At 40.0% G+C, this 144,179-nt stretch overlaps 1 protein-coding gene across 1 annotated transcript; it reads right to left on the reverse strand.

Annotated features, from left to right (window-relative positions):
- Nucleotides 1-21,729: 21,729 nt before the first annotated feature.
- On the reverse strand, nucleotides 21,730-101,148 carry CWH43 (cell wall biogenesis 43 C-terminal homolog). The gene is made up of 16 exons (XM_049886261.1): nucleotides 100,837-101,148; nucleotides 98,476-98,667; nucleotides 91,051-91,171; nucleotides 90,169-90,323; nucleotides 85,443-85,644; nucleotides 79,056-79,144; nucleotides 68,648-68,905; nucleotides 65,610-65,735; nucleotides 63,562-63,641; nucleotides 59,453-59,558; nucleotides 57,871-58,006; nucleotides 42,863-43,012; nucleotides 37,763-37,907; nucleotides 32,682-32,743; nucleotides 28,251-28,406; nucleotides 21,730-21,924 (listed from the first exon to the last, which is right to left on the reverse strand). Exons 1-16 carry the CDS (start codon nucleotides 100,877-100,879, stop codon nucleotides 21,846-21,848), a joined length of 2,100 nt encoding a protein of 699 aa, XP_049742218.1. The 5' UTR covers nucleotides 100,880-101,148; the 3' UTR covers nucleotides 21,730-21,845.
- Between the last annotated feature and the right edge of the window lie 43,031 nt (nucleotides 101,149-144,179).

Consider the following 144,179-nt stretch of genomic DNA (forward strand, 5'->3'; position numbering starts at 1 on the left):
GCTTCTCAGATTATTTGCTCAGCATACAGATTGAATAAGTATGGTGAAAGGATACAACTCTGACGCACACCTGTCCTGGCTTTAAACCATGCAGTATCCCCTTGTTCTTTTCCAGTGACTGCCTCTTGGTCTATGCTCAAGTTCCTCATGAGCACAATTAAGTGTTTCAGAATTCCCATTCTTTGAAATGTTATCCATAATTTGTTATGATCCACACAGTCGAATGCCTTAGCATAGTCAATAAAACACAGTAAACCTCCTTCTGGTATTCTTTGCTTTCAGCCAAGATCCATCTGACATCAGTAATGATATCCCTTGTTACAAGTCCTCTTCTGAATCTGGCTTGAACTTCTGGCAGTTTTCTGTTGATGTACTGCTGCAATGGCTGTTGAGTAATCTTCAGCAAAATTTTACTTGTGTGTAATATTGATATTGTTCGATAATTTCCATATGCTCTTGGATCACCTCTACTTATAATGGGCATAAATATGGATCATCTTCAGTCAGTTGGCCAGGAAGCTGTCTTCCAAATTCCTCGACATAGACAAGTGTGCACCTCCAGTGCTGCATCTGTTGAAACATCTCAATTGGTATTCTGTTAATTCCTGGAGTCTTGTTTTTTTACCATTCCCTTCTGTGCAGCTTGGACTTTTTCCTTCAGTACTATCAGTTCTTGAATATGTTACCTCCTAAAATGGTTGAACATTGACCAGTTCTTTTTGGTACAGTGACTCTGTGTATTCCTTCCACCTTCTTTTGATACTTCCTGCGTCATTCAGTACTTCCCTCATAGAATCCTTCAATATTGCAACTTGAGGCTTAATTTTTTTCTTCAATTCTCTTACCTTAAGAAATGCTGAGCATGTTCTTCTCTGTAAGTTTTCTAACTCCAGGTCTTTGCACATTTCATTGTAATACTTTACTTTGTCTTCTTGAGCCATCCTTTGTAATTTTCTGTTCAGCTCTTTTTCTTCATCATTTCTTCCCTTTGCTTTAGCTACTCGACATTCAAGAGCAAGTTTCACTGTCTCTCCTGACATTCATTTTGGTTTTTTCTCTTTCTTCTCTTTTTAGTGATCTTTTGTTTTCTTCATGTATGATGTCCTTGATGTCACTCCACAATTCGTCTATCTCAATAATAGATTTGACGCATTCTTTTTATGTCGTTTTTGTTGTTAGATGCTGTCAAGTCGGTTCCAACTCATAGCGATCCTATGTATGACAGAACAAAACATTGCCCGGTCCTGTGCTATCCTCACAATTGTTGTTATGCTTGAGCTCATTGTTGCAGCCTCTGTTCACCCATCTCATTGAGAGTCTTCCTCTTTTTCACTGACCCTCTACTTTACCAAACATGATGTCCTTCTCCAAGGACTGATCCCTCCTGATAACGTGTTCAAATACGTGAGACATAGTCTCACTATCCTTGCTTCTAAGGAGCATTCTGGTTGTACTTCTTCCAAGACAGATTTGTTTCTTCTTTTGGCAGTCCATAGCACCTCTTTATTTATACTCTTATTTTGTTCAAGTCGCTATGAGTTGGAATCGACTCGATGGCACTGGGTTTGGTTTTTTTTGTTTGTTTGTTCAAGTATCATTTTCCTAATTTCCTTTAGATTTTTGTCTGTGTTTTCCTTTAGTTCTTTAAATATATTTAATATTACTGTATCATATTCTTTCAATCTGTTCTTTATTTGGGCTTCCAAAAGTGCAATTTCTCTCCCATTGTCCTATTCACTTGAACGAGCTATCTTTTCTAGTTTCTTTATTGCCTTGATATTTTTTATTGAAGCCAGGACATTAAAATTTTACCAGGTGTTAGTTTTCTCAAGTCTCACAAACATGCAGTGCTTTCAACAGTGCTAATTTATCGAAGAAATTCATAGGAGGGCACAGTCTTCAGGCTTTGGTTATTGCTCCCTCTTACTCTTTGGGATAACTCTGGACAAATTTCAGTTTTTCAGTGGCTCCCAGAGAGATCAGAAAACACACTAATCAACCTGCTTTTTTTTGGCGGGGGTGCAACCGTCAGTCTTTGATTACCACTCCCTACCCTGTTCAGTGAGGGCTCCAAATTCTGGCCAGACCAAGACTGCATGCTTTAGCAGCTACTAAACCTATCAGAAAGCACTCACTGATTAAACTATCCTCAGAAGTATAGCCCTCAGTCCTTGGTCAGTGCTCCCTTTCTTGTTCTTTGAGGGCTCTGATTCTGACCAGACTGTAATTTCAGCCTTACAGGCCACCTCCAGACCAGTCAAGATAAATTCTCACAATTGTCCTCCAACAAGATCTGTCCTATTTATTTTGGAGCCAAAGATTAGGACCCTTCCCAGCACACAGGAGAGCTGTGCATCGGTTGCAGGTGCAAGTGTGATTGAGACTATGCAGTAGCTTTCTGTCATGGTGAAACCCCCAGTCAACACCCCTTCCCGTCCTTTCTTTGTCTTGCTAACCACAAGCTTGTTTTGAGCAACATTTTTCAGGAAGTCCCAGCAGGTAGCAGTTCTGTCCACTAAACTGGCACTAGCTAGACCTTGGTGCATGCACAGATTGAGAAAATTGCATCCTTCACATGACCCCAGATGGGATTGTCACCAGAAAGAAAGATATTTCCCAGCCCATGGTTTTATCCGAGCCCATTTGAGAAGCGAGAGGTCCCACAACATGGACATCAGATGGAAGATGACTCAACATTCAGACCTCCAAATGTGGACATGGGAGGACTAAGGGTGAAGAGTTCCAGGTACCAAACCCAACCCCTGGACACCATTAGAACTAAAAACTCCCCAACCCCCTCAGGTGGGGAACACGTGGTCTTTTGGTCACTAGACCCCGCATTGCTCCTTGTTTGCACAGACAATAAACTTGCCACTCTCTGTTTCCCTCGCAATTAGTGTCCATGTTATCTGTATTGGCTAATAGGACAGGATAAGAAATCGAGCGGTGTTCGGTTACAGTGGCAGGAGGCGGAGGGGTAGGGGCACCCTCAACAGTTTACCTGGAAGATGTGCCAGAAATATTTGTTCTGCTTACCTCAGAGTCAGAGATAGGGGCCTGTTATGGATTGAATTGTGTCACCCCAAAATGTGTGTCAACTTGGCTAGGCCATGATTCCCAGTATGGTGTAAGCCCACCATTTTGTCATCTGATGTGATTTTCCTGTGTGTTGTAACTCCTGGAAACCCTGGTGGCGTAGTGGTTAAGTGCTACGGCTGCTAACCAAAGGGTTGGCACTTCAAATCCACCAGGTGCTCCTTGGAAACTCTACGGGGCAGTTCTCCTCTGTCCTGTAGGGTCGCTATGAGTTGGAATCGACTGGACAGCACTGGGTTTGATTTTTTTTTGGTGTAATTCCTGCCTCTATGATGTTAATGAAGCACAGTTACAGGCAGTTATGTTAATGAGGCAGGGCTCAATCTGCAAGCTTAGGTTGTATTCTGAGTCAATCTCTTTTGAAACATAAAAGTGAGAAATGAGTAAAGAGACTAGGGGATCTCACACTACCAAGAAACAAGAGCCAAGAGACTATCATGTCCTTTAGACCTGGGGTACCTGTTCATGTCCTTTAGACCTGGGGTACCTGTGCTGAGAAGCTCCTCGACCAGAGAAGATTGAAGATAAGGACCTTCCCCCAGAACTGACAGAGGGAGAAACTCTACCCCTGGAGCTGGCACCCGGAATTTGGACTTCTAGCCTCCTAGACTGTGAGAGAATAAATTTCTGTTTGTTAAAGCCATCCACTTGTGGTATTTCCGTTATAGCAGCACTAGATAACTAAGACATGGCCACTCTTAGTGAACAGGAGAGCCATGAGTCCACTGGGAGTGTGACTATGGCTCCGCTGCAGTTGTCCATCTGCCACGCTTGGGGGTTGGGGGGAACAGTGTGAAAGATCTTGTCCTACTTGTTCTGTCCTTATCTTGTTTTAGTTTATGGTTCCTTGCTGTTGTCCTTTGTTCACCTTTCAGAAATCTCACAGGGACGAGCACAGACTTCTAGATGTTTTCTTGATGTTCGTGTGGGAAGGGTTAGGATTGTAGACCTGCTTATGCCGCCATCTTTCCAGCATTCCTCCTTTGCATTCTGGTTTTCTTTCTTGAGAGGTAGGGTTAAAATCAGCAGTAGGGAATTGAGCAAAATACATCAACAATCTTAGCTATGCCTCAGTCAGCAATAAATTATTGTTGTTAATAGTTGTGGCATTTTTAGTAATTAGAGAATATTCTTTTCTCCTAAGATTTGTAGTTTTGTGAGATTTGAATATATTAATGAGAGAGCGTCGTATTTCTCTTAATGGCAATCATCATGGCTCTTATGAAGGGGAAAAAGTTAGGAAGTCTTACACCAAATGAGCTCTAAAGTGCTTACAAGCTTGAAGACATCTTCAGATTCAGGTCATGTAAATTCTTTCCTACACAAATCATTTGCAACAGAATCGCATGGGGTACTTGTTAATGCCGATTCCAAGGTCCACTTCATCAAAACCTCTGCAGGTGAGGTCCAGAAGAAATATGCAAATTTAACAAGCTTCCCAGGCGATTTTTATGAAACACTAAAGGTTAAAATCACTTTCCCAGGCCCCTTAGTGAAAAACTTTGGCCAACTTTTTTTATTATCTCCACAAACTAACTCAGCTGTGTTCAGCTGCTACATTGAAGCATGCAGGGCCTGAGGCAGAACTCCAAATACTTGCTCTATCAGAATAATCAGCAAAGTGATTTTACTAGCTGTTCCACAAAACAATGTGATATTGAACTACTACAATCTACATCACTGACACTGCTCTTTTTTTTTTCAGCTTGAAATTAAAGTGGAAAATAACAGGGTAAATATATATGTCACCCTCATTCACTGCCCTCTCTAACTTCATGACCAAAGCTTCACAAAGTATAAAATTTCAACTCGTAGCCTGTAGACCCTAAGACAATATTTTTGGCTTCCATACATATACTGAGGGTTGTGGGGACTAAGATATCTACCCTATCAGCTAGAAGAACTTATCCCAAACTGCTGATGCTATGGGGCTCACAGCAAGAGAAGAAGAGAGGAACTAAGCATCTATTTTGTGTTCATGGCTCGCTAAGTGCTTTCATATATAGGAGCTCACTTAACTCTCATCATAGTCCTTATGAGAGAGTGGTATATGTATCTGTCTTAGTTATCTAGTGCTGCCTTAACAAAAATACCAAAAGTGGATGGCTTTAACAAGCAGAAATTTATTCTCTCACAGTCAAGTAGGCTAAAAGTCCAAATTCAGGGTACCAGCTCCAGGGGAAGGCTTTCTCTCTCCGTCGGCTCTGGAGGAACATCCTTGTCATCAATCTTCCCCTGGTCTAGGAGCTTCTCAGGTGCAGGGACCCCAGGTCCAAAGGGCCAGCTGTTCTCCAGGCTCTTGTTTCTTAGTGGTATGAGGTCTCCATGTCTCTGCTCACTTCTCCCTTTTATGTCTCAAAAGAGATTGACTTAAAACACAACCAAATCTTGTAGATTGAGTCCTGCATCATTAACATAACTGCCACTAATTCCACCACATTAACATCATAAAAGTAGGATTTATAACACATAAGAAAGTCACATCAAATGACAAAATGGTGGACAATCACACAACACTGGGAATCATGGACTAGCCAAGTTGACACATTTTTTTGAGGGGACACAGTTCAATCCATGACAGAGACCCAAGGTCATAATGTGTTTGTATCAGGTGTACTATAAACAAACCAAACAACCAAACCGATTGCCATGGAGTCTATTTCAACTCATATCGACTCTATAGGACAGAGTAGAACTGCCCCACAGAGTTCCCAAGGAGCGCCTTGTGGATTCGAACTGCCGACTTTTTGGTTAGCTGCCATAGCTCTTAACCAGTCCACTACAAATGGGAGAAATTGGGAGAAATGAAGGGATAACAGGCACCAGGAAGGCCCCAAACCCAGCTAAATAAAATACATTGGCTCTCAAGTCTTGAAAATAATCTTCTCTTCTCTGAGACCATACGGGCAATGGCCCCACCCTCCAGACTCTGAGTGTTGGCCACACCCTCTGGATTCTGGGTGGAAGCCCCTTAGCCCTGGGCTTCAGTCTGCCTTCCAGGCCCTCTGGGATGGCAACTCTGCTCCCTCAGTTTTAGGTGGACCTATTCTCCTAGTCCACCTCAGAGGCAACTCCACCTCCTTGACCCCAGCAGGCCCTGTTTTTCTGCCCTTTGGGCATGGTAGCCCCACCCCCTCAGCTTTAGGCAGTAGCTCCATGCCCCTGGCACACCTTAATGGCAGCACTACATGCCAAGACCAAGTTGGCAAAGATCTAACTCTTTGAAACCTAGGAGGCTGGGCCCCACCCTTTGAAACAGGCACAGAGGATAGGGTTTACAATGCATATTTTGGGGGGACATAATTCAATCCATAATGGTGTCTTTATTCTAATTTTTCAGAGTGATTAAGTAAATTGCTTAAGCTCACTGTGGAAGTAAAAGGGGCTAAATGGCCTTCCCCAGGATTAATTAGTACATGAGAAACAAAACGAGAAGAAGAGAATTTGTCGTTCCTGATTCAGCAAGTCTCTACTATAGTATCATCTTCAAACTTGTTTGTTCAAGCATCCCAACAGTAAAAAAATCTTGAACGCAGCTCCCATATGTGTATACTTGCTTACAAATATATTGTATACAATAGAAACTCGTTTGCTTCTCAAACTTAAGTGTGCGTTAAAATCACCCGTAGAGCTTGTTAAAGCACAGATGGCTGGGTCACACCCCCAGAGTTTCTGATTCAGTAGGTCTGGGGAGGGGATTGAGAGTTTGCATTTCTGACAGATTTCCAGGTGATGTTGCTCCTGCCTGTCCATAGACCTCACTTTGAATACCTTTGCTATAAAACATAATCCAAAAATAAAAATTTAAAATAATAAAATACTATGGAATAAAATAGTGGTTCTAACTGATATTGATATTAATATCAATTGCCTTAAATGCATGCAAAACCTGGACAATGAAAAAGGAAGACAGAAGAGTTGATGAATTCCAATTCTGGTGTTGGCAAAGAGCATTGATTTTACCATGGACTTCCAGAAGAACAAACAAATTGGTTTTAGAGGAAATACAATCAGAGTGCCCCCTAGAAGTATGCATGGTGAGACTTTGGCTCACTTACTTTGGACACATTATTAGGAAAGACCAATTGCTAGAAAAGGACATCATGTTTGGTAAAGTAGAGGGTCAGTGAAAACAAGGGAAACACTCAGTGAGATGCATTGACACGATAGCCACGACAATGGTTGAACTGGGCAATGTTTCATTTTGTTATATATAAGGTCACACGAATTGGAGCCAAGTTGATAGCAACTAACAACAACAATATTAATGTATTTTTTTTCTGTACCCCAGAGAATTGTCTTATGCATCTGCTGGGGTGGGAGATCCCACTTTGGAAACGACTGTATTAAACTGAACCACACTGGCTTTCCTTGCCAGAGAGACAAGCTAGGTGCACTTCGTAAATCATGGAAATTTCCCGGAACTCGGACACTGTCAATAAAGGAGGGACACATCAGATGCGTAGAGCTCACAGTCCCACTGATAGTCCTCCCGCAGTGCTTAGGCACTCTACCTTGCATTTTCAGTTAACTCTACACCTATAATTTTTCCTCAGACTTATTTGTTTTTCCTTTGTGATAACAGCTACTATCACTTCTAAGTAACGCGATCTAACACTCCTGTTGTTGGTTTTATGGAAGTTCTAGCCACTACAGGTACATGGGATATTTGATATCCACAAAGCAAAAATGTTCCGCGTGAATGACGCTTTGACTGAACTTTAATTTTGCTGCTACTTTGAAGTCCTGGATCGGCTTAAGTGATTTGCTTTCAGCATAGTTACATTCAGAAGCACCTGGAAGGGAATCCCTGCCACACACACACACACACACACACACACACACACACACGCATGTATACTCATTCATACACAAGATTCTTCAGGGCTTCTGCCATTTGGTGAAAAATGAGGCAGGTTTATGTACAGTAAACAAAGCAAATTCCAGTTCTGGAAGAGGAGAGACTAAGTGTTTACAAAGCCTTGGAACATAAATTTAAATCTAAAGGATACTATAGCAATAGGCTCCACTGAATAAGAAAAAAGAAAAGGGTTCTTTTAGCCATTGCTTCACTGAAAGAGAAAGGCAGCACCTTTTGAAATCTTGAGATAAAGGCAAGTAGGCAAACCCACTCATGTGGAGTTGATTCTGAATCATAGCAATCCTACAGGACAGAGTACAATTGTCCCATAGGGTTTCCAAGGCTGTAAATCTTTATGAAAGCAGACTGCCACGTTTGTCTCCTTTGCAGTAGCTGGCGGATTCAAACCACCAACCTTTTGGTTAGCAACCAAGTGCTTTAACCACTGCACCACCAGGACTCCTTAAAGGCAAGTAGAAGCACAGCTTATTATACCAGAAAACCAAACCCAGTGCCGTCGAGTCAATTGTGACTCATAGTGACCCTACAGGACAGAGTAGAACTGCCCCATAGAGTTTCCAAGGAGCGCCTGGAGGATTCGAACTTGCTGACCTTTTAGTTAGCAGCCATAGCACTTAACCACTATGCCACCAGGGTTTCCGCATAGCTTATTAGTAAAGACAAAGTGCCTTCTGCCAAAAATAACCACAGGATTTTCTGCAACCAAATCTGAGTAATAGAGCAAATGTCATGTACTGGGAGGTGTTGTTCAAAAAGCCATTTGTAGTGTACGGGGTAACTGCTGTGAAACGTGTGCTTGCTTTTGTTGGATAATGTCTCAATCTAAAACCAGATTCCTAAGGACTGATTTGTGTCATCAGTGAAATAGCTCGTACTTACTTCTTCACCCATAGCAATTTATTTCCTGAGAAGTTTTCCGCCTGTACTAATCTCAAATAAATGGTATTTATTCCATGAGTTCAGTCCCCTTGCTTGCTCAGAACTCAAGACAATATTAACCCAGCAGCATACACTAAAGACAGCATCTGGTGGTGCTAAAATTATCCCAATTCCTCTATAGAAAGAGGCTTTCACTTTTCCTCTCACCCCTCACCTCATTCCCACTTCAGGAAAAGGAAAGGTAGAGGTGAAATGGGAAAGGAAAATCACTGGGAACATGTACTATCAGTGAAACAGACACCTAAGGGTCCAGATGGGTTTTCAAATGCCCTGGACTCCCCAGTGATTTTTTTGTTTGCCGTCATGGATTGAATTGTGTCCCCCCAGAATATGTGTCGACTTGGTTATGCCATGATTCCCAGTATTGTGTGGTTGTCCTCCATTTTGTGATTGTAATTTTATGTTAAAGAGGATTCAGGTGGAATTGTAATACCACCCTTACCAGGTCACATCCCTGATCCAATGTAAAGGGAGTTTCCCTAGGGTGTGGCCTGCACCACCTTTCATCTCTCAAGAGATAAAAAGCAAAGGAAGTGAGTGGAGAGGGGGGGCCTTATACCCCCAAGAAAGAAGCCCCAGGAGCAGAGCGTGTCCTTTAGATCAGGGGTTCCTGTGGAGAGAAGCTACTAGTCCAGGAGAAGATTGACGAGTAAGACCTTCCCCCAGAGCCAACAGAGAGAGAAAGCCTTCCCCTGGAGCTGACGCCCTAAATTTAGACTTCTAGCCTACTGGACTGTGAGAAAATAAACTCTTTGTTAAAGCCATCTACTTGTGGTATTTGACTAGCACTAGATGACTAAGACATTTGCCTTAATGGTTAATTTTATTAAAAAAATATTTTTTTATTGTGATAAATATATGTGTGACAAAACATTTCCCATTTTGACAATCTTCACATGTATATTTCAGTGACATAAATTATGTTCATCATGTTACTCAACCATGATCCTTATCAGTTCCCAAATTTTCCCCAGAAGAAGCTCAGTGTCCCCTGAACAGAAGCTCAGTGTCCCCTGAACATTGAGTGCACCTTTCTCCCTTCTTCCTGCCCATCCCTGGTTATCACTCATAAACTTTGGTCAAAGAGGAAGAGTAAAAAAGAAGCAGTATTAACATATTCTGTTGGTCAGAAAGTGTTTATTTGTGTTCAAAAAAATATGTCCAGCAATATACCTGTGAGGTTAGAAAATACAGTAGCCTTGGAGTCAGGAGCCCTGGAGTAGTATACCACCTTCCCCACTTACTAAATGTGTTATCCTGAATCTTAGTTTTTCATCTAGAAAATGCAAGTAATATCTCCTGAAATCTAGGTGTGGCAAATAAAAGATGGCCGCGTGCTTTTTGACATCTCTCCCATTGAAAGGTTAAGTCCTAGTCCCCTCCACTTGAATTTAGCGACTACTGTGATGAGCCCTGGTGGTTCAGTGGTTAAGAACTCGGTTGCTAACCAAAAGGTCACCAATTTGAATCCACCAGCCACTCCTTAGAAACCCTATGGGGAATTCTACTCTGTCCTATTGGGTCTCCATCAGTCGGAATTGACTTGACTACAACGGGTTTTGTCACAGAAGTGACGTTACTCCAATTTCTGAGCCTAGGCCTTAAGATTCTGGCAGCTTCCATTTTATGTCTCCCAGAAAACATGCTGAGGGAACCCTGAGCCACCATGTATAAAGTCCAACTATCCTACGGGAATGGCTATGTGGAGATGTTCTGGGTCTGCATGGAGAGAGCAGCTGAGGGGCCCAGCTGAGTTCAGCCTTCCAATTGTCCTCTCCAAGGCACTAGGCATGTGACTAAAGCTATCTTGGACCTAGCAGCCCAGCCCAGCCCAGCCCAGTCCAGCCACTACCTAAATGCCAGCAAATGATCCCAGTCAATAGCACATGGTGCAGAAGAATCACCCCGCCAAGCAGTTTTCAAATGCCTAATCCACAAAATGATGAGACATAAAGTACTTTTTGGTTTTAAGTCACTAAATTTTGGGGTTGTTTACTATGCAACAATAGATTACCAGAACATGAACTAAAAAGATGATTGTAAGGATCAAAATGAAATTGCATGTAGGAAAGAACTTGCAGACTACAAAGGAACATGTATTGTTAATATTATATAAAAGAACAAATAAAGTCTCTGAACACGGGGGTTTACAATAATTCTTGTGACATATGCCATCATTCTCTGTTTAAAGATGCAAAGTTAATTGCCATTAGGTCACAGCAATGGAGATTAAGAGAAATATGTTCAACTTTTCGTTCTTTACTTTGATGAGGGCGTGGGCTTTGTGAATAGGGGCTACTAAGGCAAACTCCAGCTAAGGAAAGAATATACCATCAGGCTTTAAGTTATTTACTTGGTTAAGGAATTTGGGATGATGATTTTTCTTTTCCTGTGACTATGTTATGTTATGACTATGATTATGTTAACCTTAGAGTATTTTGAAGTAATAATCTTATTTAACAAGAATACTCAGAGAACATGCTACCCAAATTAATTATCTGAACATTACATCTGAATTTCTTGTTGACAACCTCCCCAAAATTCTTTAGTAACTTTTTTGCCTTAGTAAGGAGTTCAGGAAATACAAACTCTTGGAAAGATTATATTCCAAACATTAATTTATAAGTTGAGTATTTGAAACTCAAAATACATTTTTCTCATTGGAATACTGCTGTAAAAGATAGTAAGAATCCTGTTGGATTCCAATAGATGCCAATGTGCTATGGAGCAGTTCTGCTCTGACACACATGGGGTCGCCATGAGTCAGAGCCAACTCAACGGCAATTGGTTTTGGTAATACTGCATAATTACATGTTTTAAGATGCAACAAACAAAACTAAGTCCACGCACCTTTTCTTAAAGCCTCATAAAATGTATTCAATCAGATCAAACCCTTTTTAGTCAAATTCAGGGAGCCCTCACGATGTCAGAGCCTAGTAGAATGACAGCTTTATGAGGGCAGTGGCTACATCTGTCTGTTTCTTGTGTATGTCCAGGCCTTAACACAGTATCTAGCACAGAAAAGTGTTCAACAGCAAATGTCTATTGCTGACCACTTAGGCAGAGATGCAGAGGGACATAGATGTGCTTTCAGGTCAGAGAGACCTAGGTTTGATTCTGCCCTACATCTTGCTAGCTGCAACCAAGGGTAAAGGCCAGTCTCTCTGAGCCTGAGTTGCTTTAACAATGAAATGAGAATCAGTAGTGCCTACCACAATGGAACTCCAGTGAAAATTCAATGGAAGATTTTATATAAAGGCCCGGCACTGTGTCTGGCACACACTAAGTGCTCAAAAAATAGCAGAAGCTATTATTACTATTGGAGTTACTGGGTTAATGTGCTTGGCTGGTAACTGAAAGGTTGGAGCTTCAAATATACCCAGAGGCACCTTAGAAGAAAGGCCTGGCAATCTACTTCTGAAAAATTAGCCATATGGAGCATACTTCTACTCTGACGTATATGAGGTCGACATGAGCCAGAATCAACCCGAGAGCAATAGCAATAGATGGTATTATTATTACTGAACGCTGACCTAGCTTTGTGGCTCCCAGAGCATCCACTGTCTAACTCAGCAGTTTTGGGGAATGGCGAAGGAGGGAGAAGTGCAAAGAGAAAGTATTAGGACTTCTATTTGTACATGTATATAAGTTATAAAGTAAATATACACATCGAGAGTGCATTCTCCATTTTTGTTCACTGATAGGGCTGCATACATCAAAAATGTTTGGAGACCGTTGGCTGAATCCTTCAAATAAGTAGTGAAACTGAAGCAAGGCTAGGAGTAGACCCTGACCACAAAGAGGGAGCCCCACCATGGGTGGAGGATGCTTAATGTCCTTAGCCAAGAGAGGGATCTTAACTCTCTATCTCTAGCTTCCATCACAGGGAAGGCCCTGCCTCCTTCTGAAGGCAAAGAAGTTGGAGGAGTGGAGAAGGGAGGGAGGGAGGCTGAGAGTGAGAGCTAATCTCTAAGTCAACCAGCCAACAAAACAGTCAATGACAGTCAAAGTTAGGCAGTGAGCAGGCTTGAGCTCCCTCTGTTCAGGGAATTTCACAACAGAAGGTATGTGTGCGGAGAGTTTTCAGAGTTTGTATTGGTTTCCTAAGACTGCTGTAAAAAAGCACCACAAAGTGAATGGTTTATAAAATAGCTCCAGAGACTAGTAGTCTGAATTCAGGGTGTCAGCAGGGATATGTTCTCTTGAAAGTTCTAAGGGAAGATTCTTTCTTGTCTCTCCCAACTTCTGGTAGCCCTAGGCATTTTTTACTGCTCCTTGGCTTATAGATGTATCTTCATTTGGCCCATGTCGCTCTCTGTCTCTGCATCTTTTCTCCTCTTTCATAAGGGTGCCGTTCGGATTAGATTAGGACCCACCCTACTCTAGTATAACATGTTAACTAATAACATCTTCAAAGACCTTATTTTCAAAGATGGTCATGTTCACAGGTACCAGAGGTTAATTAAGACTTCAACATACCTTCTTTGGTGGACACAATTCAATCTATAACAGAGCCGTTGACACCAAGACTAACAAAGCAAAGGACAGAAATGAGGTCAAAGAGGTGGTTGGGAAAGGAATCTCACTGGAGACATGAACATAAAAGGAAGTTAAATTAGAGGTGTGGATGGAAAGTACACGTCTGTCTCAAGAGGGCAATGAGTCAGGGCGAGGGTGCCGTATGTTTATTTGAGATGTGTGTAAGACAGACATAATTCAGGCTCTTAAATCTTCAAAGATGGAAGACATTGCACAGCTGCAAGTTCGCAATTTGGAACATTAGTTTTTATGGTGTCAAAGTTCGGACTGTGCAGATTCTCAAGATATAACCTGCAAATATTTTCCCCACCATATTTTATGAGGGGTAATATCATGTGGAAGGTGAAATGTTGGACGAGGGAGAGAGGAAAACTGGATTCTTCTTCCAGTTTTTCTGTTATTTAGCTACGTCCTTGTATAAGTCACTCGGTGCCTCTAAATTCTGATTTTCTAGGCTGCAAAAAAGACAGCTGAGTTATGCGATCTCTAGGTTCCCTTCCAGCCTTGTGATTATAAATTCCGTAATTCTGATATAGGAATATTTTCTTTTATTTGCCTCCTGCACCTCAAAATTGAGTGCAGAGAAGAATAATATAGTTTAAGAATGTCTGATTATGTGTGTTCTTATCAAAGTTTGGCTGTTTTTCACTCTAGAGTCTTCTTTAACGTGTCTACTCTCAAACTACTTAACTCCATTGCTTCTCCCAGAGTCAGAACTGACTTGACAGCAACTGGTAATTGCTGCTCCCACTTGCTGCTCACAGAATGAAAGCAGCTGAAGATATTAACTCTTCTCCAGCTCCTTAATACAGATTAAGGTAGTCTACCTGAGAGAGAGAAGAGAGAGACAGACACTGCATTGTGATTAGCTCATATGAAAATATAGCTAAAATAATCTAATACTTCTCAAATACATGGGAATCAAAACAGCTACTGATCCAACTATATAAAAGAAGATAAATCCACCATTCCACAATACAACATCTAAGTGCTTTTCCTTTCTTCTTGTTTCTTTCATTATCTCCATAACCCCTCTGACCATCTAAAAGGCATCCTTGAATTCAAAAACAAATGAGAAATGAAAGGCTAGAGGACATCTTTTGAACTGCCAGATTCCACTGAGTAGGAAATTGGCACAGGACTGGGCAGTGTTTCTTTCTGTTGTTCACTGGGTTGCTATGAGTCGGAACTGGCTCAACGGCACCTGACAACAACCAGAAATTGGTAGAAGGCCAAGTAGGGAAGAACGGAGCGCCTGGACCCGAGAATATGCGAGACATCCACTGTCCGGAGTGACCACAATGTGAAGTTGGGGAGAGGTTTGGTTATTTCCATTGCTCTTCACAGGACTCTGACTTTCATAACCCTTAGCCCATGCTAGCAGACCCATCTCCTGGAGGGCACACTCAAGAAACAAGTGCATTCACATTTTAAATGTTAAAGGAACAGGGAAAAAGAAGGAAAATCAAATTCAACATTTTGCTGGCTAGCTAAATTTAAAAACAAAAAAAAACTAAACGGAAACTGCCAGAAATGTTGAGAAAATATTTACAGAGATATTGTTAGGAAGTTTCTGTTATGGCAAAAATATAAGATAGAAATGTTTATAAAGTGTTTCGTTCCCCTGGAAAGCAGTACAAACATGAGTAGAGCAATCTGCACACTTTCCTTCTCTAGATAGTAAATGGGAATTAGGAAGAATTAGATCCCCAGAGCTCCCGATAATCCTGGATCCAATTACAGAATACGGACTCTGGTGTTCTCACTAACCCAAACTAAAAACACCAAACCATTGCTGTTGAGTCGATTCCAACTCACGGCAACCCCAAGTGTTACAGAGTACACCTGCTCCATAGGGTTTTCTGGGCTGTGATCTTACAGAAGCAGATCACGGGATTATTCCGATGCGCCAATGGATGGGTTTGAACTGCCAGCATTTCGGTAAGCAGTCGAGCACAAACCGTTTGCGCTACTCAGGAACCAGTTATCTTTAACAAGAATTCCAAATTTCCACAGAATTGATTCAATTTCTAATCTATAGATTTCCTCTCAGAAAACTTTAAAAAGAAAGACTAAAACCGTATAGTATTTTGCTGGGTTCACAGATCAGATCAGCAACACTGTCAGTCTCCAAGGAGCCCCTGGGTGGTGCAAATGGTTAAAGCTCTTGACTGCTAAATGAAAGGTTTGAAGTTCTAATTCACCCAGAAGAGACTCAAAAGAAAGGTATGGTGATCTACTTCTGAAAAATCAGCCACTGAAAATCCTGTGAAGCACAGTTCTACTCTGACACATACACGCGGTCACCATGAATTGATTCTGACTTAATGGAAATTTTTTTTTTTTTTTAACAGTCTGCAAAGCCATCCCCATCAGTTCCCAGGATAACATTCCTCCCTCCCTCCACCCCAACGCCCCACCAACTTACCACAGGCCTTTGTCTCCTACTCCCAGGCAGGCCAATGGGCCTGCTCAGAACGGCCCAGCAATCAGAGAAACAGTGGACAGCCATACCCTCATCCAACTCAACACATCACGGCCTTTATCTTACCTCAGGATTTAGTAACAGCAAGCATCTATGAGGCTGGGATGATTACAGCTGTGCTCCATAGGGTTTTCAATGGCTGTTTCAATAGTTGGCAGTTCTGAATTACTATGCTTGCGCCGGAGTAATGGTCCTCAAGTTAAAGATTACATAATACTAACGCTCCATGTAAAACCAGAAAATTGTGTGTATTTTGACTTGCACACAGCACACTACTATATGGAGGTGTAAAGAGATAAATATGTGTTTTTTTATACGTCTGATATCATAATGTCTTTGCAAATACTAAACAGAAATTTGGAAGACAGCTACCTGGCCTACCACCTTGAAGAGATTCGTACTTGTGCCCATTCCAAGGAAGGGTGATTCAACAGCATGTGGAAATTACTGAACAATATCATTAATATCACACACAAGTAAAATTATGCTGAAGATAATTCAAAAACAGTTGCAGCAGTACATCAACAGGGAACTGCCTGAGGTTTGGGCTGGATTCAGCTGAGGACATGGAATGAGGGATGTCATTGCTGGTGTCAGAAGGATCTTGGCTGAAAGCAGAGAATACCAGAAGGATGTTTACCTGTGCTGTTGACTATGCAAGGGCATTTGACTGCGTGGATCATAACAAATTATGGATGACACTGAGAAGAATGGGAACTCCAGAACACTTAGTTGTGCGTATGTGGAACCTGGAGGGCAGTTGTTCGAACAGAACAACGGATACTGCGTGGCTTATAATTAGGAAGGGTGTGTGTCACCATTGTATCGTTTCACCATGCTTATTCAATTTGTATGCTGAGCAAATAATCTCAGAAGCTGGACTATATAAAGAAGAACACAGCATCAAAATTGGAGGAAGACTCATTAACAACCTGGGATATACAGATGACACAACCTTGCTTGCTGAAAATGAAGAGAACTTGAAGCGCTTACTGACGAAGATCAAAGACCACAGCCTTCAGTATGCATTACGCCTCAACATAAAAAAACAAAAATCCTCACAACTGGACCAACAAGTAACATCATGATAAACGGAGAAAAGATTGAAGCTGTCAAGGATTTCATTTTTCTTGGATCCACAATCAACAGCCATGGAAGCAGCAGTCAAGTAATCAAAAAATGTATTGTATTGGGCAAATCGTCTGCAAAAGGCCTCTTTAAAGTGTTAAAAAACAAAGCTGTCACCTTGAGGACTAAGGTGCACCTGACCCAAGCCATGGCATTTTCAATCATCTCACACGCATGCAAAACCTGGACAATGAATAAGGAAGACCGAAGAAGAATGGATTCCTTTGAATTACGGGGTTGGCAAAGAATATCTAATATACCATGGACTGCTAAAACGAACAAATCTGTCTGGAAGAAGTACAACCAGAATGCTTCTTAGAAGGGAGGATGGTGAGGAGGATGTAAGACTTTGTTTAGACATGTTATCAGGAAGGGCCAGTCCCTGGAGAAGGACATCATGTTTGGGAAAGGGTTAGCGAAAGAGAGGAAGACCCTCAGTGAGATGGGTTAACACAGTGGCTACAACGATGGGCTTCAGTATGGCAACGATTGTGAGGATGGCACAGGACCAGGCAGTGTTTCATTCTGTTGTACAAAGGGTCACCACGAGTCGGAAATGATGTGACCGCACCTAACAACAAGAACAACTGGCATGAAGCTGTTCATACTATTCTCTTATTTTCTTTATAATGTTTGAAAGATCTGTAATGGTGTCTACTTTTTCATTCCTGATGTTGGTGATTTTTGCCATCTCACTCTGGTTTTTTTGACCAGTCTTACCAAAGAGTTTTCAATTTTACTAGTATTTTCAAAGGAAAGGACTTTTGATTTTCGATCTTACAGGTCTGTTTTCCTTAATTTCTGTTTATTTCCTTTATTCTATTCTTTTTGCAGTTTAATTTTCTGTACTATTTCAAGGTTTTTCTGATGGATACTTACGTAACTCATTTTTAGCCTTTCTTCTTTTCCAAGCCATGCATTTAAGGCTACACTTTTTCCTCTAAGCAGAAAACTGTATCGCACAAATTTTGATATGCCATGTTTTCATAATTTAGATCAAAATATTTTCGAATTTCCATTGTAATCTCCTCTTTGACCCACGGTTTATTTATAAGTTTTTATTCAATTTCCACATATTCAGGGATTTTCCATTATCTTTTTGTTTCTGGCTTAGTTTTGGTATTGTCAGAATATTCTCTATATTAATTCAATGTTTTGACATTCATTAAGTTTTGATTTTCAGTCCAGCATATGGTTGGTTTTGATAAATGTTCCTTGTACACTTAAAAAGAATGAATAATTTGAAGTTACTTGAGGCACGGTTCTACATATGTCAATTAGATTCACTGTACCGTTCAAGTTTTCTGCTTGCTCTATCATTTACTGAGAGAGGTGTATTGAAATCTCCCAGTTGGATAAGCCTATTTGAGAAGAAAGGAAGATCCTGAGAGCATGATGAGTAAACAAGAAACAAAGAAAAAGCAATGATTAATGTGATCTGCATTAGAAAGGAACTGAAATTTGGGGAAAGATGTGGGAAACCAAAGACGGGGGTGACTGCTAAGCTACATAATGTGGAGCGAACAAAAGTTTTGTAAGATCAGGGGATATTGAATCATTCTATTTGAAGATGTTTTGAGTTTCTATCATATAAGCCCTTTGTCTCCAAATCGTCAAAAAAATTTGCTACCCATTAAACCACATGGTGAGCATGTTCTGTTTTGTTTGCTTGTGTAAGTCAAGGAAAGAACTGAGTTTTGTGTTCTGTTTGTTTGGTGTGGAGCAGAGGTAGCATTTGAAGATCTGCCTCCCCAGAACTTGGGAAATACTGAGCACCAGCTGAGTGCGAGACACTGGCTAGGGACTTTAAATGCATTCCTTCCTTGCTTTTACCTTGCATCGTAGCACAATCCAGGCATCAGAAATGAAACAGTCAGACCATCTCTGAACTGAAATATGATAGTGGAAGGAGATCAGTAAGAGACGTGGTCACAAAGATACAGCTCTTACCCCTCCCCCCACCCTTCCTCTCTCACAATTCACACAAATCTTGGGGAGGACACTGCCTTTCAAAGGGAATGGAATGGGAGTTCTGGCCATCTTATCTGGAGCTGAGGGTTAAAGAGACCCCAGTTGGCATGTGGGTAACCTAACCTTGCAGCATCATTGTCAGGAGATAATGTCGTTAAAGGACACGTAGAGAGTCAATAATCAGTAGTTAATATCCAAGCCATTTTTGTATTTTTCTGTCTCCCAAGCCTAGTGTTTGGAAACCCTTGTGGCATAGTGGTTAAGAGCTATGTTTGCTAACCAAAGGCTGGCAGTTCAAATCCACCAGGCGCTCCTTGGAAACTCCGTGGGTCAGTTCTTCTCTGTCCTGTAGGGTAGCTATGAGTCAGAATTGACTCAACAGGAATGGGTTTGGTTTGGTTTTTTAAGCTTAGTGTTTAGGATTCGAAGAAATGAGCAACATCTTTTTCAGTTAAGTGGAACCTCTCCTCACCACCAAGTGCCTAGCACAGTACTATGGATATTAAAAAAACAAACAACAAAACAATCAGTTGCCATCAAGTGGATTCTAACTCATGGTAACCCTATATGATAGAGTGGAACTGCCCCATAGGGTTTCCCAGGCTATAATCTTTAGGGGAGTAGATTCCCAGGCCTTTCTTCTGGGTTGCCTCTGGGTGGACTCAAACTACCAACCTTTCAGCTAGCAGCTGAGCACATTAGCCATTTGTCCCAACCAGGGACTCTATTATGGATATGTTGTTGCTATTTTGTACTGTTAAGTTGATTCTGTCTCATAGCGACCCTATAGAACAGAGTAGAACAGCCCCATAGGGTTTCCTAGGCTGTAATCTTGATGGGTGCAGATTGCCAGGTCTTTTCTTCCATGGAGCTACTGGTAGGTTCAAACCCCCAACCTTTTAGTTACCAGCTAAGCACTTAACCATTGTGCCACCAGGGCTCCTCCACTATGGATATAAAAAAAATATAGTAGACACTAAATAAATATTTGTTGTTATCAGGTTCTTAAAGTTCCCCAAACCTGAATAGGTTCAAGGGCTGTATTAGTTATTTATTAATGCATAACAAATTACCACAGTATATACCAAAACCCATTGCTGTCGAGTTGATTCCAACTCATAGTGACCCTATAGGACAGAGTAGAACTGCCCATAGGGTTTCCAAGGAGTGGCTGGTGGATTCGAACTACCGACCTTCTGGTTAGCAGCTGAGTTCTTAACCACTGCACCACGCGGGCTCCCCCTAATATATACCCATCGCCGTCGAGTCAGTTAGTGGCTTAAAAACAAACAACAACAACAAAAAAAAACCAGTTACTATCTCATAGGTTCTGTGGGTTAAGAATTTGGGAACAACTAAGCTAGATGATTGGGCTCAGAATCTCTCCCGAAGTTGCAGTTGTCAGCAGGGGCTGAAGTCATCTGAAGACTGACTGGAGTAGCAGGTTCCACATCTCTGATGGCTCATTTACACGGTTGTTGGCACGTGGTCTCAGTTCCTCACCAGAGAGGCCTCTGCATAGGGTTGCTCCCAACTTGGCAGCTGGCTTCTCCCAAAACCAAGAGAGTTAGACCAAGATGGATGCCACAATATCTTGTATAACCTAGGCTTGGAAGTTGTACACTATCTCTTACACTCTATTCTCTTCATTAGAAGTAAATCACTAAGTCCAGCCCACTCTCAAAAGAGGTGTATTATACACCTCCTTTTTTTGAAGGAAGCGTCAAATCATTTGTGGACATATCTTTAAAACCACCACAGGGACACAGTGTTTTACATATGCCAGTGTACTCAATACATTTTTATTAAGTAGACCCATGGAACCTCCTTTAGATTGTGACATGAAACCTTTGAAAACTGTCTTTCTTCTCTTATCCCTGGCCCCAAACAACATTCAGGGCCTTTCCCAGTCCTAAAATCTTATGTGCCTCCAGGAACAACATTCAAATCATTATTACCTGTGAATAAAGACAGTGTTATTGAGCTAAATTCTCCCCTTACCTTCCTGTTATTTTAGGGAAGAAAATTTACTCCATGAGATGCCGCTGCGTGTTGAGGTGTGCACATTGAGAGCCTGGTGGCCTGACTGATTGGAAGCATCAACACACTGTATCACGTACTGCCAAAGAGTGATGGGGAAAAGACAGATGATATTTCATAGCTCAGGGAAGGATGGTGATGGAGGTGCTGCTCCTGCTAATTAGTCACCAGTAGTCACGTACACGTTATTCTTCTAACATGTAGGCTTACTCTTGAAACATTTTTTTCCTGCTTTGTCCCAAGCAGGATTTAAGGCTGCTTGATTTTTGTAAGTAGTCTTTCCGGCTCATCAATAAATCAATTCCCTTTTTTTTTAATCATGGAAAAGTAAGACATTTTACTGAGTTTCTGTTAAGGGGGATGAAAAATTTGGAAAAGAACAGATTGTTGCATACCATGGTGGCTGTAATTAGTGTCACTAAATTGTCCATGTAAAAATGGTGAAAAAATAAATGTTTTGTTACATATATTTCACCACACATACACAGAAAAACTTTTTTTAAAGTAAGACATTTTTATTATTTTATCTTTAATAGTAAAACTTTCTTATAACACCTCCCATTCTACTTTTTAATATAAAATTTAAAAACAACTGGGAGAAATGCTTTTATTAAGCAATGTTTCATAAATTGCTGGTATTTTTCATTGCATAAGTACCATACTTTTTTTAAGTTGAGGTTCTTCGTGGGTATTTTCCCACTTTAATATCGTATATAATTTTTTTCCTTAGACTTGCCAAGTTAATGACTTCTTGTTTTAAATAGCTCACAGAAAGTATTTGGGAGTACTCATATGGAAATGATGGTTGTTCTCATAATTGTGGCCTTCTTTGTAGGATCCAAATCTAAAAAACAAAAAGCAAATGGCACACAAAAACCATTGAAAAACGTATGCTTTTAGGTGAAATTTAACCATAATCCATTGTGGTTTTACTTATCTGTCATAAAACCAAGAGAGATGCGATCAATTTATGAAACATAAAATGAAGACATAAAAAAGGATTCATGCATATGGAAAGGCAGACCAAAATGTTAACCTGTGAAGTCCTCTTTCCATGGTCATGGATCATTCCAAAAGAAAAGTTGTTTAGAAATTGTTGGCTGATGACATAGCTGAAAAATCAGTTTGGATTTTCTCTCTAGCTCTCAGTTTGAATAGCATCTATTTCACAGGAGAAGCAGTCATGAAACAGGAAATGCTATTCATGTTGCTTTTGGGTGTATACAAAATCTATTTTGGCATAACTTCTAAATCTTCTACAAGTGCTCACATGCTGCAGATTAGCTATTTACTTTGCTCATGAATAACTAATTAATTTTACAGCTCTGGTTGCTATGAGGAATTACAAAAGATACTGGAAAGCAAGCTAAGGCCTGAGCAAACAAGGCAATTGCTTCCCTTTCTTCATCAGTAATATCCAAATAACCTCTATAATGTAGGAGATGGAAGATCTGTCTACTTTGTCATCTGAAAATGATAATGATGAAGAATATTAAAATTCTGCATCACCTTTGACCCTGCTGTTTCACATCTAGAACTAGATCCTAAGGGAGTAGTCAAAGATACGCCCAAAGATGTAATAATGAGTCGTCCCTGGAAGAGTTTTAAATTAGTGAAAAGAAAAATGTGCAATAACACCTAAAACTAGTTACTAAATTTTGCTAAGTCCATACAATGGAATGTTAAGTAATCATTAAAAATGACTTTAAGAGGAGTACTATATTGTGGAAGAAAGTTCATAATACATTATTGGGTGGAAAAAAATAAGATTAACAAATAGAATGAGTATACACACATACATATATATGTCATACATTGAAAAGTTGGGATAATTATATGATAAATAGATATACGTGCATATAAAAGTTGTTGTTGTTAGGTGTCATCGAGTCAGTTCTGACTCATAGCGACCCTATGCACAATAGAACGAAACACTGCCCGGTCCTGCATCATTCTCACAATTGTTGTTATGCTTGAGCCCACTGTTGCAGCCACTGTCTCAGTCCATCTCATTGAGGGTCTTCCTCTTTACCGCTGACCCTCTACTTTACCAAGAATGATGTCCTTCTCCACGGACTGATCCCTCCTGATAACATGTCCAAAGTATGTGAGATGTAGTCTCGCCATCCTTGCTTCTAAGGAGCATTCTGGTTGTACTTGTCCGAGACAGAATTGTTTGTTCTTTTGGCAGTCCATGGTATATTCAATATTCTTCGCCAACACCACAATTCAAAGGTGTCAATTCTTCTTCAGTCTTCCTTATTCACTGTTCCAGCTTTCACATGCATATGAGGCGACTGAAAACACCATGGCTTGGCTCAGGCGAGCACCTTAGTCCTCAAGGTAGCATCTGTGCTTTTCAATACTTTTGCAGTTGACTTGCCTAAAAAAAAAAAGGCAATGTGTATTTTGATTTCTTGACTGTTGCTTCCATGGGTGTTGATTGTGGATCCAAGCAAAATGAAATCCTTGACAACCTCAATCTTTTCTCCGTTTATCATGATGTTGCTTATTGGTCCAGTTGTGAGGATTTTTGTTTTCTTTATGTTGAAAAAAAAAAATTTTTTTTTTTTTTTAATGTTGAGGTGTAATCCATACCGAAGGCTGTGCTCTTTGATCTTCATCAGTAAGTGCTTCAAGTCCTCTTCATTTTCAGAAGCAAGGTGTGTCATCTGCAAAATGCAGGTTGTTAATGAGTCTTTCTCCGATCCCAATGCCCCATTCTTCTTCATATAGTCCAGGTTTTTGGATTATTTCCTCAGCATACAGATTGAATAAGTACAGTGAAAGAATACAACCCTGACATACACCTTTCCTGACTTTAAACCATGCAGTATCCCCTTGTTCTGTTTGATCGATTGCCTCTTGATCCATATACAGGTACCTCATGAGCACAACTAAGTGTTTTGGAATTCCCACTCTCCACAATGTTATCCATAATTTGCTATGATCCACACAGTCAAGTACCTTAGCACAGTCAATAAAACACAGGTAACCCTCCTTCTGGTATTCTTTGCTTTCAGCCAGGATTCATCTGACATCAACAATGATACCCTTGGTTTCACGTCCTTTTCTAAATTTGGCTTGAATTTGTGGCAGTTCCCTGTTGATATACTGCTGCAGCCGCTTTTGAATGATCTTCAGTAAAATTTTGCTTTTGTGTGATATTTATGATATTGTTCAATAATTTCCGCATTCTGTTGGATCACATTTCTTGGGAATAGGCATAAATATGAATCTCTTCCAGTCGGTTGGTCAGGTAGCTGTCTTCCAAGCTTCTTGACATAGACGAGTGAGCACTTCCAGTGCTGCATCCTTTTGTTGAAACATCTCAGTTGGTATTCCATCCATTCCCAAATCCTTGTTTTTGCCAATGCCTTCAGTGCAGCTTGGACTTCTTCTTTCAGTACCAATGGTTCCTGATCATATGTTACCTCCTAAAATGGTTCAACGTCAACCAATTCTTTTTGGTATAGTGACTCTATTCCTTCCATCTTCTTTGGATGCTTCCTGCTTCATTTAATATTTTCCCCGTAGAATCCTTCAGTATTGCAACTCGAGGCTTGAATTTTTTCTTCAGTTCTTTCAGCTTGAGAAATGCTGAGAATGTTCTTCCCTTTTGGTTTTCTATCTCCACGTCTTTGCACATGTCATCATAATACTTTACTTTGTCTTCTCAAGCCACCCTTTGAAATCTTTTCAGCTCTTTTACTTCATCATTTTTTCCTTTCGCTTTAGCTACTCGATGTTCAAGAGCAAGTTTCAGAGTCTCTTCTGATAACCATTTTGGCCTTTTCTTTCTCTCCTGTCTTTTTAATGACCTTTTGCTTTCTTCATGTATGATGTCCTTGATGTCATTCCATCACTCATCTGGTCTTTGGTTATTAGTGTTCAATGCATCAAATCTATTCTTGAGATGGTCTCTGAATTCAGATGGGAGATACTCAAGGTCATACTTTGGCTCTTGTGGACTTGTTCTAATTTTCTTCTGTTTCAACTTGAACTTGCATATGAGTAACTGATGGTCTAATCCACAGTCAGCCCCTGGCCTTGTTCTGTCTGATGTCTCTTTCCACAAATGTAGTTGATTTGATTCCTGTGTATTCCATCTAGTGAGGTCCCACCACTTATGTATGTTGGTGAAAAAAGGTATTTGCAATGAAGAAGTCATTGGTCTTGCAAAATTCTATCATGTGATCTCTGGCATCATTTCTATCACCAAGGCCATATTTTCCAACTACCAATCCTTCTTCTTTGTTTCCAACTTTCACATTCCAATCAGCAGTAATTATCAGTGTATCCTGATTGCATGTTTGATCAATTTCAGACTGCTCAAGTTGGTGAAAATCTTCAATTTCTTCATCTTTGGCGTTAGTGGTTGGTGCATAAATTTGTATAATAGTCATATTAACTGGTCTTCCTTGTAGGCGTATGGATATTATCCTATTACTGACAGCATTGTACTTCAGGATAGATCTTGAAATGTCCTTTTTGATGATGAATGCAAAGCTATTCCTCTTCAAGTTGTCATTCCTGGCATGTAGACCATATGATTATCTGATTCGAAATGACCCATACCAGTCCATCTCAGCTCATTAATGTCAAGGATATCAACCTTTCATTTTTGACGATGATATTAAAGGAAAGATATATCCCAAAATCCTATCAGTGATAACCTTTGAGTTGCTTATCTCCCAAATAGAACATGATCTCCATAAGGAGAGAGACTTTGTCTTGTTCAGCACTCTGTTCTTGGTATCTATCCAACACAAGGCCCAGCATGGCGTTGTCATCGTAGTACTCAATGAATAGTTGCTGGATTAAGGAATTAAAAGAGATGGAATTTTTGGTAAATTTAGTTTCCTTTGCCTATTTCTACTTTATAAATTTTTACATGTGTGGGTGTACCTTTTGTAATAAGAACATTTTAAATTAAGGCAGGCCTTCTAGTTATGCTCCCGTTATTTTCATAATTAAACTGAGTGGGGAAGAAGGTATCTAGCTCTGCTCAGTTTTTGGAATTAATCTGCAGTTGTGGTTAGCCAAAAGTATTTTATTTGAATTTCTCCACACTCCTGATATACAAAGTATAAAGAAATAGGAAAGTCTTTTCCTTCCCAGATCTTATATAACTGTTAGAACAAATAAGACCCACTAGTTGTTACTGCTTCTAATTTAGAGGAGAGGCCTTTGATGTTCTTCTAGTTTCTATTTAAAAAGTCATCTTAATCAGCAAAGGGAGAGGAAATATTGTATTTTATTTCTACTGTTATTACAACAAACACTATTCTTGCTATTGCTATCGAGCACTTACTATGCCACTGTTTATTCTAAAAACTTTATGTGTCATTCAAACCTCAAATAACCATAGGAGGTAGGCACTACTGTTGTTGTGTGCCACTGAGTTGATTCAGACTCATAGTGACCCTACAGGACAGAGTAGAACTGTCTCATAGGCTTGCCTGTTTTTATGGAAGTAGATCACCAGATCTTTTCTCCCGTGGTGGTTTTGAACCTCCAACCTTTCAGTTAGCAGCCAAGCACTTAACTATTGTGCCAGTCGGGCTCCTTAGGCACTAATTTTTTTTTTTCATCGAAGGACTTTTGGCTTAGAGAGGCTAAGCAACTTGCCCAGGGTTACCCAGCTATTAGTTGGCAAGAGTGAGGATTCGAACCCAAGACACCTGACCCCAGAGCCCATGCTCTTTACAACCACATTACATGTACAAAGAACAAGAAAAAAGTACAATAATGGAAGCAAATCAAGATTTAGTCATAGCACTTCTCATATTAATTGCCTACACTTTCATGCAGATTTTTTCTTGTTATAAGTGGGACAAAGGAGAAAAAGAAGATGGGGAAATAGGTCTTTCTTTTTCCACAACAAAATGAAATCTGAGAAATTTCTGAAGTTATTCACTGGCAAACACAATAAAGATGTCAAATAATAATAATAATGTACATCACATGTTCCAAGTTTGTTTTTATGCAGCGGTTTCCTCTCATTATCCAGTCAAGGAGGAGAAAAGAGTACACATTCCAAATTATACGTTCTGCTGCAAATAGACTTTTCAGAAAACCTCTATTAAAAACAAAACCAAACCCAATATACTTCACATGGTAGAGTATCTGCAGTGTAAACAAATTATGCACTCTCCATAGTCTGAGTTACATTATACTTGTCATCCTTAATCCTAACTGTACATTAGAATTGGTCTGGAAATATTTTTTAAATCCCAAAGCCCAGGTACCACTCCAAGAGCTTCTGAATAATTGGTCAGGGGTCGGGGGTCCAAGCAGTGTAAATCTAATGTGCAGCTGAACTAAGAATCACAGCAACCCAAGGATGCTAAGAGGCTTTCTTTCCACTCATTAGCTCTGTTACCTTCATCAGCCTAAGCTTCCTTATCTATAAAATGGGCATAGTAAGAGTACCAAGCTGAACACACACAAAGCACCTACAACAAGATCTAAGACATGTTGTTGCTGCTGGTGCCATCGAGTCAATTTTCCACTCATAGTGACCCCATGTGACAGAGTAGAACTGCCCCACAGGGTTTTCTAAGCTGTAATTTAGGGGAGCAGATTGTTAAGTCTTTCTCCCACAGAGCCACTAGATGGGTTTGAATCACCAAACTTTCAGTTAGCCGCTGAGCGCTTAACCATTGAGCTACTAAGGGCTCTTCATCTGAGACATAGAAGCACTCAAATATTAGCTATTTTGATGATGCTAATGATGGTGACAATGATAATGATGACGTAACATTTTTTACCTGAGGTTGGGACCATAAAAGGTTTCTCTTAGAAAGCAGGGACCATAACTTCAACTGAAATAGGATTTTATCATGTTACCATGAGCTCCCTTATTTGGCATGAACCTCTAGAACCAAATTCAACTTGAAGCTAATTTTGAGGTGATATTTAGATTCCCCAGAGGCACGTGGCATCTCCTAACTGTCCAGTTGGCTCTGACTCATGATGACCTTATACATAACAGAATGAAACAATGCCCAGTCCTGCACCATCTTCACGGTCATTGGCATGTTTGAGTCCATTGTTGCAGTTATGGTGTCAGTCCATCTCACTGAGGATTTTTCCCTTGTTTTCGCTGATCCTCTACTTTCCGAAACTCTCATAAGCGTAGCCTACAACATAGAGGAACTCACTTACCTCGGATTGAAATGAATTTTCTCAGGAACTTTTCTGTGGTCGATGACCACTTTCTGGTTGTCTCTATAATTAACGGGGTCATCAGGGATCCTAAATTTGGCCACCTGAATTTCAGAGTCACTCAGTTCAGCATGGGAGATTCTTGCATATCCTAATCTGTGGCAGAAGAAGAAATGGTTTGTAAAGGTTTTATCATCATGTAGAAATTAGATGATCCCTAATAGTTAGTACTTTCATTATTACACCAATTTCCTATTTCTAACTCCTCAGACTCTGTATATCACAACTAGAGCTAAAGTAGAACTAAATATTTATTAAAACATCTCTTTATGATATAAATCAATAAGGAGCATTCACATGAATTTAATTAACTAAATACACTTGGCAAACTTAATCTACTTTCTTAAACTAATGAATATTCTGCCTATACGAACTACCTCCACATGATTTTGTATTGAGTCAATAACAGGAATTCTTCAGGATGACAGGAATTTATGCATAAATTATTTTTTACCTTTAAAAATTCAAATACCACATGCATATTTTCATTCACTCTTATAAGTTTAAAATAAAAGATTTTATATGTCTAAAAAAGCCCCACATCCTGCTTTGCTTAAAGCTTTCCGTTCTCCAGGAAATTCAAAGCATTTTACAGGCACTGTTCTTAGCGAGACGCTCAGACGGAAAAATGAGGGAACAGTGAGCAGCAAAGAATTCATTTTATTTAATTTTGCCTCTTCAAAAAAGAAAAATTAAGTCAGCTTCATTGATTTCTTTTTCAATGAATAAATATCTGTCAGTCCCTATTATGTGCCAGACACTGTTCTAGGCACTGGGGATAGGCAACGAACAAAATTCTTGCCCTTACGGAGCTCTCACTCTAATAAAATCAAAACCAAACCTGCTGAGTCTGTGTTGATTCTGACTCATGGCAACCCCATGTGCTGCAGGGTGATATGTGGCAGTGACCTTTCAAAAGCAGATCATCAGGCTTTTTTTCCAAGGTGACTCTGGGTGGGCTCAAACCACCAACTTTTTGGTTAACACCAAAATGCTTAACCATTTGGGCCACCAAGGGACCTTTTCATTCTAATGTTGTTGCTGTTTTGTGCCGTCACATTGATTCCAACTGGTAGCCACTCCATGTGAGACTAGAACTGTCCCATAGGGCTTAACCAAAAAAAAAAAAAAAAAAACCCACTGCTGTCACGTCCATTCTGACTCACAGCGACCCTATAGGACAGAATAGAACTGCCTATTGGGTTTCCAAGGAGCGGCTGGTGGATTTGAACTGCCAACCTTTTGGTTAGCAGCCGAGGTTTTAACCACTGTGCCACCAGGGCTCCATTTAACTTATATATATATTACATATATTCATGAAAGTATCAAAATTTTCATATGTGTGTGTGTGTATATACACATATAACCATGCCTTCCCACCCTCTTGAAGTAATAAAGGTCTCAGGCTACATATGTACAAAGAACTCGGCTAGCCAGCTACAATGGTTGCTATAAACACCTTGTTCCTTGATGACCAACAATTTTTACAACTTGGAATTATACCTATTTCAGTCTATATTGTAAACTATTTTCTAGAAACTCTATCCCCATTAAGACAACCCTTATAATAAACATTTAAATAGTATTTTCAAACTGAGATATAAAGTACTTTACAAAACTAACACTTTAACATGCCCTCTCCCTGCTTAACTCTTTGGGAACACCAAAATTATAGCTGAGCTATCTACCTGGCAGCGATTTGGGCATATACCAGGCCTTTTAGGGTTTCTGAACGAGCAGTATAACCAGAATGATCCTAGCACGACAAGGTCCTCCTTAGCTCACTTCAGTAAGCATATGAACTTATGGAATTGTCCAGAAACCAAGAAAGGTCACCATTTTACTCAGAGTACTATCTAAAGTCCTCAATAAGGGCCAGGAGATCCTTTCAAGATCTCCTCCCTTCCCTTCCTGCCCACATACTCCCCACTTACCTCATCCTTCTTGTGACCCCGCCCCATTCCAACCCCACCCCTACACACACACTCCAGCCTCACTAGCCTCAATTTTCCTCTAACACATTGCACACTCCTGCCCTCGGGGCTTTTGCACTGGCTAGGTTGTATGCTTTCACCATATCTGTTCAATCTGTATGCTGAGCAAATAATCTGAGAAGCTGGACCAATAAGTAACATCAGGATAAACAGAAAAGATTGAAGTTGTCAAGGATTTCATTTTACTTGGATCCACAATCAATGCATATGAAAGCAGCAGTCAAGAAATCAAAAGATGCATTGCATTAGACAAATCTGCTGTGAAAGACCTCTTTAATGTGTTGAAAAGCAAAGATGTCATCTTGAAGACTAAGGTGCACCTGACCCAAGCCATGGTGTTTTCAATCGCCTCATATGAATGTAAACCCTGGTGGCATAGTGGTTAAGAGCTATGGCTGCTAACTAAAAGGTTGGCAGTTGGAATCCAACAGCTGTTCCTTGGAAACTGTACGAGGCAATTCTACGCTGTCCTATGGTGTCACTATGAGTCAGAAATAACTCGATGGCAACAGGTTTGGTTTTTTTTGGTCATATGCATGTGAAAGCTGGACGATGAATAAGGAAGACCAAGCACCAGCGGAAAAAAGAGGAAGACCCTCAAAGAGATGGACTGACGCAGTGGCTGCAACAATAGACTCAAGCATAACAGCAATTGTAAGGATGGCACAGGACCAGGCAGTGTCTCCTCATGTTGTACATAGGGTTGCTATGAGTCGGAACCGACTCAACAGCACCTAACAACAACAGTTCCTCTACCTGGAAGGGTCTTCTCCTAGATAACCTCATGGCCCACTCCTTCAAATCTTGACCCAAATGATCGTGTTCTTGGTAAGATTTATCCAACTCCATATTTACAAATGCACCCCCACCTCCATATTCCTAATGCTTCTTACCCTGCTCTATTTTTTCTGACAGCACTCCTCACTTTCTAAAACACAATATCATAAAATTATGTTTATTGTCCATTCTCCTTCCTCCAGGGTAGAGATGCTTGACTGCTTTGTTTACAGCGATACTCCCGGTGCCTAGCATGTATACCACGCCTGATCAATAATTGTTGAATGACAAACAGGGATTGTACACCAAGAGAACATGAAGGTTTGATTTTACTGGACTGCTACTCTTTGGTCCCCACCGGACCCTGTGATCCTATATCATTCCTAGAAGGCAACTATTTCTTTCATAAATGCAGACCCACGCATCTTAGAAGATTACTTAGAGGATGATCAGGAGTACGTGAGTGGTGCAAACGGTTAAGTGCTCAGCTACTAACTGAAAGGTTGGTGATTAGAATCCAACCACAGGTGCTGTGGAGGAAAGGCCTGGTGATCTGTTTCCAGAAGATCACAGCCACCGAGACCCCTGTGGAGTGGACTGCAGTTCTATTCTGCAATCCATAGGATGGCCATGAGTTGGAATCGACTGACAGCAACTGCTTTTTTTTTTTTTTTAAGCAGTGATCAGATCAATCACCAGCCCCTGTCCTCAGGCTGGAAATACCAAGACACCTCTGATGAGCTGCTCTGTATGGATGAGGGACTAAAGCCCTGAGAATTTCATCCTAGAAGCCTACACCAGAGTTCCCAGCACTGCCCCAGGTGGGTAGTTAAAGGCCTCAGATCAAATATCTCCTAACAGATTCTGTACTACCAGGAGGAGCCTCTGGGAGTTTTAGGGTAGGTCTTCAGATTGCAGCATGGTCCCTCCGCTGAAGATGTGGAGGGACCTGCGTCTCAATCCACTGTCAACATGATCTGGACCCCCTTACATCTCTCCCCTCCCTTCCTACTTCACTCCACTCCAGCCACACTGGCCCCCTTGCTAATTCTCAAAAATATTAATCACACTCCTTTTGGAAGCTTTTGTACTTGCTGTCCCTCTGCCTGGCACGGTCTTCCCCAAGATACGAACGACTCTCTCATTTCATCCAGGCTGCTGCCCAGACATCACTCCATCAGAAGGGCCTAGTCTGCACACCCTGTGTAACATACCACAGCTTTATTCATGTCTTCGTCACACTTACCACCACCTGTCAAATTTTAGAATTTATTTGCTGATTTTCCATTTCCTTCTGTTGCAATGTAAGCTCTGTGATAACAAAGGATTTTGTTTTGTTCCTGTTATATCCCCACTAAGACAGTGTCTGGCCCATAATAAGTATTTAATAAGTACTCATCAAATGAATGAATGAACAGTTATTCCTTCTTAAATCACTAAGCCACGCCTTAAAAAAAACTGTTAAACTGCATAACCAGCCAAATCAGTGTTTATAAAAAACTAACAAAATAAATTGCTTTCGCAAAAATTTTCCTTCTAGGGTAGACCCAGAAGATCACAGTAAGAATAGATTAAAAAGAAATCAAACATCTGTGCTCACCTGATCAGCCCTCGATACATAATGTATTCACACCATCTGTCATGATCTGTGCTGTCGATATCCTAATAAAGGGCATGGGAGAGAATGCTTAAAGCATAAAAAGCAATCTTCGATTCTGAATTGCCAAGAAAACGCGTGAGCTACCATGATAAATGAGCATGCTGTTTTGTCTGCCTGGCTCCTACTCATCTTTTAAAGTTCATTAGACAGATATTTATTCAGCACCTGCTAAGTGTCAATCTAGCTACTGTACTACCCACCCACCCACTGCTGTCAAGTTAATTCTGACTCATAGTGACCCCACAGGGTTTATAAGGCTCTAAATCTCTACGGAAGCAGACTGCCACAACTTCCTCCTGCGGAGCCACTGGTGGTTTAGAACTGGTGGCCTTTCGATTACCAGTCGATTGCTTTAACCACTGCACCATCAGGGCTCCTTAGCTACTGTAGATGCTAGGAATACAAAGATGAAGGTGGTCTAAAGAGGGAGTTGGGCAGGAAATCACTGATTACAATACAGTTCCTGGCTCCCTGCAGCTTTCCGAGACCTTCACCGTAAGCAGAATTTACCGTCTCTTCATTTGTCACCCTATGTAGTACTTTTTGCACAGCAGCTATGCCATTCTGCGACAGTGATTTGTTCATATATGTCTCCACCTGCCCTTCCTGAGCAGAAGGACTCTTCATCACTTTTGTCTCTCTGATACTTAGCATGAAGCCTGCTGTTCAGCAGGCACTCAATATGTGTTCGTTAAATCGAATCATGGAAATAAACACATTTTGGGAGAAATCACGAGCGTTTTTGATGTTGAAAGCTTGAGCCCAGGGTTATTTTTCATCACAGAAGCAGAAGAGAAATACATTGTTTTTTCCCTATAATGTGTTAGGAAAAAATAGGAAGCTGTTATATTGAAGGAAGAAGTCTCCATTTTTCTCTTAAACAAAAAAAACTATAAATAAAAATATACCTGACTTTTTGCTATTCCTGAATTTTACTAAGAAATGTAATTAAGAATATATTTTTAAATCACTGAAAGAATACATAATTTACTTATCTCCTAATTTTTTTTTCCTTAAGCTTGGTGGTGAACACATGAATGACTGTTACATGAACTTTTATTGTCATTTATATTACACACATATTAATGTACATTTCCAAACATGTAAAAACTGTAATGAGTTTTAAAAATTTAGAAGATTGTGAAGAACATCAATAAATAAAAGAAGTATGGTTCTGGTCTGCTTTAGGAAGAGATAAGCAGTAAGTCACTCAGCTATCTATACTGGGAGTAATAAACTATGAAGCTGTTTTAAGACTACAGAATTTAAATACTCATTTTTTAAAGAGAAAAATCTGTTCATCCAAGCATTTTTGACTTAAATGCCTCTCCACATGCAAAAACTTAATAGAAAAAGCTGTATGGGAATCCGTTGCCAATCCTGTTACGGCTTCTGACAGTGATAGTGGAAAACAACAGAGGATTAAATAAAAATCAAATAAAATTTGTCCTGCCCAACACCATGTATTTCCCTCACAGACACAGATGCACACTCACAACCATGCTGTGCACACACACACATACACATACAATGTAAGAATGTTGTCCTTTATTAGGATGACTTTTTCCTCAGGCTTGCTAAATCTCATTTTGTCTAACATTCTTTCATAACTTATAAACCATGTACTTACACACACATTTGTCTTGTTGGATTTTATACAGGCAGCCAGACAGACATAAGACATACATGTAGCTACCACTTAGTGGGTGCATTCCATATATGAGGGTTTTGTATACATTATATTTCCTCTTCACAACAACACAGTGATGGAAGAGATATTACATTACCATGTTACATGTGTGGAGATTGAGCCCCAGAAAGGTTAAGCAGCTTGTCCCAAGGTCACACAGCTGAAAAACGCAGCCCTGGCTAGGTTAGTGAAAGATGAGAGACCAGTGGAGAGAAAGGCTCAGCCAACAGCGAGCACTAAGGCCCCAGACGTGTGAGTGGGGCCATCTTAGACCCTCCAACAAAAGCCAAGCCACCAGCTCATTGTATAAGTGAACCCAGGAAAGACCAGAGAATTGCCAAGTCAACCCACTAAATCATGAGAAATAATAAACTGATGTTGTTTTAAGCCACTGAATTTTGAGGTGATTTCTAACACAGTGAAAAATAACCGATGTCGTCTCTATGACTCCACACTCTCCAGGTTTTCCTCTTACTTTTCTAATTGTCCTTAATCTCTTTCTTGAGGTAATTTCCCTTTTCTTCCCTCACCCACCACCCCATGATCCCCAAACCAAATCACTATTGTTGGGTCGATTCAGACTCATAGCAATCCTATAGGGTTTCCAAGGCCGTAAACTTTACGGAAGCATACTGCCACATCTTTCTCCTGCAGAGTGGCTGATGGGTTCAAACCATTGACCTTCTGGTTAGCAGCTGAGCTCTTAACCACTGTGCCACTAGGGCTCTCTCATGATAGCTGCATTGAACATGGCTTTATTGGGTTTTCTTTGATCTTCTTTTATTTTTTTTAATTTTTATTGTGCTTTAAGTGAAAGTTAAACCTATAGCCATCAAGTCAATTCCAACTCATAGTAACCCTAAAGGACAGAATAGAACCGCCCCATAGGGTTTCCAAGGAGCACCTGGTAGATTCAAACTGCCAACCTTTTGGTTAGCAGCTGTAGCTCTTAACCACTACACTACCAGGGTTTCCATGGTTGGCAGTTTGAACCTACCAGCCACTCCTTGGAAACCCTATGGGGCAATTCTACTCCATCCTACAGGGTCGCTGTGAGTCAGAATCGACTTGACAGCAACAGGGTACAGGTAAGTGAAAATTATAAATCAAGTCTGTCTCTCATACAAAAATTTATACACACCTTGTTTTTTTTTTTGCTATATACTCCTAGTTGCTCTCCCCCTAATGAGACAGCACACTCCTTCTTTCCTCTCTCTATTTTTGTGTCCATTTGGCCAGCTTTTAACTCCCTCTGCCCACTCATCTCCCCTCCAGACAGGACCTGCCCACATAGTCTCATGTGTCTACTTGTTTGATCTTTTTGCTCTTCTATAACTTCACAAGCAATCTCATCCACTTCCATGGTTTCAATGATCGCCTATATGCTGGCAACTCCCTAATCTCTATCTCTAGTCCTGATGGTTCTTCTGAATTCCAGACCCATATATCCAGCTGACCATTGGACATCGCCATTAATGTCCCACAGATGTGTCAAACTCAGCCCAAACCTGAGCTCATGATCTCTCTGCAAAACTCTTCTTTCTTTTGTATTCTATAATAGTAAATGTTACCATCATAAACTCTCTGACTAAAGCCCCAAACCAGTAGTCCATGTTGACTCCACTTTCTGCCTACCTACTGTGGCAGAGACTAACTCATGCTCCCCAATATCTTCCCTGTTCTTCTTCCAAAGTTGTAGCATGTTTAGCTGGGTTTGTGGCCATCAAGATTAAAAATTCCATCTTCCTGCTTTCTGTATAGGAAGGTGTGGTCATATGACTACATTCCAGTCAATGAGCTTCCTGGAACTTGCCTTTGGAGATAACCTGCATATGCACATTGCCCCTTCTTTATCCCTTCCTCTATTTTTTTAACTGGAATGTGCCTGCCATTTCCGACCGTGAGGCAAACTTGGAAATGCAGGCCTTGTAAACTGGAGCCACAGACAGAAGGACAGATTCCTGACACTACAGAGTGACTGAATCACTCGCCCAGACTTTTATATATATATATTTAAAAAACTATCTTATTTAAGCCACTGTTACTTTGTATTTTCTGTCACATGCAGAAAACCCTCATCATGCAGTGCTCTCTCCCACCTCTGTCTCTCCAAGCACTTGGTAAATAATATTACGCTCTATGAGTTTAAGTCCTAAGATCAAGTAAGATGGATAAGCTTTTATCACTGCAGATATTAGCTCAAGACATGAAGTCAAAAGCAAAATGAAAAGGACCAAGAAATCTACAGAAGGCTTAACTAAATAGAAGAATTGTATTTCTCGATTTGAGAATGCACTTGGCATTCTAGTGTATGTACCAGTCTCTTGAGGATTTGATTTGCTCATGGTTATGTCCAAGCACACTGACAAATTCAAGAGTTTTAGACTTGAAAAGGTATGATCTAATTCAGTGTCATCTGGTAAGGTCCTGTCTAGCTGATCAGCCTGCCACTCTGTGTGATGTTTCATTTTATCTTTCACTATCATAATTAACTCTCACCATGTGGCAGATTGTATTTTCTAAACATGGCCGCAACAATGTCTCACATCCCATATGCTATTCTTATATTGTGACTTTGATACTCCTCCCATCAAGAGGTGGGTTTTATGTTTCTTCCCATTGAATTTGGACAGGCTTGTTACTATGGCAGAAGAAAACACTATGTTGCTTATAAAGCTAGGCCATACAGCTTCTGCCTGGTTCTCTTGGGGCACTCACTCTTAAAATCCAGCTGCCCTATAGGAGGAAGCCCAAATAGCACATGGAAAGGAATCAAGGTCCCAAGCCCAAAGCCTCATCTGAGCTCCTGGTCAGAAGCCAGGATGAACTTGCCAACTATATAAATCATCTTGAAATTGGATCTTCCAGTCTCCAGTTGAGCCACCTCATTGACATTACATAGATGTGCTATCCCTGCTGTTGTTGGGTGCCATCAGCCATTTTTGACTCATAGTGGCCTCATGTGACAGAGTAGAACTGCCCCACAGGGTTTTCTTGGCTGTAATCTTTATGGAAGCAGATCACTAGTTCTCTCTCCCATGGAACTGCTAGGTGGGTTCAAACTGACAAGCTTTGGGTTAGCAAAAAAGACAAAAAATTTAGCAGCCATGCGTTAATCATTTACTCCACCAGGCCTCTGATAAGCCTGTCCAAATTGTAAATCTGTGAGCAAATAAATGATTGCTATTGTTTTAAGCCAATATGTTCTGTGGTGGTTTGCTCTATAGCAGTAGATAATTAGAACACATATTAAATTGTTGGGTTGGTTTTTTTTTAAGTATGAAAAAGAAGTATTTTACATAAGTCAGAAATCCTACTAAGATTGTGTTACCTTCACGTTGCCATGTTCAATGAGCTGTAGATAATCTCTGGAACCAGGTGCTGAGGTGATATATCCCAGAAATATCACTTGATCAGAGCTATTTTTCAGTAGCTTTGAAACAGCAATAGCCTGAAGTTTCCTGTCCAGGTCATCTCTAAAAAATGCAAAAACGTACCTCTTTATTATATTTGCAAAGCCACTTTTAAAAGTTTTAGGTACCTAAGGGAGCCCTGGTGGTGCAGTGGTTAAGAGTTTGGCTGCTATCCAAAAGGTCGGCAGTTCGACTGCCCCTTATTGGAAACTCTATGGGGTAATTTTACTCTATTCAGTAGGGTCGGTATAAGTTGGAATAGTCTCAATGACAACAGGTTTTTTTTGTTTTGTTTTGTTTTAGGTACCTAAGATGTCAAAGAATACCTTCAAATAATGCACAGAGGCAGACTAATTCCTACTTGGGCAAATGCCTTAATGTTACGAAAATGAACAAGACATTGATACAGAGCTTCAACCCAGTAGGCTGATACACTTTTCACTAAGAACAACATGATCCTTCTCCACAAATCACTTGAAGTTGATTTAAATATCTTTTAAAAGCAGCATTTGTCCAACTTTTCAGCAGAAGAAATTATATCAATAATGCCAGACCTAGTCATTGGCACTGCAGCTAAAAATGCTGGAGTTAAAAAAAAAAAAGGATCTAGAAGCACTGGTAAGGAGAATCCTAACATCCACAGAACACTTCAGCATCATGTAGCCTGCTCAAATTCTTCAACTGAGCTTTCTAAAAGCCTCCCTAACTCTCCTGGCCAAATACTGGCTGATCACGGCACTTTTACTATGCCAACTGCTGTGGAGAGGCATTGGTGGTTCATTGGTAGAATTCTCCCCTTTCACGCAGGAGACATGGACTCGATCCCTGGCCAATGTACCTCAGGCACAGCCACCATCTGTCTGTCAGTGGAGGCTTGTGTGTTGCTATGATGCTGAACAGGTTTCAGCGGAGTTTCCACATAAGAAAGGCTAGGAAGAAAGCCTGGTGATTTACATCCAAAAATCAACCAGTAAAAGCCCTATGGATCACAATGGTCCAATACACGATCAATCACTGATAATACGGATGGCGCAGAAGTGGGCAGCATTTCATTCTGTTGTGCATGAGTTGTGCGTGAGTCGGTGGGCAAACAGACAGCACCTAACAATAATAAAACACAGTGGCAGGTACATTAAGCTTTTGGGGGTTCATAGTCAGTCAATTTGGAGAAAAAAAGGATATCCTATTTGACATGATCCAGCCAGGAAAACTAAAACCATTCTAGGTGTTTGAAGCAAAGTGAGTTTAAACACAGAATTGGTCACCTAGGTGATGACAGAAAGCCAAAAAGAGGCAACCAAAGGTTAGCAACAGCTGGAAACCTGTGCTACTTCTAGGGTTAGAGGGACAATAGGAGAAGGTGATATTATGAGAGGCCAGAAGCCAGCACTGACTGGTGGGAGATGGAGCTATGAAGAAGTTGGCCCAGAAGGAACTGGGACATGTAGGGAGGAGTTGGAGCCACGGAACTGACTCAGCCTCTGCCAGAGACACCAGAGGAAGCAGACAGAAAGAATGAGAAATACCCTGGCTTCTCTCCTCCTCTTGCCCTCTTGACCTTCCACTTGTGTCTCCCATTGGCTAAACCTTCTCAGAATCCAGAAGACAAGGAAGTCTGGGAAATATGGTTCCTTCAATGTATATGTAGCAGAGAAGGAGAACAAGGAATGGGTCCAAGGCAAATAGTTAATAGACCAACATAAAAAACCCATTGCTGTCGAGTCGATTCCAACTCATAGAGGCCCTGCAGGACAGAGCAGAACTGCCCCATAGGGCTTCCAAGGAGCAGCTGGTGGATTTGAACTGCCAACCTTTTGGTTAGCAGCCATAGCTCTTAACCGCTGCACCACCAGGGCTCCATAGACCAACATAGGTATTTTAAAAACACAGCTACCTAAGAAAAAACAGCTAATAAATGAGTGTTAAGGTAAAAAAGAAAAATTCAAAGCAAGATGGAAGGAGATCACAGAGGACTCAAAAGATTAGAGGAAACCTCATGGAGCTAGAATCTGCAGATAGGATTAAGTTTGGATAAGTATGTGTAGACAGCTGAATAATATTAAAAGATGTCTCAAGAACAAACAAGTGAAAGAATGACCAGTTGTTAAACACCTACCGTCTGCCAAGTACTATGCTATTTGATATCGAATTCTCACAATAACTGAGAGGCAAGCACTAGCTGTATTTGTTAAATGAGGTTAAGTCACTCGAGTATGGTTATCCTTCATCTCCCCTGCAGAGATCCACTCTCTGCCCTTCTCTATGCCCGGGGTGGGTGGCCCCTGTAGACTGCACCTTGCAGGCTCCCTTAAATGCTGGTTTCCTATTGGGTTTGGTCAACTGGAGGCACCAGCAGGAGATGAAAAGGTGAGGGGAGAGCAAAATTGGGGCATTTGTTTCCCAGTCCCTCCCTCCTTTAGGGCTGAATCTCTAGCAGTAGTTGCATTCCTCTTGCCAGGCGGCCCCTCTTCCTTGGCTCCAGACCTCACTGGGCCCTAGAAACATTATCTCCTCCGATCGTTCCTTCAGAACTAAGGGTGGTAATGGTTCCTGACTGTTGCCAGCGTTTGAGCGCCTCAACATCTCATTTGTTTGTTTGGCCCTTCCAAACATCTTGGCAAGTAGTCCCTTCATTAGGTCTGCAGTGGATTCTGTTCCTTCTGATACATGGAATCAGGATTCAAATCCAGGTCTTGAGAGTTTCAAAGCCACTGCAACACAGGTAGTGCTTTCATTCAAATATATTCTAGCAATATATTACTGGAAAATAATCTGTGAATTTGATTTTATATTTTTGCAGGAGATAAATGTTATCTAATGATAATAAACAGTATATGTATGTGTGTGAGGACGGGAGAGAGAAACAGAGAGCGATGGCTTTATGTTTTCTTATCTTTTAATATTTGCTCAGCCGAATAACCCTATAATGTGGGTTAGAAAAGATACATTTTATCCCATCTTCAGAAATGAGAGAATTGGAACTCACCCAGCTTACCTTGCGACAAACCCAAAACTAGAACACAGGCCTTCAGGCTACAGGTTCTGTGCTCTTTCCTCTTCATACATGGCACATGTTACAGATTTTTAAAAAATGGCGTCTTTAGAAATGGACAGTGGTAAAGGTCACACAACACTGTAAATGTAATCAATGTCACTGAATTGTACACTTAAAAATGGTTAAAACGGCACGTGTTTTGTTATATATATTTTACCAAAATAATTTATTAAATGATGGGCTCAGTTAATTACATAAAATATTATCCATTTTACATATGGTGTTTACCTACATGACTTCTAAGAAGTGCTGCTATTTCCTACTTTTAATTGCGAAAGAGATGTTTGTGTAGTCAGTAATTTAAAAAATTTGTTGAATCAGCTAGTCACATGTACAAGCAGCTTGTATTTCACTCCTAATATGATTTCACATTTGTATGCCTTAATCACGAGAAAATGAAATCTCTACATATTTATTCACAGTAAGAATTTTTATATCTAGTATTATAGAAAACCAAAGCAAACAAAAATATGCAACAATGGCTTCATAGACTATTCAAGGCACCAACTTTCTTATGTCATTTGTTGAGAAGGCACACAGCACAATGGTCATGGACAGTGTTTCCAAGGAGTAACACAGAGCAGTGGCTCCTTAAGGGCAAAGACTATGTCCACACTGTACCTGGGATGTAGAAGATGTCCAATTTATGTTTGATGAATGGATTGTTGTTTACAATTTCTAATATACCCTATATTAAAAAAAAAGTTGCCACCGAGTCTACTCTGACTCATGGTGACTCCAAGTGTGTCCGAGTAGAACTGTGCTGCACAGGGCTTTCAACAGCTGATTTTTCAGAAGTACCTGGCCTGAACTTTCTTCCGAGGAACCTCTGGGTAGACTCGAACCTCCAACCTTTTGGTTAGCAGTTGAAAATGTAACTGCTGCATTACTCAGGGACTCCACCATACATTTATAGTCTGATTCGGTTTAATAATAATGGCCAGCAGTAATTGAGCACTGTACTGTATTCATATTCTGTCTCATTTAATTCTCACGAGGAGCCTATCAGATAGATAAGATTATTGCTCTTGACTTACAGATGAGGAAACGGAGGATCCAGGAAGTTAAATAAGTTAGTAAAGGATACACTGCTACTGACAGAATTATTCAGACCAGACCGTCTGATTTCCAGGACTCATGCTCTTAACCACTAAACCATACTGCTTCCCTCTCTGGGGCTGCAGCTCCTCAGTAAGTGTTAGCTCTTACTGTTGCTGCTTGTGCCGTCATTTATTATTATTAAATCAAGAGCGTGAGTAAAGCAGCAAGTAAAGGAGATGGTGTAAATCAGAGAGCTTTAACAGAAAGTTAGAAAAGGACATCCTCCCCTCCTCAGAAAAGAGCACATTCCTAGGGCTGTCTTGTTTTCTATTTCAAGTCTATTCTTCACGTTGTAGGGGAGGCTGAGAGAGCTAGAGGGGACGGAAAAAAGGGAAGAAAAACAGACAGAGAGTAGATTCAAGTTTCTTAGGTGCAATTCCAAGTGAGGCCTCGCGAACTGGAGACAATAAAATTAAAAAAAAAAAAAAAGGCTCATAGTGACTTCAAGTGTGTCAGAGCAGAACTTCACTCCACAGGGTTTTCGATGGCTGATCTGTAGGAACCAGATCACCAGGACTTTCTTCTAAGAAGCCTCTGGGTGGACTCGAATTGCTAACCTTTCCGTCAGCAGCCAAATGGTTCCAAGCATTCAGGCTCTAGAGTTTTGGTTTGCCCATTCTCTAGCTGCACTATCTTGGCTGGACAAGTTACTTAACCTCTCTCAGCCTAGTTTCCTTAAAAATCAGGCGCAGACATATTCTGAGATACAGGCAGTTCTTAGGAATGGTGCAGGGAACACACAACACAAGAGAAAATACTTTGGGGGCGGGGAGAAAGAAAGATTGCTTCATGGAAATTAATGTAATGTGTTAATACTATTTCTTGGCATTTGTATAATAATAGATTAGCCAGGGAAACTCACTCGTAATTTCCAAAGTGTGTCACAACAAAATCCACCAGCTTGCCTGCGATGGTAACAGTCAGGGTTATGGCTGGTGCAATCTCGCCCTCTGGTGACGGGAGCAAGTGGTGCTCAGATTTCACAATTGGGTATCTTGACAAAACCATAATCCTGTAAAGAAACGAAAAGAAATATGTGCATCGCTGTTGGTCCCACCATGTCATGCAGACAGGACTAAGCAAATGCCTTAAAAAGGGATGCACCACACTACAAACATCCCACTGAGGGAAATTAAAAGCAATAATGTCACACAGTATAACGACAGGGAACTGCCCAGAATTCAAACCGGATGCAGAAGTGGATGTGGAACGAGGGATATCATTGCTGATGTCAGATGGATGCTGGCTAAAAGCAGAGAATACCAGAAAGATGTTTACCTCTGTTTTATTGACTATGCAAAGGCATTCGACTGTGTGGAACTTAACAAGTTACTGATAACCTTTTGAAGAATGGAAATTCCAGAACACTTAATTGTGCTCATGAAGAACCTTTACATAGCTCAAGGGGCAGTCGTTCAAACAGAACAAGGGGATACTGACCGGTTTAAAGTCAGGAATGCTGTGCGCCAGGGCTGTATCCTGTCACCATACTTATTCAATCTGTATATTGAGCAAATAATCCAAGAAGCTGGACTATATGAAGAAGAACAGGGCATCAAGACTGAAGGAAGGCTCATTAACAACCTGCATTATGCAGATGACACAACCTCGCTAGCTGAAAGTGAAGAGGCCCTGAAGCACTCACTGATGAAGATCAAAGAGTAAAGCCTTCACTATGGATTACACCTCAGCAGAAAGAAAACAAAAATCCTCACAACTGGACCAATAAACAACATCAAGATAAATGGAGAAAAGACTGAAGTTGTCAAGGATTTCATTTTACTTGGATCCAAAATCAACACCCCCAGACGTAGCAGTCAAGAACTCAAACAAAACATTGCACTGGGCAAATCTACTGCAAAAGACCTCTTTAAAGTGTTAAAAAACAAAGATGTCACCTTGAAGACTAAGGTGCACCTGACCCATGCCTTGGTGTTTTCAATCGTCTCATATGCATGCAAAAGCTGGACAATGAATAAGGAAAACCAAAGAAGAACTGACGCCTTTGAATTATGGTGTTGCCAAAGAATACTGAATACACAATAGGCTGCAAAAAGAATGAACAAATCTGTCTCGGAAGAAGTACTGCCAGAATGCTCCTTGGAAGCAAGATGGCAAGACTTCTTCTCACATAATTTGGACATGTTATCAGGAGAGTCCAGTCATCATGCAGGACATCATGCTTGGTAAAGTAGAGGATCAGCGAAAAAGAGGAAGACCCTCAACAGGATGGATTAATACAGTGGCTGCAACAACGGGCTCAAGCATAACACTGATGGTGAGGATGACGCAAGACTAGGCAGTGTTTCTCTCTGTTGTACATAGGGTCACTATGAGTCAGAACCAACTCAACGGCACCTAACAACAAAATGTGAAGCAGAATTGTATCGCATAGAGAGTGAAAGTCAGCTTGTCAGTTCACTGCATCACTGTGACATAGAAACTCTTTCTATGACAATAAGCACAATGGCTATCAATTCTGTTTTAATGAGTCCTAAGGAGCCCTGGTGACCCAGTGGTTAAAGCTCAGCTGCTAACCAAAAGGTCGGCAGTTCAAATCCACCAGGCATTCCCTGGAAACCCTATGGGGCAGGTCTCCTCTGTCCTATAGGGTTCCTATGAGTTGGAATCAACTGCATGGCAATGAATTTTGTTGTTGTTGTTTTAATCGTGCTTTAAGTGAAAGTTTACAGTTCAAGTTAGTTTCTCATGCAAAAATTTATACACAGATTGTTATGTGACCTTAGTTGCTCTCCGTATAAGGTGGCAGCATACTCCTCCTTTACACCCTGGATTTCCCGTGTCCATTCAACAAGCTCCTGTCCCTTTTTGCCTTCTCATCTTGCCTCCGGACAGGAGCTATGAATTTAGTCATGTATCTACTTGAGCTAAGAAGCACTCTCTTCATGAGTATCATTTTATGTCTTATAATCCAGTCTAATCTTTGTCTGAAGAGTTGGCTTTGGGAATGGTTTCAGTTCTGGGCTAACAGAGAGTTCGGGGGCCATGTCTTCTGGGGTCCCTCCAGACTTAGTCAGACCATCAAGTCTGGTCTTTTTACTAGAATTTGAGTTCTGCACCCCACTTTTCTCCTGTTCCATCAGGCACTCTCTGTTGTGTTCCCTGTCAGGGTGGTCATTGGTGGTAGCCAGGTACCATCTAGTTCTTCGGGACTCAGGTTGATGGAGTCTCTGGTTTATGTGGCCCTTTCTGCTTCTTGGGCTAATATTTTCCTTGTGTCTTTGGTGTTCTTCATTTTCCTTTGCTCCAGGTGGGTTGGGACCAATTGATGTATCTTATACGGCCACTTGCTAGCTTTTAAGACCCCAGACGCCACTTACCAAAATGGGATGAAGAACATTTTGTTTAATAAACTTTGTTAAGCCAGTTGACCTAGAGGTCCCCCAAAACCATGGTCCCCAGACCCCCACCCCTGCTACTCTCTCCCTCGAAGAGTTTAGTTGTACTCAGGACACTTCCTAGCTTTTGGTTTAGTCCAGTCATGCTGACTTCCCCTGTATTGTGTGTTGTCCTTCCCTTCACCTAATTCTTATCTACTATCCAGGAATTGATGGAATATCAATTGAAATGTTTCAACAAATGGATGTAGCACTGGAGGTGCTCACTCATCCATGCCAAGAAATATAGAAGACAGCTACTTAGCCAACTGGCTGGAAACGATCCATATTTATGCCTATTCCCAAGAAAGGTGATCCAACCGAATGCGGAAATTATAGAACATCATTAATAGTACACGCAAGCAAAATTTTGCCGAACATCATTCAAAAACGGCTGCAGCAGTGATATCGACAGGGAATTGCCAGAAATTCAGGACGGTTTCAGAAGAGGACGTGGAACCAGGGATATCATTGCTGATGTCAGATGGATCCTGGCTGAAAGCAGAGAATACCAGAAGGATATTTATCTGTGTTTTATTGACTATGCAAAGGCATTCAACACAAATTACAATAACACTGTGAAGAATGGGAATTCCAGAACACTTAATTGTGCTCATGAGGAACTTTTACATAGATCAAGGGGCGGTTGTTCGGACAGAACAAGGGGATACTGATTGGTTTAAGGTCAGGAAAGATGTGCGTCAGGGTTGTATTGTTTCACCCTACTTACTCAAGCTGTATGCTGAGCAAATAATCCAAGAAGCTGGACTATATGAAGAAGAACGGGGCTTCAGGATTGGAGGAAGGCTCATTAACAACCTGCGTTATGCAGATGACACAACCTTGCTGGCTGAAAGTGAAGAGGACTTGAACCACTTACTAATGAACATGAAAGACCACAGCCTTCAGTACAGACTGCACCTCAACACAAATAAAACAAAAATCCTTACAGCTGGCCCAGTAAGGAACATCATGATAAACAGAGAAAACATTGAAGTTGTCAAGGATTTCATTTTACTTGGATCCACAATCAACACCCGTGGAAGGAGCAGTTAAGAAATCAAACACCACATTGCATTGGATAAATCTGCTGCAAAGGACCTCTTTAAAGTGTTAAAAAGCAAAGATGTCACCTTGAAGACGAAGGTCGCCTGACCCAAGCCATGGTATTTTCAATCGCATCATATGCATGTGAAAACTGGACAATGAATAAGGGAGATGGAAGAAGAACTGACACCTTTGAATTGTGGTGTTAGCGAAGAATATTGAACATACCATAGACTGCCAAAAGAATGAACAAATCTGTCTTGGAAGAAGTGCAACCAGAATGCTCCTTAGAAGCAAGGATGGCGAGACTGTGTCTTCCATACTTTGGACACGTTGTCAGGAGGGATCAGTCCCTGGAGAAGGACATCATGCTTGGTCAAGTCCAGGGTCAGCAGAAAATAGGAAGATCCTCAGCGAGATGGAGTGACACAGTGGCTGCAACAATGGGCTCAAGCATAACAATAACTGTAAGGATGGCACAGGTCTGGGCAGTGTTTCATTCTGTCGTGCATAGGGTCACTATGAGTCAGAACCGACCCAATGGCACCTAAGAACAACAACAACGTCTAGTTAGTGAATACTCCTCTTCCTCCCTGCCCCCAACCCTCATAACCATGCAAGAATGTTTTCTTCTGTGTTTAAACCTTTTCTTGAGTTCTTGTAATAGTGGTCTCATATAATATCTGCCCTTTTGCAACTAATTTCTCTCAGCATAATGCCTTCCAGATTCATCCATGTTACGAGATTGTTCTTTATCATTGTGTAGTATTCCATTATGTGAATATACCATAATTTGTTATTCATCCATCCATTGATGGACACCTTGATTGTTTCCATCTTTTTTCTATTGTGAACAGTGTTGCAATGAATATGGGTGTACATATATCTATTCATGTGACTGTTCTTATTTCTCTAGGATATATTCCAAAGAGTGGAATTGCTAGATCGTATGGTACTTCTATTTCTAGCTTTTTAAGGAAGCCCCAAATCGAATTCCAAAGTGGCTGTACCATTTTACATTTCACCAGCAGTGTATAAGTGTTCCAGTCTCTCCACAACCTCTCCAACATTTATTATTTTGTGTTTTTTGGATTTTGGATTTTGTTGGGGTGAGATGGTATCTCCTTGTAGTTTCGATTTACATTTCTCTAATAGCTACTGATCATGAGCATTTCCTCATGTATCTGGTAATGCCTGAATGTCTTCTTTGGCGAAGTGCCTGTTACCCTTTGACCATTTTTTAATTGGGTTATTTGGCTTTTTGTTATTGAGGTTTTGCAGTATCTTGTAGAGTTTACAGATTAGATGCTGACCGGACTCGTCATAGCCAAAACTTTTTTCCCAGTCTATAAACTGGCTTTTTACTCTTTTGGTGAAGTCTTTTGATGAGCATAAGTATTTGATTTTTAGGAGTTCCCAGTTACCTAGTGTCTCTTCTCTTGTGCATTGTTAGTTATGGGCTGTATTTTGTTTATGCCATGTATTAGAGCTCCTAGCATTGTCCCTTATTTTCCTGTCATGATTTTTACTGTTTTAGATTTTATATGTAAGTCTTTGATCCATTTTGAGTTAGTTTTTGTTCATGGTGTGAGGTATGGTTCTTGTTTCATTTTTTTGCAGATGGATATCCAGTTATGCCAGCATAGTTTGTTAAAGAGACAGTCTTTTCTCCAAATAAAGGACTTTGGGTCTTTGTCAAATATCAGCTGCTCCTATGTGGATAAATTTATGTCTGGATTCTCAATTCTGTTCCACTGGTCTACGTATCTGTTGTTGTGCCAGTACCATGCTGTTTTGACTACCATGGCAGTGTAATAGGTTCTAAAATCAGGTAGTGTGAGGCCTCCCACTTTGTTCTTCTTCAGTATTGCTTTACTTATCCAGGGCCTCTTCCCTTTCCCTATGAAGTTGGTGATTTGTTTCTCCATCTCATTAAAAAATAGCATTGGAATTTGGATCGGGATTGCACTGTATCTGTAGATTGCTTTGGGTAGAACAGACATTTTCACAATGTCAAGTCTTCCAATCCATAAGCAAGGTATGTTTTTCCACTTAGGTAGGTCTCTTTTGGTTTCTTGCAGTAGCATCTTGTGGTTTTCTTTGTATAGGTCTTTCATATCTCTAGATTTATTCCTAAGTATTTTATCTTCTTGGGGGCTACTGTAAAGGGTATTGATTTGGTGATTTCCTCTTTGAAGTTCTCTTTGTTGATGTAGAGGAATCCAACTGATTTTCGTATGTTTATTTTGTATCCTGATACTCTGCTGAACTTTTCTATTAGTTCCAGTAGTTTTCTTGTGGATTCTTTGGGGATTTCATATTATCTGCAAATACAGATACTTTTACTTCTTCCTTACCAATTTGGATGTTATTTCTTTTTTTAGCCTACTTGCTCTGACTAGCACCTCCAGCACAACATTGAATAAGAGTGGTGATAAAGGGCATCCTTGTCTGGTTCCCGATCTCAAGGGGAATGCTTTCAGACTCTCTCCATTTATGACGACGTTGGCTGTTGGCTTTGTATAAATGCCCTTTATTATGTCAAGGAATTTTCCTTCTATTCCTATTTTGCTGGGTGTTTTTATCATGAATGGGCATTGGACTTTGTCAAATGCCTTTTCTGCATCAGTTGATAAGATCATGTGGCTCTTGACTTTTATTTACGTGATGGATTACATTGATTGTTTTTCTAATGTTGGACCATCCCCGTATACCTGGTGTGAATCCCACTTGGTCACCGTTAATTTTTTTTTTTTTGGATATGCTGTTGAATTCTATTGGCTAGAATTTTGTTGAGGATTTTTGCATCTAAGTTCATGAGGGATATTGGTCTCTAACTTTTTTTTTCGTGGTGTCTTTACCTCATTTTGGTATCAGGGTTATGCTGGCTTCATGGAATGAGTTTGGGAGTATGCCATCCTTTTCTATGCTCTGAAATACCTTTAGTAGTAATGGCGTTGACTTTTCTCTGAAAGTTTGGTAGAATTCTCCAGTGAAACCGTCAGAGCCAAGGGCTTTTTTTTTTTTTTGGTCAGGAGTTTTTTAATTACCATTTCAATCTCTTCTTTTGTTATAGGTTTATTTAGTTGTTCTACATCTGTTTGTGTTAGTTTAGGTGGGTAGTGTGTTTCTAGAAATTTGTCCATTTCCTCTAGGTTTTCAAATTTGTTACAGTACAATTTTTCATAGTATTCTGTTATGATTCTTTTAATTTCAGTTGAGTCTGTTGTGATATCACCCATCTCATTTCTTATTCAGGTTATTTGCTTCCTATCTTGTTTTTCTTTTGTCATTTGGCCAATGGTTTATCAATTTTGTTGACCTTTTCAAAGAACCAGCTTTTGGTCTTGTTAACTCTTTTAATTGTTTTTATATTTCCTATTTCATTTAATTCTACTCTAATTTTTATTATTTGCTTTCTTCTGGTGCCCAAGAGCTTCTTTGGTTGGCTGTGGCATTTAGATCTTCTGTGTATTTATTGAGCTTTTCTGGATATTCTGTCCTTCACTGAAAGTGGTGTGTTGAAGTCTCCTACTATTTTTGTGGAGCTGTCTATCTCTTCAATACTGTTAGAGTTTATGTATTTTGGAGCCCTGTCATTGGGTGCATAAATATTATGGTTATGTCCTCCTGGTGTATTGACCCTTTAATCATTATACAGTACCCTTCCTTATCCTTTGTGGTAGATTTTACTTTAAAATCTATTTTGTCAGAAATTAATATTGCCACTCCTGCTCTTTTTTTCTTGTTGTTTGCTTGTTATATTTTTTTCCATCCTTTGAGTTTTAGTTTGTTTGTGTCTTTAAGTCTAAGGCATGTCTCTTGTAGGCAACATATAGACGGATTGTGTTTTTTTTTTTTTATCCATTCTGCCACTCTTTGTCTCTTTATTGGTGTATTTAGTCCTTTTACATTCAGAGTAATTATGGATAGGTATAAGTTTGATGCTGTCATTTCGATGTCTTTTTTTTATGTTGTTGACACTTTCTTTGCTCCACTTAATTTTCTGTGCTGAGTTGTTTTTCTTTATGTATTTGCTTTTCATCTTTTTCATTATTGTTGATTTTTATTTGCTGAGTCTTTAATGTTTTTCTTGTTTTTTTATTGTGATGTATAGGATTGATAGTTTCCTTTGTGGTTACCTTAATATTTACCTGTATTTTTCTAAGTTTAAACCAATCTTTTATTTCTTTGTATCGCCTGACTTCCTCTCCATATGAAAGATCTATGACTACATTTTTTAGTCCCTCTTTTTTGTTTTAATGTTATCTTTAACATATTCTCTGTTTCCCTATTTTCAGTGTTTTAGCCTTTATTTTTGTGACTTCCCTATCTGGGTTTATATACGGTTGCTCTGTTGTCTGTTCTAGACTTGGGTTGTTATCTGATGTTATTGATTGCCTAGCTGGAGGACTCTCTTTAGGATTTCTTGTAATTTTGGTTTGGCTTTTGCAAATTCCTTAAACTTCTGTTTATCTGGAAATGCCCTAATTTTGCCATCATATTTAAGAGACAGTTTTGCTGGATATAAAATTCTTAGCTGGCAATTTTTTTCATTCAAGGCTTTATATATGTCATCCCATTGCCTTCTTGTCTGCATGGTTTCTGCTGTGTAGTCCAAGCTTAATCTTATTGACTCTCCTTTGTAAAGACTATTTGTTTATTTTTTTTTTTAGCCACTCTTAAAATTCTCTCTTTATCTTTGGTTTTGGCATGTTTGATTATAATATGTCTTGGTGACTTTCTTTTGGGATGTAGCTTATGTGGGGTTCAATAAGCATTTTGGATAGATACCTTCTCATCTTTCATGATATCAGGGAAGTTTTCTGCCAACAAATCTTCAACAATTCTCTCTGTATTTTCTGTTATCCCAATCACTCGTAGGTTATTCCTCTTGATAGAGTTCCACATAATTCTTAGGGTTTCTTCATTTTTTTAAATTCTTTTGTCTCATTTTTCCTCAAATAATTTGATGTGAAGTGCTTTATCTTCAACATCACTAATTCTGACTTCCACTGCCTCAATTCTGTTCCTACAACCTTCTATTGGGTTGTCTAATTCTGAAATTTTATTGTTACCTTTCTGGATTTCTGTTTGCTGTCTCTCTATGGATTCTTGCAGTTGTTAAATTTGTCATTGTGCTCTTCTATACTTTCTTAAGTTCCTCTATTGCTTTTACTATGTGTTCCTTGGCTTGTTCTGCATTTTGCCTGATCTCTTTCCTGATCTCTTTAAGAGTTCTGTATATTAATCTTTTGTATTCTACCTCCGGTAATTCCAAGAAGTTTTCTTCCTCCAGAAAGTTTCCTGATTCTTTGTTTTGGGAGCTTGCTGAAGCCATTGTGGCCTGCCTCTTTATGTGATTTGATACTGACTCTTGTCTCTGAGCCATCAATAAGTTATTATATTTATTTATTTTATGTTTGCTCACTGTGTCCTAGCTTCTTGTTTTGTCATTTTGATATGTCCAAATAGGCTGCTTTTGTGAGGTAGTTTGATTATTGGTGCCTTTGAAGCTCTAACGTCCTTCACCAGGTGGGTAGAGCTGTTACCAGGTATGTGAGTCCAGAAGTCCATTTACTTTCTTGTATGGATTCAGCTCAAGTGTCCAGATAGTCAGTCACCAAGTTTGTCACATGGGCAGGCGTGATTGGAGTAGGCACAGGTATCTGGCTGCAGTAGGGGGTCACGCGCTGAGCAAGACAGGGGCCTGACGGCTGCCCCTGGGTGTCCGGGAAGAAAGCGTGTCCCTGTTCCCTAGAGTGTGTAGGTGGGTAGGTTATGCAGCAGGACTACGGGCACCCAATGCTGTTAGCTGTAAGGACTGGGAGGCACCACTTATTCTTGAACCCAGTCACAGGTGGCTAGGTGGTGTGGGTTGAGCTACCAGTCCTCAGGTCCCTGTTGTGGGTAGGTGAGGACCCTTCTTAATGGGCAGAGCAATGCCAGATATCACAAACCTACCACTTTACCATATGGCTGATACAGGGAAATTAGGCTTCAGGTATATACCCTGTTGTACTGTGCTAGTGAGGGCCTACCTTGTTGAAAAGGGCCTACACAGGTCTATGCAGGGGTGAAAGACATTCGAAGTTCATGGACCCCTTATGCCTGTGCCTAGGCTGTGCCCGCCCTGAGTTCCCTGGCTCAGGGGAGCTGGCAGATTATTTTTTCCTGTTTGTTAATGTGTTTCCTCTCCAAGACTGGGAGAAAGGCTTAAGGCACATGACAGGTCCTACTTCCAGCCTAGGGGAAGTGGGAAGCGGAAACAGGAAATCACTGAAGCTGACCTGGGATCTGGTGCAGTGCGGGCAGGTAAATGGGAGAAAGGTTCTTCCCAAATGGGGTGTTTTTTGATCGGTGTGGTAGGTTACATGCATGTACTTATGTTTTGCTGACTGACTGCTGCTTTTCACTGGTTTTGGAGGCTTGAGTAGACTCTCTGCCGCTCTGTCTCTCCCAATGTGGAAAACATATCCCAAACGTCACTACTTGCCCGCACATGCTGGCAGATCTGGCCTGTAAGGTGCCGGTTCCTGCTGGGTCAAGTCTGTCAAGTTCTTGCTGCTTCTGAACCATCTATCCTTCCCCCTGCCACTCAGTCCAGTTCCTCAAATTTGCCTTTGATGTTCAGGGCTCCTACATTGTCACATATAATTGATTCACTTTTTGGAGGGGTCTTTGTTGTAAGAGGGACCACTGGAAGCATCTGACTACTCTGCCACCTTGGCCCTTCCCCTCTGTTTTATCTGGTTTTGGTTTTTTAAGGAGCTCTGATGCTGCAGTGGTTTAGCACTCGGCTGCTAACTGAAAGGTTGGTGGTTTAAACGCAACCAGCAGCAACGTGGGGGAGAAAAGGCCTGGCAATCTGCTCCTGTAAAGATTACAGCCTAGGAAACCCTATAGGGCAACAGTGCTAGTCTGTCATACAGGGTCACTATCAGTGGGAATTGACTCAACAGCAAACAACAAGGAGACACTAAATGAGCAACATCAAAAACACAGAAAATTCATTTTATCTACGCTGTTACTCTGACAACATATTTGCATAAAGAAACATTAATCAAAACATGTGAGAACGTACAATCTTGCCAGCAAATATACAAAGTAACAATTTACAAAATTTCAATTAGAAATCTAAAAACAAGAAATAAAAATTTGTTGGACAAAAAGATGGTAAAACAAACATGAAAAACTGTCCAAGCCCATCATAAATCAAAGAATTATCTATGAAGGATGAATAGAGCTCAGGCCTCAGCACTTCGCTTCTCTAGTTTCATGCATGAACCCCTGTGCCCTCATGGAGTCCTTCATACAGAACCACCTCTGCAGTCAGATACCTGAATTTATGTCTCCACCCTGTTCCAAGTGAACCCTCCAGGCTATGCACAATTGCCTACTTAACATCACTTAGCTGTCCAGGGCATCTCAAACTCAACAAAAACCTGCTGCTTTCTTGGTTGTTCCTGTCCCATTAAACCACATCATCTCCAGCAATTCCACTCCTACGTATATACTTAAGAGAACTGAAAACATATGTTCACACAAAAACTTGTATGTGAATGTTCATAGCAGCATTGCTCATAATAGCCCAAAAGTGGAACCAACCAAATATCCATCAACTGATACAATGGAATGAAGCTACAACATGGATGAATTTTCAAAACATTATGCTTAGTGAAAGAAGCCAGACACCAAAGACCTCATATTGTATGATCCCATGCATGAAGACATCAATCAATAAACAGAAAATTAGTGGTTGCCAGGCGATGAAGGGTAAGGGGAATGGGAGTGACAATAGGTACAGGGTTTCTTTTTGGGGGGACAGAAATGTTCTAAAATTAGAGAGTGGTGATGGTTTCACAACTGTTAATATACTAAAACTACTGAATTACACCCTTTAAGATGGTGAATTTTATGTTATATGAAATATATCACAATAAAAAAAACTTATTCATCTCTAATAAAATAATAAAGAGCTCAAATCAAAATGGAAGTTAGGATGTAGGCTACAAGCGCATACTACCAAACATTCTAGGCTTTAACATTTCATTACAGACACAAAATGCAGAGTTAAAAAAAAAACAACATAATTTCTTTCTCGCTGCCAACAATAATCCACTAGAGTCAACTTTCAGCTATGAGAGCAGCTTTCCTTTCACTCTTCAATTTTTCATAATTAACAATATTACTAATTCTGAGGACCGATACAAATTACCTAAGTTATGACATACTTCCCACAAAGAATCTTTGAGAACAATAGTAACCTTTTTTTCCTTTGACATTTCCCTAGATAGATTTGATTATTTCTTGAATTAGCACAATGTTATAAACAATTAGCACCCCAGTGTTCCTAGACATAACTCTTGCCCTTTGTATCACCAATCTCAAGCTTGAAAAGGTTCTAGAGGTGGTTATTGTCACTCTGAGAATAAAGAGAGTTTAGGGCCAGCTCCTATCATTTGCTCAATGTCATTGTGAAAGAAAAACTCACACAGGAATGCCCTGAATTTTGAGGGAAATGTTACAAACCCGTATTAGAAATTACTTGCAGTGAAGAAGCTCAAATATTATGAGTGGGGTCTTAATTTGAACACTTTGAATATATTTTAAGTTGAGAAGTAAACAAAGAAAAAAACTTTGTCCAGAACTCAATCATTCACATCTACAGATGAAAAAAAATCATGGTTTTTACCCCCAGAGTTCCATTCTCCATACTTTTTCCTTTCTACAGAGTTTCGCCAATGTTGCCTTCACACCCAAGGTCTCCAGTACCATCATCAGCAATCAGGTCCCCAGGCCCTCTCTCCTAAGCTCCAGATACGGACATCAGCTACTTACAGTGATGTCCCAAGACCACTTCAAAATCAACATCTTCAAAATCTCCAGCTTCTCCCCAAAATCTTCTACTCTCCCAATCTCATGGAAGGGCACCACCATTGCCCAACCTGTCAAAGTGAAGAATTGGACAATCACCCCTGACTCCTCCATCAGCTGCCTCCCACATGCCCCTCAAATCTCTCCCCTCCTCTCTATGCTCATGCCTTGCCTCAGGCCCTCTTCATTTCTTGCTTGGAATATTGAAAATCTCAGCATTTGATCTGCAATCTTAGCCCCTTCCACCCCTCCTCCACACTGCCTTGAGCATGACCTTCCTAAAGTACAAATCAAAATCCTTCAGGGGTTTTAATGTATAAAAGGGCTAAACTCCTTAGAGTAACATAAAAAGCCTAGGTGGTTCTAGAACCTACTATCTTCCAATCTGACATATTTACACTTTCCAACACCTATCTAGGAGTCCCTGGATGGTACAAATGGTTAAATTAAGCAAAGGTTGCTAACTGAATGACTGGAGGTTCGAGTCCACCCAGAGTCACCTCAGAAGAAAGTCTTGATGACCTACTTCTGAAAACCCTGTGGAGGATAGTTCTACTCTCACACACATGGGATGGCCATGAGTCAGAACTGATTCATCAGCAACTGTTTTTTGTTTTTTTGTTTTTTTGTTTTTTTAACCTATCTAGTTGCACAGTAGTTAAGTATTCGGCTGCTAACCAAAAGGTCAGCACTTCAAATCCATCAGCCGCTCCTTGGAAACTCCATAGGGCAGTTCTAGTGTGCCTTATAGAGTTGATATGAGGCGGAATCAACTCAACAGCAACGGGTTTGGTTTGGTTGGGTTAGAATCCATTCACACTAAACTACTTGTGGTTCTACGCATGCAATATGCTAGTCTCATCTCTGAAAAGCTCTTCCTCGTCTCGTCTGCCTGGAAAACTTATCTTTTAAGACTCAGCCTAAGCTTTTCCTCATCGTGAAGTTATCCTTGAGCCCCACTCAGCTTGAAGCAACCCCTTCTCTGTGCCCTCACACAGCCGTATACAGCCTCTATTATATCTCTCATAATTGGGTGCATGAGTAATTGTTTACACTGATAAACAATGAACCCCTTAAGGGTGGGAATGGTGTTGTACTCAGTCCTGTATGCTCAACAAATACAAAAGTGCCTAGAACACAACAGTGTTCACGTAAAAAAAATGCATTATTGCTACAACTTCCTCCTTTAACAAACCTATACTCAAAGATTAAAAAAAAAGAATTAATTGGAAAATTTTCTCATCTTCCTGGCAAGCCTCATACAGAAACACAGTCAAAAGAAAAGTTCCGAGAGAAAACAACAGCAAGGAGTGATTCACGTGTTAGACAATCATGGCTTGGACCCTACAGCTGCCTGCAGCCATGAGAAAGCATAGATATTTTGAGCCGGCACCAAACCTTTTCTGAAGACTTGTTCTTAAACTTTATTTGGCTTTGTTCTTAAACTTATTTCATTTAAAATTAAACCTTTAATTTGACAAGGTGATTTTCCTAAAGGCACATTTGAAAAGGAATTTCCGAGATTTTTTTGGACTATTATTATATACAGTGTTTTTAATAAGGAAAACCTACATCAAATCCACACAGTCCCATTCCATTCCCAAGGTATTGGCTGAACAGCAAAGTGCAATTCCAATTTCATTAAAAGGATTCCACTTTAAACTCCAAACCTTAAGAACCTCTTTGAGGATGCTCGCAAGAGACTCCTTCAATCGCACCATGACTACAATGATCTTTAGCAAAAGCTTATCACGTGTTACACAAAATTTTGCTGCAGATACATTTATACTCTCTCTTTTGAAAAATATTTTCCTTTAATATACAAGGCTTTGTCATTTGTAAAAATCTATCGTCCTTCATTCAGGGGTTCTTAACCACACATACCTATGGAGTCTTTAAAAATATCCTTGGGTAGAAGGTGGGAATGGTGTTGTACTCAGCCTTGTATGCCCAACAAATACAAAACTGCCTAGAATAGAACAGTGCCCAATTTAAAAAAAAAAAAAACATGTTCTTGCTATCAATTCCCTCCTTTAACAAACCTTTACTAAGAAGATGAAAAAAGAAAAGTGAATTAATTGGAAAATTTTCTCATCTTCCTGGCAAACTTCCTGCAGAAACATAGTCAAAAGAAAAGTTTTGACTTCTACCTCTTTCTGGAGTCTCTGACTTAGTAGATCTGGCAAGTGGTTCCAGCATCCGTAGTTTTTCAGAACTCCCCAGTGACTGTATAACTACTACTGCTGAGATCACTGCTTTGGCCCCTAAACTCACTGATTCTCTTGGGATACAGAGGAGATGCCAAATGAGCCACACCAGTTCTGCTAAGAATTCCGTTTAGGACCACCAATGGAGAGGGAGGCTGGGCTATAATCCCTATGTGAAGTCTTCATCAATATCTGTTCTTAAGCACCTCCCAATCTCCCAAAAAGCATCACTGGGGCATATTCATGGAACAAGGTCACGACAATCTCAACTTCCCACTCCAAGACTATGCTACCTAGTCTTTCAGGGCTATGTCCAGGATTAATTCTCAAGGTATACTCACCCCCAAGTGTGATCCCTTGTGCTTGGACCAAAGTCAGTATAGAAACCCAGCTTCTCCCCTAGCCACATGGCTAAATCATTGTTCCCTATATAGGGCTTAGATGCATCGCTCTCCAAAATTGTTATGAAATCTGCACCTGTTCAGGGAAAAAACGCATGTAGTGATTCAACATACAATGCAAAAAACAATTAGTAAAACTTTATTCCTGACACTTAACCCTTCTGCTTTTACTCATAAACTGAAAACAAAGTAATACCTAAGGAGTCACCAAAGTGGAGAGGTTCAAATATGATCTATAAAGGAATTTTACCATGTTTAGAGTTTTTTTTTTAGAGTACAATTAAAACATGGAATACCTAGAGGAAGGACAGGGAAGGATAAAAGCATAAATGTTCTGCAGTTTATATCTTTCTTAAATACCTAAAACTCCAAATGATTTTAATGCCTTTCCAAATACCCAATTTATGTTCAGAAACAATACAGTAGTGCATATGGCATCTTATTCTAGGGCAATCACCGCCATGGTGCTGGCATGTTGTCGTTGTTAGTTGCCATAGAGTCAGTTCCAACTCATGGCAACCTCATGTGTGCTCCTTAGAGTTTCCAAGGCTGTGACCTTTCAGAAGCAGATCGCCAGGCCTGTCTCCCGAGGTGCCTCTTGAACGGGTCCAACCACCAACCTTGCATCTAGTAGTTGAGGGCTTAAATGTTTGTGCCACCCAGCTGCCTGGGATTGGCATAGAAGTGTATTAGTTTTTCAGACCCTGGCCAGATATGCCTCTGAGGTGTATAATCAGGACTAAATAAGGAGTAAGGGCCAAAGAAATTTTGTATTGACATAATAATCGTACAGAAACCCTGGTGGCATAGTGGTTAAGTGCTACGGCTGCTAACAAAAAAGGTGGCAGTTTGAATCCACTAGGCACTCCTTGGAAACGCTATGGGGCAGTTCTACTCTGTCCTTTAGGGTCGCTATGCATCAGAATTGAGTGGAAAGCAACGGGTTTAATAATCATATAGAGTAAGACGTTTCTCAAGAAACATGCTTATCAGTAGGAAAAACCAAAACACTTTAGCACTGTATTTTGCTCCACACTCCATGTAGCTGACCTAAGAACCAAACTCCCACATATTTTAAGTGATGCTTCGTACAAAGATGAGTTACCCAGGGCACAGAATCAAACAAAACTGGCCCTTAAACTCTTGGAGAAAAACTGCTTCATAAATGAGCATCACTCTGACCCATTCTGCCCTTTAATCCAATAGTTTTCTGGGTCCTTAACAGAAGTTCCTCAAGTGACAGGAACCACCAGCAGGAGTATCACTAATAACAACGGCATGAGAAGAGCCCCCCACAGATACCCAGTATGAGGCTGTGTTCAGAATCAACTGAATTACCGTCAAACACAAACAGATGTGGTTACAGAAGCTTAACCCTCCTGAAGCTGCCGTGAAAGCAAAGCTTTTTGAAGAGGAGATTAGTTTATGACCCAACAAACCCTCCTCCTATAGCTTATGGACTTAAAATAAAAGTAACAATGGTAGTTTCTCAAAAACTGGAACTCATTCCAGTAACACTTACCAGTGTGATTGAGCAGTTGAGCTGATCTTTCTAGATTAGACCATCCTTCATTGTCGTATCCAAACCTGAAAGGCCAGATGGCTACAGAGACCTCTTTGGCTGGGGACTGAAGAATGTTTCAATGGTAATTTATGATGATTGTAAAAAATGGCAGTTTTGGTGGCCCAGTTTTCTCCACCTCTCTCTACCAAAATCCCTATGTCCCAAGTTTCAGCAAAGGAATATCCCCAAACATTTTTTTGTTGTTTAGAGCCATTCAGTCGGTTCCTACTCGAAGCGACCCTACGTACAACAGAACGAAATGCTGCCCGGTCCTGCACTGTCCTCACCATTGTTGCTATGTTGAGCCCATTGTTGCAGCCACTGTGTCAAACCATCTTGTCAAGGGTTTTCCTCTTTTTCATTGACCCTCTACTTCACCAAGCATGATGTCTTTCTCCAGGGACTGGCCCCTCCTGATAACATGTCCAAAGAACATGTAACAAAGTCTCGCCACCCTTTCTTCTAAGAAGCATCCGGGCTATACTTCTTCCAAGACAAATTTGTTCATTCTTCTTGCAGTCCACGATATATTCTTCGTCAACACCATAATTCAAAGGCATTAATTCTGTGGCCTCCCTTATTCATTGTCCAGTTTTCAGATACGTACTAGGCAATTGAAGACACCATGGCTTGGGTTAAGTGTACCCTAGTCCTCAAGGAGACGACTTTGTTTTTTAACACTTTAAAGACGTCTTTTGCAGTGTATCTGCCCAATGCAATATGTCGTTTGATTTCTTGACTGCTGCTTTCATGGGCATTAATTGTGAATCCAAGCAAAATAAAATCCTTGACAACTTCAATCGTTTCTCCATTTATCATGGTGTTGCTTACTGGTTCAGTTGTGAGGATTTTTGTTTTCTTTATATTGAGGCGTAATCCATACTGAAGGCTTCGCTCTTCATCAGTTAAGTACTTCAAGTCCTCTTCACTTTCAGCAAGCAAGATTGTGTCATCTGCATATCAAAGTTTGTTAATGAGTCTTCCTCCAATCCTGATGCCCCATTATTCTTCATATAGTCAAATTGATAGATGAGTGATGGCTCCAAATATAAGCACACATTTGATTCATTAAAAAAAGGAAATACTTGCTATATGGAATTCTCATATTAAATCTTCCTTCAACTTCTATGTTAAGCTTGGAAGTTAGGAGGAATATTTGGAAAGTGAATATTTATAATAAACATTGCTTATAATAACAGCAAAAAATCAGAAATGATCTGTCCATCAGTAAGAAAATAAATAAATAGTGTCACGTATATATGTATATATATCTTGTAATACTACTCAGCAACGGAAATAAATGAATTAGGGCTACATGTACCCACATGGATGAATCTCTATGCATAGGTGATTTTAAATAAAAATAAGTCAGTTGCAAAATATGTATGTACAATGTCATTTATTTAAAGTTTAAAGGAAAAACCAGTACTGTCTAAGGACGTATTACGTGTTACTAGCAATATAAAAGAAAGCATGAAAATGATAAATGCCATATTCAAACAGTGGTTACTTTTGCAAGGGAAAAGAATGCGGTCACAGAGGGATACACAGAGACCTGTAACGTATTTGCAAAGTGGTCTACTGATTCTCATGTAGTGTTATACCCTCTACTGTACTGGCAAGCTACTACCCATCTGTCCGTTTGTCATATTACGGTGGCTTGAGTGTTGCAGTGATGCTGAAAGCTACACCTTCTTATTTCAAATACCAGCAGGGTCACCCATGGTAGGCAGGTCTCAGCTAAGCTTTCAGACTAAGATAGACTAGGAAGAATGGCCTGGTGATCTACTTTCAAAAATTAGCCAATGAGAACATTATGGATCACAGCAGAGATCAATCGCCGGAGGAGGACATCATGTGTGGTGAAGTGCAGGCCAGCGACAGTGCGAGAGGCCCTTGGTGAAGTAGGCTGGCACATAGCTGCAACGATGGACTCAAACATGCTAGCGATGGTAAAGATGAAGCAGGATCAGGCAACATTTTGTTCTGTTGTAAATAAGGTCACCATGAGTTAGATTTGACTCAACGGCAGCTATCCATCTATCTATTTCTATCTGTACTGGCAAGGCAAGGTTGAAGAACACAGCCTCTTTTGAGATCTCTTCTTTGGAATCCATGAGTTCAGTCAGAATGCACTGCCCAACTCTAACCATCAATCTCAAACAAATACCTACTGATCTATAACAGACATTTTGCGAGTACATGGCTGAATAAGAAGAAATCCATCACTGCAGTTGAAGAAACAACTCAAACTGGACCATACAAGTTCAGGTTAGGGAAAGGATAAGTAGCAATATCTTTGCATCAGAGGTCCACTTTATATAACAGCTCAATGTGCTTGTTTTACCAGCAGTGGGCTGGACATTTCATTTTTATCGAGAAGAACTATTCTGTTTTGTAAATACATCATAAAAAGAGAATGAAACCATCAACAGATACTTGAAAAGGCATGATTATCTTCATCAAACTATCCTTTTTGTGACATAACCATACTTCTGTGATTCTTGATTTCATCACCCAAAACCTATTATTCCCTCATTTTTCCCATCTCAGTAAATGCCACATCCTCCATCCAGTTGCTCAAGCCAAAAACCTAGAAATCATCCCTGATTCTTTCCTTCTCCTCATCTGCCAACATCTAATCCATCGGTAAGTCCTATCAGCTCTGCTTTCAAAATATATTCTAAGTCTATCTACTTCTCTCCAACTCCACTGCCACCACCCCAGTCCACATCATCTTTCCCCTGGACAACTTAAAGCCCCATAACATATCTCTCTGCTTCCACTCTTGTGTGCCCCTATAATCCACTCTTCACAGAGCAATCTAAGTGATGTCTTCACTCTCCTGCTTAAGATACTCCAATGGCTTCCATTGCAAGTAAAATAAAATCAGAGCTCCTTACTGTGGTCTACAAGGACCTATGTGATGTGGCCCTCACCAGCCTCTTCAACTTCACCTTCTACCACTCTTCTCCTTGCTCACCAAGCTTCCGCAACTCTGGCTAGCCTGATGTTCCTCAGACATGCCATGATTGCTCTCCCTTCAGTTTTTTACACATATTCCCTCTACTTGATTCCTTTATCACCAGCTCTCTGCACAGATATGTTTTTCTCAACTTTTAGGTCTCAAATCAAATGTCACCTCCACAGAACAGCCTTCTTTAACCACCTAGACACAGTTACTCTCTACTGAATAATCCAATTTCCTTCATAGCAGCCCCATCAAAAGTGGTGGACTTTATTTATTTGTTCTTTTGAATCCTGTCATTATCCTCTACTAGAATGTAAACTCTATGAGGGCAGGTGTCTTGTCCAACTTGTTTACCTCTGTATCCCTGGCACCATGCACATAAGAGACATTCAATAAACATTTATCAAATAAATAAACAAATGAATGCATAAAGAATGAATGAAAGAGCATGTGTTAAATCTAATCCAATGGCTCCTTTGGAAAAGGAGTCCTGGCTGACATTAGGTATCCTCTCTGACTGACTTTATGTTATAATGATAACAGCTAACAATTAAGGGGCAAAAGAAAGAGACCATTTAATAAATTATTTAACTTTTAACAAAAAGTTACTGAGAACTGCATATATGCCAAACACTCTGTGAGGTGCTGGAATATAAAGACAAACAAGAGAAGTATGATCTCTGTCCTCATTATAACTTTTTACTTAATATGAAAAATTTGCCAGGTAGTAGAGATTTCTAAAATTCAAAGTTAACTTTCAAATTCTATTTTAGCCAAAATTGTAACTCCAACTCATCATAAAATACTTTGGAGTTTTTATCAGAGCAAATAGAAAGCACAACACTGCAACTACTTGCTCCAGCCCAGCTTTCTAGAAGAGAAAGGGACAATAAAATATTTAAAAACTGTATACAGTAATAGGGAAAAGGAGGAGACAAGAAAACTTTCAAGCCCATCAATATACAAGCAACCTGTACTCTGCAATATCAAGAAATGTCTGTAAGACTTTTCCTGGTCTAGAGCTCAATGTACAACTGTATATATATAAATACATATCATATAAAATTCTATTTCAAAGTTTTAAATTACTACTTACCTCTTTGCTCAATTTCTTCTCATAGGCTTTTTGTCGTAGTCCTAATCCCAATAATCCCACACCAACAAGCAGCCACAAGACTAAACAAAACCAAAAAAATAGCTGCCTTTTAAACAACTTTTAAACTATTTCTTTTAAAAATTAAGTTTACTGATTTAAAAAAATCATTTTTATGATTGTGTCAAATCTGTTAACTGAGGATTTTCTGCAAAGGGGAACTGTCTAGTTCTTGGGTTAATTTTCATGTGTGACATGCATACATGACCCATACTTTAAACCCAGAACTCAAAGGATATTCTCTAAAAGTGTTCCAAGGACCATGAACTTAAAGTAACAAATAAATAAATAAATCATAAAATACCTAAGAAAACATGTCTTAATTAGCAAGAATCAAAGGTGGGAAAACCCTGCAGAATTAAGCCCACAAAGATTTCAGATACTAGAACTTTCAGAATCAGAATACAAAATAAGTATTTAACATGTTTAAAAAAATAAAAGAAGATATTCGCGGTAAGACTAAGGTATATGAAACTATAATAAATGATCAGATATGTTTGTAAAGAAATCAAATAGACTTCTGGGAATAAAAATATAATAATTATGATAACTGAAATTAGAAACTCAATGGACAGCAGATGAGACAAAACATAATATAGAACTAGTAAACTGAAAGGTGTATCTGAGGAAATTACAAAGGGTACAAAACATGAGAGCAATCAAGAGACATGAAGAACAAAATAAGAAGAAGACCCAACATATATCTAATTGGAGTCAAAAAGGAGAGACAAGAAAGAATGGAGCACAGGGAATATTTGAAGAAATAATGGCTGAATATTTTCCAGAATTTATAGAAGACATTATTATTCAGGTTCAGGAAACCCAAGGACTCCTGATCAAGATGAAAAAAAACCCACATCCAAATATATTACAGTGAAACTGCAGAGCACCACAAAAAGAGAAAATATTAAGAGCTACTAGGACAAAAGACAGATTATCTTCAAAGAAGCAACAATTCCACTGACACCTGAATTTTCAATAGCAAAAATGGAAACCAGAAGGTTGTGCTGAAAGGAAAATAATATAACTACTTGAAGAATAGAAATTGAAGGTATAACTTCCAAACTAGAACAAGGAGTGGGGAGGAGGGGGATAAGGGAGAGGGGAAAAAAAAATAGCAAGAGGAAAAAGGGCACCCTGAAAAAGTGAGAAAAGAAAAGACATAGTAATATATGATAGAAATAAATTGTAATACCTCAAAAATCACAATAAAAATAGATAAACTCAAGTTAAAAGACAAAGATTGTCAGGATTAAAAACAAAATCTGCTAGATCCTGGTTTCAACGGCAATAGGGACACAAAAAAAGAACCTCATTTTCCACTAAATTTAAATATGATGTTTCCAAATTATGACGAAGCATACATGAAAATTTTTAAATATTGCTTTGTGATATTTCTTTTAGAAATACACTAAAAATTTATTTAGTTTAATTGTTCCCTATCTCATTACAATATAATAGTTTATCTCCTTTAGTAAAGTATCAAGTTCTTGAGGGTGGGGAACATTTTTTTACTCATCTTTGTATAACACTTAACAACTACCTAATACACTATCAGCACATTGTAGACATTCAATAAATATTTTTATTTAATCCAGTCTATCTGTAACGAATCAGATATTGAATAGTAAATTAATATCATGCTTAAGTTTCTTCATTGACATTCCAAACATAATCCATTCAATCTCCCAAAAAAGGAGAACTAGAAATGAATAAATCATCTCAACTATTAGAAGAAAGCATTTTAGAAATTTCACCTGTTAAATTATCATATCCATATTGTATGTGAAGCAAAATGAATACAGAAGTTTTTAAAGTACTTCAGCAAAAAAAAAAAAAAAGGAAGCTATCTGTTAATAACATTGGTAAAATGTTGATAATTGTTAAAACTTGGTGAAATGTACAAGAAGATTCATTATACTTATTACTTTTGTATATGTTTGAAAATTGATATAATAAAATGCTTTTAAAAAGCATAAAACTATACTTACAAAGTTTCACGTATTTTTCACTCTTTCTGAAAAGCATTTTAGGACTATTTTTTGTTTGAAGAAGAAAGTCAAGGCTTTTCTTAGGACCAAAGAGCATATTTAGCCCAATAATTAGCATCATTGTCCCTAATAAAAGAGAAATGAAGCATATATTATATTTTCATACCCCAAATCCTTCCGATGGTATATTCCAGGAGCCAGAATGTCATTTAAATGAACATACCTTGAAAATTCAGTTATTGAGTTAATTTAGCTCAGTACCGTACTCAGTAAATTACTCTAATAGTAATATTAATAATTAGGGCAATTATAAGAAATCAAGTAGAGTTCTAGGAATCATGCTCTAATCGAGGGGGCCCCAGACTTTTCCTGATATGGGATTTCTTTTAATTTCCTGAGTGCTTCCTAGTTGTTAGGTTGCTGACAGGATAAGTCATTGGCCATGAAGGAATGACTGCTGACTACGCGGAGAAGACAGAGCACAAGAGAAAAGGGGCCTTCTGAACCAATCTTCTCTAGGGAAGAGACCATGCATGCACCAAGCTGAGGAACAGGACAGAGGGTGTGTAGGTTCTATATATGATGGCATTTGTGGCAGTAATTCTGACCTAGGATACAGGAAATGCATGCCAGAGCTCACACTGTGCCAATAAGGCTGGCCAATAAAGTTGAGCTAAATTAAGATGCTTTACAATATGTAAAGTTTACGTACTTCTAAAATCATACATAATAAGAATGGAAACAGGGGTATGATTGAACAATATGTAAATTAGGAAATGCCAAGTAATGGTTTAAGCTAGCAAAAAAAAATTGCGATCAATTTCCAGAAAAGAAAAAGAGGAGCCTAAAAAATAAATGTATAACTAATTTCTGATATAAAAATGTATAATTTCAGTTCAATTGTATTAAAAGCTACTCTGAATGTTACCAGTGTTCCCTGGTTTTCTTGCAGCCTTATTAGCCTAATGTTCATGTTTACTAGAAAAAGTCTCAGTTGTATAAGGCTCTAAGAAGGCAGTTTCAGCACCCCCAGAAGCAGTGAACAGTGAGAAGGAACTCAAAAAGCTCATCATTCACAACAATCTGAAGAAACAAACTTAAACACGGAATGGAATACTCATGGGCTCTTACTTTCATTTGTTTTCTCCACATGGCTGACCTCTAAGCAAGCTGGAGTTAGAAAAAAAGCAGGGCATTGGACAGGAGGAGAGAGCAGGACAGAGTACACACACCTGAAAGAAACCAGAAGAAATACAAAGTTCCCAAAGTCAAGACCATCCCAGAAGAAATGCGGCAATGTACCTCTCTAATTAAATATGAGCTGGTAATTATCAGAGATACAAAATCCTCAAAAGGCGATTCTAAAATATTTCATGCAATTTAAAAATATACCTTCCAAATCAGCCTGTTCTGACAGCTGCCTACTGTCCTGACAGTTGTCTACTGTCCTGACAGTTGTTGTGAGGTATAAACGTTTAAGTGAAAATGTACAGAGTTGTTGGTTATATGCCAGGGACACAATAGACAAGGGCAAAGGAACACAAGCTGTAGTCTATACATCTCCTTTATAGCTCTCATCCTAATTGTAGTTTTATATGTATTTGCCTCCTTTATTGCTGAAATGAGACAAATATGTACAAATTGCAAACACAAAATAAATTAATAATCTCATTTTATTATTTATTAACCGGGAACCCACCAAAGTTCCGGCAGGCAGGGACAGTATGTGTCTTGAATCTCTAGCACCTGCCAATGTGCCTGGCACTTAGTAGGTGCTCAATAATTTTTTAAATAAATAAATGGCTAAGTAGAAAAATAAATGTGTGAACAACAAGAACTAGCTCCCGTATTAACATTTTTTCTCCTCATTTCTCAAAGAGTTTATTCTGGAAGCATTTAACATATTTTACTTAAAACTAAAATGATAAGCAACATTTGATTTATGGATGCCTGGTGAATGCCAATAATTTTATTATTGCCAGATGACAATTTTTAAATATTAGACTAAGCTATGTTTATGAAATTTTAATTCTGGTACATAAAATCATAACTACTGAACTAGAAAGTGAATTTTTTCCATGATTTCAGAATTTATCATTTACATGATTTCAGAATTTATCATTTACAATAAGATAAAACCCAGAAACCCATTGCCGTTGAGTCGATTCTGATTCGTAGCAACCTTATAGGACAGAATAGAACTTCCCCATAGAGTTTCCAGGGAGCGCCTGGTGGATTCAAACTGCAAACCTTTAGGTTAGCAGCCATAGTGCTTAACCACTATGCCACCAGGGTTTTTTGTTGTTGTTGTTGTTGTTGTTCTCTTGAATTTTATCTCTCATTTATATTTACCACATTTTTACCAATAAAATATATTTTGCATGTATTATCTTATTATCTCTAGAATAAAATCTAGAGATAAGATAATAGAGATTATCTTATTATAAGATATAGAAACTATCTTATTATAAGATATAGGGATTATCTTATTATCTCTACAATAAAATGTAAAGACAAGATAATAGAGATTATCTTATTATCTTATCTCTGCAATAAGAAAATATATGCAAAATATATTTTATTGGTAAAAATGTGGTAAATATAAATGAGAGATAAAATTCAAGAGAACCAAAAAAAAATCAGTCTTTCTCTCTACTTCCCAACCTACTGTTGAAGTACCAGCATGAGCATCATAATCAGACCTTTTCCCAAGATAGCAAATAATACAAGTGTTACACAGTACCTTTTTTACCCTTTAATATGGATTAATTTTTTTCCACAAATAATTCACTAAAGCCACCTTTGCAATAATAAATATTACTGAAACTCGATGAATTAAAAAATTTGTTAAGTAATAGTTTAGACATTCTTCAAATTTCTTGTTTCCATTTTTGTTTTAGTCAAGAAAGTCTATTTCCCTAAGACAAGCAAGGTCATCCTACTTATTTCCACCAGTCACATAAATGGCTAAATCTTGGTCAGGCCTGAGGTGTATTTTTGAGCAGCTGCTTTAATCCAGACTTTTCAAATGTACTCACCCAAAAGCAAATCAGATCTTTCTCTAGCATAGATGCCTCCTGGGACAAACTTAAAAGCTGTACACCATGCACAGAAAAATATTTCTAGAAGATAAAATATCATGGCAGTGGTCATGGTTTTTCCAGGGCTTGTCCCTGAGCTAATAAGGTGTCCGAGCACTTGAGGCCACAGGGACGCTGTGAAGATGGCAAGCACACAGCCAGAAATAGCAGCTGCCCACGTGGGCAGGTAAAGGAGGCCTGCAGCTGAAGCCGCTCCTATTTGTGAGAGTGAGAGAGAGAAAAAAAAGAATCAGACAGGAAAGTGCCAATAGTCTCTTTCATTTTCTTATTAAAAAAAACGAAGGGGTTGGTGGTGGAGAATAATAAGCTTACAGGATAACTGATTTATAGTTGTTCAGAACTTGAAGGCACCTTAGGGAACAACTGGTCCAATCTCCTGACATGAAAAAACGGAGGTCCCTGCGTGGCACAAACTATTAAAGGTTAGCAGTTTGGACCAACCTGGAGGCACAGCAGAAGAAAGACCTGGGGATCTGCCTCCATAAATATTACTGCCAAGAAAACCTGTGGAGCACAGTTCTACTCCGTAACACATGGGGTCACCACAAGTCAGACTTGACTCAATGGCAACGAGTTTGATTTTTTGTTTTTGGTTATCGAGGTTACAGTGATTTGTTCAAGGTCACGCAGCTAGTTACTGGCACCACGACTGCAGGTGGAATGTGGGTCTAGTAAATCTCAGTCAAATGGTAGTTTTTCACAAAGGCAAGGACAGGGAAGAAAGCAATTTCAGATTATTTGTGTTAAGATCTTAACATTGATAAAAATAGCAAATACCTGTAATTACCAAAAATATGTTCACTAAATTTAACCACCCAGATCCAGGACGTTAGAAAACACATAAAGTCAGTGTGGTCTCCAGAACATTTTTAAAGGACTTTCTAAAGAAATCCTCCCCTGCCCCGCCCCTGCCATTTAAATGCTGCCCCTTGTCCTAAAAAAAAAAAAAAAAACCAAACCCAGTGTCGTCGAGTCAGTTCTGACTCATAGCGACCCTATAGGACAGAGTAGAACTGCCCCATAGAGTTTCCAAGGAGCGCCTGGTGGATCTGAACTGCCGACCTTTTGGTTTGCAGCCGTAGCACTTAACCAGTACGCCACCAGGGTTTCCGCCCCTTGTCCTACAATGTGTAAATAGAATTTCTCAACCACACAGTTAAAAGAAGACGTAACTGATAAAGTACAGTATAAACAGAGAATTCCTTAGTCAGTCTGTTCGTTATTCAGGAGTGTTGGGGCCTATACAACCTGCCTCCAGTAGGCACTTAGTAAATGTTTACAGTTTGTGGAGCCAATGCTGAAGTAATATAACATTTCTCCCAGTTTCTGTGAAATCAGCTTTGAGATGGCATTTCAGGGCTCAAAAAAAGTTTTTTTTTTTTACAGCACCCCGTTTTGGAACTATCACTATGACATCTTTCTATAGATATGATATTTTCTACACTAGTCTGTGTAGAAATTTCAAAAATGCATAATTACAAAAGAAGCACTTTAGAGCCACCTTAGACTAAGACAACCACACCCAATACTTGTATTTTTCCTGTGTATACAGAGAAGTACTTTTACATAAATGGAATCATAAAACACATAAATAATTACATTCTGCTTTTTATGTGATATTACATCAACAGTATTTTCTCCTGTTATTAATTTTTCTAAAATATAGTTTTTATGTATATATGTGTATATATATATATACAATATTCCATTGGGTGAATACAAGTAGCCATTTTTCTATTCCTGGATAAAACAGGAACTCAAGCAGATATTTGTACACCAATTGATGGGATATTATGCAGCCATAAAGAGAAATGAAGTTCTACTATATGCTATGACATGGATGAACCTTGAAAACATTATCTTGAGTGAAATAAACAAAACAAATAAACAAAAAAACCTGTTCAAGAAACTAGACAACTGGGAGCTCCTAAAAATCAAACACTTATGCTCATCAAAAGTCTTCATCAAAAGAATAAAAAGACAACCTACAGACTGGGAAAAAATTTTTGGCTACGACATATCTGAAAAGGGTCTAATCTCTAAAATCTACAAGATACTGCAACACCTCAACAACAAAAAGATAAATAAACCAATTTAAAAATGGGCAAAGGATTTGAACACACACTTCACCAAAGAAGACATTCAGGTGACTAACAGATACTTGAGGAAATGCTCACAATCATTAGCCATTACAGAAATGCAAATTAAAACTACAATGAGATATCATCTCATCCCAACAAGGCTGGCACTAATCCAAAAAACCAAAATAATAGATGTTTGAGAGGTTGTGGAGAGACTGGAACACATATCCACTGTTGGTGGGAATGTGTTGCTGTTGTTAGGTGCCGTCGAGTCAGTTCCGACTCATAGCACCCCTGTGCACAACAGAACCAAACACTGCCTGGTCCTGCGCCATCTTCAAAATCGTTGTTATGCTTGAGCTCATTGTTGCAGCCACTGTGTCAATCCACCTTGTTGAGGATCTTCCTCTTTCCCACTGACCCTGCACTCTGCCGAGCATGATATCCTTCTCCAGGGACTGATCCCTCCTGACAACATGTCCAAAGTATGTAAGACGCAGTCTTGCCATCCTTGCCTCTAAGGAGCATTCTGGCTGCACTTCTTCCAAGACAGATTTGTTCGTTCTTTTGGCAGTCCACGGTATATTCCATATTCTTCATCAACACCACAAATCAAAGGCGTCAACTTTTCTTCGGTCTTCCTTATTCATTGTCCAGCTTTCACATGCATATGATGTGATTGAAAATACCATGGCTCGGGTCAGGCACACCTTAGTCTTCAGGGTGACATCTTTGCTTTTCAGCACTTTGAAGAGGTCCTTTGCAGCAGATTTGCCCAATGCAATGCATCTTTTGATTTCTTGACTGCTGCTTCCATGGCTGTTGATTGTGGATCCAAGTAAAAGGAAATCCTTGACAATTTCAATCTTTTCTCCAGTCGTGAGGATTTTTGTTTGCTTTACGTTGAGGTGCTGTCCATACTGAGGGTTGTGGTCTTTGATCTTCATTAGTAAGTGCTTCAAGTCCTCTTCATTTTCAGCAAACAAGGTTGTGTCATCTGCGTAACGCAGGCTGTTAATGAGTCTTCCTCCAATCCTGATGCCCCGTTCTTCTTCATATAGTCCAGCTTCTCGGATTATTTGTTCAGCGTACTTATTAAATAGGTATGGTGAAAGAACACAACCCTGACACACAACTTTCCTGACTTTAAACCAATCACTATCCCCTTGTTCTGTCTGAACAACTGCCTCTTGATCTATGCAAAGGTTCCTCATGAGCACAATTAAGTGTTCTGGAATTCCCATTCTCCGCAATGTTATCCGTAATTTGTTATGATCCACACAGTAGAATACCTTTGCATAGTCAATAAAACACAGGTAAACATCCTTCTGCTATTCTCTGCTTTCAGCCAGGATTCATCTGACATCAGCAATGATATCCCTGGTTCCACGTCCTCTTCTGAAACCAACCTGAATTTCTGGCAGTTCCCTGTCAATATGCTGCTGCAGCTGTTTTTGAATGATCTTCAGCAAAATTTTGCTTGTGTGTGACATTAATGATATTATTCTATAATTTCCACATTTGGTTGGATCACCTTTCTTGGGAATAGGCATAAATATGGATCTCATCCAGTCAGTTGGCCAGGAAGCTGTCTTCCATATTTCTTGGCATAGATGAGTGAGCACCTCCAGCACTGCATTCGTTTGTTGAAACATCTCAATTAATATTTCATCAATTCCTGGAGCCTTGTTTTTCGCCAATGCCTTCAGAGCAGCTTAGACTTCTTCCTTTTAGTACCATCGGTTCCTGATCATATGCCACCTCTTGAAATGGTTGAACATTGACTAATTCTCTTTGGTATAATGACTCTGTATTCCTTCCATCTTCTTTTGATGCTTCCTGCATCGTTTAATATTTTCCCCATAGAATCCTTCACTATTGCAATTCGAGGCTTGAATTTTTTCTTCCGTTCTTTCAGCTTGAGAAATGCCAAGCGTGTCCTTCCCTTTTGGTTTTCCATCTCCAGCTCTTTGCACATGTCATTATAATACTTTACTTTGTCTTCTCAAGACGCCCTTTGAAATCTTCTGATCAGTTCTTTTACTTCATCAATTCTTCCTCTTGCTTTAGCTGCTTGACATTCGAGAGCAAGTTTCAGAGTCTCCTCTGACATCCGTCTTGGTCTTTTCTTTCTTTCCTGTCTTTTCAGTGACCGCTTACTTTCTTCATGGATGATGTCTTTGATGTCATTCCACAACTCGTCTGGTCTTCGGTCACTAGTGTTCAATGCATCAAATCTATTCTTGAGATGTCTCTAAATACAGGTGGGATGTACTCAAGGTCATATTTTGGCTCTCGTGGACTTGCTCTGATTTTCTTCAGTTTCAGCTTGAATTTGCATATGAGCAATTGATGGTGTGTTCCACAGTCGGCCCCTGACTTTTTTCTGACTGATAATATTGAGCTTTTCCATCGTCTCTTTCCACAGATATAGTCAATTTGATTTCTGTGCGTTCCATCTGGCAAGGTCCATGTGTATACTTGCCGTGTATGTTGGTAAAAGAAGGTATTTGCAATGAAGAAGTCGTTGGTCTTGCAAAATTCTATCATTCAATCTCCGGCATTGTTTCTATCACCAAGGCCATATTTTCCAACTACTGATCCTTCTTCTTTGTTTCCAACTTTCGCATTCCAATCACCAGTAATTATCAATACCTCCTGCTTGCATGTTCGATCAATTTCAGACTGCAGCAGCTGATAAAAATCTTCTGTTTCTTCATCTTTGGCCCTAGTGGTTGGTGCGTAAATTTGAATAATAGTCATATTAACTCAAAATTAACAATTTTGAATCGGTGGGGATGTAAAATGATACAACTACTTTGGAAACCAATTTGGGGTTTCCTTAAAAAGCTAGAAATAGAAGTACCATATGATCCAGCAATCCCACTCCTTGGAATATACCCTAGAGAATAAAGAGCCGTCCCATGAATAGATATATGCACCCCCATGTTCACTGCAGCACTGTTCACAATAGCAAAAAGACAGAAACCACCTAGGTGCCCATCAACAGATGACTAGATAAACAAAGTATGGTACATAAACACAATGGAATGCTACAGAACAACAAAAAACAATGAAGACTCCTCAAAACATCTTACAACATGGATGAATCTGGAGGCATTATGCTGAGTGAGACTAGTCAGATGTAAAAGGGCAAATATTGTATGGGACCACTATTATAAGAACTCAAGAAAAGGTTTAAATACAGAAGAAAACATTCTTTGATGGTTACAAGGGTGGGGAGGGAGGAAGGTGGGAATTCACTAACTAGACAGTAGACAAGAATCATCTCAGGTGAAGGGAAGAACAGCAAGCAATACAGGGGAAGTCAGCACAACTGAACTAAAGCAAAAGCTAAGAAATTTCCTGAACACAACACTTTGAGGGACAGAGTAGCTGGAGCTGGGGCCTGGGGACCATGGTTTCAAGGGATATCTAGGTGAATTGGCATACAAAGTTAATCAAGAAAATGTTCTGCATCCCACTTTGGTGAGTGGCATCTGGGGTCTTCAAATGTACTGTGTAGCCATCTAAGATGCTTCAATTGGTTCCAACCCACCTGGGGCAAAGGAGAATGAAGAACACCAAAGACACAGGAAAATATTAGCCCAAAAGACAAAAGGGCCACATAAACCAGAAAGAACTAGATGGTGCCCAGTTACCACCAATGACCACCCTGACAGGGAACAGAACGGAATCCCTGACAGAGTGGGAGAAAAGTGTGGAGCAGAGCTCAAATCCACGTAAAAAGACCAGACTTTATGATCTGATTGAGACTGGAGGTATCCCCGAAGCCACGGCCCCCACACGCTCTGTTAACCCAGAACTAAAACCATTCCTGAATCCTACTCTTCAGACAAAGATTAGGCTGGACTGTATAACACAAAATAATACTGGTGAAGAGTGTGCTTCTTAGTTCAAGCAGATACACAAGGCCAAATGGGCAGCTCCTGGAAGCAGGATGAGAACACAGGAAGGGACAGGAGCTAGTTGGATGGACATGGGAAACCAGAGGTGGAAAGGGGGAGTGTGCTGTCACATTATAGGGGCTGCAAGTAGTGTCACATAATATGCATATAAATTTTTGTATGGGAAATTGAGTGTAAACTTTCACCTAAAGCACAATTAGCAAAAAACTGTTCAGCCATAAAGAGAAATGAAACTTCCAATGTTAAGGTTTTTAAAATAACACTCTGGTAACCATCTTTCTTTTTCAATAAATCTCTTAGCACATCCCTGATTATTTCCTCAAAACAGATTCCTATAAATACAACTACTCTGACAAAAGATGGAAGCATTTTAATGAGTGTTATTACTTGTAGTCAATCATTTGCTTCCCTGAAAGGTTATACCATTCTTCACTTGCAATGGAAACCTTGCCAAGAGTGTCTTTTAGGCCTTGCCAAAATTACTTCTTTTTCAAAATCTTTGCCAAATTAGTACGGAAATAGTATCACACTTCAAATTGCATTTATTTGATTATTAATGAGATTGATTTTTTCCTGTTTATTAGCATACAATGACTATTTTTAAAAAAGAATGAGATCTAATTTGATATTCTAATCTAAAGCATGAGAATGATTTTGTTATCTCTCTCCTACTCAGAGAATTACCTGGAGGAAAAGAAAGCATCTGTTCAAATTTTCCTTGATTGTTCTTGATTTTATTTTTTAATTTAGTTTCTACTTTTAAATAGGCTATATATTTTTAGTTCTATTAAAACTGTATTTTTAAATAGGTTATAAATTCAAAATACATAATTAGAAGTATACAAAGGGTCCCTCTGACTGCTGTCACCAACTAGAGCCCTTGAGTGAAGGCAACCGACGTGTTTTCTTCTGCATCCTTCTACAGATATTCTATGCGTACAAAGAAACATATATGCGTGTGCATTTTCCTCCCTTTTTGCACACCAATGGTAGCATATGATGCACAATGTGAGTCCCTTTGTCTTTTTCACTGAACTGTATGTACCTTAACTGGTTTTCATTTGAGACTCAGTCCTCCAAATCATCACCCTTAAATCTTTATAATGTCTAAGACATTACGCAGAATGTATGGTAACTGAATATTTGAATAATATTTACAATAACTAACATGTAAGTTTTCAATAGATTAATTTTTCATATGATAAAATTATATACACATTGTAGAGTACACTGGGGCTCTATTCACTGCATTTAGGACATCTATGCCTCTTTCACAGAACTTTGATTTTGGTAATTTACTTGCCATCAAGCTCCTGTATCTCTGCTTTTATGAAATTCTATTGGCCACTGCCGTAATTAATTTCATGCTGAGTCCCCAGGTGAAATCGAAAACTTTAACTGCGCAATGATAAAATATGATTCATTTTTCTACACCCTGCTTTATGATACGGTTTCCAGAGATGATTCACAGTGAAAAGTGAGTGCCACCTCAAGATAATTAAGTGTGAGCTCCAACTTATTTCAGGAGAGCCAGCCATGAGAAAAAGAGATAAAGCTCAAGAATTATGTCCCTGCTTTTCTCTCCACTGTAAACAGCCTATTACGAGCCTTAAATCTGCCTGCCCCTAGGATCTTTAAAATTAATATTTAATACTCCAGAGAGACAGGAAAACTAGATTAGCTTTGACTGTCAGGACCATAACCTTACTCATCTGGAAAAATAAGCATAAGTTGTTTCTCACAGCTTTTCTGTTTTTTGACTAACCATCTATGTTCCTGTGTACCTCAGTTTCCCCATGTTTAAAATGGAGCTGGGAATTATCTGCTCAATAAGCATTTTGTCTATATTCTATGACAGAAGGCATGATGTAAGTGCTAAAGAAACTTTGAATGTGTTTTGTGCTCCTTTCCAAATCGCATACAGATTAGAAGTTATATATGACTCACTGCAAACTAGTGTTAAAAGATATCAGTCCCATTGCTGGGCTGAGGGCTGTGGGCACCAGGTCTAGGGGAACATCTAGCTCAACTGGCATAACATAGTTTATAAAGCAAATGTTCCAGATCCTACTTTGGGGAGTAGCGTCTTGGGTCTTAAAAGCTTGTGAGCATCCATCTAAGACACTTCACTGGTCTCACATCGTGGGGAGCAAGGGAGAATTAAAAAAGCCAAAGACATAAGGGAAACATTAGTCCAAAGGACTAATGGACCACAACTACCACAGTTTCCACCAGACTGAGTCCAGCACAACTAGACGGTGCCCAGCTACCACCGCTGACTTCTCTGACGGGAATCACAACAGAGGGTCCTGAGCAGAGCTGAGGAAAGATGTAGAACAAAATTCTAACCCACAAAAAAAGACCAGACTTACTGGCCTGACAGAGACTGGAGAAACCCCGAGAGTATGGCCCCTGGACACCATTTTAGCCCAGTAAAGAAGTCACTCCTGAGGCTCATCCTTCAGCCGAAGATTAGACAGGCCCATAAAACAAAACGAGACTAAAGGGGCACACCAGCCCAGGGGCAATGACTAGAAGGCAGGAGGTGACAGGAACGCTGGCGATTGGGAACCCAAGGTTGAGAAGGGAGAGGGTTGAGACTGGAGTTGACTTGTCATGGGTCACTAGTGTTCAATGCATCAAATCTATTCTTGAGATGTCTTGTCATGGGGTGGTAACCAATGTCACAAAACAATATGTGTACTGTCTAATGAGAAGCTAGTTCATTCTGTAAACCATCTAAAGTACAATTTAAAAAAAAAAAAAGGTATCAGTCCCCCTTTTTGATGAAACTCAAGAGGCAGCTCTCTGGTAAGAAAAAAAGTTACTCCTATACACACACACTTCCACACACCTTAAATGGAATGCCTCAGTCTACCAAAAAGTACACAGCCAAACAGCCAACAAGTTGCCGTCAGGTCAATTCTGACTCATGGGAATCCCATGTGTGTCCAGTAGAACTGTACTCCACAGGTTTTTCATTGGCTGATTTTTTTTTCTTGCCAGGGCTTTCTACCAAGGTGCCTGTCTGGGTGGACTCCAACTGCCAACCTTTTAGTTAGCATCCAGGTGTGTTAACCATTGCACCACCCAGGGACTCCAAAAAGTACACAAGCAAGTAAAAATCAGCTCAACAGGCCTGCAACAGTTTGCTCATGCAGCTCCTAGAGGATAGGAACCTGGTCAACCTCATTAATTCACAGTCTATTGGGATTATACATTCAATTCCATGCAAGTTCAATGATGCTTATCCTATACAGAAGTTTCCTTATTATGTTACTTATCCCACATCTTCTATTACTGATGCATACAGTCCCACAAGCTGCAGGAAGCTTCTAGTGCAGCACTCTGAATCTCCTGCTTAATTTGCACAAGGACACCTATTCTCACAGAAACCAAATTGTAGTATTTTATCTCTAACAGAGTAAGAACTTTTTATTTAACACCAAAACTGACTATAACCATGTCTGCCTTTTAAGGAGACAAGGAAAGACTGACACAATTCAGTGATAGGAAAATAAGTACAAATCTCTCTCATGCTTACAAAAAATGATGGGAGAGGAAAAAAAAGGGGGAGACCCTGGGTGGTGCAAACAGTTCATGAGCTTAGGTGTTAAGCAAAAGGTTGGAGGTTCAAGTCCACCCAGAGGCACCTAGTGATCTACTTCCCCAAAAAAACAGCCATTGAAAACGCTATGGAGCACAGTCCTACTCTGACACACACGGGGTCACCATAAGTCAAAGTCAACTCGATGGCAACTGGTTTGAAATACAATAGTCTTCACCAATACTTCTGTAATCCTAAAGGGTGTGACTGGGAGGAGATGGTCCAAGTCTCTGAATAAACAAACATGGACCCAAAAGCTTGGTAGAGGGTAGAGAGTTAAATTGTTACATGTAAAAGAAAAAGGAAAGTTAGTTTCAATATGTAGTCCCAAAAGAGAGTGTTCCTAAAAAGCTGAGAAGCAAGGAACCTTGGAGAGAGGATGGGATCTAGCAATATGGCAATGTATAGCCCTTCGATCTCCTTACACCTTCAGTAAAATCCGCTATGCAGGATCATGGCAGTATAGTCAGGGGGGAATGGGGCGGCCACAGGAGGAGAGGGAGAGTGAAGTGGGATAAAGCAAGAACCTGGAGCCAGTGGTCACCAGTGAACTTGGTTATATCTGGATTAAGCTGCTGCAGTTGGTTGTAATAGCCCACTTGGCAACAGCACGTATTTGTATCGCTACTTCAGTCATCTACTCTCAGTCTAGCTGCATATGCTTACAAGTTCATTGACTGGATAACCAAGCAGAATGTCTAGCATCTCTGCAAGAAAATTCCACATACCTATAACCCACCAGATTAAACTGGAACCAGGAAACCATGAACAAACCGAAAGCATCAATCCACTTGCCAAGCCCAGCAAAACTGCACCTCTGTCAAAAAAGATATGCTGTAAAACACTTGGATTATTAACATTTCATTGTCCCAAATACAAAACAGATATATACCTCCTACCTCTAAGAATTAACATGAGTGTGAAATAATCAACAAGATAATGAGAGCCTAGTGGGAGCCAACACTCAGGATATTAAAGTAATAAAAACTCTGACTTGAGAAAAATAATACCTGAAGTCTTTCATGGTCAATGTAAACACGGTAATTGAGTTTTCTCAGACTATTAAATTATAGTCCATATTGGCTGTGTGACATTTTATACCACTGCCAAAGACAAAAAGAAAAAGTTTCTATTTAATTTGCCTTTTTCCCTTTCTCTTCTCTATCTCAATACTGATTTTATCTATAGTTTTTGCCTTCCTGGGACTGGTGTCAGTTTGATAAATAATTAGTAGTTGTGTGATTTTTTTTTTTTAAAACAACCCCAAACTATCTTATTCTTTTGCTATTTGGGAAAGTACTTGTAGGAGAAGGAAAAAAAAGAATTTAATTAAACTTTAGGGGAAAATCTCCAGCAGCAATAACAGCTACAACAATGCACTTAAGTAAGAAGGTATAATAAAAAAAAATAAAATAAAATGCACAGCACTTAACATACTAAGGGAAAGAGCAATGAGTAACCGGCCTGAAGTACATGCAGCTAGTAAGGCTGAGAGTGTAAAAACGGCCTTCAGGCTCTGGAGTGAGGCTCTTAGTCACTACACTGCCTGCTCCTACCTCCTGAGCTTAAGGATTGCCCTGGGTCTATGGAAGATTAGATGTGAGAAAGGGCTGTAGAGGACAGTTTTGGTCTTTTTCTATAAGCAATTAGACAACAAATATTTCTGAGTGCCTATTATGTGCCCTGCTGGTGTACTGGTTAAGAGCTTGGCTGCTAACCAAAAGGTTGGCAGTTAGAATCCATCAGCCACTCCTTGGAAACCTTATGGAGCAGTTCTACTCTGTTATATACAGTTGCTCTGAGTTGGAATCAGGTTTGGTACTATGTGCCAAGGAGCCATGGTGGGGTAGTGGTTAAGAGTTTGGCTGCTAACCAAAAGCTCGGCAGTTCAAATCCACGAGCTGTTCCTTGGAAACCCTATGAGGCAGTTCTACTCTGTCCTATAAGGTCACTAGGAGTTGGAACTGACTCGACGGCACCTAATAATAACTATGTGCCAATGGGGCACACTGGTGGTTCAATGGGAGAATTCTTGCCTCTCATACAGGAGACCCGGATTTGATTCCCAGACAACACACCTCATGCACAGCCACCACCCATTTACAGTGGGGGATTGTGTGTTCCTATGATGCTAAACAGGTTTCAGTAGAGCTTCCAGACTAACACAGACTAGGAAGAAAGGTATGATGGTCTACTTTCAAAAATTAGCCGATGAAAACACTATGGATCACAATGGCCCGACCTGCAACTGAGCATAGTGATCATAGTGATGGCACAGAACTAGGCAGTATTTTGTTCTGTTTTGTACGCGATGGTCATGAGTCGGGGGAGGGGGAAACCGGAAGGCCACTAACAACATCTATGTGCCAGGCTCTGTTCTAGGTGCTTGGGGGATACATAAGTGAGCAAAGATTTCTTTCCTGGGTAAAGCCTAGTGGGGATGGGAGGGTGTGGGTGAGAGACAAACAATAAACACAACTAATACCAGTAAGTAATACAGGATATCGGAAGGTGGAAAGTCCTACTCTACGGTAAGGGGACTGAGAGTGCTGCGGTGCGCAGATGGGAAACAGGAACATGTGACTAAGACACAGTTTGTCCTCCTTCCTCACCCTCCCAGCAGCCAGGATCGGTATGCTCCTTTAACTTCCAAGATCCCTTCAGCACCCTCTGGGCCTCTCCCTCACCTCTTTATCCCACTGAAACCTACCAATGATCCATTCCTTTAAGCGGAATCTAGTGAATTTAAGAAAGCAATTCCTACTATTATGGTGGTAGGCGATGATGGTCTAATGCAACATTTCTCAACCAGGGTTCTGAGAAACAATAACTTTATAGGATGTTAATAGGTGTTCTCAAAAAGGATTCTCATGAAGCCAGCATAACCTGTACAAGGTCATGGAAGCTCCATAGACATATCCAAACTCCCTGAGGGACCAAATTGCTGGGCTGAGGGCTGTGGGGACCATGGTCTTGGGGAACACCTAGCTCAACTGGCATAACATAGTTTATAAAGGAAATGTTCTACATTCTACTTCGGTGAGTAGCATCTGGGGTATTAAAAGCCTGTGAGCAGCTATCTAGGATACTCCACTGGTCTCATCCCTTCGGGAGCAGGGAAGAATGAAGAAAACTAAAGATACAAGGCAAAGGTTAGTCCAAAGGACAGCCTCGACCAGACTGAGTCCAGTACAACTAGATGGTGCCTGGTTACCACCACTGACTACTCTAACAGGGATCAAAATAGAGGGTCCTGGACAGAGCTAGAGAAAAATGCAGAACAAAATTCCAACTCAAAAAGAAAGACCAGACTTGCTGGCCTGGCAGAGACTGGAGAAACCCTGAGTGTATGGCCCCAAGACAACCTTTCAGCTCAGTCATGAAGTCACTCCTGAGGTTCACCCTTCAGCCAGAGATTGAACGGGCCCATAAAACAAAACGATTCTGAAGGGGCACACCGGCCCTGGGGCAAGGACTAGAAGGCAGGAGGGAACAGGAAGGCTGGCAATAGGGAACCCAAGGTTGGGAAGGGCGAGTGTTGACACTTTGTAGGGTTGTTAACCAATGTCACAAAACAATATGTGTACTGTTTAATGAGAAACTAGTTTGTTCTGTAAGCATTCATCTAAAGTACAATTAAAAAAAAGAATTCCCATGAGGCCAGAAGAAGTGGGTGGTACCTGGCTACCATTACTGAATGTTTTGATCAAAGATTCTATAGAGAATCCTGATCAAAAGAGAGAAAAGGTTGAACAGAATTTCAAATTCTCATGGAATCCAGACTTTTTGGAGCCATGGAAACCGGATGATCCCCCAAAACTACTGTCCTGAGATAATCTTTAAACTTGAAGCCAAAAATATCTCCTGAAATCTTCTTAAAATCAAACAACAGTTTAGCTTAACTAGTAAAGAATGTCTGCCTTGAGCACTGTGCTCTTTTAAGGTCTAGGTATATGTAATCAAATTGACAACAGCAACTTGAAAGATTAGATAGAAAACTTAGAAGGCAGTGAGTTTATGTTCATAGCAGAGGAACAATTTGGTAAAGGTGGGTGAGAATGGCTGTATAACTTGAAGAATGTAATCTATGCCACTGAACTGTACATGTAGAAATTGGTGTATATTCTGCTATGTATATTCTCAACAACAACAAAAATAAATTATTTGGGGAAAAAAAAAGAATTCCATGCTCAAATAAGTTCTGAAAACTTCTAAGAGGCTCTAATATGCTAATGTGTGCTGTGAATCTCAAAGAAGGGATATGAAATGCAGTATTTCTCAAACCTATATGATCTAGAAAGCTTCTTTTTTTTTTTAGAGCACTTATTAATATCTCAAGACACTAACAGTTCACAGAACACAATTTGGGAATTGCTATATCTCCACCTTCAAAGTCTCATCTCATTTACAAAATTACAAAATGTAGGAAGAGAAGACCTTCATTTTACAGGTGACAAAATCAAGGCCAGAGATGAAACATGATTGACCCAAAGTTGAATGGCGAGTTGCTGTTGCCACGAGGACGCATGTCCAGCCTCGAGTTCCTAATTCAATTCTCCTTTTGTTCTTCCACACAACTTACGTGTGTTTTAACAGGGAACTGTGGAAGGAAAGCTTTGATACATGAGAATAAACTCCTTCCTTTCTCCTCACTCCCTTTGTTCCTTTCTTCCTTCTCTCTTTTTCTCCCCAGTGTGCTAAAGTATCCAGGATGAAAAAGATATAGACTCTGGATGAGATAGCCTATGTAAAGTTGCTAGTTCAGTGCCCAACACAACATAAACCTGTTGCCATCATCAAGTCAATTTTGGCTCAAAACTGAGAACTTAACCACTGCGCCACCAGGCTCCTCAGGTAATAAATATTAGTTCCTTTTCCATTCCCTGCCCTCAAGGAACTTAGTGTCTAGAAAGAAAGACACAAAAATCCCTGCAATGCAGAATAAAGAGCCCTGGTGGTACAATGGTTAAGCACTCAGCTGCTAACCAAAAGGTTGGTGGTTTGAACTCAGCCAGCAGCTCCTCGGGAGAAAGACCTGGTGATCTGCTTCCATAAAGATTATAGGCAAGAAGACCCTATGGGGAGGTACCATGCTATCATACGGGTCACTATGAGTTGGAACCAACTCAACAGCACCCAACAATACAGAGTAATAAGGGATATAACAGAGAGAGAGAGATTCAAGGTAGTATGTAGCATAAAGGAGAGAACTCCTGGGATGATCAGAGACGACTTCAAAGGAGATGCACAACTGGGTCTTGAAGGGTGAGTAAGAGCTTGCCAGGGTGCGTAAGAGCTTGCCAGGGTGCCACGACAGAGAGGACAGCCCAGGCAGAGGGCACAGCGTAGGCATGCAGATGGATCACCGGTATGGCCCAGCACTTCCATGGAACTGTAAATGGGGTCAGCCAGGTGAAGTACAGGGGATAAGGGGATAATGCAGGGAGTATTTGTAAAGGTAAGTAGAGAGATCAGATTCTATCTCATATGGCCTGGTATGTGATTAAAAAAAAAAAATGCTGAATGGTTTTAAGAAAGGGAGCAATGGAGTCAGATTTACATTTTAGAGAGGCCACCCTGGGGCAGTATGAAGAAGAGATGGGCAAGGAGGCCACACTTAAGAGAGGGAGAGAGAGAGACCATTAGGAGACAATTGGAATAGCCAGGATGAAATATGGTGAGGACTCCACTAAGACAGATAAGATTAGAGAGGAAGGGATGGAGTTGAGAAAAGTAGCGGAATTGACTGGACTTCATGCCAGTCAGTTGGGAGAAATGAGGAGAGCAGAATGCTGGGATGATTCTTGGTTTTCGGCCTGGGTAATGGGGTGGACAGATAGCGAAGATGAGAGCGGAGAAGAGGAAGAACAACTGAGAGACTGGAAAATACTGAATCCAGACTTGGACATGCTGAGTTTGAGAAGCATGTGGATATGCTCAGAATGCCTGCTGGAGAAAGATCCAGCACTAGAAGAGAAATGTGAGGCAGAAGGGCTGCACCTGGCCACTGGAGAAAAGGCATGTCAGGAAGAGTAGAGAGAGGATCAAAGAGGACCAAGCACACAGACCAACACTTAGACTTAATACTGCTAACTCCCCAGGGTTGGAGCAATTCTCAAGGTAGTATTCCTCTCAAAGCCTCCCAGGGCTTCCATCCTTTGCAGAGAATAGCAATAGGTTTCTGTGCCCCAGGCAGGCAACCTGGTCTCTCCCATCAGGGCACTCTGGACTAATCCTACCAAATGGCCATAACTGTAATGCAGGCGGGGGGCAGAGGAAACGGTCAGGGAATACCAAACCTTTCCTGACACTGAGAAGGCTCCTCTATGTGAGGATTCCTCAGAGCACCTATGCAGGAGCTCTGGAAGCCTCTTACTTAGCAGGCACAATCCCCAGTCCTCCCTCATATGAGGAGGGACTGCTTTTCATGTATTCTTCAACACAGAGGCAAATGCCCTCCTGGCTCCTTCCTATCAGAGTATACAATAAATTCACACAATGTTTCTGATATCTGTTGCCGTCAGTTGTGGCTGACTCAGCTCTGACTCACTGTGACCCAAGTACACAGAATGAAACATTGCCCAGTCCTGTACCATCTTCTCAATCGTTGGTATACTCTCAAGTCCACTGTTGCAGCCACTGTGTATTTTGAGTCCCTTCCAACCTAGGGGGCTCATCTTCTGCCATTGTATCAGACAATATTCTGTTGTGATCCACAGGGTTTTCATCGGCTAATTGGAGCCCTGGTGGCGCAGTGATTAAGAGATGGGCTGCTAATCAAAAGGTCAACAGTTTGAATTCACCAACCACTCCTTGGAAATCCTATGGGGCAGTTCTACTCTGTCCTATATGGTTGCCATGAGGCAATGAGTTGGGGTGGGTTGAATATTTGGAAGTAAATCACCAGGCCTTTCTTCCTAATCTTAGTCTGGAAGCTCTGCTGAAATCTGTGCACCATGGGTGACTCTACTGGTATTTGAAATACCGGTGGCATATCCAGGGAAAGTGGACAATGAAACACCTGGCTACCACACACAAAGCTGCTCAACAAGGAAGGTATCTCTTCCTCCAACCGTAGTTGTCATTGTTTTGATTGCTTCCAACACCAAACTCACCCACATGGGTTAGGATTTGGCCCTGGGTGTGGATGCCCACTCACTGCCCATCTGGAAACAAGAGAGACCTCTCCAAATATCCAATGGGTGAGGAACACGAGGCTACCGAAGGCAGCTCCCGTCAATAGCCAGTTAGGTTTAGAGGCCATCCCTTTGGCTACCTCGCCATTCTTCTTGCCCTCAGGCTTACCACAGTCATCGTCTAGAATTAAAAAATGGGAAAGGGTCAGTTATGAGGAAATTCACCGTCTGTATTTAGTTTAAGAAACTTTTACCAAGTGAGAAATGGTACCTGGCTTCAAGGAGATTATTCTGGAAGAGATGAGACATGCCAGTAGGATCTGAAACAAATATGCTGAGAACTATTCAGTGGAGAGACTGTTTCAGGCAGGCTAGATCAGGAATGGTTTCAGGAGAACAAGCCATTTTGGAATTTGACAAGTGGAAACACCGAAGGTTATTAATTTCATTATTTCATGTAGAGTTGGCAGTATGAGCAAAATTATATTCGGGAAAAGTAAATGGCATGTTCAGGGAACAAATGTAGTCCAACTTGAGTGGAACATTTCCAGTTCACCAGGCTGCTCCCCCTCAAAACAACAGGGCTCTCTCTCGTCTGTGTCCAGAGTAATAATAAAACATTTATTAAGCAGTTATTATGTGCAAAGCCCTGTTCTGGGCTTTGCACATTAACTTCTCTCACCTTCACAACAATTCTATGAGTGAGGCTCTATTACCAATTCCATTTTACAGTTTAGAAAACTGAGGCCCTGAGAGATTAAATAACTTGCCAAAGACCACACGGCTAATTGCTCTTTACAAACTGGGATTCAGGCTTAGACAGTCTGGCTCCAGTGCTTGTGCACTTAACTATACACCACACCTCACAGTTCTGTCCAACCAAAGAGTCTTAATTCTCATAGTATCAATGACTTTGCATACAAAAATGTAACAACATGGAGAAAATGCTATCTTCTTAGTAGCCAAGGGGGAATTCCTTTATGGGAACAGAGAACCTGTTGGGTAGATGCTTTGTGACACTGTAAAGCCCCGTGCAGAGTAGGAGGAACTTCAAGGTCTGCCTGTCAGGCTGGCATTCCATTTCAAAAGGAAGAAGTTATTCTGTCAATAAAGGGGCCGGAATAACATAGTTTATAAAGAAAATATTCTATATTCTACTCTGGTAAATAGCATCTGGGGTCTTAAAAACCCATGAGCGGCCATCTAAGATACTCTACTGGTCTCGCCCCGTCAGGAGCAAAGAAGAATGAAGAAAATTAAAGACACAAGGAAAAGATTAATCCAAGGGACTAATGGACCACAACTACCACAGCCTTCACCAGACAGACTGGGATCACAATAGAGGGTCCCAGACAGAGCTGGAGAAAAACGTAGAACAAAATTCTAATTCACAAAAAAATACCAGACTTACTGGCCTAACTGAACCTGGAGAAACCCTGAGAGTATGGCCCCTGGACACTATCATAGCTCAGTAATGAAGTCACTTCTAAGGTTCACCCTTCACCCAAAGATTAGACAGACCCATAAAACAAAATGAGACTAAAGGGCACAACAGCCCAGGGGCAAGGACTAGAAGGCAGGAGGGGATAGGGAAGTTGGTAACAGGGAACCCAAGGTCGAGAAGGAAGGAGTGTTGACATGTCATGGGGTTGGTAACCAATGTCACAAAATAATATGTATACTAACTGTTTAATAAGAAGCTAGTTTATTCTGTAACCCTGCATCTAAAATACAATCATAAAAAAATAAATAAAGGAGCCAAAGGAAGAAGGAACAGAGCTGAAAGCAGTGGACATGGGGGTAGAGGAGAGGTAAGGAGAGAAGAGAGGCCAGGGATGGGAAGCTAAACAGAAAGTATTTGGAGAGAAAATATCTAACTCACTTTGCTGAATAACAACACTCTCGGCTGCTAACTGAAGGGTTGAAGGTTCAAATCCACCCAGTGGTACTTCAGAAAAAAGGCCTAGCAATCTACTTCTGAAAAATCAGAACTATGGAGCACAGTTCTACTCTGACACACCTGAGGTCACCATGAGTTGAAGTCGACTTGATGGCAATGATTTTTTTAATATATGAAATTATATTTGTTTGGATGTCTTATTTACAGGTAAAAAAAAAACACACAAATGGCTATTTCCAAATTTTTGCTAAACAATGGGCAGACATTCCTATATTTAAGTATTTTAAATAGCATATAAATTACCACTACCGCTTCTGCAGATTGTTTGGGCTATACATAGAAGTAAATGTATGAAAAACTTACTCAGGACATTTATGGATTCTGTAAATACATATACACATTGTGTGTGTATGTGTGTGTGTATCTACGTGTGTGTGTGTATATATGTACGTGTGTATATATATATATATATATATAGGGAGCTCTGGTGGCACAGTGGTTAAGAGCTATGGCTGCTAACTAAAAGGTCAGAAATTTGAATCCACCAATAGCTCCTTGGAAACCCTATAGAGCAGTTCTTCTCTGTCCTATAGGGTCTCTATGAGTCAGAACCGACTCGACGGCAATAGATTTTTTGCTATATATATAGAGGAGCCCTAGTGGCACAGTGGTTAAGGGCTCAGCTGCTGAGCAAAAGGTTGGCAGTTTGAACCCACCAGCCATCCTACAGGAGAAAGATGTGGCAGTCTGCTTCCATAAAGATTACAGCCTCGGAAATCCTATGGGATAGTTCTACTCTGTCCCTATAGGGTGCTATGAGTCAGAATCGACTTGATGGCAGTGGGAATATATATACGTATGCAACTGGTTTTTTTTATGATGAGTAAGCCCTGCAGCAGTCAAGACATTAAATAACATATTATATTGGGCAAATTTGCTGCAAAAGACCTCTCTAAAGTGTTAAAAAAAAACAAAGATGTCACTTTGAGGACTAAGGTGTATCTGACTCAAGTCATGGTTTGCCTCATATGCATGTGAACACTTGACAATGAATAAGGAAGATCAAAGAGGAATTGATGCCTTTGAACTGTGGTGTTGGTGAAGAATATTGAGTATACCATGGACTGCTAGGAGTACGAAAAAATCTATCTTGAAAAGTACAGCCACAATGCTTCTTAGAAGCCAGGATGGCAAGACTTCCTCTCACTTCCTTTGGACATGTTATCAGGAGGTGCCAGTCCCTGGAGAAGGACATCAGGCTTGGTAAAGCACTGCGTTAGTGGTAAAGAGGAAGATCTTCAGTGAGACACAGTGGCTGCAATGATGGGCTCAAACATAGCAACAATTGTGAGGATGGCACAGGACTGGGCAGTGTTTCCTTCCGTTGTATAGAGGGTCACTATGAGTCAGAACCAACTTGATGGCACCTACCACAAGAGCAACCCCTGCCCCAGAACCCCACAAATCTTCAGGGGTAGCCAGATATCCTGGGGAAGCTGGTGAGGAGTCTGAGTTGTATACACAGGGGCAGAAACAGAGGAAGGGACTGACAGCCAGCAACTGGGTCACATAAATTTAAAACAGAAGCGAGAAAGAAGAAAACCCAAGTCAGGAAATGTAAATAATACCCTAAGTTCAGATCCTTATCTGGCTGTACCTGTGAAATTTGCTGCCTGTTTCTTCCTGTAAAACACATATCAGGTGACTAGATCAAACATATATTAGGGGGCTAGTTAGGACTAAATGTTCTAATATTAATGTTATACGACCAGTTCACTTGCATGATTTCCCCCTATTCTCACCACCCATTTCGTGCCAAAATTGGGGCCAGAGGGGAATTATACAACCATTTTGTTCATGGTGAGCCAACACCCTCTACACTTCCATTAATCTGGGAGATTCCTCTTCACATTTACAAAAGAACAGTGGTTCACTGAGAGTTACAGAAAAAGCCAGGAGCAAGTTAATCAGAATACAGTAACATTTCTTCCTTCTTTTTAGAAAGAACTCGAGTTAGCCTACAAAGCAAAAAATCAAAGTGGGGTATGTGTCAGTCTCAGAGACTGTCAATTCCAGATGATTTGAAAGGTGGTGTGAATGTGCAAGATTTCTTTTCAAGTTTTAGAGTTGAAGCTTAAATATCTTCAAACTTCTGCGGGGAGGTGGGGGGGAACAGACAGTTCCACGGCCCTAGCTCACAGTAATTTTCCGCACTGTCATAGATGTACTGGGCAGGGTGTGTAGGTGCAGGGATAGAGAACATCATCCTGGAAAGCCCAAAGGTAAGGAGAAGGAAAACAGAGCCGAAGCGAACTGGGAGTATGAGGCCTGCTGGTTCTCCTCTCCCACTGTCACAGCAGTACAAGCTAAAGAGGACTCTTTTATTTTCACCTCTGTCTGTACAGGAAGGTCCCTGGGTGGTGCAAGCTGAAAGGTTGGTGGTTCAAATCCACCCAGTGGTGCTGCAAAAGAAAGGCCTGGCAATTTACTTCTATAAGATTACAGCCATTGAAAACCCTATGAAGCGCAGTCCTACTCTGGATGCCGTGAGTCGGAACCAACTCAACAGCCACGGGTTTGGTTTTATTGGTTTTGGTCTGTACTGCCAAGGAAAAGGTGCTTACTGTTTAGAGAGTAGCCCACTGGGTGTGCCAGTTAGCATTTCAGAGGGAAAAGAAGTTGAAATGGAGATATAGTGTGTAAAAATAATTTTTATGGATTTCCTTTTCAAGATGTGCCACGTTTGGAGGGGAAAGTAAACTATGCAAGAGAGAAAACCCCTAAATAAACTGGGCATACACTTACCTGTGCAAATACGATCAAGTGTGGCTATGGTGCTTAATGTCAGCATCACTCTGTTGGGCATCTGATAACTCCAGATTGGGTTTAGAGACGTGTACCATATTCGGAGAACAAGAAGAAGAATCTGCCCTAAAATGAATCCCCAGATTCTGAGGTACCTGCAAGTATAAAAGGTATTTTTGAAGATTTTTTTGTGTGCAGTCACTGTACTACATCCGTCATTAACGTCAGTTTCATAAAATCAGTATCGGAGATAGTATTCTTGGTACTCTGGTGACACTGTGGTTAACACACTGGCTGCTAACCAAAAGGTCGGCAGTTTGAATCCACCACCTGCTCCTTGGAAACCCTATGGGGGCAGTTCTACTCTTCCTATAGGGTCACTATGAGTTGGAATCAACTCGATGGCAATGGGTTTGTTTTTTTTGTTGTTGTTGGTAGCCTTTTATATAGCCCACTACATAGGCAACTTGTTATAACTCTTTAATTCTCAAAACTTTCTGGAGATTGATGGCAATTATTCACATCCTGATTTTGTGAAATGGAAAAAAAAAGAGAGACTTCTGCAAGGCCATAAACCCGATAAGCCAAACCTACTGCCATTGAGTCAATTCCAACTCATAACAACCCTATAGGACAGGGTAGATCTGCCCAACAGGGTTTCCAAGGCTGTAATCTTTACAGAAGCAGACTACCACGTCTTTCTCCCATTGGTAGCTGGTGGGTTTGAAACATCGACTTTTCAGTTAGCAGCTCCATTGCAGGGCCATATGGGAGGTAAATAATGGGACTAAGAGCTATAACTTGTACCTCCTGATATCCACATTTTCCTTTGCCAACTGACTGGGTTTATCTGTCCGTGAGATCATAACATACAAATCATACCTTTGCAGACCACTTCCTGACCACCAAGTTACAGCTTCCACTATCAGCGAGGAAGACACACCAAGGGCAAGGACCATCAGCCGAAGAATGGCATTTGGAGCCTGGAAGGAGGCTATGCTGCCTGCAAACAGATGAGGAGAGGTAAGCATTTCTGACAATCACGCATTGATACTCAATCTACACCTGTGAAACACGACTGATACCACCTTTATACTCAGGAAGCAGAATATATATATATGATGTGGTGGTGCAGTGGTTAAGAGCTTGGCTGCTAACCAAAAGGTTGGCAGTTTGAATTCACCAGCCGCTCCTGAAACCCTATGGGGCAGCTCTACTCTGTCCTATAGCATTGCTACTTGACTCGACGGCAATGGGTTGTTGCTGTGTTGTCTTTATATATATATACATACATATATACACATAAAGAATACATATATATGTATGTTGTTATTATTGTGTGCTGTCAAGTCAATTCTGACTCATAGAGACCCAATGTGACACAGTAGAACTGTCCCATAGGGTTCCTTGGCCGTAATCTTTGCAGGAGCAGAAAGCCAGGTCTTTTCTCCTACAGAGTCACTGGGAGCAGCCAAGCACTTAAACCATTGTGCCTTCAGGGATCCTACATCCATCTCTTTTTAAAATTTTTTTGAGGAATAATTCACATACCATAAAATTCACCATGTTAAAGTGTAGAATTAAATGGTTTTAGTATATTCACAAAGCCTTGCAACACTCACCACTATCTAACTCCAGAACATTTTCATCATCCCAAAAAGCAAACCCATACCTATTAGCTGTCACTTCTCATTTCTCACCCCCAGGCCCTGGCCATCATGAACCTACTTTTTATTATTATGCTTTAGGTGAAAATTTACAGCTCAAGTTAGTTTTTCTTACAAAAATTTATACACACATTGTTATGTGACCCTAGTTGCTATCCCTATAATGTGGCCACACATTTCTCCTTTCCACCCCGGATTTCCCGTGTCCATTCTACTAGCTCCTGTCCCTTTCTGCCTTTTCATCTCGCCTCCAGACAAGAGCTGCTCATTTAGTCCCGTGTATCTCCTTGAACTAAGAAGCACATTCTTCACAAGTATCATTTTATTTCTTATAGCCCAATCATGAACCTACTTTTTATCTCTATGGATTTACCTATTCTGGACATTTCACGTAAATGGAATCATACAACATGGGATGTTTTGTGTCTCCCTTCTTTCACTCAGTATAATGTTTTTTGAGGTTTATCCACGTTGTAGTAGGTATCAGTACCTCATTCCTTTCTATGGCTGAATAATATTCCATAAATGGATAAAGCACACTTTGTTTATGCGTTCATCAGTTGGTAGTCATTTGGGTTGTTTCCACTTCTGGTTATTATAAATCATGCTGGTACGAACATTTGTATTTAAGTTTTTGCGTGAATCTACGTTTTCAACTATCTTGGGTATATACACCTAAGAGCAGAATTGCTAGGTCATATGGTAACTCTATCATTATTTTTTTTTTTAATGTTAACTGTCTGAGGAACTGCCAAACTTTTCCAAAGCAACTACACCATTTTACATTTTCACCAGCAGTGTATGGAGGGTTCCGATATCTCCACATCCTCATCAACACTTGTTAAATTGTCTTCCTTTCTGATTATAACCATCCTAATGGGTCAAAATCTTTAAGGTAAAAAATAACCTACATGAATAAGAGTGTGAACCAGTTTTACAGTTAATTGCATAGTACTAGTTGCTGTTGAGTTGATTCCAACTCATGGTGACCCCATGTGTGTCAAAGTAGAACTATGCTCCACAGGGTTTTCTACGGCTATTTTTTTTTTTTTTTTGGAAGTAGATTGCCAGGTCTTTCAAGGCACCTCTGGGTGGACTTGAATCTCCAACCTTTCAGTCAGCAGCCAAGCACATTAACTGTTTGCACTACCCAGCAGCTCTAATTACACAGTAATTAACCTAAAATATGAGGTGCCATAGGCGGGAGAGCATGTAACATTCGTACCCTCTCTGTAGTTATATAAGAATACCTTAAAAAAAAAAAACCATTGCCATCGAGTTGATTCCAACTCATAGCAACCCTATAGGACAGAGTGGAACTGCCCTGTAGGGTTTCAAGGAGTAGCTGGTGGATTCAAACTGCTGACCTTTCGGTTAGCAGCCTGAGCTCTTAACCGTGTGCCACCAGGACTCTATGTACCTTAGGATTCTAAAACCAGAGGAACTAGATGGTGCCCGACTACCACCAATGACCACCCTCACAGGGAACACAACAGAGAGGCCCTGGCAGAGCAGGAGAAAAGTGAGGTGCAGAACCCAAGTCACGTAAAAAGACCAAACTTAATGGTCTGACTGAGACTAGAGAAACCCTCTGTCTTGGTTATCTAGTGCTGCCATAACAGAAATACCACAAGTGGATGGCTTTAACAAAGAGAAGTTTATTTTCTCACAGTCCAGGAGGCTAGAAGTCCGAATTCAGGACGCCAGCTCCAGGGTAAGGCTTTCTCTCTCTCTCATCTCTGGAGGAAGGTCCTTGTGATGCATCAGTCTTCCCTTGGCGTGGGAGCATCTCAGTGCAGGAACCTCAGGTCCAAGGACACGCTCTGCTCCCGGCACTGCCTTCTTGGTGGTATGAGGTCCCCAAGTCTCTGTGTTTGCTCCTCTCTTTTTATATCTCAAAAGTGATTGGCTTAAGATACTATCTAATCTTGTAGATCTCATCAATATAACTGCCACTAACCCATCTCATTACATCATAGTTACAGGATTTACAACCACAGGAGAATCACATCAGATGAGAAAATGGTAGATAATCATACAAGACTGGGCATCGTGACCTAGCCAAGTTTGACAGATATATTTGGTGGACACAATTCAATCTATGACATCCTCGAAGACATGGCCCCCGGACTCTCAGGTAACCCAGAACTGAAACTATTGTCAAAACCTACTCTTCAGACAAAGATTAGACTGGACTACAAAACATAAACTAATATACATGAAGAGCGTGCTTCTTAGTTCACGCAGATACAGGAGACTAAATGAGTGGCTCCTGTTCAGAGGCAGGATGAGAAAGCAGAAAGGGACAGGAGCTGGCTGGACGGAGATGGGAAACCTGGGGTGGAAAGGGGGAGTGTGCTGTCACATTATAGGGATTGCAGCTAGTGTAACATAACAATATGTGTATAAATTTTTGTAAGAGAAATTAACTTGAGCCATAAACTTTCACATAAAGCTCAATTTAAAAAAAAAAAACAAAAAACAAAGCTGTCTCACATCCTTAAGAAGCATGTGGGAAAAGTTTTAAGGCAAATCACAGATTGCTTCAGTTCTGTTTAGCATAAACAAAGCTCAGTGGTTACCTACAAGGATAACTGGCAGAGAGTGGCCTCTTCATCTTCAACTCTGAGTCATTTTTCCCACCTACTCCATTTACCCAAATACAATTCTACTTCCGTCCAAGGTGATAGGTTTTCATTAAGAGAGGATGTGAAAAAGGAACAAAAGGAAGATCCCCAATCAAATGCCATACCCACTCCAAAGTTATCCAATATCATGTCCCATATATCCCAGAGAAGTCACCAGGCTAGAGCTAGACTTGAATAATGGAAAACTATCTCAGGAACTGCTCAGCAGGTAAGACCAGCACAGGCAACAATGAGGAAAGGTGAAGAAGCAGTGCCGCTGATGAGTTCAGTTCTGTAAAAGCCAATTGGCAAGCATGAAGAGAAACAAAATCTGCAACAGGCAGGTCACAGTAATTCACACAAGGATACCATAAGCTGACGGCAGCTGAACTCAGTTACTATATACTCAGTTCAGGATAGAAAGTGCCATTTCTATTATTTCTCGAGCTGAAAATTTCATGATCATTTGACACGCCTTTCCATTTTTATGGGCACCGTTCTTTCAAAGGGGGCATTTTTTGGTGGTCTTTACCCCTGTTCTTTTTGGGCCGGTACTCTTTTAAAAACAAGGTACAACATTGATCTCTATTCTCTTGGAGTAATAGAGGAAGAAGAGTCAGGAATAGGAGGAGGAAATGGAATGCATGTCTAAATTGCCTCCATGAGTTCTGTTGTCAATTTGATCCCACATAGGCAGTCTTTAAAAGAACACAATGTTCATGGCAGACATTCTTTTTTTTTTTTTCATTTGTACTTTAGATGAAGGTTTACAGAATGAACTAGCTTTTCATTAAACAATTAGTACACATATTGTTTTGTGATATTGGTTACCAACCCCATGACATTGGTTCCCAACTCCATGACATTGGTTCCCAAACTCCCTCCCTTTTCAACCTTGGGTTCCCTATTACCAGCTTTCCTGTCCCTGCCTGCCTTCTAGTCCTTGCCCCTAGGCTGGTGTGCCCCTTTAGTTTCGTTTTGTTTTATGGGCTTTTCTAATCTTTGGCTGAAGGGTGAGCCTCAGGAGTGACTTCATTACTGAGCTAAAAGAGTGTCCGGGGAACATACTCTCAGGGTTTCTCCAGTCTCTGTCAGACCAGTAAGTATGGTCTTCTTTTGTGAGTTTAAATTTTGCTCTACATTTTTCTCCAGCTCTGTCCGGGACCCTCTATTGTGATCCCTGTCAGAGCAGTCAGTGGTGGTAGCTGGACACCACTTGCTTGTGCTGGACTCAGTCTGGTGGAAGCTGTGGTAGTTGTGGTCCATTAATCCTTTGTATCAATCTTTCCCTTGTGTCTTTGGTTTTCTTCATTCTCCCTTGCTCCCAGTGGAGTAAGACCAGTATCTTAGATGGCCGCCCACAAGCTTTTAAGACCCCAGACACGACTCCCCAAAGGAGAATGCAGAACATTTTCTTTATAAACTATGTTATGCCAATTGAGCCAGATGTTCCCCGAGACCATGGTCCCCACAGCCCTCAGTCCCTCGGGAGTTTGGATGTGTCTATGGAGCTTCCATGACCTTGTCAAGGCAGACTTTCTTTACTAATTAAGCTAAACTATTGTTTGGTTTAAAGAAGACTTCAGTGATATTTTTCGTTTAAGGTTTAAAGATTATCTCAGGCAATAGTTTCAGGGGTTCATCCAGCCCCAATGGCTCCAGAAAGTTTGGATTCCATGAGAATTTGAAATTCTGTTTTTTATTTCCTCCTCTCCCCCCTTTTTTTTCAGGATTCTTCTGTAGAATCTTTGATCAAAAAGTTCAGTAATGGTAGCCAGGCACCATCTAGTTTGGAATAGAGCATTTGGTTTCTGTGTGTTTGTTTTTATTTATTTAAAAAACAAAAAAAGCACTTTACAGAGTGCTTTTTTTGTTGTTTTTTAAATAGTTTATTGTATTTTTGTTGTTGAAAATATACACAGCAAATCATACACCAATTCAACAATTTCTACATGTACAACACAGTAACATCGATCACGTCACTCAAGTTGTGCAACCATTCTCACCCTCCTTTTTCAAATTGTTCCTCCCAAATTAACAAAACTCACTGCCCTCTAAGCTTCCTGTCTAATCTTTCAAGTTGCTTTTGTCAATTTGATCCCTTAGAGAGCCCTGGTGACACAGTGGTTAAGAGCCTGGCTGCTAACCAAAAGGTCAGCAGTGTGAATCCACCAGCTGCTCCTTGGAAACTCTATGGGGAAGCTCTATCTACTCTGTCCTATAAGGTCGCTATGAGTGGGAAGACTCAACAGCAATGGGTTTAGCTGGTGTTTGGTCGTGTACTTGAGTAATCACAGAACCCACTGCACTAAACCATGTTCTGCTTTCTTCAAGGCCTGACTCACAGAGAAGCAGATGTTAACTTCATAGTGATTCCTGTAACTGTTTTCAAAAAAAGCAAAATGACTCTTTCCACACAGAAGAACTAGACAGCATGGTTCATGAACAAATGCCTTTGAAAAACTTTTCAGAAAAACCAACTGAGGTATAACAGAAGGGTAAAAATCCAGAGTTTTCAGGCAGATGCAACCACACTAGAGACTCTGGTGGTTTTGTTTTTTTAAATGTTTTCTCCACGTCCTCACCTTCTTACTGTTTTTTAACTACAAATACTTCTCCGAGGTCTCTCAGTAGTTGTTAACATAAAAAAATCTCAAGCCTTTGTGATAGTGAGTGCACATTTATAAAAACAATGTAATATCTTCCAAAGGTTCAGAATTAAAAGGTAGAAAACATATGCACTGCAAAGTTCCCCTTCTAGACCTGTCTCCAGGTATGTTCTCCACCCTGCAGGCTTTTTTGTTTTTAATCTTGCCAGAGATATCAATGCATGTTCAATCACATACTAAGTATGTTGTCACCCAATATTTTAACATGAGGAAAATTTTAGAATTCTGTACACATTGTTCAGTACTTTCCTCTTTTTACTTAACAATATATCTTGAAGAACATTCCATTTTATTACATTAATAACATTATCATTCTTTTTTTTTTAATAGCTGCATAGTATTCCAAGTTTCATAACGATAATTTATTGGCGACATTTAGGTTATTTCCAGTCTTGCTATTACAAATACTGTTGCAATGATTAAATAACTTTATATTTTTATCATTGCATGCATATGTGAACATGTCTTCAGGATTTACTCCTAGTAGTGAAAATGCTGGGTCAAAGGGTATATACATTCATAATTTTGATAAATACTGCTACATTACCCTCCATAGAGACTGTTCCAATTTACATTTCCACATTCCCACCAGTAATGTATGACTGCCTGTTTTCCCATCCCCAAAACACAATATGATCAGAATTTGTTCTTTGCTAATCTCATATGCTCATGTGTGTATGTTATGTATAATTTGTATTTCTATCCATTTTATTATATTTTAAAGAACAAATTATATTTTTTTAGTGAACTGATCATTTTCTTTGCTCACTTTTCTATTACATTGTTCATCTTTTTTATTATTGATTTGTAGCAACTCTATACATATTAAAGTCTCCATGAGTTGAAGCAAACTTGATAGCAACTAACAACAATTAACCACGAATATACATAGTAGGGAAATTACCCCTTTGAATACCAGTTGCAAATATTTTACCTATTTTGTTATTTGACTTTGCCTACTGTTGTGTTTGTCATCCATAATTTTTGTATTTTCTATGCATATTAGTTAACAATCTTTTAAAATGGTTTTTGAATTTTGTACCATAGTTTAAAAAAAGACCACAATATATTCAAGAATCTACCAGTTCTCTTAGGTGTCTTTCCCCTCCTCTTTTCATCGATTTTTAGATTTTCCAATCTGACAGGAAAATTAGAAAAGTAAAACACATTTACTATTGATCTAGTCTTTCAATTTTAATGAAAGTCCCCTAAAGTAGTGGGAAGAGAAAGTAAAATCTTTGATTTTTTTTTTTATTGAAGCATTTAGCTTTCAAAGAACAGTTTACATAATTTCACCAGGGTTTTAACTGAAAAAAATCTTAAGGAAACATTTCTAAAACTTACCAACAGTAATTATCCTCAATAGGGTTAGCATCCACTTCTTGTTAACCAAGTTCCAGAAAGGAGTAATTGTTAGGCATATCGGAGAAAGACACGCTATACTAAAACCTTCAAGCCCAGTAAGTTCCAGTGTTTGCAGAGGAAAATAATAGATCATCGGTCCCAGGCCATGGTAGAGAGACCAAGAAACGTATCCTATGAAAAATTTTTAAAGAGAAGGAGAAATGTAACTTTGGCATTGTCCACTATACTTGCTCCCACTGGCCACCCTCCCTCACTACTCTGGGCTTAACTGAGTTCCAGTAACATAAACCCTCCCTTTTCAGGTCAAGCCCTGGTTGAGACTGGCTTCCTGCTGCTGTGAGACCCTCCTCGTTTATGCCTTTAACCTTGTCCATATCCCCATAGATAGTCCCTTTATTAAAGCCACTTCATTTGAACCATCGGTGATGAATTCTGTTTCCTGCCAGGACCTGATTGACAAAATTTGTTTATATAATTTGACCCCTACTTAAGGTGAAACATGAAAATCACAAACAGCAACAAACAGATAGACTTTCATCTCCCACCTCAGACGACATTCAAGGGCACTTTGGTTAAGGCAACAATGTTTTTCTATTTAAATCTATTTAAAACTCAACCATTAAGAGGCTGCCTGATGTGGCAGAATACACATCTCTGTCAACTACTGACTCTAACCTTGTGCAATAATGATAACATGACCGGGTACTTACCATGGGCTAAACTCTGTGCTACGTATTTAACATATTTAACATGATCGTCTCTCTTATTCCTCACACAACCTCAGGTGCCAGGAGGTTGACACAGTTTTGACTCCCCTTTTACAAATGCAACACACACACACACACGCACGCCTAAACGAAAACCCTGAGACTCAGAAAGTTAATTAATTGCCTAAAGTCATACAAGTAGCAAATGGCAAGGTGAGTTTAAAGCCAGGCAGCTGGCTCCAAAATCAACTAGACTAACCACTATTTATGGTGGTTACACAACTTTCTCCCAAGTTAGTTCTTCTCAACTAGCAAAATTGGGATATTTAACCACCTCAGAGTTGCCAGACCAGACGTGGTGACTCCGTGTATACCAGAGTAGAACTGCGTTACATAGGGTTTTCGGTGGCTGATCTTTCAAGTAGATCACCAGGCCTTTCTTCCTAGGTGCCTCCAGCCCAGTGTGTTTGCACCACCCAGAGACTCCCACACAGTTGCTAGTAGGATTAAAAGAGATCAAGTACACGGATTATCTAGAGCCCTAGAGACTTATTTAATGTTAGTCGCTTTACATTCCCCTCCTTAGAAGATACAGAACCCTGGTGGCTCAAAAGGTTAAGCACTGGGCTGCTAAGTAAAAGGTTGGAAGTTCAAGCCCACCAAGCAGCCCCACAGGAGAAAGACCTGGTGATCTGCTTCCACGAAGATTACAGCCAGAAAGCCCTACTTTGTTACATGGGCTCACTACGAGTCAGAAAATACTTGAGGGCATTAACAATTTAGGAGATGGGGTCACCATGAGTTGGAATGGACTGGATGGTAATTTTTTGTTGTTGTTGTTAACTAAAGAGATACTGACTAAGCCGTTAAAAAAAAGAGAGCGAGAGAGAACAACCAGGAATCCTGAATAACCAGCTCCCGCTGAATAAAGTTCCCAGAAAGGCGCTCCTCCCGGGCCAGAGGGATCCTTGTCTCATACCGAATCTCAGAATTCTCGCAATCTCTCAAACGTTTGTGCGGTAACTGATTTTAATCTTATACCTCCGACAGAATTACACTAATAATCGTCCTCAGGACTTTTTGCAAAGCTGTTAAGTAAGCAAACGAGATTCGAGTCCTCCGCTTTTCCCCAAATGCCAAAGTCTGTAGCCACCGCCAAGGCCTCTCCTGCCCCGCCAAAGCCAAGAGCTACTACCCTGTGTTCACCTACAGCCCCCGGAGGAAACTGGCGCCCTTTCCTTTCTGAAAAGTAAAGTTCGGTACTGAATTTCATAAAGTTAAACTTAAAGGCCAAGGGTGAGAGGTTGGGGCAGTCCCTGCCGCGACGGTTCTAGGGAGACACATGCTGAATCGCGCCTCGGGCGCAACTCCAGAACGCCGTGGGAGCTCAGGCGGCTTCGCCAGCCGCGGGCGCCTCCCTGCAACTTCGGCTTCGGAACCTAAGTCTAGGTCTTTTCTTTTTTTCCTCCTCGGTAGCAGAAGTTCCCAGGGGACGATCAGCATCTCCATTCCGGGCACGGTGCGCGCTTTTCTCCTTCCAGAATTCTGCCAACCTAGCCAAGCGCCGCGGCGCCGGGTCGGGAAAGGGAGAGCGGGGAACACGCGGACGCTCGGTGGGGCAGCCTCGGCTTACCTAGGAGGGTCTCCAGGATGATTTCTTTCCACAGGGACGGCATCGTCGCGGCCTGAAGGGGCGCTTCCTAGGAAAGCAGCACAGGCCGGGCCGCCTCGCGCCTTGCACTTCTGCGTGGGAGCCCCGCCTGCCACCCGCAGCCGCGTCCTCCCTGGCCCGCGTCCCCTTCCAAGTCCCCACGCTCGCTCTGACGCCGCCGGCTGCGGGCGAGCCCTGGTGGGCGTGGGCCAGGCGGCCAGTTCGTCCCCTTCCCCACCACGCCCAGCCTAGCCCAGCCGGGCGCCGCCCGTGCGCGCTTCGCCGCCAGCCGCGGGCATCTCTCCGCCTTCGCAGTGATGCTGGGGCCTGAGCCCCGGCCGCGCCCTGGCGCCCGTCTCCTCCACCAACGCGACTGCGGACTGCAGGGGACACGCGTCCCGGCGCTGGGGCGCGGGGGTCGAACCTCGCCATCCGACAAGGAGAAGGTTGCCCAGACTGCTCGCAGTGCAGCCCCGGGGACAGAGAGTTGCCGGCCCCAGGAGGGAGAGAACAAATCAACTTCGGATCAGAAAGGCGCTGGTGCCCTTGTTTAAACAAAGCCCGCGGAAGTGCGTTGCGGGACAAAGGCTGAGGGAAAGGGCTGGAGACCCAGATGGGGCAGCCGGAGCTGAGGGAGAGGGCCAGCAATACCCGACTCTGTGCTTTGGACGCCTTACTCGGGGGCATAGTGCCAGCAGGACGTTGGTGCGTGCGAGGCGGAGGCGTGTGGGCTGGCAGAGGAGCCACCTGACTGTGCTTACCGCTTCTCAGCCTTGGTAGGAAACAAATTGCGTTCTGGAAAGGTGAGCAAAAGTTCTAGAGGCTGCAGGATTTTCTGCGAGTTTTAGAGATATTGCAACCCTTGTTCAGGGGAGAGAAGATAACTAATGCGAGTGAAAATTCTGACCCCCTAACCTCAGGAGTCATGATACATATTTCAGAGTGCCGATTCCTGAGGAGAAGATGGGAGACGCTTAAATTAACAATGTAGCCAGTGAACTAGGCCAGTTACTTTTCGAGCAAATGCTATCACATCCTAGGATGTCTTGAAAAGGATGTCTTGGCGCACTGTTTAAGCGTTTGGCCGCTAACCTGAAGGTCAGCAGTTGGAGCCCACCAGCTGCTCTGCAGGGAGAAAAATGTGGTAGTCTGCCTGGGTAAAAGATTACGGCCTTGGAAACCCTATGGGACAGTTCTATGTATATTCCGCTATGAGTCGGAATATACTTGATGGCAATGGGTAGGATTTCTTGAAAAACTAAGAACCTTCTCGAAACAATTAATTTTAACTTGCTTTTTAATTATTTTAGAAAGAAACCAAAAAAAAAAAAAAAAGCCCATTGCCGTCGAATCGATTCCAACTGAGCAACCTTAGAAAGAGTTCATCATTTATCACTTCTGGAAAGTTTACTCTGAAATTAAACAGTAATGGATGGCTAAAAAGTGTGAGAATCACAACCCACAGACTGGGAGAAAAATTTTGAGGCCCATATATCTGATAAGGGCTTAATATCCAAAATATATAAAGTACGCCTACTTTTTTTTTTACTCCTACTATTTAAAGACAAAAAGACAACCTAATTGAAAAATAGGCAAAGGACATGAATAAACATTGCACCAAAGAGGATATACAAATGGTCAACAAGCACAGGAGAAGATACTCAATGTCATTAGTCATTAAAAACCAAACCTGTTGCCATCTAGTCAATTCAGACTAAAAGTGACCCTATGGGATGGAGTAAAACTGCCCCATAGTGTTTCCAAGGCTGTTGTCTTTCTCCCACGGAGCAGCTGGTAGGTTTGAACCCCGGACCTTTCGGTTAGCAGCCAAGCACTTAACCATTGAACTATCAGGGCTCCTTCATTAGTTATTAAGCCAAAAGTAAACAATCAAAAAACAAAAACAAACCTCTTACTGTTAAGTTGATTCCGACTCATAGTGACTCTGTAAAACAGAGTAGAACTGCCTGATAGGGTTTCCAAAATGCAGCTGATGGATTGAAACTGCCAACCTACTCTGGTTAGCAACCTAAGCTCTTAACCACTGCACCACCAGGGCTCCTCGTTAATCACTAGGAAGATGCAAATCAAAATCACAATAAGATGCCATGTCACCCCCACTAGAATGGTTACGATTAAAAAGAAAAAAGTAACATGTGTTAGTGAGGACATGGAGTAACTCAAACCTTCAGTAACTGATGGTGGGAACGTAAAACCATTTGATGCCGCTGCTATGGAAAACAGTTTGACTGTTATTTAAAAAGTTAAATATAGAATTACCACATAACCCAGTAATTCCACTCCTAGCTATACACCAAAGAGCCTTAAAAGCCAGGACTCAAAACGGATACACCAACGTTCACTGCAGTATTAGTCACAATCGCCAAAAGGTGGAAACAACTCAAGTGTCCATAAACAGAGGAATGGCTAAACAAAAAGTGGTATACACATATAATGGAGTACTACCAGTCATAAAGAGAATTAAAGTTCTGATCCATGCTGTAACATGGCTGAATCTTGAAAGCATTATGCTGAGTGAAACAATCAGACACAAAAGGGCAAATACTGTATAATCTCACGTACATGAAATATCTAGACCAGGCAAATGAATAGAGACAAAGTTTAGTAGTGGTTACCAGGGGCTGGGAGAAGGGGGGAGCGGGAGTTATTGCTGAGGGGTGCTGAGTTTCCGTTTGGGGTGATGAAAACATTTGGAAATGGACGGTGGTGAAAGTTACTAATGTCACTGACTACTCCACTTAAAAATGGCTAAAACGGCAAACTTTTTGTTATATATACTTTACCACAATAATATGAAAATGAAAAAAAAAGTTTGAGAATCAGTTAAAAATCAATGATTGCTCTAATTCCATGGCAGTTACCAGGAAAGTGTCCCAAGTCAATTACTCACTAGTACTCTTTGAGACAAGGATACTAGTACTCTTTGAGACAAGGATAAAGATAGACGTATAGAATTAGAGTTCTATGGAATAGAATTGAGAGTCCATGAATAAACTGTCTCATTTACAGTTAATTGTCTTTTATTTGTTTTGTGGCTGTTTTTGTTTTTAATATGCAGGTTCTTGGTTCCACATACCAGACCAACTTAATCAGAATTTCTGGGGTAGGACTGAGGGAAATGTTTTGTTTTATTTTTATGCTCTGTGATTGACTGTATTTCTGGTAATTATCTTTTGTCTGGATGAATTGGCCTATTCTAGATGTTTCATATAAGTGAGATCATACAGTATGTGTTCTTTTGTGTCTGACTTATTTCACTGAGCTTATTTTCAAGTTTCATCCTTATGATGGCATGTATTGGAACTTCATTTCTCTTTATGGCTCAATAATATCCTGTTGTGTGTATATACCACATTTTGCTTATCCATTTGATGGACATTTAAGTTGTTTCTACCTGTCTGCTATTGTGAATAGTGCTGCAATGAACACTGATGTACAAGTATCTGTTTGTGCCCTGCTGTCGAATTGGGGTATATACCTAGGAGTGGAATTGCTGGGACGTACGGTAATTCTATTTTGATATGTTTGAGGAACTGCCAAACTGCTTCCCACAGTGGCTGCACCATTTTACATTCCCACCAGTGATAGACGAGAGTTCCAATTTTTCCACATCCACACCAGCACTTGCTATTTTATGTGTTTGATTTGTTGTTTTTGTTTTTTATGTTGTTTTGTTTTTATAATAGCCATTTTAGTGGGTGTGAAGTGGTATCTCATTGTGGTTTTGATTTCATTTGATTTCCCTAGTGACTAATGATGGTGAACATCTTTTCTGGTACTTATTGGCCATTTGTATATTTTTTTGGAGAAATACCTATTTGTGCCCTTTGTCCGTTTTTTAAATGGGTTGTTTGTCTTTTTGTTTTTAAGTTGTGGGAGTTCTTTATATATTCTGGATATTAAACCCTTATCTGACATACGGTTTCCAAATATTTTCTCTCGTTCTGTAGGTTATCTTTTCAGTTTTTTGATAATGTCTCTTGATGCATAAAAGTTTTTAATTTTGAAGAAGTCCAGTTTTTCTTTCTTTTTTCTCTTGTTGCTTGTGCTTTTGATGTCATATCTACAGCTCCATTGCCTAGAACAAGGTACTGAAGCTTTACCCCTGTGTTTTCTTCTAAGAGTATTATGATTTTAGTTGTTATATTTAGGTCAATGATCCATTTTGAATTAATTTTTGTATATAGTGTGAGGTATGGATCCAACATTATTCTTTTGCGTGTAGAGATCCAATTGTTCCAGGATTTGGCACCTTTATTGAAAATTAATTGGACATAGATGTATGGGTTTACTTTTATATTCTCAGTTCTATTCCGTTCGTCTCTATATCTGTGCTTATATCAGTAGCGCACTGTTTTGGTTACTATAGCCCTATAACGTGCTTTGAAATCAGGAAGTGTGAGTCCTCCTACTTCATACATTGATTTTTTTTTTTCCTTCTTCTTTTTCAAGATTGTGTTGGCTCTGCGGAACCCTTGCCACTTCATATAAATTTGAGGGTTGTTCTTTACTGTAAAGGAATAATTTTCTTATTTTCTTTTCAAGATTGTTTGTTGCTGGTGTATAGAAACACAACTGATTTCTGTGTTGACCTTGTAACCTGCAACTTTACTGAATTTCTTTATTACTTAGTACCTTTCTTGTAGATCATTTGGGATTTTTCTCTATATAGTGTCATGCAGTATGGAAATAGAGACAGTTTTACTTCCTTCTGACTTGTATGCCTTTTATTTCTTTTTCTTTCCTAACTGCCCTGGATAGGTTCTAGTTGAAGCCAGAACATATGATGAAGAACACTTCATCAGGATTGGAGGAAGACTTATTAACACTGTGTGATACGCAGATGACACAACCTTGCTTACTGAAAATGAAGACAACTTGAAGCACTTACTGATGAAGATCAAAGACTACGGTCTTCAATATGGATTACATCTGATAATAAAGAAAACAAAAATCCTCACAACTGGATCAGTAAACAATGTCTTGATAAATGGAGAAGAAACTGAAATTGTCAAGGATTTCATGCTACTTGGATCAACAATCAATGTCCATAGTTGTAGTAGTCAAGAGACCAAACAATGTATTGCACTGGGCATATCTGCTACAAAAGAACTCTTTAAAATTATAAAATTCAAAGATGTCACTTTGATGGCTAAGGTGCACCTGACCTAGGCCATGATCTTTTCAATAGTCTCACGCACATGTAAAAGCTGGATAATGATGTGTTTGAATGATGAATAATTGATGTATTTGAATTGTGGCTTGGGGGAAGAATTGAATATACCATGGACTACCAGAAGAATCAACAAAGCAGTCTTAGAAGAAGTGCAACCAGCATGTTCCTTAGAAGCAAGGATGGTGGGACTTCGACTCACTTATTTTGGATGCATCATCAGGAAAGACCAACCCTGCCTCCACCAGACTGAGTCCAGCACAACCAGATGGTGCTCGGCTACCACCACTGGCGGCTCTGACAGGGATCACAATAGAGGGTCCTGGATAGAGCTGGAGAAAAAAACAGAGCAAAATTCAAACTCACAGAAAAAGACCAGACTTACTGGTCTAATGGAGACTGGAGGTACCCCAAGATTATGGCCCCCAGACACCCTTTTAACTCAGTACTGAAGTTACGCTGGTGGTTCACCCTTCAGCCAAAGATTAGACAGGCCCATAAAGCAAACAATAATACACATAGCTCAACCATGTATGTGAGACTAAATGGGCACACCAGCCCGGGGGCAAGAATGAGAAGGCAGGAGGGAACAGGAAAGCTGGACCAATGGAAATGGGGAACCCAAGGTGAAGAAGGAAAGAGTGTTGACACATCATGGGGTTGGCAACCAATGTCGCAAAACAATGTGTGTAGTAATTGTTTAATGAGAAACTAATTTGCTCTGTAAACTTTCACCCAAAGTGCAATTAAAAAAAAAGACCAGTCCTTAGAAAAGGACATTGTGTTTGGTAAAGTAGAGGGTCAGTGGAAACAAGGGAAACCCTTAATGAGATAGATTGACACAGCAGCCACAACAATGGTCTCAAACATACCAACAATCATGAAGATGGCACAGGACTGAGCGGTGTTTCATCGTGTTATACATAAGGTCACCAAGACTCAGAGTAGACTCACCAGCAACTAACAACAACAGAACTTTCCAGAACAATGTTGAATAGCAGTGGTGAAAGTGTTCCTGACCGTTAAGTATAATGTTCTCTGTGGTTTTTTCATAAATGCTCTTTATCATGTTAAGGAATTTCTCTTCTATTCCCAGATTGCTGAATACTCTTATTATGAAAGGATGTTGGATTTTTTCCAAATACCTTTTCTGTGTCAGTTGAGATGATCAAGTGTTTTTCCCCTTATTCTATTAATGTGGTGTAATACATTGATCGATTTTCTTAGGTCGAACTATTCCTGGTATAAATCTTACTTGGTCATGCTCTGTAAACCTTTTACTATATTGTTGAATTGGTTTTGCTGGTATTTTGTTGAGAATTTTTGCCTCTATAGTCATAAGGATATTGGTCTGTAGTTTTCTGGTGGTAGAACCCTGGTGGTGCAGTGGTTAAGAGCTTGGTTGCTAACCAAACTGTTGGCAGTTTGAATCCACCAGCCCCTCCTTGGAAACCCTATGGGGCAGTTCTACTCTGTCCTATAGGGTTACTATGAGTCAGTATCAACTTAATGGCAATGGGTTTTTCTGGTGGTGTCTTTATCCAGTATCAGGGTAATGCTGGCTTCATAAAATTAGTTAAGAAATATTCCCTCCTATTCAATTTTTTGGAAGAGTTTAAGAAGGATTGGTGTCAATTCTTTCTTTAGATGTTTGGTGCAATTCCCCAGTGAAGTGATCTGATCCAGGACTTTTTTGTGAGGAGGTTTTTGATTACTGATTCAGTTTCTTTACTGGTTATGGATCTGTTGAGATTATTGTTTTTTCATCTTCTTCCCTGTCATAAAATAGTGTGTCTAGTCTAGTTATGTTTGTACAACCAGAATGCTCCTTAAAAGCAAGGATGGTGAGACTTTGTCTCACATACTTTGGACATGTTATCAGGAGGAATCAGTCCTTGGAGAAGGACATCATACATGGTAAAACAGAGGGTCATCAAAAAAAAGGGAGAGCCTTAACGAGATGGATTGACACAGTGACTGCAACAATGGGTTCAAACATAACAAAGATTGTGAGGATGGCACAGGACTGAGCGGAGTTTCGTTGTGTTTTACATAGGTTCACTATTAGTCGGAACCAATTTGACAACACTGAACAACAACAACATGGGTTTGTCAATTTTGTTGATGTTTTCAAAGAATCAATTTTCTTTTTTTTTTGATCTTCTGCATTTTTCTATTCTCTATTTTGTTTATCGCAGCTCTAATCTTTATTACGTCCTTCCTTCTGGTTGCTTTGGGCTTTGTTTGCTCTTTCTTGCCTAGTTTCTCAAGGTGAAAGTTAGATTATTGATTTGGGCTCTGTGGCGTAATTGGTTTTCTTTCAATGTGGCCTTTCTTCCCTGGGTTTGTAATTCTCCCAAAGTGATTGGTTGGGCCACAGTCTGCTAAAGGATTGGTTGGTTTGCTGTCTGCATAAGCAGCTTGCAAGGGTTGGTCGGTTTGCTTGGCTGGGGGGCCCCACCCATTAGTTGACCTTTACCAGGATTGGCTGCTGAAGCCCCACTCAGTCTGACCTTTACCAGAATTGGCTTCAGGCCATCCAGTAACTGATAAAAATCCTAAAATGTGAAGGCTCAAATAGGGCTTCCTGATCCAGGAGAGCTAGGAGGGGAGCTTGTCTGTCCTAGAAGAGTTGTAATACAAGTCAAAGCCTGTAATACTGAACACTGAGAGAAACAGCAGTTAGTTCAGCAGAGCCGAGTGGCAGAAAACGGTGGCAGTGGCGCAAGCAGTGGAAACCATGAGACCTGCAGACTGCGGCATTGGGCAGAGTGGGCCCACAGAGTGGGTCTGAGCTCCTCAAGGAGGAGGTCACCAACAGAGCAGAGGCTTGGGCATATACCACACAGGGGCTGCCCATAAAACAATTTGCCTCAAGAGCTGTTGTAATGACAGCCTGATCTTGGCGCTGGCCCAGGCTTACCCCAAAGCTCCTGATTGAGAGCTGTACCAGCAAGCACAGGGGGCCAGACCCAGCCAAGAAGAGCTGTGGAGAAAGAGAGAGAGAGAGAGAAAATAAACATAGCCACATCACACCCCAACCTGACCTGACGACACACCTGCTGAGAGTGAGACACCTGCTGACACCTGGCCCACAGCATACCCACCAGTGACACAGAAATAGACATGGGTAATTTGGGAAGGGTGGCTGGACCCCCTATTAGACATAAGTGAGTTCCACTCTGTCTTAGTTTTCTAGTGCTGCTGTAACAAATACCACGAGTGGGTTGCTTTAACAAACAAAATTTTATTTTCTCATAATTTAGGAGGCTAGAAGTCTGAATTCAGGGTGCCAGCTCTAGGAAAAGGCTTTCTCTCTCTGTCGGCTCTAGGGGAAGGTCCTTGTCTCTTTCAGCTTCTGCTTCTGGGTGATCTTCACGTGGCTTGGTATCTCTCTTCCCCCATCTCTGCTGCTTAATCTTTTATGTCTCAAAATAAATTGGCTCAAGATATACCCTACACTAATACCACCTTGTTAACAAAGAAAACCTATTTCCAAACGGGATTATAAACACACGTATATGGGTTAGGATTTACAACACATATTTTGGGGGGACTCAATTCAACCCATAAACTTCCCTATAATGCTAAGTGGGGTACTGGTAAGGTTGGAGGAGACTGGATCACCTCAAATTTGTTCCTGATGTTTACTGTTTGCTCTCTATGCATAATTTGTCCTTGTTGTTTACTGTTGACTTTCTATAAACAATAATGGCAGCTTTCCATTGCCAACACTTTGTAAAGTGTCTTTGTGTGTGCAACCTAATCAGATCCGACAGTAGAGTCCTCATCCTAGCAGTCTCATGATTGCTTGGGATTTAAAGGCCCTTCTTTTTTAATGTAGGCAGTTACAGCTATAAATTTCTCACTGAGTTGCCTTCACTGCATCCTACAGATTTTGGTATGCTGTGCCGTCACTCTCATGCATCTCTAATTATTTTCTAATTTCCCTTGTGATTTGTTCCTTAACTCATTTTTTGTTGAAAAATAGTATGTTGTTTAATTCCCACATATTTGTAAAATGTATAGTTTTTCCTTCTGTTATTGACTTCTAGTGGCATTCCACTGTGGTCAGAGAAGATAATTTGTAGGATTTTAATCTTTTATAATTTATTTAGACTTGTTTTGTAATCTAACATATTGTCTATCCTGGAGAATGATCCATGTGCACTGGAGAAGAGTGTATATCCTGCTGCTGTTGGGTGAAGTGTTCTATAAACGTCTGTTAGGTTTAGTTGATTTATAGTGTCGTTCATGTCTTCTATTTCCTTGTTGATCTTCTGACTAGATGTTCAAGCCATTATTGAAAGGGCTGTGTTGAAGTCTCCAACTGTTATTACAGAAGTGTCTATTTGTCCCTTCAGTTCTGTCAGTGTTTGCTTCACGCATTTTTGGATGCTACTGTTAGGTGACGGAGCCCTGGTGGCACGGTGGTTAAAGCACTTGGCAGTTAACAAAAAGGCTGGCAGTTCCAACCCATCAGCCACTCCATGGGAAAAAGATGTGGCAGTCGGCGTCCATAAAGATTACAGCCTTAGAAATCCCATGGAGCAGTTCTACTCTTTCCTACAGGGTTGCTATTAGTAGGAATCAACTTGGCAGCAACAGGTTTGGTTTGGCTATGAGGTGCACATATATTTATAATTGTTATTTCTTTTTGATAAATTGGTCTTTTTATCATTATACAATGTTCTTCTTTGTCTCTTATTACAGTTCCCCCCCCACCCCCAGGGGCAGCACCCATTCAGATGAAAGGGTACAATTTTTTTTAATTGTTGTTGAAAATATATACAGCAAGATATACACCATTTCAACAATTTCTACATGTACAATACAGTGACTTTGATTATATTCTTCAAACTGTGCAGCTGTTCTCCCCCCTTCTTTTCCAATTTGGTCCTCCTCTATTGACATAAACTCACTTCCCCCTAAGCTTCCTATCTCACCTTTTGAGTTGCTGTTAACAATTTGTTGAAGGGGTACTGTTTATTTTTTTATTATTTTATGATGCTGCACAGTAAATTGATTTCCCATTCAGTAATTCATACACAAATTGTTCCGTGACAGTGGTTGCAATCCCCACAGTGTATCAGCACTCTCCTCATTTTCACCCTGGGGTCCTCCCTTCCATTAGTCTGGTTTCTCTGCCTCTTCTTGCCTTCTCAATTTTGCTTTTGGGCAAATGTTGCCCTTTTGGTCTCACACAGTTGATTGTTCTAAGGAGCACATTCCTCATACGTATTATTGTTTATTTTATAGACTTGTGTACTATTTGGCTGAAAGGTGATCTCTGGAAGTGGCTTCAATTCTGTGTTCTAAGGGTGTCTGTCTTAGGGCTGTACTCTCCGTGGTTCCTCCAGTCTCTACCAGACCAGTAGTCTGGTCTTTTTTTATGAATTTGAATTTTGTTCACCATTTTTCTCCCACTATAACTGGGCCCTTCTGTTGTGTTCCTGGTAGAGCAGTTGGTGGTGGTAACTGAGCACCATCTGGTTCTTCTGGTCTCAGTCTAATGGAGGCTGAGGTTCATGTGGGCCTTTAGTCCTTTGGACTAATTGCTTCCTTGAATCTTTGCTTTTCTTCACTCTGTTTTGCTTCAGATGGGAAGAGACCAACAGTTGTATATTAGATGGCCACTCCCAAGCTTTTAAGACCCCAGACACTACTCACCACAGTAGTACGTAGAACATTATCTATGAACTCTGCTATGCCCATTGACCTAGATGTCCCCCAAGACTATGGTCCTAAGCCGTCAATCCCAGTGTCTCAGTTCCACAAGGTGTTTGGTTATGTCTAAGAAGTTTCCATAACCGTGCCTTCTATATGCTCTATTGTATATATATGAATATACATACGAGACATATAAATATGTTTGTAAAAGTATCCACAATCATACCTATTTATGAAACGCAGGTGTACTCCTGAATGACCTCCCACACCTATTTATCATGTATCTCTACCTGTGTAACCAACTTATTGTTTGTTATTACTGTCGCAGAATTATATGTGCTATAGTGTTTACTGCTGTTGCCCTTTATTTTTGCATACCTCTCAGTGCTGACTTCTCCCATATTGTGTGTTGCCTTTCCCTTCACCAAAATTAACATGGGTCTAGATAATAATTCTCTCTCCCTCGCCCTCCCATCCCTGGTGACCATCAAAGAATGTTTCTTTCTGTGTGTTAGAAATTTGTTATAATAGTGGTCTCATACAATATTTATCCTTCTGTTATTGACTTATTTCACTCACCATATTCTGTTCCAGATTCATCCATGTTGTCAGATGGTTTGCAGATTCATCTTTATTCTTTCTCTTTGCATAGTATTCCATTGTGTACATGTACTACAGTTTGTTTATCCATTCATCCATTGATGGGCACATAAATTGTTTCCATCTGTTTGCTATTATGAATAATGCTGTAATGAACATGGGTGTGCATATGTCTATTCACGTCATGGCTCTTATTTTGCTGGGATGTATACCTAGGAGTGGGATTCTGGGTCATGTGGTATTTCTAGTTCTAGCTTTTTAAGAAACCACCATACCGTTTTCTACAGTGGTTGTACCAATTTACATTCCCACCAGCAGTGTATAAGAGTTCCAATCTCCCCACAACGTCACTAGCATTTGTTGTTTTCTGTTTTTTTTTTCATTCGCACCAGTAATGCCCGGGTAAGATGGTATCTCATTGTAATTTTGATTTGCATCTCTCCAATGCTAAAGATTTCAAGCATGTCTTCATGTATTTGTTAGTCACCTGAATGTCTTCTTTGGTAAAGTGTTCTTGTCTCTTGCCCATTTTTTAACTGGATTGTTTGTGTTTTTGTTGTTGAGGTGTTGAAGTTTTCCATAAGTTTTAGAGATTAGATCCTTGTCAGATATGTCTGTGCCAAAATTTTTTTCCTAGCCTGTAGGTTCTCTTTTTACACTTTGGAGAAGTCTTTTGATGGGCATAAGTATTTAATTTTTAGGGAGTCCCAGTTATCTAGTTTATCTTCTGCTGTTCGTACATTTTTAGCTATGTTTGATACACTATTTATGCTGTAAATTAGGGCCCCTGGCTCTGTCCCTACATTTCCTTCCATGAACTTTATAGTTTTAGGTTTTACGTTTAGGTTTTTAATCTACTTTAAGTTAGTTTTTGTGTATGGTGTGAGTTATGGATCCTGTTTAATTTTTCTGCAAATGTATGTCCAGGTTTGCCTGCACAATTTGTTAAAGAGACTATCTCTTTCCCATTTAACGGACAGGTCGTTGAAAAATCAGTTGTCCATAGGTGGATGAATTTACATTTGGGTTCTCAATTCTGTTCCATTGGTCTGTGTGTCTGCCATTGTACCAGTACTAGGCTGTTTTGACTACCAAGACTGAATAGTAGGTTGTGAGATCATGGAGTGTGAAGCCTCCTACTGTGTTCTTCTCCTTCAATAATTCTTCATTTATCCAGGGCCTCATTCCTTTCCATGTAAAGTTGGAGATTAGTTTTTCCACTTTGTTAAAGAATGTTGTTGAAATTTGGATCAGGATTGCATTATATCTGTAGATCACTTTGGAGTAGTATTGACATTTTCACAATGTTAATTCTTCCTATCCATGAGCATGGTATGTTTTTCCAGTTACACAGGTCTGTTTTGGTTTCTTGCGGTGGTGTTTTTTAGTTTTCTTTGTATGAGTCTTTTACGACCCTAGTTAGATTTATTCTTCTGTATTTTATCTTTTGGGGGGCTATTGTAAATGGTATTGTTTTCCTGATTTACTTTTTGAAGTTCTCTTAGTGTAGAAGAATCCAGCTGATTTTTGCATGTTGATCTTATACCCTGCCACATTGCTGAATCCTTCCATTCATTCCAGTAACTTTCTTATGGAATCTCTGGAATTTTCTATGTATAGGATCATGTTATCTATCAACAGGGATAGTTTTACTTCTTCATTACTAATTTGGATGACCTTTATTTCCCTTTCTTGCCTTATTGATCTAGTTAGGACTTCCAGTTCAATATTGACTAAGAGTAGTGATAAAGGGCATCCTTGTCTGATCCCTGTTCTCAAAGGGAATGCTTTCAGCCTCTTTCTGTTGGCTATTGGTTTTGTGTATATATATATATATACCCTTAACTATGTTGAGGAATTTCCCTCTATCCTTACTTTGCTGAGCATTTTTGTCAGGAAAGGGTGTAGGCTTTTATCTAATACCTTTTCTGCATCTATTGAGATGATCATGTAATTCTTTTCCTTTCTTTTACTTATGTGGTGAATTATGTCAATTGATTTTCTAATGTTGAAGCACCCTTGCATAGCTGGTACGAATCCCACTTGGTTATGATGTATTATTTTTTTGATAATACTATCAAATTCTATTGGCTAGAATTTTGTTGAGAATTTTTGCATCTATATTCATGATGGATATTGATCCATAATTTTCTTTTTTATTGGTGTCTTTTCCTGCCTTTGGTATCAGAGTTGTGCTGTCTTCATAGACTGAATTAGGGAGTACCCCTTTCTTTTCTATGTTCTGGAATAGTTTGAGTAGAACTGGTTTCAACTCTTCTCTGAATGTTTGATAGAATTCTCCAGTGAAGCCATCTGGACCAGGGCTTTTTTTGTTGTCGTTGAGAGTTTTTTTTTTTATATATATAATCTCTTCAATTTCTTCTTTTGTTATGGGTCTGTTCAAATTTTCTACTTCAGTTTGCATTAGTTTAGGTAGAAATTTGTCCATTTCTTCTAAGTTTTCAAATTTATTGGAGCTGTTACAATACTTTTTATCTCAGTTGCTCTGTTGTAAGTCACCCATCTCTTTTCATATTTTGGTTATTTGCATCTTCTTATTCTTTTTCTTGTCAGTTTGGCCAGTGGTTTGTCAATTTTATTGGTCCTCTCAAAGAATCAACTTCCAGTTTTGTTGACTCTTTCTATTGTTTATCTATTTTTTATCTCATTTATTTCTGCTCTAATCTTTATTATTTCCCTTCTTCTGGTGACTGTGAGCTCCTTTTGCTGCTCTTTTTCTCTTTGTTTGAGTTGTAGAGGTCGGCTATTGATTTTGGCCTTTTCTTCTTTTTTGATGTTTTCATTTATTGCTATAAATTCTCCTCTGAGCACTGCTTTTGCTACGTCCCAAAAGTTTTGGTATGTTGTGTTTTCATTCTCATTTGATTCCAGGGATATTTTTATTTCATTTTTAATTTCTTCTATTACCCAGGGGTTTTTGTTGTTGCTAGGTGCCATTGAGTTGGGTCCAACTCATGGCAACTCTATGTACAGCAGAACAAAACACTGACCAGTCCTGCTCCATCCTCCCAATCATTTTTATGTTTGAGCCCATTGTAGCCACTGTGTCAGTCCATCTCATTGAGAGTCTTCCTGTTTTCTGCTGACCTTCTACTTTACCAAGCATGATGTCCTTCTCCAGGGACTGATCCCTTCTGATAACATGTCCAGTGTATAGGAGACATGGTCTTGCCATCTTTGCTTCTAAGGAGCATTCTAATTGTACTTCTCCCAAGACAGATTTGTTCATTCTTTTGGCAGTCCATGATATATTCAATACTCTTTGCCAGCGCTACAATTCAGAGGCATCAATCCTTCTTCGGTCTTCTTTATTCATTGTCCAGCTTTTGCATGCATATGAGGCAATTGAAAACACCATGGCTTGGGTCAGGTCCATCTTAGTCTTCAAGGTGACATCTTGCTTTTCAACACTTTAAGGAGGTCTTTTGCAGCAGATTTGCCCAATACAATGTCTCTTTTGATTTCTTGACCGCAGCTTTTATGAGTGTATATTGTGGATCCAAGTAAAATGAAATCCTTGACAACCTCAATCTTTTCTCCATTTATCATGAGGTTGCTTATTGGTCTAGTTGTGAGGATTTTTGTTTTCTTTATGTTGAGGTGTAATCCATACTGAAGGCTGTGGTATTTGATCTTCATCAGCAAGTAGTACAAGTCCTCTTCACTTCGAGCAAGCAAGGTTGTGTCATCTGCACAACACAAGTTGTTAATGAGTCTTCTTCCTCCAATCTTGATGCACATGCTTCTTCATATAGTCCAGCTTCTAGAACTATTTGCTCAGCATACAGACTGAATAGATATGGTGAAAGAATACAACCCTGACACACACCTTTCGTGACCTTAAACCATGCAGTATCACCTTGTTCTGTTCACATCACTGCCTCCTGATCTATGTCCAGGTTACTCATGAGCACAATTAAGCGGTTCTTAAGCAAGGTGTTATTTAGTTTCCATGTTTTTTTTTCCCCCTCTGGTTCTTCCTGTTATTAATCTCTAGTTTTATAGCATTGTGATCAGAGAAGATGCCTTATATTATCTTGATGTTTTTGATTTTACCAAGGCTTGCTTTGTGACCTAAAATATGATCTATTCTGGAGAATGATGCATGTGTTTTGGAGAAAAATGTGCACTGTGCTGCTGTTGGATGAAGCCTTCTTTATATGTCTATGAGGTCAAGTTGGTTGATTGTGTTATTTAGATCTTCCGTATCTTTGTTGAGTTTTTTTCTCATTCTGTCCTTAGTAAAAAGTGGTGTGTTCAAGTCTCCTACAATTATTGTGGAATTGTCTATTTCTCTTTTTCAATAGTGTTAAAATTTATTTTATTTTGGAGCTCTGTCATTGGATGGTTAAGTATTCATTATGGTTTTGTCCTCTTGATGGATTGACGTTTTAATCTTTATATAACCCCCTTCCTTTTCTCTTGTGATGGATTTTGACTAAAAGTCCATTTTATTAGAGATGAATATCGCCACTCCTGCTCTTTTTTGGTTACTGTTTGCTTGGTGTATTTTTTTCCATCCTTTGATTCTTAACCTATTTATGTTTTTGTGTCTAAGGTATGTCTCTTGTAGGCAACATATTGATGGGTTATTTTTTTTTTAATCCACTCTGTCTCCTGACTGATGCATTTAAACCATTTACATTCACTGTGCTTATCAATAGGTATGAATTTTTGCTGTCATTTTGTTATACTTTTTTGTGTTGTTGACAGTTTCTACGTTCTGCTTAATTTTCTGTGTTTATTAATTTTATTTGTGGTTACTCTGAAATTTACCTTTATTTTCCTAAGTCTAAAACAGTCTGTTATTTCTTAATATTGCCTTGACTTCCTCTCCATTTGGAAGTCCTATAACAACACTGTTTATTCCTCTTTGTGTTTTGCAGTTGTCACTGATTACTAATTGACATCTCTGGTTCCCTGTTTTCCCTTTTGTAGCTTCTTAATTTTACTTTTGAAAGTTTTTTTTATATGGATTGGTATCTGTGTGATGCTGTTGTACGTCTTAATCTTAGGTTGTTGTCTGATGCCATGGTTCTCTGTCTGAAGAACTCCCTGTAATATTTCTTATAAAGTGGGTCTGGTTTTTACAAATTCCTTTAATGTCTGTATATATGTGAATATCCTCACTTTGCCATTGTATTTGCAAGACAGGTTTACTGGATATATCACTCTTGCTTGGCAATTCTTTTCTTTCACAGTTTTATATATGTCATCCCATTGCCTTCTTGCCTGCATTGTTTCTGTTGAGAAGTCAGAGCTTATCCTTACTAGTGCCCTTCCATAGGTGATATATCATTTTTCTCAAGCTGCTCTCAGAATTCTTTGTCTTTGGTTTTGGACAGTTTGATTATGTCTTGGTGATTTTCTTGTGGGGTTTATCCCGTATGGGGTTCATTGAGCATCTTGGATGTAAACATTTTTGTCTTTCATGATTTACAGAAGTTTCCTGCCAGCGATTCCTCGAAAGTTCTCTCTGTGTTTTTTTTGGTTTTTGTCTCCTCCTGTTCTGGAATTCCAGTCACACATAAGTTATTCTTCTTGATAGTGTCCCACATAACTCTCAGGCTTTCTTCATTCTTTTTTCTGATTGTTCCTCAAACAAGTTAGTATCATGGAATTTGTCCTCTGTTTTGCTAATTATTACTTCCATTGATTCAATTCTACTTCATGTCCTTTACTGAGTTATCTATTTCTGGTATTTCATTGTTAATCTGGATTTCTAGTTGCTGTTTCTGTATGGTTTCTAACTGTCTATTTATTTTGTAATTTTGTTCTTGTGTTGTTTTCCGGAATTCTTCTGGAGTTTAGTCTGTATTTTCCTTGGATTTGTGCGTGTTTTCCTTGATCTCTTTGAGGATCTTATATACATATAAGCCTTTTGACTTCCTTGTTGGGTCATTTTGTTAACCATTTCTTCCTCAGGAAGGTTTTCTGCTCCTTTATTTTGCTCATTTGTTTGAACCATCTTATCCTGTTTCTTCACATGATTTGTTATTATCTGCTGTCTCTGAGACAGTAAGTTTTTTGCTGGTAATTAGTGCATTCTTCAGAGATCAGAGCAGGACTTCTCTGTATCCACTGTGAGAGAGTGCTACCTAAATGGATAGGATATGCCCACTGTACATGGACAAGTTTGTGTCTCAGTAGGTGGTGAGGTATCAAAGGGTTTCAGTACAAATGCAGACAGCCTGCAGGAACTGTTCAGGTGTGGGATGTGTGCTGTTGCAGCCAGGTAGGCGATAGATGAGAGCATAGAGTCTCCTGTTCACCACTTGGCAGGTGTGTAGCTGGTGCCTGTCAGGATGTAGCTGGTATTGCTGGTGAAGTGATGTATCTGTCCAGCTGTTCACTTGGGCATGGGCGCAGGGAGCATTCTCACCAGACACTGGGTTGGGTGCTATATGTGTGCACTGCCAGTTGCTGGGTGGTCAGGGTGAGGGTGCACAGTTTACTGATCACCAGATAAGTGGCATGGAAACTTGCACCAATGGCCCTGGGCAGGTGGGGCTGCATGGGGGTGGTCAGAGTAGGCATGAGCCTCTGTATGGGGAGGGCGTTCTGGGGGGACAAGGCTGGGGGATGCCACAAGTCCACAGGTGCATGCTGGGAGGGTGTGTCCCCATCCACTAAAGCATGACATGGGGTAAGGTGCATGACTGATCTGTGGGCCTGTGGCACCAGTGGCTGGGTGGAGGAGTGGGCACTGACAATCCACAGGCCCCTGGCATGGGTGTCTGGGCGTGGGAGCAGACACCCCCAGTGCTTGGGTCCTTGGAGTGGTTGACTGGGTGGAGGAGGTGGCACTGCTGGTCCACAGGTGATCTTTGTGGTCTTGATTTAGGCAATGTATTCTTAGATATGACATCAAAAGCACAAACCACAAAAGAAATAATAGATAAATTAGACTTCATCAGAATTAAAAGCTTTTGTGCTTCAAAGGACACTGTCAAGAAAAAGACAACCCACAGAAGGGAGAAAATATTTCCAAATCATATATCTGATAAAGGTCTAGTGTCAAGAATATATTAATAACACATCTCAGTAATAAAAAGGCCAATAACCCAATTTAAAAATGGGCAAAGTATCTGAATAGGTGTTTCTCTAAAGAAGCTATAGAAATGGCCAATAAGCACATGAAAAGATGCTCAACATGACCAGTCATTAGAGAAATGCATATCAAAACCTCAATGAGCTACCACTCTACACCAACTAGGACTTCTATAATCAAAACACAGACAAGTGTCCATGAGCATGTGGAGAAATTTGAATGCCTATACATTGCTGGTAGAAATACAAAAGTGATGCAGCCACTTTGGAAAAGTTTGATACTTCTCAAAAAGTTAAGCATAGACACTACTAAACAACCAAACAATGGGTCAAGGAAGAAATCAAGAGAGAAATTTAAAAATAAAATAAATCCTGGAGTTAAAAGGAAATGAAAACACAATATACCAAAACTTACGGGACACAGCAAAGGCAGGCCTCAGAAGGAAATTTATAGCAATAAATGCCTACATTACAAAAGAAAAAAGATCTCAAATAAAGTCTGATTTTACAACTTGAGGAATTAGAAAAAGAAGAGCAAACTAAACCTAAAGCTACTGGAAGAAATGAAATAAAGATCAGAACATACATAAATGAAATAAAGAATAGAAAAACAGCTAAGCTGACAAAGATAAAAAGAGAGAAGATGCAAATAACAAAAATTAAGAAAACAAAGCAGAGACATTACAACTGACCCAATAGAAGTAAAAAGGATCATAACAAAATATTATGAACAACTATACTCCAATAAACTTGATAACTTAGATGAAATATGCAGATTTCTAGAAGCACATTACCTACATAAACTGACTCAAGAGGAGGTAGAAAATTTCAACAGATTCATAACAAGTGAAGAGATTGAATCAGTAATTTAAAAAAATCCTCCCAACAACCAAAAGAAGAAGAAGAAGAAGCCTTGGACCAAATTGCTTCACTGGGTAATTCTGCCCAACATTTAGAGAGGAATTGACAATAATACTGTTCAAACTCTTCCAAAAAGTAGAGGAGGGAGAAATTCTCCCTGAATCCTTCTATGAAGCCAGCATTACCCTGATACCAAAGCCAAACAAAGACACCACAAGAAAACTACAAACCAATATCTCTCATGAATATAGATGCCAAAATTCTCAACAAAATACTAGCAAACAAAATCCAATAGCATATTAAAAGAATTATACATCACAATCAAGTAGGAGTGTAAGGATGATTCACCATTAGAAAACCAGTCAATGTAATACACCACATTAAAAGAACAAAGGAAAAGAACCACATGACCATCTCAACTGAGGTAGAAAAGGTATTTGATAAAATCCAGCACCCGTTTTTTATTGAAAACTCTCAACAAGATACAAATAAAAAGGGAAGTTGTTTGACATGATTAAGGGCATTTATGAAAAACCAACAGCCAACATTATACACACAATGGAGAAAGATTAAGAGATTTCCCTTTGAAAATAGGAACAAGACAAGGATGCCCGCCTCTCACCCCTCCTATTCAATATCGTATTGGAAGTCCTAGCCAGAGCAATATGACAAGAAAAATAAAATTACCCATTTTGGAAAGGAAAAGGTAAAACTCTATTCGTAGATGACATGATCCTGTGTATAGAAAATTCCCAAAAATCCACTAAAAAGCTTCTGGAGATAATAAAGGAATTTATCAAAGTTGCAGGATACAGGTTCAACACACAAAAATCAGTTTCTATACACCAGCAATGAGAAACCTGAAAGGGACATTAGGGAAGCAATTCCATTTACAATAGCATCTGAGAGAATAAAATACCTGTGAATAAAATTAACTAAGGATGTGAAAGACTTATATAATGAAAATTATAAAACACTGCTGAAAGAGATGAAAGAAGACCTAAATAGATGGAAAGACGTTCTGTGTTCATGGATTGGAAGACTTTAATAGTCAAGATGTCAGTACTACCCAGAGTGATTTATAGATTTGACACAATCCTGATCAAAATTCCAGCAGCATTTTTTAACAGAAAGCGAAAAACTAATCCTCAGCTTTATATGGAAAGGCATGAAGCCCTGAATAGCCAAAGCAAACTTGAAGAAGAAGAAGAACAAAGTAGGAAGCCTCACACTTCCTGACTTCAAAACATATGTATTACACAGCTACAGTAATCAAATCAGCCTAGTATTGATTTAATGATAAACATATAGATGTAGGCCACATGCCCAAGGAAACTCCCTTTCAGCTGATTGGCTATTCACAGCAAATCCTATCGGGGGGTGATTGCATATCACATCTAAACAGGGAAGTGATCACAACATCATATGACTGCCAAAACACTGAGAGTCATGGCCCAGCCAAGTTGACACACAATCTTAACCATTACACCATATCACCCCTACTAGAATGCCAATGGTAAAAAAAAATAGCAAATGTTGCCAAGAATGTGGAGAGATCAGAACCCTTATTCAATGTTGGTGAGAAAGTAAAATGGTACAACCATTGCAGAAAACAATATGGCAATTACTTAAAAAACCATATGACCAAGCAATTCCACTCTTCAGTATATACTCCACTAGAAGTAGCAACGCAAATAGACACATGCATTCCTACATTAATTGCATCACTATTCACAATAGCAAAAAGGTGGAAACAACGTAACTGCTCAACAACAGATGAATGCATAAACAAAATGTGGTACATCCATATAATGGAATACTACTTAGCTATAAAGGGTCACTATGAGTCAGAATTGTGTCCATGGCAATGAGTTTGGTCTTCGTTTTATAAGAGAAAGGAAGTCTTGATACATGCTACAACATGGATGGAGCTCGAACACATGATGCTGAGCGAAATAATTCAATAACAAAAGGACAAATACACTATGAACTCATTTATAAGAAAAGAGAAGAATAAGTGAATAGAGATCAATGGCTATTAGTTGTTAACTGGGGTGGGAGATGAAAGGAAGAGAGGGAATTATTCTCTGGGAAGTAATGGCTTTACGTTTATGGCGATGGGAAAACTGGCATCAATTAGGGTAATGGTTGCAAAATTTGATGAGTATAGCTGCAATAAACAAGTTGTACACCAGAAAAAGGGCAAAGCAACAAATGTTGTGTTACATATAATTTTACAACAACGATAACCAAAAAAAAAGGCAAAAGTTGCTGATACTACTTGAGTAATCCAAACACCTCATGGGATTAGTTCTTTTGGCTCAAAGATTCAGGATCATGGCTTCGTGGGACTGTCTAGTCAATTGGCCTAATATGATTTTTAGAGTTCCCTCTCTACTCTCTAGTTCAGCGTGTAATGTCTGGGGTGTTAAAAGCTTGCAAGCAACCTCCCAAGATACAGCAATTGGTCGCTGTTCACCCGGAGCACCAGAGAAAAGGACACCCAGGAATCCGAGAAGAACTGGACTGCAGGTCTAACTGCCTCCATGAACTACTGCCTCCTTATCAGAAGAGACCAGAACTGAATAGTGCCTGCCTACCATTACCATGCTTCTGTCAGTTTGTCGTACTGTGGGGGCCTGTGCATTGCTGTGATACTGGAAGCTATACGATCAGTATTCAAATACCAGCAGGGTCACCCGTGGAAGACAGGTTTCAGTTGAGCTTCCAGACTAAGACGGACTAGAAGGAAGTACCCAGCAGTCTATTTCTGAAAAGAATTAGCCAGTGAAAACCTTATGAATGGCAGCAGAACATTGTCAGATATAGTGCTGGAAGATAAGCCCCTCAGGTTGGAAGGCACTCAAAAGATGACTGGGGAATATCTGCCTCCTTAAAGTAGAATCGACCTTAACGATGTGAATGGAGTCAAGCTTTTGGAACCTTCATTTGCTGATGTGGCACAACTCAAGATGAGAAGAAACAGCTGCAAACATCCATTAATAATCGGAACCTGGAATGTATGAAATATTAATCTAAAAAAATTGGAAATCATCAAAAATGAAATGAAATGCATAAAGACCAATATCCTAAACATTAGTGAGCTGAAATGGATTGGTGTTGGTCATTTTGAATCAGACAACCATATGGTCTACTATGCCAGGAATGACAACTTGAAGAGAAATGGTGTTGCCTTCATTGTCAAAAAGAACATTTCAAGATCTATCCTGAAGTACAGTGTTGTCAGTGATAGGATAATATCCACATGCCTACAGGGAAGACCAGTTAATAGGACTATTATTCAAATTTGTGCATCAACCACTAGGGCCAAAGATGAAGAAATTGAAATTTTTACCAACTTCCGCAATCTGAAATTGATTGAACATGAAGTCAAAATGCACTGATAATTACTGGTGATTGGAATTCAAAAGATGGAAACAAAGAAGAAGAATTAGTAGTTGGAACATATGGACTTGGTGATAGAAACGGTGCCAGAGATCGCATGATTGAATTTTGCAAGACTTCTTCATTGCAAATATCTTTTTTCACCAACATAAACGGTAACTATACACATGGACCTCGCCAGATGGGATACACAAGAATCAAATCGACTACATCTGTGCAAAGAGACAATGAAAAAGCTCAACATCATAAGTCGGAACAAGGCCAGGGGCTGACTGCGGATCAGACCATCAATTACTCATCTGCAAGTTCAAGTTGAAACTGAAGAAAATTAGAAAATGTCCACAAGAGCCACAGTACGACCTCAAGTATAAAACCAAACCCATTGCTGTTGAGTTGATTCCGACTCATAGCAACCCTATAGGACAGAGTAGAACTGCCCATATGGTTTCCAAGGAGCGCCTGGTGGATTTGAACGGCAGACCTTTTGGTTAGCAGCTGTAGATCTTAACCACTGTGCTACCAGCGTTTCCTACCTCAAGTATATCCCACCTGAATTTGGAGACCATCTCAAGAATAGATTTGATGCATTGAACACTAATGACCAAAGACCAGATGAGTTGTGGAATCAAGGACATCATACGTGAAGAAAGCAAGAGGTCATTAAAAAGACAGGAGAGAAAGAAAAGTCCAAAATGTATGTCAGAAGAGACTCCAAAACTTGCTCTTGAACGTAGAGTAGCTAAAGCAGAAGGAAAAAATGATGAAGTAAAAGAGCTGAACAGAAGATTTCAAAAGGCAGCTCAAGAAGACAAAGTATTATGATGGCATGTGCAAAGACCTGGAGACAGAAAACCAAAGGGAAGAACATGCTCAGCATTTCTCAAGTTGAAAGAACTGAAGAAAAAATTTAAATCTCGAGATGCAATACTGAGGGATTCTACAGGGAAAATATTAAAAGATGCAGGAAGCATCAAAAGAAGGAAGGAATACACAGAGTCACTATACCAAAAAGAATTGGTCGACGTTCATCCATTTCAGGAGGTATCATATGATCAGGAACTGATGGTACTGAAGGAAGAAGTCCAACTGCACTGAAGGCATTGGCAAAAAACAAGGCTCCAGGAATTGATGGGATACCATTTAAGATGTTTCAACAAATGGATGCAGTGCTGGAAGTGCTCATTCATCTATGCCAAGAAATTTGGAAGACAGCTACCTGGCCAACCGACTGGAAGAGGTCTATATTTATGCCTATTACCAAGAAAGGTGACCTCACTGAATGCGGATATTATCAAACAATATTATCAATATCACATGCAAGTAAAATTTTGCTGAAGATTATTCGAAACCAGTTGCAGCAGTATATTGACAGGGAACTGCCAGAAATTCAAGCCAAATTTAGAAGAGGATATGGAAACAGGGATATCATTGCTGACATCAGATGGATCCTGGCTGAAAGCAGAGAATACCAGAAAGATGTTTACCTTGTTTTATTGACTATGCTAAGGCATTTGACTGTGGGGATCATAGCAAATTATGGATAACATTGCAGAGAATGGGCTCTGTACATGAATCAAGAGGCAGTCGTTAGAACAGAACAAGGGGATACTATGTGGTCTAAAGTCAGAAAAGGTGTGTGTGAAGGTTGTATCCTTTTACCACACCTATTCAATCTGTATGCTGAGCAGATAGTCCAAGAGGCTGGACTGTATGAAGAAGAACAGGGCATCAGGATTGGAGGAATACTCATTAACGACTTGCGTTATGCAGATGATACCACCTTGCTTGCTGAAAGTGAAGAGGACTTGAAGCACTTACTGATGAAGATCAAAGACCACAGCCTTTAGTATGGATTATACCTCAACATAAAGAAAACAAAAATCCTCACAACTGGACCAACGAGCAACATCATGATAAATGGAGAAAAGACTGAGGTTGTCACGGATTTCATTTTACTTGGATCCACAATCAACAGCCATGGAAGCAACAGTCAAGAAATCAAAAGATCCATTGCATTGGGCAAACTTGCTGCAAAAGACCTCCTTAAAGTGTCGAAAAGCAAAGATGTCACCTTGAGGACTAAGATGCGCCTGACCCAAGCCATGGTGTTTTCAATCACCTCGTATGCATGCGAAAGCTGGACAATGAATAAGGAAGACCGAAGAAGTATTGACACCTTTGAATTGTGTGTTGGCGAAGAATATTGGATATACTGGACTGTGTATTGAATATACATGGGCTGCCAGAAGAATGAACAAATCTGTCTTGGAAGAAGTGCAGCCAGAATGCTCCATAGAAGCAAGGATGACAAGACTACATCTCACATACTTTGGACATGTTATTAAGAGGAATCAGTCCCTGGAGAAGGACATCATGCTTGGTAAAATACAGGGTCAGTGAAAAAGAGGATGACCCTCAACAAGACGGACTGACACAGCAGCTGCAACAGCAGGCTCAAACACAGCAACAATTGTGAGGATGGCACAGGACCAGGCATTGTTTATTTCTGTTGTTCGTAAGGTCGCTATGAGTTGAAACTGACTTGACGGCACCTAACAACAACCATTACTAAATGTTTTGATGAAGGAAGCAACAGATGAATCCTGATCAAAAGGGGGAACATGTGGAACAGAATTTCAAATTTTTACAGAATCCAGATTACCGAACCTGAGACTGGAAGAACCCTTAATCTATCACTCTGAGAAAATCTTCAAACCATAAACTGAAATTATCCCCTAAAGTCATCTTTAAACTAAACAACTGTTTAGCTAAATTAATACAGAAACTTTCACCATGAACATTGAGCTTTTTAAAGAATTAGCTATATGAGATCAAATTGTCAACAGTAACTTTAAAGCACAGATGAGAAGTTTATGGGGTAGTGAGTCTAAGTCACGGGTGGTGAAAAAATATAGAGACAGAATGTTGACACAATGGAAGAATGTAACCGATGTTATTGAATGGTGCATGAAGAAATTGATGAAGGAGTGTATGTTCTTCTGTGTTTATTTTTACCAAAATTAAAATTGAACAGAGTTATCAAATCACCCAATAATTCCACTCCCAGGAGTATACCCAAGAGAAATTAAAAAAACACAAAAACTACATGTTATACCAGCATTATTTATAATAGCCAACAGCGGAAACAACCCAAAAGTCCATCAGCTAATGAATGGGTAAACAAAATGTGTTATATGCATAAAATGGATTATCATTCAACCATAAAAAGGAATGAAATACTGATACGTACTCTAACATGGATGAACCTTGAAAACACTGTGCTTAGTAAAAGAAGCCAGTCAGAAAAGATCACCTATTGCAAGTTTCCATTTATATGAAATATCCGGAATATGAAAATCTGTAGCAACAGAGAATAGATTGGGAGGGGGAAGAAGGAAGTGGGGAAAGGAAGTGGCAATTAATGGGTTCAGGGTTTCTTTTATGGGGGAAGAAAATGTTCTAAAATTAAATAGTGATGCTGGTTGTACAACTTTGCCAATACACTAAAAAAAGTGCATTGTACACTTTAAAAGGGCGAATCTCATGGTATATGAATTATATCTCAGTAGATTGTTAAAAATTTAATTCATTCTAGTTATATTTGGTATAATTGTTTTGGCTGGAGTTTCAGTCATTTAATATAAGGCATTTTCCAATGTATGAAGAACTTCAGTGACAAAAAAAATCAGACACTGCGTTTTCCTTCCTCTTTGCCCATATATGTTTAATTCCCATGCACCCATATGGAAAGTATCTAATTGTAACTTTTTATGTGCTTAGTAAAAGTGCTTAGTAGGTGCTTATAAATGTTTATCCCTTTCAGAGGTAAGTGCTAGGAAAATCTTGGCCTCTACTAAGGAAATGGTGTGTTTTCTTCTCCACTCAGAGCTCAAATTTTGGCTTTTTTTTTTTTTTTCCTCCTCTTCAGCAGTTTGATCACAGCTAACTGTAAGGGAGTCTGGAAAGTGCAGTCTAACTATGTTTTGGTGAGCAACTGGCCACCACCTCTACAAAAACTTACTTTATATGAAGGGTTTAAATGGAACCCTGGTGGTGCAGTGGTTAAGCATTTGCCTACTAACCAAAAGGTCGGCAGCTTGGATCCACCAGCCGCTCCTTGGATACTCAACGAGGCAGTTCTACTCTGCCCTAAACCCAGTGCCATCGAGTTGATTCCGACTCATAGCAACCCTATAGGACAGAGCAGAACTGTCCCTCTGCCCTGTAGGGTCACTATGAGTCGGAATCAACTCGATAGCAACAGGTTTGGTTTTTGGTTTTGAGGTTTAAAGAGATTATGGTACTCAGCACAGTGCTTGGCATCCAGGCTGTTTTTAGTAAATAATAATTTATATTATTCTTTGTATACCCTTCATAATGTTTGCTAAGTACAATTATATCAATAGCATCTCCATCCTGAGATCATTGCCGTCTTTAGGGTTTCTGTAATTCATATGACTTTTTTCCAATTGCAAAGACAACAACGGCACTATGCCAAGGGAATTTCATCAGAGGTGTTTTTGCTTTTGTTTCTGTTTTCTTTAAAGGGATAATAAGGTTTGCAGTTTAGTTTGCAATCTTTTTTCTGGTTTACCATTTTGTCCCTCTGTAGCACATTGTGGGAAAGTTCACCGTGATGCCTGGTCCTGTCCTATGTAGATTTTAGGTACAATTTGAATTGCTGTTCCTATAGCAAATTGGGAGCCCTGGTGACGCAGCGGTGAAGAGCTCAGCTGCTAACCAAGATGTTAGCAGTTTGAATCCACCAGCCACTCCTTGGAAACCCTATGGGGCAGCTCTACTCTGTCCTATAGGGTCGCTATGAATTGGAATTGACTCAACGGCGATGGGTTTTATAGCAAATTAATGATGAAGCTGCTGTTACTTCACTTCCAAATATCATGAATCAGATAGAAAGCTGATATGAAATTTTAACTACCTTTTTCTCCATTGAATTTTGTTGCTATTTAGTCACTGGTACTGTATACTCACAATGTACAGGACATGAGTGAGTTACTGTATAACTAAGACATAATAGCATCATTACACTAATTCATGTTTGACCTGCTCTGTGAATGCATCCATTATATATGTAAGTTCACTGCTACTACCTCAATTTTCATATTTATAATCTGCCTGGTTCTAATTTAATTTTGAAGGCCACACAGTGTTTTCATTTTTGCTGGAATCTCTTCTTTGACCTCAAGTTGCCATTTGCATTCTTCTTCTACATGGGAATGAATGAAGCCCACTGCCTCTTTCTGCCTCCCGTATTTCTTGGAACATGAACACATCAAGTTCAGTCAGAACATACTGAGACTATTTTTCTTTTTATCATAAAGCAAAAATCTCTACGATGAGGTAACACTTTTTACAGTATAATGAACACATTCTGGTCTCCTGGCTAAAAACAGATATGGTTTTCTTCGAAGAGTTTAAATAAGGAAAAACCCCGTCAAACCACTTTAAGCTCTCGCTTAAGCTCATTATTCTATTTTATTTTGTTTTAGTGAGAGTATACGTAGCCAAACATATACCATTTCAGCAATTTCTACGTGTACAATGCAGTGACATTGGTTGCATTCTTCAAGTTGTCCTACCATTCTCCCTATCCTTTCCCAAGTATTTCCACCACCATTATCTTAAACTCACTGCCCACTAAGCTTCCTGTTATGAATTGAATTGTGTCCCCCCCAAAAAAAAAAAAAAATTTTTTTTTTTTCTTGGCTAGGCCATGATTTCCAGTATTGTGTGATTGTCCTCCATTTTGTGATCTGATGTAATTTTCCTCTGTGTTGTAAACCCTAACCTCTATGATGTTAATGAAGCAGGATTAGAGGCAGTTATCTTAATGAGGCAGGACACAATCTACAGGATTAGGTTGTATCTTGAGTCAATCTCTTCTGAGATATAAAAGAGAGACGTGATCAGAGAGAAGAGGGACCTTCCAAGTAAGAAGTGCCAGGAGCAGAGCACATCCTTCGGACCAGGGGTCCCTGTGCTGAGAAGCTCCCAGACCAGGGGAAGATTGATGACAAGGACTTTCCCCTAGAGAAAACAGAGAGAAAGCCTTGTCTTGGAGCTGGTGACCTGAATTCGGACTTCTAGCCTCCTAAACTGTGAAAGAATAAATTTCTGTTTGTTAAAGCCATCCACTTGTGATATTTCTGTTATAGCGGCACTAGATAACTAAGATACTGCCCAGCCAAGCTTGTCAATTTGATCTCACATAGATAATTCTTTAAAACAGCATAATACTTAAAGTAAACTTACTTTACTAATTAAGACAAGCTTTTTTTTTTTTGTTATTGACAGCCAAGGAGGTTAAAAATCAGTGCCTTTATCCCCTCCCCCCCCTTTTTTTTTTCCTGTTTTTTTTTTTTTTTTTTTTAGTGAAAGGCTGAGCCAACAATAAATGATCCCAAGTCCTTGAATCACTACATGGAGGAAAGCTAGCCTGTTCAGTGGGAACACTGACCTTGAACTGCGATGTGTTATTGTGTTAAGCTGCTGCAATTTTGGAGTTTATTTATTACAGCACTAGCGTTGCCCTAACCAGCACCCCCACATCCACTTTTCCCCCCAGAGGTATAGAAGAGTGTATGGAAATTAAAGGGAGTGCCATGAAGCATTCATCCTATACCCCTCTAGGCACAGAGAAGAAAGAAAGAGAAATAATCAGGTTATAAAATATGAGTTCGTTGTTTGAACTAACTTCTCCTCCAGGTATTGTTGTACTGCCCCAGATAAATATTGGCTCTGTAAACATCATTGAGGGAAGCAGTTCAGGCAAGGATTCAGTCTCACCACTCCCAGAGTCCTCTGTCAGATTTTCAACTGAACTTACATATGAAATCACCACATCCTTTTGAACTAGCAAAATGGAAAAGCATAATGCAGTTATTAAGAACGGGGCCTTGGAGAAAAACCAACCAGTGTTCAAATCTAAGCTTGACTGTTGACTAGCTTCAGGCTAAATAAACTTCCAGGAACAAGAGCCAAAACCATGTTCCCAAACTTGTCTTAAGAGGAAATTCAGCTGCACAGAGCGTGGGATGCCAGTTTGCTCCACTGCCATTTCTGTGCTTGGCACTCAGCTCTCCTGAAACTCCTCCTCCCACCAGCACCAAAGCCACAACTGACTCCACTACTTACCTTTTCAGCTACCATTTCTGCCATTACCTCCAAAGAGGGTGTGTTAGTTTAGGTCCCTCAGGAAGCAGACGCCAAGAAAGAATTAGAAATGAAAGAGATTTATTGGAAGGGAAATGCCTGTGAAAGACAGGGGGAGGAAACAGAAATAGGTAGGAGTAGTCAGACCATGATGCAGGTCTGACACCTGTAAAATCAGAGAGAGAAAGAGAAGGATTGGATAGGAAGAGCCACAGACTGCAGTGACCTCTTTCACAGTCTTACCCAGGCCAATGAGAACCTATGAGAGTATCTTGCAGTGGGGAGGAATGGCCTGTTTCTTGTTACCCACTGCACCCCCCACCCCATGCTCGTTGATTGACTGGAGCTTCCTGGGTAGAACAGAGATGTGAAATGAATATTGCAGCCAATTCCAAAGGATGTCAGCTAATATCACCCCTACAGCAGGTTCTCTTAAAGGGAGATCTGAGCAGCATACCTCCATGGCTGCCAAAGGAGTTCTCCCATCTCTCTTAGTTACGTAGAGCTACCATATCAGAAAACTCACAAATAGGTGGCTTTAAAAGACAGAAAATTATTCTCTCACAGTCCTGGAGGCTAAAAGTCCAAATCAGGGTCTCAGCTGTGACAATTTCTTCTGTGAGCCTCTCTCCTAGTTTCTGGTGTCTGCCAGCGATCCTTGGTGTTCCTTGGCTTCTGTCTTTCCCCTGTGTGTGTCTCTGTGTTTATTCTGGTCTTTTATAACTCAGAAGTGATTAGGTTTAGGATCCACCCTACACTGGTATGGCCTCATTAACGTAACAAAAGCCACTATTTCCAAGCAAGATCACATCCGTTGGTAGGTACAGTACATATTTTGGGGGAACACATTTCAATCCGTAACACAATCTTTCCTTCTGGCATCACTAACTCCTGAGTCAAAGTCTGATTGATGGAGCATTAGTCCATGTGCCATTGCTGCAAGAAAGCCTGGGGAAGCAAGTCTCTAGCATTTTCAGCACCAAAGATTGAGTCTCCTTGGATACAGGTGAAAACAAATGATGAGTGTCCACCAGAGCATGTAAAGCACTTAGCCCAATATCTGGCACCTCACAGGCACTAGATGAAGGGCCGCTTACTAACAATTGTAAAATGGTAGGGAGGGATGATGGAAGAAGCAGGGGTTGTTGAGTTGATCTCTCTTGGATTTGAATCTTGACTCCAGCTTCTGGTGGAATTGGGCAAGTTATTTAATCTTTCTGAGCCTCAGTATTTCATCTGTGAAACCTCTTTTGCAGAACTGTGAAAATTTTAGTTATCATATATAAAATGATTGGGCCAGAGTAGACTCTGAGAAAATGTTGTTAGGTACTGTCAAGTCAGTTCCGACTCATAGCAACCCTATGTACAGCAGAACAAAACAATGACTAGTCCTGCACCATTCTCACAATTATTGCTGTGCTTGAGCGCATTGCTACAGTTACTGTGTCAATCCATCCTCTTTTTTGCTGACTGGCTACTTTACCAAGCATAATGTCCCTCTCTAGGGACTGGTCCCTCCTGATAACATGTCCAAAGTACGTGAGACGAAGTCTCGCCATCCTTGCTTCTAAGGAACATTCTGGCTGCACTTCCTCCAAGACAGACTTGTTCTGAGAAAATAATAATGCTGTAGTTACTTGGAGCCCTGGTGGTGCAGTGTTTAAGAGCTTGGCTCCTAACCAAAAGGTTGGCAGTTTGAACCTGCCAGCTGCTCCTTAGAAACCCTATGAGACAGCTCTACTCTGTCTTATAAGGTCACTCTGAGTCCGAATCGACTGATGGCAATGGGCAATGGACTGTAGTTACTTTGTGGTGAACAGGGTAAGGAGTACCAGCATTAGATTGTAAGCTCTGTGGGAACAAGCACCATGCTGTGTTCTTCTTTGTAGTCTTGGTTCTTTGTATGGAGCCTGGTATACACCAGGCCCTCCCTCAATAGATGTTTGTTGATTGAATGAATGAGTGAACTAATGAATGATCAAACATTTTTTCTTATTGATAATCACTAGAAAGCTACATAACTCATTTTAATGTAATGTATTAAGAACATGTAATGTTCTTGTGTTCAATCCAGCCTCTCCAAGAAGCTTAGAAATTACAGTTTTATTTTATTTCATTAATTTAATTTTTATCAAAATAATGTAATACACAGTGTTAAAGGTTACCTAGTAATGACCAAAAATCTTTTCTCTGGCCCATCCCTTCTCCCACCCCTGAGTCCCATTCTTCAGTGGCAACCACTTTCAACTCCTTAGTTGTATCTTTTGGTATTTACTTCCATATTGTTCTTTCTTGATTAAAAAAAATAGATAATATTGATTTTTTACTACGGAAGATGGAGGCTTCAGTCTCTTACACCACCTCCCCCTACACACATACACATTCACAAGTCCCGCTTCCCATCCAATATAGTTACTTCAGTTATTTCACAAATTCTTGTTAAATCAGTAATGTGTTTATTGCATTAAGATTATGTCAGTACTAAGCCATGCAGAATACTGTAATAATGTTTTATTTCTCATATTTTTTATCCCCTTTAGTTTCTAATTGACCTGCTTTTTCATTTACTTAACTGTGATGATCACGAATTCATTCCCAAACTATCCTCTAGAACTATAAAATCTCATGATAGCCAAACATATGTGATCTTCTCTTGGTTCCCTTCTTCCTGGGAGTCATCCCTCCAGTGCCCTCTGATCTTCTGCTGCAGCTCGGACCTGTCGCTCAGCCTTGTTGCAGAGCTGTTGTCCTGCAGCATCATTTGAGGAAATGCTTTCACCTCTCCTGTGCTGGATTCTCTGTATCCAGGATCCCATGTCTTCCTCTTGATTAGGTGACTCTGGCAGCTCCCTGAGAAAGAGTGCAGAGGAAGTAAGTTTTTATTTTGTTTTGTTTTTTGAGGCTTTGCATGTCTACACATCTTTATCCCACCTTGAGGTTGAGCCATTATTAGAATATGAAACATCTTATAGCAATTATTCATTCCAAGGTTTGTCCAAGAGTGACAGAAGTTCTGAAATAACAGTGGTTTGAACAGCACTGAAGTTTTATCTCACTCACGTGAAAATTGGCTTAGGTAATCCAGGGCCTGTGTGCTGGCTCCCCAGTTGCAGGAACGCAGGCTCTTTCTTTCACGTCATTCATCATCCTTAAGAGGCAGCCTCCACTTGGTGATTTGAGATAACTGCTTCAGTCCCAAGCTTTGCATTCTCTTTCAAGCCAGCAGATAGAAGGAAGAGAAAGGGAAAGGACAGGGGACCACACTTTAAGGACATGTCCTAAAAGTTGCACACACTTCCGCTTACATCCTATCCCATTAGCCAGAATTTAGTCATCAGATCATATTAACATTATTTTACCCTTTTTTTTAAACTTATTTGCATGATATCTCCCACAGATTTTATTGTACCTATGTATCTGCATCATTACTATTATTAGGTTTTAAGTGCATGGTGTGAACTACCATGCCCATTAATTTTTATTTTTATGTCTTTAATTTGTAACCCAGATGTTTTATTTTGTAAGCTGTCCTAACCTTGAAGTAAACATCATCATATCCAACAGAAGAAAAGTCAATAATGATTGTTGAAGTTTGACCTGACCGTCTTCCTGGGGAACCTTGTTCGTGCTGATGCTTTTAGGCTTTAGAAGTTTTCTAGTTACCTTGGTGGTGGAAGCTGTGCCCTGAAAGGCAGAGAAGGTGTTGTGTGTCTCCCACCATGGCAGTATTCAAGCCTCTCATTCTATTTGCTACTAAGGTCCAGCTGCATCTATACCCTTCCCTTAGTTTGGTTGTTCAACACTTCCATGGATTCTGTTGTTGTTAGATCCTGTCAAGTCAGTTCTGACTCATAGCAACCCTGTGTACAACAGAAACACTGCCCTGTCTTGTGCCATCCTCACAATTCTTGTTATGCTGGCGCCTATTGTTGTAGCCACTGTGTCAATCCATCTCATCGAAGGTCTTCCTCTTTTTCACTGACCCTCTTCTTTACCAAGCATGATGTCCTTCTCCAGGGACTGGTCCCCCTGATAAGTCCAAAATACATGAGACAAAGTCTTGCCATCCTCACTTCCAAGGTGCATTCTGCCTATACTTCTTCCAAAACAGATTTGTTCATTTTTCTGGCAGTCCATGGTATAGTCAATGTTCTTCACAAACACCATAATTCAAAGACATCAATAATTCTTCAGTTGTCCTTATTCATTGTCCAGACTTTGCATGAATAAGAGGTAATTGAAAATACCATGCTTGAGTCAGGCACCCCTTAGTCCTCCAGGTGACATATTTGCTTTTTTTTTTATTGTTATAATTGTTCCATTTTATTATTAGTTATTGTGGTTAATCTCCCTTTTTTATTGTGTTTTAGGTGAAAGTTTACAGCTCAAGTTAATTTGTCATACAAAAATTTATGTTGTTGTTGTTAGGAGCCATCAAGTCGGTTCCAACCTCATAGCGACCTCATGCATAACAGAACGAAACACTGCGTGGTCCTGCGCCGTCCTCACAGTTGTTGCTATGCCTGAGCCCATTGTTGCAGCCACTGTATCAGCCCACCTCTTTGAGGTTCTTCCTCTTTTTCGCTTACCCTCTACTTTACGAGCATGATGTCCTTCTCCAGGGACTGATCCCTCCTGACATGTCCAAAGTATGTAAGACGCAGTCTCGCCATCCTTGCTTCTAAGGAGCATTCTGGTTGTATTTTTTCTAAGACAGATTTGTTCATTCTTTTGGCAGTCCATGGTATAGTCAATATTCTTCACCAACACCACAGTTCAAAGGCATCAATTCTTTGGTCTTCCTTATTCATCGTCCAGCTTTCACATGCATATGATATGATTGAAAATACTGTGGCTTGGGTCAGGCACACCTTAGTCTTCAAAGTGACATCTTTGCTCTTCAACACTTTAAAGAGGTCCTTTGCAGCAGATTTGCCCAATGCAATGGTCTTTTGATTTCTTGACTGCTGCTTCCGTGGCTGTTGATTGTGGATCCAAGTAAAATGAAATCCTTGACAACTTCAATCTTTTCTCCGTTTATCATGATGTTGCTCATTGGTCCAGTTGTGAGGATTTTTGTTTTCTTTATGTTGAGGTGTAATCCGTACTGAAGGTTGTGGTCTTTGATCTTCATTAGTAAGTGCTTCAAGCCCTCTTCACTTTCAGCAAGCAAGATTGTGTCATCTGCATAACGCAGGTTGTTAATGAGTCTTCCTCCAATCCTGTTGCCCCATTCTTCTTCATATAGTCCAGATTTTCGTATTATTTGCTCAGCATACAGATTGAATGGGTATGGTGAAAGAATACAACCCTGACGCACAACTTTCCTGATCTTAAACCAATCAGTATCCCCTTGTTCTGTCCGAACAACTGCCTCTTGATCTATGTAAAGGTTCCTCATGAGCACAATTAAGTGTTCTGGAATTCCCATTCTTCGCAATGTTATCCATAGTTTGTTATGATCCACACAGTCGAATGCCTTTGCATAGTCAATAAAACACAGGTAAACATCCTTCTGCTATTCTCTGCTTTCAGCCAGGATCCATCTGACATCAGCAATGATATCCCTGGTTCCCTGTCCTCTTCTGAAACCAGCGTGAATTTCTGGCAGTTCCCTGTCGATATACCGCTACAGCCATTTTTGAATGATCTTCAGCAAAATTTTGCTTGCGTGTGATATTAATGATATTGTCCTATAATTTCCACATTCGGTTGGATCACCTTTCTTGGGAATAGGCATAAATATGGATCTCTTCCAGTCAGTTGGCCAGGAAGCTGTCTTCCATATTTTTAGGCATAGACGAGTGAGCACTTCCAGTGCTGCACCTGTTTGTTGAAGAAAATCAGACCATCCCTGCATACCTGGTATGAATCCCACTTAGTCATGGTGAATTATTTTTTTGATATGTTGTTGAATTCTATTGGCTAGAATTTTGTTGAGGATTTTTGTGCCCAAGTTCGTGAGGGATATTGGTCTGGGGTTTTCTTTTTTTGTGTGGTGTCTTTACCTGGTTTTTGTATCAGGGTTATGCTGGCTTCATAGGATGAGTTTGGGAGTATTCCATCCTTTTCTATGCTCTGAAATACCCTTAATAGTAGTGGTGTTAACTCTTCCCTGAATGTTTGGTAGAATTCTCCCATGAAGCCGTCAGGGCCAGGGCTTTTTTTTGTTGAGAGTTTTTTAATTACCTCTTCAATCTCTTCTTTTGTTATAGATTTATTTAGTTGTTCTACCTTGGCTTGTGTTAGTTTAGGTAGGTAGTGTATTTCTATAAATTTGTCCATTTCCATAGGTTTTCAAATTTGTTGGAGTACAATTTTGCATAGTATTCTGTTATGGTTTTTATTAATTTCAGTTAGGTCTGTTGTGATATCACCCATTTCATTTCTTATTCAGGTTATTTGCTTCCTCTCCTGTTTTTCTTTTGTCAGTTTGGCTGGTGGTGTATTGATTTTGTTGATCTTTTCAAAGAACCAGTTTTTGGTCTTGTTGACTCTTTCAATTGTTTTTCCATTTGCTATTTCATTTATTTCTGCTCTAATTTTTATTATTTCCTTTCTTCTGGCACCCAAGGGCTTCTTTTTCTGCTCTCTTTCTATTTGTTCAAGTTGTAGGGTTAATGTTTTTTTATTTTGGCCCTTTCTCTTTTTTGGATGGGTGCGTTTATTGGTATAAGTTGGCACTGAGCACTACTTTTGCTGTGTCCCAAAGCTTCTGGTAAAACATGTTTTCAGTCTTATTTGAAGCTATGAATTTTTTTATTCTGTCCATGATTTCTTCTATAACCCAGTAGTTTTTAAGCAAGATGTTGTTCAGTTTCCCTGTATTTGATTTTTTTCCCCCCTTGGTTATTCTCGTATTGATTTCTGCTTTCATGACAGTATGGTCAGAAAAGATGCTTTGTAATATTTCGATGTTTTGGATTCTGTTAAGGCTTGCTTTATGGCCTAATATGTGGTCTATTCTGGAAACTGTTCCATGTGCACTGGAAAAGAAAGTATAGTTGGCTGCTGTTGGGTGGAGTGTTCTGTATATGTCTATGCGATCAAGTTGGTTGATTGTGGCATTTAGATCTTTCATATCTTGTTCGGCTTCTTTCTAGATATTCTGTCCTTGACCAAAAGTGCTGTGTTGAAGTCTCCTTGTATTGTGGAGTTGTCTATTTCTCCTTTCAATGCTGTTAGAGTTTATTTATTTTGGAGCCCTGTCGTTGGGTTCATATATGTTTATCGTGATTATGTCCTCCTGTTGTACTGACCCTTTAATCATTATATAGTGTCCTTCCTTATCCTTTGTGGTGGATTTTGCTTTAAAGTCTATTTTATCGGGATTAATATTGCCACTCCTGCTCTTTTTTCATTTGTTGTTTGCTTTTTCCCTTCTTTGAGTTTTAATTTGTGTCTTTGAGCCTAAGGTGTCTCTTGTAAGTGTATATAGATGGATCATGTTTTTTTAATCCATTCTGCCACTCTCTATCTCTTTATTGGTGCATTTAGTCCATTTACATTCAGTGTAATTATTGAGAGGTATGAGTTTAGTGGTGTCATTTTGATGTACTTTGTGTGTGTGTGTGTGTGTGTGTGGTGTTGAGAGTTTCTTTGTTCTGCTTAATTTTCTATGCTGAGTCATTTTTCTTTATTTTCTTTTCATCATTTTTGATTTTGCATTTACTGAGTCTTTATGTTTCTGTTCTTTATTTTCACACATAGGATTGTTAGTTTCCTTTGTGGTTACCTTAAAAATTACCTCTATTTTTCTAAATTTAAACCAATCTTTTATTCCTTGATATTTCTTTAACTTCCTCTCCATATGAAAGCTCTGTGGACTACACTATTTACTCCCTCTCTTTTGTTTTACCGTTGTCATTTTTTACATATTGATGACTCTGTTTCCCTATTTTCAGTGTTTTAGATTTGACTCATTTTTGTGACTTCCCTATCTGGGTTATTTGATTGGTTTGTCCTGTATTCTAGTCTTGGGTTGTTATCTGATACTACTGATTCTCTAACTAGAGGACTCCCTTTAGGATTTCTTGTAATTTTAGTTTGGTTTTTACACATTCCCTTAACTTCTGTTAGCCTGGAAATGCCCTAATTTCACCTTCATATCTGAGAGACAGTTTTGCTGGATATATAATTCTTGGCTGGCAATTTTTTTCCTTCAAGGCTTTATATATGTCATCCCATTGCCTTCTTGCCTGCATGGTTTCTGCTGAGAAGTCCAACCTTGCTCTGATTGGCTCTCCTTTGAAGATGACTTTCATTTATGCCTAGACACTCTTAAAATTCTCTCTTTATCTTTGGTTTTGGGAAGTTTGATTATAATATGTCTTGCTGAATTTCTTTTGGGATCTACCTTGTGTGGGATTCGATGAGCTCCTTGGATGGATATCTTCTCATCTTCACGATATCAGAGAAGTTTTCTGCCAACAAATCTTCAACAATTTTCTCTGTATTTTCTGTTATCCTCCTCTGTTCTGGTACGCCAATCACTTGTACATAGTGTCCCACATAATTCTGAGAGTTTCTTCATTTTTTTAAATTCTGTTTTCCGATTTTCCCTCAAATATATTGGTCTCAAGTGCTTTGTCTTCTGTCTCACTAATTCTGACTTCCATTGCCTCAGTTCTGCTCCTATGATTTTCTATGTGTTGTCTAATTCTGAAATTTTATTGTTAATTTTTTGGATTTCTATTTGCTGTCCCTTTATGGATTCTAGCAGCCTGTTAAATTTGTCATTTTACTCTTGTATAGCCTTCCTAAATTCCTCAATTGCTTTGGGTGTTCCTTGGCTTGGTCTGTGTTTTGCCTGATCTCCTTCCTGATTTCTTGAAGAGCTCTGCATATTAATCTTTTGAATTCTACCTTCAGTAATTCCAAGACCTTCTCTTCCTCTGTGAGGTTTCCTGGTATTTTGTTTTGGTCAATTGCAGAAGCCATCATGGTCTGCCTCTTTATGTGACTTGATATTGACTGTTGTCTCTGAGCCATCAGTAAGTTATTATATTTATTTATTTTATGTTTGCTTACTATGTCTTAGCTTTTTATTTTGTTTTGTTTTGATATGCCCGAATAGGCTGGTCATGTGAGCTACTTTGATTATTGGCATCTTTGGAGCTCTCATGTCCTGTCACCAGGTGGTTAGAGCTGCTATTAGGTCTATGAGCCCAGGAGCCTATTTTCTTTTCTGTGTGGTTTTAGCTCAGGTGCCCAGGTCATTGGTCACCAAGTATGTGTTGCAGGACTGCATAGGGATGATGGGAGTAGGCACAGGTATCTGGCTGCAGTAGGGGGTTGTGTGCTAAGCAAAGTAGGGGGCTGGCCGCTGCCCCTGAGTGCCTGGGTGGAAAGCATGTCCCTGTTCCCTAGAGTACATAGGTGGGTGGGTTTTGTAGCCAGACTTTGGGCACCCAATGCTGTTGATTTTGAGGACTGGGAGATACCACTTGTTCTTGGACCCCTGTGGTGGGTGATTAGTTGGAATGGGTGGAACCACTAGTCCTCAGGTTCCTGATATGGCTAGGTGAGGACCCTGCTTAATGGGCAGGGAGGTGTCAGTGTCCCCAATCTGCCATTCCCGCTTAGCCATTGCATTTGGAAATAGGCTTCAGGTATATACCCTGTTGTACCGTGCTAATGAGGGCCTATGCAGTTGGAATGGGCCCATACAGGTCTAGGCAGGGGTAAAAGGCATTTGAAGTCCATGGACCCCTTATGCCTGTACCTAAGAAAAGGGGCAGTGCCTGCCACTCTCTATCTCTTTATTAGTTCATTTAGGGGAGCTGACAGATTCTTTTTTCCTGTTTGTTTATTATTTATTTGTTGTCTCCCCAAAGCTAGGAGATTGGCTCAGGTGTGAAGGGTCCCATTTCTGGCCTAGGAGGCACAGCAATTGCTGAGCACTGCCGGACCAGGACCAGAGCAGAGTGGGGAGGGGGCGGGGGAGGGGGAGAGAGGCACTTCCAGAGGGAGAAGGGTTGTTTGGATCCTGCATGGGTAGGTTAGACACTTGAAGGACTTAACTTTCACAGATCCATCACCACTTACCCCTGGCTTCAGAGGCTTGTGCAGACTCTCCACTGCTTGGTTCCTCCTGACATGGAAAATGCGTCCTGAGTGCTACTGCTTGCCTCAACTTGCATGCGGTAGCTGATCCAGTATGCAGGGTGCCAGTCAGGTCAAGTCTGGCAAATTCTTGCTGCTTCTGAACTGTCTCTCCCTCCCCCTACTACTCAGTTCAACTCCTCAACTTTGTCTTTGATGTTTAGGGCTCCTAGATTGTCATATATAATCAATTCACTTGTTTTTTCTAGTCTTTGTTGTAAGAGGGACCACAGGAAGCATCTGACTATTCCACCATTTTGTCCCCGCCTCCATATTTGCTTTTTGACACTTTAAAGAGGTCTCTTGCAGCAGATTTGCCTAATGCAATGTATCATTTGATTTCTTGAATGCTGCTTCCATGGGCATTGATCGTGGATCCAAGAAAAATGAAATCCTTGACAAATTCAATATTTTCTTCATTTATCATCATGATGCTTATTGGCCCATTTGTGAGGATTTTTGTTTTCTTTATGTTAAGGTGTAATCCATACTGAGGGCTGTAGCCTTTGATCTTCATCAGTAAGTGCTTCAAGTCCTTTTGCTTTCAGCAAGCAAGTTTGTGTCATCTGCATATTACAGGTTGTTAATGTGTCTTCCACCATCCTTACGCCACATTCTTCTTCCCAGTCTAACTTCTCAGATTATTTGCTCAACATACAGATTGAATAAGTATGGTGAAAGGATGCAGCCCTGACAAACATGTTTCTTGATTTTAAACCATACAGTATCCACTTGCTGTGTTCACACGACTGCCTCTTGGACTATGTATAATTTCCGCATGAGCACAATTAGGTGTTCTAGAATTCCCATTCTTTGCAATGTTATCCATAATGGATCCTATAGTCAATAAATCATCCTTTTTACCAATGCTAGTTTGATTAAGATTTCTGTCACTTGAAGACAAAATAGTCCTGACTATTCACATTCAAACAAAGTAGCTTCTTGTACTTGCAGTAGAGCTTGTTCATTGTGCGCAGGTCTCATTTTCCATTGCTTTTAGTTCCCTGTATATCAATTGCATTGCAACAATAGCAGTCTACATAATGCCAATCAAATTTCCTAATTAGTGTATCATGTTTTATCCGTTTCATATATAAAATTTGGATGGTAAAAGAAATATCATTGTGTTTAATGTAATATTTATTGTAATGTAAATTGATTTTTGAATAGTCTTGATTTTTTCTGCACATCTATACTTTAGTGTTAAAATGACACTTAAATTTTAGAGAATTTTGGCCAGTAGTTATTATGAATAACCAACCAACCAATCAACGCTTTGCCAGCAAGTCAATTCTGACTCATAGCGACCCTATAGGACACAGTAGAACTACCCCATAGGGTTTCCAAGAAGCAGCTGGTAGATTTGAACTGCTAGCCTTTTGGTTAGCAGCCGAGCTCTTAATCACTGCACCACCAGGGCTCTGCTATTATAAACAGTGTTATTTAATTTTACTAGTTTATCATTTTGCCTTTGAGTCTGTAACTGTGTACAGTTTCAAACAGCAATGTTTATAATGCTTGTGCATTATAGACGTAGGTGCATTTCACAAAAGTTTCTTCATCTATACTTACCTGCTTCTTGACAAAAACTGAGTAACATTTAAAACAAAACACCATGATTTCAGGGGACATCTAAGTCAATTGGCATGATAAAATCTGTTAAGAGAATATTCTACATCCTACTTTGAAGAGTGGTGTCTTGGGTCTTAAATGCTAGCAAGCAGCCATCTAAGATGCATCAATTGGTCTCAACCCACCTGGATCAAAGGAAAATGAAGAACACCAAGGACACAAAGTAATTACGAGCCCCAGAGACAGAAAGGGCCACATGAACCAGAGACTGCATCATCCTGAGACCAGAAGAACTAGATGGTGCCCGGCTATAACCAATGACTGCCCTGACAGGGAACACAACAGAGAACCCCTGAGGGAGCAGGAGATCAGTGGGATGCAGACCCCAAATTCTCATAAAAGACCAGACTTAATGGTCTGACTGAGACTAGAAGGACCCTGGTGGTCATGGCCCCCAGACCTTCTGTTGACCCAGAACAGGAACCATTCCCGAAGCTAACGCTTCAGACATGGATTGGACTGGACAATGGGTTGGAGAGGGATGCTGGTGAGGAGTGAGCTTCTTGGATCAGATGGACACGTGAGACTATGTTGGCATCTCCTGCCTGGAGAGGAGATGAGAGGGTAGAGGGGGTTAGAAGCTGGAGAAATGGACACGAAAAGAGAGAGTGGAGGGAGAAAGCGGGCTGTCTCATTAGGGGGAGAGTAATTGGGAGTATGTAGCAAGGTGTATGTAAGTTTTTATGTGAGAGACTGACTTGATTTGTAAACTTTCACTTAAAGCACAATAAAAATTATAAAAAAGAAAACAGACCCTCTCTCAACAATTAATATAACAAATAGACAGGAAATCAGAAAGGATGTAGAAGAACTCAACAATACTGTCAACCAATAGGATATAATTAACATTTATAGAATACTGTACCCAACATCGGCTGAATACGCATGTTTTTTTCAAATGCTCACAGACATATACCAAGATAGAACATATGCTAGGCTGTAAAACAAGCCTCAATAAATTTAAAAGAATTGAAATTAAACAAAGCACGCCTTCCAACTACAATAGAATCAAACTAGAAATTAATAACAGAAAAATAATAGAAAACTTTTTAAACACTTGGAAATTAAATAATACCTTTCCAAATAATCCATGGATCAAAGAGGAAGTCTTAAGGAGAAAAATATACATTGAACTGAGTGAAAATGAAAACACATCATATGTGGGGCACATCTAAAATAATGCTGAAGGGAAATTTTATAGCAATGAATGCATACAATAGGAAAGAAGAAAAATCTCAAACTAATCATCTAAGTTCCCACCTCAAAAGACTAGTAAAATGATACCAAAATATAAAATAAAGTAAGTAGAGGAAGAAAATAGGAGCAGAAATCAATGAAGTTCAAAACAGAAAAACAATGGAGAATATCAATGAAACAAAGAACTGGTTCTTCAAAAAGATCAATAAAATTGACAAATCTGAGCAATATTGACAAAGAAAAAAAGAAAGAAGATACAAATGACCAATGTCAGGAATGAAATAAAGAATATCACTGAAGACCCTGCAGACATCAAAAGGGCAATAAGGGAATACTATAAAAAAAAAAACTCTACACATACAAATTTGACTACTTAGATGAAATGGACCTATTCCTTGAACAATATAAATTACTACAA

Source organism: Elephas maximus, chromosome 5 (genome assembly GCF_024166365.1).
Source record: "Elephas maximus indicus isolate mEleMax1 chromosome 5, mEleMax1 primary haplotype, whole genome shotgun sequence".
NCBI classification, from domain to species: domain Eukaryota; kingdom Metazoa; phylum Chordata; class Mammalia; order Proboscidea; family Elephantidae; genus Elephas; species Elephas maximus.

Coding starts and splice junctions, on each gene's coding strand:
- CWH43 (XM_049886261.1), bottom strand. CDS start 100,879: ATGCCGTCCCTGTGGAAAGAAATCATCCTGGAGACCCTCCTAG. Junction 79,145..85,442: donor CCAAATCCTAACCCATGTGG/GTGAGTTTGGTG, acceptor CTTTTTTGACAG/AGGTGCAGTTTTGCTGGGCT. Junction 58,007..59,452: donor TCAACTGCTCAATCACACTG/GTAAGTGTTACT, acceptor TTCCCTGAACAG/GTGCAGATTTCATAACAATT.